General features: G+C 39.9%; 1 protein-coding gene and 1 long non-coding RNA gene across 3 annotated transcripts; one reads left to right on the top strand and one right to left on the bottom strand.

Annotated features, from left to right (window-relative positions):
• The first annotated feature begins 38,358 nt into the window (after window positions 1-38,358).
• On the top strand, window positions 38,359-139,692 carry Nr3c1 (nuclear receptor subfamily 3 group C member 1). The gene is made up of 9 exons (XM_059246563.1): window positions 38,359-38,464; window positions 41,846-43,051; window positions 111,245-111,408; window positions 115,501-115,617; window positions 118,630-118,905; window positions 119,999-120,143; window positions 123,747-123,877; window positions 134,195-134,352; window positions 135,554-139,692. Exons 2-9 carry the CDS (start codon window positions 41,859-41,861, stop codon window positions 135,704-135,706), a joined length of 2,337 nt encoding a protein of 778 aa, XP_059102546.1. The 5' UTR covers window positions 38,359-38,464; window positions 41,846-41,858; the 3' UTR covers window positions 135,707-139,692.
• LOC131896003 (uncharacterized) lies at window positions 62,289-93,894 on the bottom strand. 2 transcript variants are annotated; one of them, XR_009375342.1, is made up of 4 exons: window positions 93,707-93,894; window positions 92,389-92,468; window positions 70,915-71,047; window positions 62,289-62,587 (listed from the first exon to the last, which is right to left on the bottom strand). It is a non-coding gene; the product is annotated as an uncharacterized LOC131896003 (long non-coding RNA). The 2 variants fall into 2 exon arrangements; XR_009375341.1 differs by having other exon boundaries at window positions 62,289-62,551.
• Window positions 139,693-144,179: the final 4,487 nt, after the last annotated feature.

The raw sequence follows: 144,179 nt of genomic DNA, 5'->3' as shown, positions 1-144,179 counted from the left end.
CATCTCATCCTTGACATGTCCTCAAAGTGGTTGCTGTGAGAATGAGTGAGTAGCTAGGACCGGGAACGTGCCTAGCTTTAGACTTGACCGACAGCAGATGTATTACTTCTATCGCTGTGACAAAAGCTACTCAAGAAAGGAAGGGTTTGCGCTGATTGACAGTTCAAGGGACAGTCCATCATGGCTGGGGAGGCACAATGGCAGAAGTGTAAAGCTACAACTGAGTCCTCAGCCAGGAAGGAGTGAGTGATGAATGCTCACGCTCAACTTGCCTTCTCCTTTCGAAAGTCCAGATGGCCATCCCTGGGATGGTGCCTCTATATTTAGGGTGGGTCTCCTCACTGCAACTAATCTGAACTAGACAGCATTCACAGACATGCCCAGAGCTTGTTCCTGTGGTGACTCCAGCTCTGTCAATGTAACAATCAAACACCACTGGAGCAAATTTGTTATGTCTGGTGAAAACCACCAGGTTTAGTGACCACCTGACTTGGGGGGGGGGGCGTGCAGAGGGAAGTGACATGTCACAGATGAGGCTTTATACTTAAGTTACTAGACAATATCCAACTGACCTCTTCTTCCTAAATACCAGAAATACTACATTTCCTACCCACCTCCAGAGAGATTGGCACTAGGGTGAAACTCATGACATCCTAGGGTCGAAGTATAGGAGGCCATTTGTTCTTTGAAGGCATCAACCAGTGGTTGGGGATGTTGTTTAGTGCTAGAGTGCTGACCTAGCATACACAAGTGCTGGGCTCAAACCCCACCATCAGAAGGGGTAAAGTCACCCGAGGGTCAGCCCGTGAATTACACGGTGAAAACCTCATAGGATTTGATGCTCTAAGCACACATTTAATTTGGCTCACCCTGGTCTCAACCTCAAGGGAGGCCATGTGACGAGGTCATGCTGGTGAGCTCTAATGGCACATCAGAGCCATCACTCCATTCATTCTCCATGGTCTCCATCTCTGCTACAGTAGTCAAGGCAGCTGGATGGCAGGGGATCAGCGCTCTGTGGAGTTGGTATCTCTGCAAATCTCCCTGAATATATCACACGATTAAGACAGAAAAATGTGTTGTACGGAGACTGACTGCCACTGTAAAAAACACCTAGCCCATTCCTTCTCATCCTTGGTATTGCTGTTGCTACTGCTGTTATAGCATTATACCAATCACAATCAATCACTGGCTTTGTGTTGACTCAGCAGGGCTCCTTCACAGGCAGAGTGGCATCCTGGTTGATTGTGAGTGGGAGCATGCTCCCTGGGAAGCTTTGTGCAGGTAGAGAGTACCTTCCTGGCCCCAGAGCCTAATTCACTTTCTGGATATACTACTGGTATTCAGTGGATGTTTGTGGATTAAGTAAGAGTGTTTGGTTTATAAGCTATAAGAAATTTTCTGCAAAGTGAAGACTATAAGCCAGCAGTAAGCCAAGAAAAATAGCTCCTGTTTGCTTCTGGGTCTGTCTGAACCTCTCAGTCTTTCGGTGCCTGCATCCGCTAGGTTGTCAAGGTTACCTCTCATCATCTGTGGAATATTATTAGACGCTGACCCACATTGTATCAAAACTGTACATAGACCTTGATGTGTGTTTGCCTCCTCTATCATTCCAACTGTTGTTCTCTGTTCTGCTCTGCCTCCCTCAATCTACTGTATTTAAATTTATGAAAGATTTTTATAGCTTGGCTATTCACCAGAATAAGAGCTTATTCCACATTGTACTGATCAGGGGGATTCCAAGGGAGCTGGACCCCAACTGAGAATAAGTTAGAAAGTTCTTTTCTTACCAGTGCATATGAGATTATATAGTTTGTTTGTTTGTTTGTTTGTTTGTTTGTTTGTTTTTTAAGTCAGTGTCTCACTATGTAGACCAAGCTTCCTGCCTGCGCCTCCTGGGTACTGGATTTAAAGGTGTGCCCCACCATGCTCGGCTCAACTTTGTTTAACCATGTGAGTATGAGTAGTGTACCGAGTTTACCTCCACATTCTGAGAAGTTCTTTCACTTTGCTGGGCTTTCATTATCATCCTCATTAGTTCAGCTATTTATTGATCTTACCACGTTAGGTTCTCTGCCAAAAGCTCACCAAGAGCTTATGAAAGAGGTGTTGTTATCAGGCCTGTTTTACAGATGAGAGCATCGAGGTTCAGGAGGATGAAGAATTTATACAAGGATGCTTGGGTTAAACACCAAAGCTAAGACTGAGCCCAGGTTCAGCTCCACTGTAAATCCTGTGGGCTTAGGTTCTCATGGTATCATGAGAGAGAGACGGGGGAGATCTCAAAGGAGACCCGATTTCCTCCTGTTTCAAAGCAAACACTTAAATAAAGGCAAGGCCACCACTGTTCTGAGCATTTCAGCAGGACTCGGTAGTAAAGAGGAAAACTGGGAAGCCAGTCTGATGGAATACAGATCACAGAAAGCTTCGCTCTGAAAAAATACTTCCGAAGAGAGACAGGAGGAATGAGCTCACGTGTCCCACAGCACAGGACAGTGACTGTCTGCTACAGCAGCCTGTTAATAAGCCAGTCACCCTGATCTTATCATTACAAAATAAACTTAAGCATTGAACTATGACACCGAATGCCATAGATATGTGTAATTACCATCTGCCAGTTACAAAGGAGAAAAAGTTTTAAGCAATTCCTCATTTCTTTATGACCTAGAATTTTAAGATAACTGAAAAAAATTTAAGATCACATAAGTTAAAGCATCATTCTTTGCTAAACAGAATAAATTTTCTTTCAAAACTGACCTTTTGAGTTTCTTATCTTAGGGCATCTCAAGTTCAAAGCCAGCCTGGGCTATATTATAAGACACTGTTTCTTAACGAAGAAGGGGAGGGGGACAGAGCGGGAAGGAGAGAAAAGGAGGGAGGGAACAGGGAGGGACCCTTTCAAGTGGAATCTCTGTCATTGCTGAGCTTAATTATCTCTGTTGGCCATTTTCCCCTCTTGTTATGAATTACCTGTGCACAATTTTGCCCATTTCCTATTGAAGCACCTATGTATACATAAATCATTTGCAATGATTTTCTGAAAGTTATGGAAAGTTTTTTTTTTATTTCATTGTAGCAGCAATATTTTCCCAATTTAGAGAGATACCTTTGATACTCTAATAATCAGGAAAGAATCTGGATGTCAAAAGCCAGTTTCACAAATCCATTTCATGCCAACGAGAAGGCCAGGAATTCATGATGCAATCTGCAGTAAGCTTCCTGTTCGACTCTGGGCATCATTAAGTAATAGCCATCCATTTGGCTACCTTCCATGCGAGGCCTAAAAGCCACCTTATCATCGTTCACATCAGGCTGCAATGCCTGGCTAGTCAGAAGAGATGTTAATACCAACCCATAAAACCACTGCCTGTTGAAATGTCAAGTGGCTTACTGCAGGAAGAATGGAAGAAGAAAAGAAGAAAGAAAGCAGGAAAGGAAATGAGATTTAAAATGAGCAAAGGAAAGAAAAGAATAAAATTTTAAAAAGAGAGAAAAAAGACAAAGAGAAAGACATAGGTAAGCGTGTGGCTGGAATAAAAAGGGAGAATGAGAAAAGAGAGAAGTAAAGCAAAATACAATTTTTAAACAGATGGAAGGGAACAGCCTAGATGTCCATTAATAGATAAACAGTTCAAGAGTGTCTCCCGCACACAATGGAGGTTTTTTTTTTGGGGGGGGGGGCGGGGCACAAACAAAAATGAAACAATGGCATTACAGGAAAATGGTTAGAAGTGGAGATCGTGCTAAATAAAAAAGGCTATATTCAAAAAGTTAAATACTTCACGTTTTCTCTCATATGCAGACTCAAGAGGTAAACACAAATATATGCAATGACATGAAAGTAAAAAAGGTGATTGTATCAGGGGAAGAAGAAATATACGGGAACAAACGGGTAACAGAGAAGGAGAAAGCATAAGATAGCTTATTTTTACATATGCATACATATATCTATTAAGATATATGCATACATGTATATTTATCTGCACACACACACAAGACTATTTGAGAGGAAAGGGGCTAGCAAGACATGAGAAGGAGGGGAGAGGAGCACTGTGGAAGTTACAAAGATATCACAAAAGTTGTTGTGTATACTAACTAAAAATTCATTACAAAAAAAAAAAACACTTTTTAAAAGGATGGTGGGGAGGAGGGGAATGGATGGGAGGGGAGAATGGTAGAGATCACCAAACTTAAAACTTCAGCCTAGATGCATTTTAACTACACAAAACCCTGGGAATAAAGGATTTTATTATTTATTTTTTAAAAAATGCAGAATTCCCTCTTCCCTGAAAAGCTCACTTACAAAGCAGTGGGCTGGAAACACTGCACCATTTGCTTCACACTCATACAACAGATTCCTGGAGACAGAATTCCAGCTCTGTGCCCTACCCACTGTCTACCCTACCTCCTCTCCTGCTGCAACTCTTTCTGTCACCCAAAACTTGCTATTGGGGTTCTATTTCTATGCTATTGGGGTTCTAAACAGGTTTTCTGTGAAACTAGAAAATTTTACCTGTGCAAGTGGTGTGTGTGTGTGTGTGTTGTTGTTGTTTTTGTTTTGTTTGCGGGGGAAGGTTCTGAGACAGGGTCTCACTATAAAGTTCTGGCTGGCCTTGAACTCCCAGAGATCCACTTGCCTCTGCCTCCCAAGCGCTGGGATTAAAGGCTCACACCACTACCCCCAGCTTGGTTTTGGTTTTGTTTGTGTGTGTACTGTAACTAACAGAATCCGGCCAAGAGTGTATAAGTGTTTAATCAGCAAATGAGCTAGCAGTTACTTCCTATGGAAACACAAGAGGAGACAGTAACTTACAACAGAAAATGCGTCCCAAGGGAAGTAACCTCAGCTAAGGCTGACATCCTCACCACTTTTGGTGGCCTTTCCATGGCACTATTTTCCTGGCCTGCCTGAGGCCATAGAACTAAAAGGAGATGGTGGTCACCACAGCCAGCCATTCCCTTCGCTGACCGATTTAAGGGCGTGTTTGAGAAGGAATGCCCAGTGTGAGTTATTTACCATCAAAGGGGAAATTTTCCGACCCTGGAAACACAATGCTTCTGCCAATGCCCTTGACACAGCAAAGGTCCACTTTGCATGGTTTTCTGTGCCCATCTTTCTTCCTGCCAGGAGGTAGGACTGAGCCTGGTCTCCGATTTCCTTCCAGTACCTTGATTCCATAGGACCCTATAACAAGTAAAAAAATCTCCTTTGTCCTAATTTATTGCTTATTACCTTAATTTTCTATTTTGCTTTGGCCAGGCTTCATTCTGTTCATTTATCTTGGATGACACTCAGCTTTACCAACTTAGCTGTTTAGAATCAGTGCCAGTGAGGCCAGAGTAAGTGGGCCCATCCATTCATTCAGTCATGCTTTTTGAGCTACCCACACACCAGTGTTTGGGGTGTTATACACACAGCACTAACAACACAGATGAAAGAGCCTGCCCTTGAGAGTTTGGGCTCTAGCCAGGATGGAAGGCATAGAGACAGTAAGTAAAGTACCTTTGATAAAGTGTTAACCTTTCAGGTAGTGGTACACTCCATGGAGAAAAGCAAAATGTGGGCGGGGGAGCACAGAACCAGAAGAGTCCCCTTGTCATCGAGGTAAATAGAAATGTAAGTAGGACAATCTCTCTGATGGCACAGGGCTTGAGCAAAGACCTGGAGGTGACAGTGAGGGACATAAAGATGGCTGAGAGGAGTGTGTGGGCAAAGGAGCTATGCCTGGGGACAGACACAGAATGAGCGGAGGCTCGGAGGAGGAAGGTGTCTAGACCTTGCAGGGCCAGGTGGGCAGTGGTGGGCAGTGGTGGGCAGGACTTTGGCTTTGGCTGGGAGGTGCAAAACCTTCTTTTAGGCCTGGAATGAATTTTCAGGTCATCCCACTTCCTGCGGTGTGGAGCAGAACACTTTCAAAGGTGAAGGTAGGCGCATGGCCAACACTAAGGAGTATGTTGGTGGCCTAGGAAAGAGATGATCATGATTGGCCATGGTAATAGTAATGAAGGGAATACATGGTAGTTCTGAATGTTATCTTGGAGTCAGATACAACGGGATCCACTAACAGATGGGGTGTGAGATATAAGCATAAGAGAAAAATCTGGGTAATTCTAAGACTTTTGGTCTAAACAATTGCAAAGATACAGCTTGAGGCTTCTATGAAGTGAAACAGGAGACTGCATGAGAAAAAGGGTTGTGTTTTGCTAGGAGTGGAGATGAGCAAGCAGTTCAGTCTGAGATGCCTGCTGGGTACCCATCTAGGATGTGAAAGGTATGCAGTTGGGTAGATGGCTTTAGAATTCAGGGTGACATTAGGTTACCAATATGCATCACATCTCAGATTTTGGTGTAGAAATTTTATTTAAAACCTAAAGTTAGAATGTTCATGGAAAAATGAAGTGCCCTAAGGACTGGCCCTAAGGTGTTCCCACATTGTGACTTTGGAGAGATGAGGACCCAGCAGAGGAGACCTACAAGCAGTAGTTAGTCTGTCATTCTAAACGTGACAGTCCTGGACCACCAGACCTGCATCTCTGGGAAAGTGAGGAATACAAGTTATTTGGCCTCTCTCCAGCCATGCTAATGCAGAAGTCCCAGCAATGAGCCCTGCAGTGCGCATTTGAACAAACCCTTCCTGTGATTCTGTTGCATGTTGAAGTCTGAGATCCACTGGGCTTATGAAATAGGAGACAGGCTAAAGGTGTACAGTGTAAGAGAAGCCAGGGAAGCAGTGTTTCTAGGGGAATAAATCAACAATGTTGGACGCAAGTGATGTGCAGGCTGGGCTGAGGCTTGTAAGATGCCCATTGGGTAAATTACCAATGGTGTTAGTCAATCCAATGGAGGTTCTGCTAAAACCAATTTGAGTTGAGGGTAGAGAAGAGCAACAACTGGGTTGGTTGGTTGGTTGGTTTGCTTGCTTGCTTGCTTGCTTGCTTGCTTGCTTGCTTGCTTGCTTGTTTGCTTGCTTGCTTGCTTTGAGGAAGGATCTTACTACATAGCCCTGGCTGGCCTCAAACTCAAAGAAATCCACCTGCCTCTTCCTCCTGAGTGCTAGGATTAGAAGTGTGTGCTACCATGTCTGGTCCCAAAGGCCAGATTTTGATGGATTCAAGAAGGAATATAAGTAGAACAATCAGAAACTATAAATGCATGTGACTCTTATCATAAGTTTGATTCCAAAATGAGTCTGGTCATCTTCATTCTGTCTGGTATTTAAATGAACCACCAATGTTCATTACAAATTTCTCTCCCTCAACCTACTCCAGGCCAACTGTATTTACAACCAACTTGTCAATCTGAGTGTTCGGCAACTGGGACTTGCAGAGTCCGTTCTGCTCTCTTGACAGGAGTGTGGGCAACCCAGACTGAGTTTAAGGCTGTAGTTACAATTCTTTTTTTTGCAATGGTTTTCAGGACTTCACATAGTGCCTAACAGCCAGCTCACATGCAAGTTTCCTTGTTACTTTTTGTTTGTTTGTTTGTTTGTTTGTTTGTTTTTGTTTTTTCAAGATAGGGTTTCTCTGTGTAATTTTGGTGCCTGTCCTAGATCTCGTTCTGTAGACCAGGCTGGCCTTGAACTCACAGAGACCTGCCTGGCTCTGCCTCCCGAGTGCTGGGATTAAAGGTGTGTATCACCACTACCCAGCTTCGTTGTTACTTTTAAACCTCTGGAGAAGCGTCTATGAGGAGGAGGGATGGGTGGACCGACAGATGAATATGAGAAAGAGATAAAGATGGGCAAAGTCCAGGGGTGGAGGAAGGAGCAAGCAAATGAGAGAAAGAACGAGAAAGGGCATGAGATGGCCAAACAATAAATAACCACGCTGGGTTAGGCAGTGAAAATAAAGGCAAGGACGCAGTCCCTGGGCAGAGTAGAAGAACATGATGAATCTGAGGAGATTAATCAAGGCTCCTAGAACTGTCAAGAGAAGGGACTCACCAAGACTGGGGCTGTGGTGTCCATCCCCTGATGAGGACTAACAGAAGCTAAGGTCATAGTCCACATTAATTCTTTCTGAGGAAGAGATTTTCAAACAAGAAAACACATAACATAAAAGACTACAAAGAAAACTCAAGTTCAGCAGACACAAATTCAGGGAAGAAAGAAGAGGGCTTGGAGCATGAAGAGGGAGGACAACTGTCTGAATGGATTGCTCTGCAGAGCAAGGAGACGTAAATCCAGAGTGATAACTTCAGACATTTATCACCTTAAGACCAGTTGTGCTTATGTAAGTCCTATTCCATCTCCTTCTGTGGCAGCTCTTAAGAGCACAGTAGAAAAGAGAAAATAAAACAATTGAAAAGGACCTAAATTGAAGAGGAAATACTGGTAAGAAAATAAAGCCTGAGAAAGAATTAATATACACCTTCCATATACTGTCCTAATCGGAAAGAAAATCGAAGTCAAATGGATTGTTGGTAGTTACTGGACAGAAGCTGTCAGTTGGTCTCTCATTTTCCTGCCCACCAAGCATAGAAAAAAAATTGACCAATACTAAAAACCTGTAGTTTCCAGAAACTAACCCAGAACTTTTGTGGATGTTAACATTAAAGTCTAAAGAAACTCAGTCCAGCAGAGTCACATGATATGGACAAGGACTTTGCCAATATGCTGACTGCAAACATCATGTCAAGTCTCTTAAAATCAGGCTCTTCTTCTATTCTTACTAAGTTGTAAATGGTCTCCATTTCTTCAGCAACCATTGCCACTTGATTCTGATAACGTTTACTCCATAGTACAGTTGCACATGTACCGGAAAATGATCCTTGTCATCAGGGAAACATTCAACATAGAAGTTATTCTGTGTCTACCAGCTACTGCAGCAACAAGTTTCTGTACAGTTCCCATGGATATTTTATGTAAATCATCGATGTCCTTAACAATGCTGCCATTTAATCAGCCTGGAGAATGAACTGGAAACCAGCTCTACTGAATTTAGAATTCAGTGTAACTGGAGAGACTGGGTGAGACCCTTCTGATGGGCCATGATGTCAAGAGCACTGGCTCAGCTCTAAGCACACAAGCCAATGCACATCCACTGTCCTGGGATGGCTGGCACTTCTGAAGGCCACCGTCACTGACCACTTTGACCATGTAATGTGTTTCTCACTGCTCAACTGTTACAGATGTGCTTAAAATGATACACCTGTTTACAACCTAAATGGTGACCGGAGCCCTACACAAACTTAGGCCTTATGTTCAGAAGTAACAAAAGGCCTGGTAATATTTCGCTCATTTTCAGATTAACAAATTAAATTGTGCACCCTTGCATAGATTCTCTTCAGGCAAATGAGGAAGTATCAGTTTAAAGTAATGTGTAAAATCAAAATGAAAATTTAACTAGCACCTGTTTGATGACAGAGAATTATAATCAATAATAAAACTGAATGCCATTTTCATTTCCTTCCACCAAGTGGGTAGAGCTGTGAGGTTTGCTCTAACTCCTCTCTCGGGTCCCCCACCACCACCTCCTTTCTGGTTCCTTCTTGCTCTTTTTAGGGCCTGCACAGACCCATGGGTAGACACTGATCACTTTCACTTCTGCTGAGGAAATTACAACATGCTTCTCTAAACGGTAGAGCGAAAGAGAAAACAGATGTTCTGATACCAAATGGTTGAACCTTGGAGGGTTTGCAGTTTTCTCAGGACCCATAGGACCAGAAAATGTCCATGAGTCTGAGAGGAGCGCTGGGGTGTGAGTGAGAGTGGAAGAGAAGATTAGTCAAGAAGGGACTAAGATGAGAAAAAAAGAGGTGGGTGGACATCTGTGCATTATCGACTCTTCAGATCCCTTTAGAGCACGATGCAGCTCGAGGCTCTAGCCCTGTAGTGATGGTTTCTATTCGGGTCTAACTCGGGGAATATCTGCTGAATCAGTATCTGAGCAGAACCAGGAAATTCACCCCAAAGAGGAGAGTCACTGCATTTAGTCAGGTCTCTGGAAAAAAGTTCGATCCAAGAGACAGAATCCTCTGATCTGAAATGTTCTCTTGTGTGAAATTCTCTGCTGTGCACTCAAAGGAAAGAAAGCACCAGTGGGAGCTTGCTCATCAAACGTGGTGCGAGTTTAGCTTCTTCTAGAAAAAGCAGCCTGCGTCACATCGAAGCCAGATTTGGTTCTTTGCTCTGAAAGCGGTTAGCCCAGTGGAGGGGCTGGCTTCCGTGACAACTGGTGCAGGACCAGGTGCAGTGTGGGTCCCGCAGATATGAACTCTGATAAACAGTGCATGAGCGCCTACTCGATGCAAGAATGGAGATGAGAGCAGCCCAGCTCCCGCCCTCCTGGGGTTCCCATTGCAGCCTGATCATCAGCAGTCTTCCTGGCAAGGAAGACGTCTCAGATCCTGCTTCCTTAAAGTGTCTGGGAGGAAGGTAAGTGGTACCTTGATTCTCATTCTGCAACTGGACGACGTGAGTTCTAATGAAGTTAGATGAAGGTCACACAGAGGTCAGAGCATCTGAAAAAAAATTATCACAAGATTTTTGATGAGCGCTGAACCGTTTAAACTGAGAAGCGAAGACAACTTTTTTTTGTGGGCTTATCTAAAAAGAAATGTGTTGCTCTGAGTATCTCAGTTTCATTTATTCAGCAAGTGTGTACTGGGTGCTACTGGAGGCGATGCAAACAGCAAATGAAATAAGAACTGACAGCATATCAATCCGTGTGTATGTGTGTGTGTGTGTGTGTGTGTGTGTGTGTGTGTGTGTGTAACATGTTATGTGGAAAGTGCTCTGAACAAAAACAAAACATGGCAAAGAACTAGAGAAGGATGGGGGGCACTTTTATGGGGAGAAGCTATTGAGCAGAGCTCTGAATAAAGGAGCAGGCTATGTGGCTGTCTAGGCACCCCGCAGAACACTAAGGGTAAGGCTGTGAGGTGGGCAGGGGCCGAGAAAGTTTGAAGAATGGCGATGGAGACACTGAAGCAGAGATGAGGCACTGGAACCAGCAAGGCAGCAGGGAGAGGGGCAGCTCTGCTTTGGCACCCTGTGAAGTGGGGGACCACTGGTGGTTTTATGTCCAGTACCACTTAGGGTCTCACAGGGTCTCTCTGAATGGAGGCAAGGCTGTGTGTCCAGCTGAGTTTGCAAGCAGGAGAGTTGTCTAGCTTGGGGTGGGGTTGGGGGAGGGTCATCTGAAGGAGAGAGAGGGGTGCTGTCTTGTTGTGTTTCAACTTTTTTATGAGTTTGTTTCAGTTATCCCTTTTTCACTTTACGGCATTGAAAAGTCATGAAAAAATTATTAGTCGTGTGTGGTGAAACACGATTTCAAAGTAGTAGACTGCCTTCTCCTGTCAGTTCAAACCACCTTCCTGATACCGGAAACGGATCTTCCTAGCTATGAGCTGTTTAACATAGGGGCCGAAAAACAGCAAGCAATCAAATACTTTTCAAAGTTAACTGTATTTTATCGATCCTTCTTTCTAGAACCTGTAGCAATTCATTCATCTCCTTTAGGCCCATTGTAAATAAGGTTTCCCTTTCCATTATGCCAACTAGTAAATGCCTTATTAAAAATCATAATGATATGACGAGATTCTATGAAAAATGCTTGAGCCAGTTTTGACAAATCCCCTTGGTACTCAAATTAAAAAAAGAATCAGCTTTCATGGTGAAATGAATATCATTGGCATCCTCATCATCCCCCATCAAACAGCAGAGGTTCAATGGTGGAGAGAGTGAAGACAGATGGCCAGGGGAGTGAACAGGGGGTGAAGGGAGGCAGGCAGGCAGGCTTTCAGGCCAGATCATTTAGCTGATCTTTAAGTCCTTGGCTCGATATTTGTTAGCTCAGGAGACTAGTCAGGGCCAAGGTCTTTCTCGGGCGTGGCTTTATTCCGCCTGCACCAGGAAAGGAAGATGACATTTATGTTTGCTGCTGGTTCACCAGTTACTGCATGAGAAATGGGCACATGAGGATCTCCCCTCCTCCACGTGTCTGCTGTGTCAGCAGTGATGATTTCTTCTCTGTCTCCCTCCGAAGGATGGGCTGAATGAAACTATAATCTTGCGGCCAAATGGCTCGAGGCGTATTAATAATGGCATGAGTCATTTGTGCCACCTTTGAGTTATATTATTAACAGATTCCAGGAAGCTCCCTGTCACCCTTCAGTGGCCTTTCACAATTAGCCTTTCTACTAAGCCATGGTGGACCCGAGGCCTCCTCCTCCACCAAACACTAGATCCAGCTACTGCCAGTCATGGGTCATCTTCAGCGAGTTTCCATACCACACATCTGCCATTAGAGCTCACATGGGAGAAAGGGAAGACGAAATATGCATAAAAGATGCCATAGTCGAGAGATGGCAGATGGAGAGGCTCCCTAGAGCAGGAGCCTCCAAATTGTCTACAGTCAACACTAGCTGTGGTGTTTCTTGACTCTAAGAAAAATAAAATCCTTTCAGGCCAAACCCTTGCAATTGTCATAGCTAGTGGCCATAGACCTCAAACTACTTAAAGAAAAGCATTGACCCCATGGGGAGTCATATGCTTTTAATAACCTCTGGCCAGAGTTGTTTAAATAATCTCTTCCAAAACACCTCACACTTCACCAGTTATGGGTGTCCCTGCATCACCTCAGCCTTTAGTGAATTCTTTTCCCTTAAGTATTTCTGGAAATGCCCAGAGGTGCTAACATGTGGCTAGAAATAATTCTGTTGAGTGTCCTCACCAAAGCAGGAGTCCACGGGCCCAGGCTCACAAGCTTCCACTAAGACAGCATTTGGGATGAGGAGTCTGTCCCTGTCTCTGACGCTACCACACTCACTGCTACCAGGAAGTCCTGCAGGACCCGAGCTGGTGAATTCAGAATGCCTGCTGAATGTCTAAGCTAGAGCCTCTCATCACCTCCCTGCTCAGCAGAGTGAGATAGAGCACATGGTGCTGGCCTCAGGAGGAAAATGTACTCAATCTCAGGCGTTCTGGTGGCTCAGAGCAGACCTTCCTTAAATAATCCTACCCCGACTCGTAGACTATGGCTGGACTCCAGGGTTCAACTCTGCTCCACTTGTCTTTGCTGCTACCATTTCCACCTCCAGGACAGCTAATCTAACTATTACTCAAAGCTAAGTCTCCTCCCTGGAGGCCACTAAAAAGCTGTGTGAACCCCATAGTGTCACTATTTCATATAACACATCCTTCTTCCAAATCATACACACGGTACCCTTTCCTAAGGCTGCAGAGTCAACTCTTTCTCGAATGCTCCCGGGGTAGCTGGGTCCAGACAAGCTCTAGTCTCAGCGTGCAGACTGCCATCCTGTCCTCTGCTGACATCAGCCTCTCTTGCTGGAATCACACTGCCACTTTAGGACTTCTCCATGGTGTGCTCCTTTCCACTGCTCCTCCACTTGGGAGCACCCCAGTTTTTCCTACAATGATTTGAAAGGTGTCCATCTTTCCCTGGAGGGTCCTAAGCCCTGTTGGGAAGCAGATCCAAATGACAGTACTGGGCAGATATTTGTCCTTACTTTGCTCCCCAGAAACTCTTGAGCCATAGTTCCTGCCTGGTCCTGGCACTCTGTTATTCTAAACCATGTTTTAACCTTTTCCCGTCTTCTTTCCTGAAGGGATCAAACAGTACACCCTATAAAAACAAGAGATCAAATGTTCTCCTCCTCTCTCTTTCTGTGTCTTAGTTTCTTTTCCAATTTCTATGACAAAATACCCTGAGAAAAGCCACTTGAAGGAGAAAGGGCTTGTTTGGGCTCACATTTCCAGGTAGTCCATCATAGTGAAATCAGCACAACCATAATCAAGAACAGAGAACAATGATGAATGTATACAGTGCTCAGTTCCCATTCTTCACTTAGTCAGGCCAAGATCCAGGGAATGGTCTTATCCACAATTAAGATAGGTCTTCCCACAGCTATTGATATAATCAAGATAATCTCCCACAGGCATGCCCAGCAACCCCTCTCCCAAGTGATCCAGTTCCTGTCAGCTTGACAATTAACACTAACCATCACACCTCTCCACATCTTTGTGAAAGCAAGCTGATGGACGAGTCAAGGCACACACAGCTGGCAGTGATGGCCAACTGGGAATTGCTAAGTAGTATTCCAAACCCAAGGCTAGTGGGATGACTCAGCACGTAAAGGTGCTTGCCACTAAGCCTGATGACTTAACTGTCCTTTGGTTAATAGTAAGACTGTCTCCAATGTTTCTTATTATTATATTTCCTTTTCTTCCCTTAAAACATATTCTCAGGAGAATTTCTTTCTTAGAGAATGTATGTGATTGACAGATATGATAGATGTGCAGTCTCGGGCATCCTTGATAGTGTGTTCTGATTTAACATTCAATAGGTTCCAGAATCATGGATGTTCCATTGCAAAGAAGTTGCATACAGTTCCATTTCACCTCTTGTTTGCAACAGGAAAAGTGGAAGGAGACACACTTCCAATTAATTGGTACTCTGTTGTCAGAGCTACTAGTTAAGTCCAGCTCAGTCACTCCTTATTCATTGTCACACACCTTGGGCAAATCACATCACTTCTCTTTTCCTTAGTTTTCTCATCTATAACATAGATGGCATGTGCTTCCCTCCTCCGAGAACATTAGATAGGACAGTGCTGCATGTGAGTAGCATGTGTCAGCTACAATTATCACCATTACTTATGATTAAGAAGTGGATTGGGGTACAACATCAAGTGGTTAAGAGTTATTGGCTTTCTATTGCATGTTCTTTAAGCACTGTGGTAGGGGAATGTCTGCAGCATGTAGGTGTAAGAGCAATCAAAAATACAAAAGTCACCTTAATCAAAATACCAAATCAAAGCAGTGGAGTCAGTGCTTTTACAAAGTGTGTGTCCAGAAGTCATAAGCCCTGCAGGAGTGTGTTCCAAGGATCTTTGATGGGCATGGGAGTATGATAGTCAGTATGATAGTCACTGAGGGCTTCAGTGCCCCTGCCCCCATACACGTAACTTTTATTTTACAGCAAAAATTCTTAGCTGATGACCAAAGCCATTCCTTCTTCTTGGACCCTCAATCAGACCTCATTTCCCAGGTTTCATTAAATGTTACCATGTGCTCACATTGCGGGCCATATGGTTTCTGTCTGTATGGCCTAGCTCTGCCATTGCAGTGTGAAAGCAGCCAACTGAGATACATAAACATAGGGGTGTGCTGTGTCCTAATAAAACTCTAAAATACTTGGCTGTGGTTTGCCAACTTCTGGGTGTGAGCATAGTAAGCCAAGGGAGGGTTGAACAGGAAGCTGAAAGACAGACAGGAGCCAGTCAGGGGGCACCCTGGGATCCCAGGACCACTTCAGTTTCACCCAAGGAAGAAGTCTGTGAAGGATTTTAGAAAGGACCATAATGCAGATCTGGAGATCAGGCCTGCAGCTTTCACCATGTGGCCATAGGGGCCCTTGTGGCCCTTCCTTTGTAGCATCTCCTCCTAAAGTTCATGAGATGGCATCTTTAGGGCAGGAGCATCCTGCAGGTGCTTCATAAGGTGACATCTGTGACTTCAATGATGTTGCCATGGCTGTGGCTTTCATCCACAGCTTAGCAGGACCAGGAATCCCAATCTGTCAACACACTGTCCTTGTTCTTTGCCAGACTTATACTCCAAGTTCAAGTGACTGACACCCTAGAAAGCCCAACTTACTAATTTTCTCTTTATTTTATAATTAGTGTATGGAGCTTCATTATGACATTTTATATGTAGATAGAGTTGTATATTATTGTACTTTGCTCAAGTAATTTTCAATGGTGAACAGAAATTCCAAATATAAGTAGTCCATTTTCTCATCTATAACATAAATAACACCCATACAGAAACAGTAACAGCAACCATGGTGGTTAATCTTTATTATTTTTATTTGTTCTACCAAGCACAGTATAAATCCATCTATGTGATTAGTTTGTTTAAGCCTTAAAATAAGTCTATTAAGTAGAAAGTATACCTAAATCCCCTTCATATTAGAGAGCAAGAGATTATGTAACTTCGGAACACAAAGCTAGTAAGTGATAGACATAAGAGCTGGATCCATACGGTGTAAATCAGTCTGGCATTTAACCAGTCTAGCACAGCATCTCATAAGAGGAAATTCAATCAGTGGAGGGTATGGGGAGAAATCAGGTAAATCTCTTTCTAATGTCTTGAGGACATAACCCAATATACCCATCTCTGCTAGGAATGGCATGCCAGCAGATCATCAGCTTATAGTGTCCTTTGGTTACAATGCTATCCACCTCCATATTGACCATAGCCTTCTCACTAGCAGAGGCAATCCCAGATAACTGGGTACATAGCTCAGTGGTAGAGGACTTGCCCAGTATGCACAAGGCTGTGCATTCAAACCTAGCACTGCATGGGAACAAAAAGAGGAAATCCCAAATTCTAGAATCTCCCATCAGGTGCTGGAAGGTAACTGGAATCACACTGTATGTGGTCATTTCTATTTGGCTTCATCCACTAAGAAGAGTGCTTCTCAGCCTCCCTAATGCTATGATGGTTTAATACAGTTCCTCATGTTGGGGTGACCCCCAGCCATATAATTTTTGTGGCTACTTCATAACTGTAATTTTGCTACTGTTATGAATCATAATGTAAGTATCTGATATGAAGAATATCTGATATGTGACCCCTGTAAAAAGGTCATCTGACCCTCAAAGGGGTAGCAACCCACAAATTGAGAACCACTGACTTAGAACAACGTGTTAAAGATTTGTCCCTGCATGCTCTGGTCAGCACATCATTCATATCTGTTGATCTAGAGCATCTGCTGTATGAACCACATTTGTTTTCTCATTCATCACTTGACAGACATTTAAGTTATAACCATTTGACTAATAGGAATAGTGTCATTGTGAACATTCAACTATAATATGTTTTGTAGAGATGTATAACTTCACTCAAAAAACTCATTTTTTATATTTTTCTATTTTTTAAAAGAGTACTATATGTGCACCATTTCCACTCCTCCCTCTCTCTCTATCATCTCTTTCTCACATCCTCTCACTCTCAAATTCACGACTTCTTTAATTATCATTACACATATACATATACATACATACATACATACATACATACATACATATATACTTACATGCATACTGTGCTGGCTAGTCTTATATCAACTTGACATGGCTAGAGTTACCTGAAAGAAGGGAACCTCAATTGAGAAAATGCCTCCAAAATATGCAGCTATAAGGCATTTTCTTAGTTAGTGATTGATGGAGGAGGACCCAGCCAATAGTGGGTGGTGCCACTCCTGGGCTGGTGGTCCTAGGTTCTGTAAGAAATCAGGTTGAGAAAGACATAGGGAGCAAGCTAGTAAGCAGCACTCCTCCATGGCTTCTGCATCAGCTCCTGCCTCCAGGATCCTGCTCTACTTGAATTTCTGTCCTGACTTCCTTCGGAGATGAACAGTAATGTGGAAGTGTAAGTCAAAGAAACCCTTTCCTCCCTAACTTGCTTTTTTTGTCATGGTGCTTTGTCACAACAATAGAAACCCTAAGACACATACACACAGCTTGTTGTTGAATTCATTTAGTGTTGCTCATATGGTTGTGTGTTTAGGGCTGACCACTTGGGATGGATAACCTATGTAGGGCCTTGTCCCTGGAGAAGACTGATTCTCCCTCTCTCAGCAGCCAGATTGCCTGTAGCTCTTCATCTGGACATGGTGGGGGCACGTGAGAGTCCCCCCACCCATTCTGGCATGTCAACTGGTATTTGTCATTGTGCAGATCTTGTTTGAGCAACCATATTGTTGAGATTTCAAGGATGCAGCTTCCCTGTCATGTACAAAAGATGCTCTATCACAGCAAATGTCTTGGTCCCCCAGGCTCTTAGAATCTTTCCATCTCCCTCCTCCATGATGTTCCCTGAACCTTCAGTGGGGGGGTTATGAGATTGGCAACCCATAATCAGTTGTTCTCTGTATGTTGACCAGTTTTAGATTTCTATAATACTCTCCATCTGCTGCAAAAACTAGATTTTTTTTTTGATGAAGGGTGAGAGCCTATTTATTTGTAGATATAAGAATACATATTTAGAATGCATGTAGAAATTCCAATGGCTAGGAAAGTGGCAGTACTAGATCATCCTCTCAGGTCCATGAACTCAGGTCCATGGATAGTTGGATAAGTTTATAGTACCAGACATAAACTCCTTCCAGTTGAGCAGTCATTGAGTTCAATTAAATAGCTGTTGGTTGTAACTGAAATTTTCCTGATCTTGTCTGGCACCAAGGTCCCACAGCCATTTAAAAAATGCTTGTGTCCTACCTAGTTCTGCAACCGCTCAGACCCACGTAAACACACAGAGGCTTATATCAATTACAAATTGCATGGCCATGGCCTATGGCTCAAGCTTCTTGCTAGCTAGCTTTTATATCTTAAATTAACCCATTTCTATTAATCTATAAGTTGCTGTGTGGCCGTGGCTTACTGGTCTGCTGGCATGTTGTTCCTTTGGTGGCAGCTGGCATCTGCTTTGCCTCTCCTTTCTCTTCCTGTCTATCTGTTTGGATTTTCTACCTGCCTCTAAGCTGCCTTGCCATAGGCCAACCAATCAGAGCAACATATTTTCACAGCATACAGAAAGACATTCCCCCATCAGTTGGTTACCCCAATATGTAAGTGCCACTATTGTACCCTTGGAGATATCTGGCCATTGTTGTGGTTTATTGGCTTTACATCTAAGTAGTATTATTAATTGTTCTTCTCTCTTAGCAGTTTGCATAGCACCTTCTTAAACTATGAGAGATAGTCCTCAGGGAAGAGGCTTCCAGGTCAGATCCAGTTCAGTTCCTCCATGTCCTGTCTATGAAATGTATGTGTCTTTAGTAATAGAGTTTTACCTTCAAGTTCTGGGAAGCAACAAAGGGCAGTGGCAATGACCCATATTGTTTGAGGGAGTCTCTTTTTCCTCAGAGAACTTCTTAAAATCATACAGTAACTCTAGGTTTAACTTTTTGAGGGACCTGGTAACCTATTTTCCATAAGGCTGAACCATTTTGTAACTCTATTATCATTGTGGGAGAACTCCATTTTCTCCACATCTTCACCAAAACATAATGTTCCTCTTCTAAAAACATTCCTAGCCTAATGCATATAGAGTAATATCTCCTGTATCAATTCACAGCTAATAAGGTTGAGCATCTTTTAATATCCTTTATGTGTTTATTAGTCACTTGTATGTCTTCTTTAGACAACTCTGTGCAAGCCATTTGCCCTTTTAAAATATATGTTGTCCTTTTATTGTCAAGTAACAACAGTTCATTATATATATAATAGATCTAGACTCTATCAGATACACAATTTGCAATTGTTGCCTCCTTCTGTGGATCAACATTTTATTTTCTTCATGATTTCTATTAAGGTAGAAGAGATTTTTAATTTTGACAAAATTCAGTTTGGCTATTGACTTCATTTGAGTCTGTTTTGGATATCACATCTAACCATTATATGATCCAAGGTCACAGAGACTTACCTGTATGCTTTCTCTTAAGAATTTTATACTTTCACCTGTTCCCTTATGTCTGCAATCCACTGAGTTTATTTTTAAATATTCTACTTTGCATACGTCTGTCCAGTTCTCTTAGAACCATTTGTTGAGAGAAGTCAGCGGTCTTAGCATTTTCGTCAAAAATCAGTTGAGCCAAGACATATGTTTCTGGACCCTTAATTCTGTCCCATCATCTACCTGTCTGTTCTTATGCCACACTGTTTTGATCTATGTAGATTTGTAGTAAGTTTTAAAGTTGATAAGTGTGAGTTCTCCAATTTTATTCTTCAAAAATTGTTTTATTGTTTTGATTTAATAGCATCTTAAGGCATCAAGCTAAAAATGAAGCTGCAACTTAACAAAGGAAGACAATGTCAGTAAGGCACAGAGACCTCTGCTAGGTGTGTAGTAATTTATTTTGTGGGATGGATTGGTTTCTTCTCCCTTCCAGCTCTGAAGGCCAAAATAGCTTCTCTTTCAGAGTTGTTTTACAAATGAAGATGGGACAATGAGACAGTTAAATGATTTGGTCACAACTAGTGAAGAGCTTCTGTGGCCTGGTCTCTTGGGCATGTTCTTACGTAGTAAGTCACAGTGCCTCAGATAGAGTCCTGGACTCTGCCCTTAGGTGGGAGGTTTGAGGTGGGGCGTGGAGAGCTGCACTTTAAACAAACTCCTCAGGTGATTTGAATGGAAATCAGTGTTTAAGGGATGGCCATGCAAAGTAGCACAAAAGTTCAAAGCAAAGCAGGGATGCCCTTGGAGTGATGGTGACATGCTTGGGGAAAAATGCTAGGGACCTGAGGAGAACAGTGCACTGGTGAAGGGAGGGGGAAGGGAAACTCGGACACTGGCAGCTAACAAAGAGGCAGGACTGATCATCAGTGACCATTTCAGCTCCCCACCTTGACCTTTCTAGCCTTGCCTCTGACCATGTCACCTGCCCTGTGGGAACATATATTTCTTCCTAGTATGCATCACACCTACAGTTTAGGAGAGTATGGGAGTCCTGTGGGCAAGTTAGTTATCCCTCAAAGGATACAAGAATGACTCCAATGAGTGACAGCTGACACAGTTCTAAGTCAGGGCTGCTTACATTTTTCCCATTTTCACCCAACCCCAGGTATATAAAATATGTATACAAATCAAACATTTGTAGACATGAAATCATAAAGAAATTTTCAACTTTCTGTATACATATAATTTTGTAATTTATTAAAGAAAGCAGTTTGGCATGCTAATGAAATGAATGTGCTTATTTTTACATAAATAATTCAATCTTAGCTGAATACTTGATGCTATCAACTGAAAAGCATCTTCAATTTTCAGAGCTGATCAATATTTGGATTTTTATAATCATTGGTGCTGGGAGCACTGGTTTGCATAAATATATAACACAAAGTATGTTTAACACCACTTCAGAAATTGTTGGAAATTCTGTCCTAATTCCAAGCTGAAACTTATTAGATACTTTCAGTAAAATTCAAGCAAATAATTCAAATAGCAAGTTTAAAAACAAAATACACAGAATACAACCCTAAATTATACTGTTTGGATCTTTATATGCTGAGACATTATGGTAGGAAAATATTAAAAGTCTTTGTTTTCTCTAATTAGATGATTATATTTCTATAAGAAGTGAAAACTTGGAAATAAAAACATTATGTATAGTGTACTATAGTCTCAAATCTTTAGTCAGGATGTTTTAGGGAGTGTTGTTGGCCTTCTGTGTGGTGTGTTCAGAAGCAAGGCTGCAGTGAAGTCACATGATGTAATGTGGGCCGGTGCTGGGAGAAACACCTCAGAGTCATTACAAACTTGATTTTTGAATTTTCGGTCTTTGAGCATTTGGAAATCTTTGACTATTGCTGAATTTTCATGACTTCACATCCAGTTATGGGACTGTGTAGAGGGCTGAGACACAGTCAAGAAGCTGGGGTATAAACGCTCTACACTGGGGAACAGACTGGATCCTGACTATACCTCTGAGTCAGGCAGTCTGTCCTCCCCATCTTACCAATAAAGGGATCTGAGGCACTCAGACACTGAGAAACTTGTGAAGGTCGCATAGCAACAAGTAACAGCACCAGACTCAAACCCAGGCAGCCTCACCCCAGAGCCAGCTGCTTAACCACTGTGTTGTTTCTAGAAGAAAGAAAACAAAGACCGAGGGATGAGACTTATTAATACTGCAACTTAGAAACGCTCCTTGAAGCTGATCCTCATGAAAAAGAGACAAACTCACAGACACCTGTGAGCTATCTTGGTACTGACCCAGCTCTGACAGAAGTGTTAGTAAAATTTTGAGAGCTCAAAGTCAACTGGCTTCTTCCTCCCCAAAGCTGGCCATTTGCATCTCTGTGGTGATGGAGCCTAGCCAAGGCAGTCAAAGCTTCTCTACTTCCTGAGGAAAAAATGAGCTGAAACTAGAGGCAAGTGAATGCCTTTGGAAGTGACTATCACTAAAATCACCTTATAGCGGGGAGAACAGCTCATTTGCAGAGCACCGACTTAGCATGTGCAAGGCCCTGAGTTCAATTCCAGCACAATACATACATTTTTATCCTGTTATCCATCTATTAAAAAGGATGATTTTTTTCCTGGTGTGGAAAGATGGCTCAGTGGATAAGAGTGCATCCCGTGTGAGGACCTGAGTTTGAATCCTAGCACCCATGTGAAAAGTCAGGCATGGCCGCATGCACCTTTAACCCCAGCACTTTAGGCAACACAGACAAGAGGACCACTGAGGTTGCTAAACCGTCCTAGCTCCAGGTTCAAGGAGGTACCCAGTCTCAAAGGTATAACGTAGATAGATGGTGATAGAGTAGGAGACTGCATGCGTATGTCCAGGTCCCCCACCACCACCTCCACACAAATTCCATTATTTTGACAAGACCATTTGAATGGTTGTACCAAAAACTCTAGAAAACTTTCTTATCCAAAGGAGATGGTAAAATATGTAAAAATGTGTAAAATGCCCAAAGGAAATGCTTTTGTAGGTAAATGACAAAGCATTCTTGATGATTCTTGTTTCTTGATGGTTGATGAGAAGTAGTGGTGAACAGGTTACATCTAGAGCAGGACTTGACCTGAGCACTGGCTGCGACTTGGATAATTCTTTGCTGTAGTGGCTCACCCTGTGCATCATGGGACACTTAGCAGCATTCCTACAGTATGAGTCACTTTTCTACCCCTATGATGAAACCCCATGACAGACTGAAAGAAACTGGGAAAGGGTTCACATTCAAGCCACATTCCATAACCGAGGCAATCAGGACAAGAGTTCAAGGCAGGAGCTTGGAGGCAGGAACTGAAGCAGAAGCCATGGAGGAGTGCTGCTGACTGGCTTGCTCCTCCTCTTTCCTGTGCTTTCTCATATAACCTGAGGCCTCCTTTCCAGGACTGACACCACGTCAATCACTAGCTAAGAAAATGACCCACAACCTTGTCTACATGCCAATCTTATTAAGGAGGGTATTTTCTCAAACGTGGTTCCCTCCTCTTCTCAGATTAACTCTAGCTGTGTCACATTGGCACACACACACACACACACACACACACACACACACACACACAAAGACAAGTGGCAAGCACTTTACCTGCTGAGTCATGTTGCTGGCCTTTTTTTTTTTCCTGTTTTCTTTCTTTCTTTCTTTCTTTCTTTCTTTCTTTCTTTCTTTCTTTCTCTCTCTCTCTCTCTCTCTCTCTCTCTCTCTCTCTCTCTCTCTTTTTTAACTCATAGTGCTTCAAATACTTGAGTGTTATTAAAAATATGTTTAGGGGCTAGAGAGACAGTCCAGCTGTTAAGAGTTCTTGCTGCTCTTGTGGAGGACCCAGGTTCAGTTACCAGAACCCACATGCCAGCTCACAACTGCCAGTAACATAAGTTCCAGGGGATCTGATCCCATCTTTTCTGCAGATATTTGCACAAATACAGTGTACAGAGATACACACACACACACACACACACACACACACACACACACACACCCTTTTAAAAGATAACAAAATGTAGCCAGGTGGTGGTGGCACAGGCTTTTAATCCCAGCACTCAGGAGGCAAAGGCAAGTGAATCTCTTAGTTTGAGGCCGACCTGGTCTACAGAGAGAGTTCTAGGATGGCCAGGGCTACACAGAGAAACCCTGTCTCAAAAATGATGATGATGATGATGATGATGATGGTAGCAACAACAACAAAATGGGATATCAGTTTATAAATATGTCCTTGTCCCTGGAAGAAAGGAAGAAAACAACAGGTTTGGTGAAAGCAAACTAGTGTTACTACTACCACTACTTTAACAAGTTAGTGCCTAGTGTCCTGCTAACGTCAGCATGCATGATCTCAATGACTGGTCACAACAGCCTGAAAGGGAATCCAGACCTGTAACTGTTATAACTGATGAGGAAGCTGAGGTAACCAGAAAGTCATACCCTGAGGAACGTGCGGAGCCTGGTTCTTTCTAGTTTTACCCGCACCCAAGCCAGTGTGATTGGTACTATGCTGCTCCTCAACATGAGCTTTCCTACCTTTAGCTTCAGATTGTGGTTGTGGGTCCCCATCCACCAGGGAATGTTCAACTCATCCATCTCCTCTGTCTTCACCCTCCCACCCAAGCGCTCCTACCACAGCTGTCTTTATTAGCTCCTCCTCCCTTTATTTCTCTGACCTTTCTATTCTGAGAGACTCTCAAGAACAAGGGCTTATTTTACTTACCTTCATCTTCAGCGCCATCATAGAGGCAAACAATAGGAATTCATGGGGTGCTAGCCAAAGCTTTGCAGCCTTAGGTAGGAAGATGCCCATCATTACAGTTGGTCTATTGTATCCATGAGTTCTGTGAATCTAATCAAAAGTACTCAGGGAAAATAATGGTGCATCAGAGCATGGGAGATTGCTCAGTTGGTAAAGTGCTTGCTTCCTAAGCATAAGGAAGCATCCGGTTAATCCCCCAGAATCCATGTAAAAGAGCTGGACACGAAGCCTGTACTCCCAGCATTGGAGAGAAAGAGACAGGAGGCTCTCTCGGGGGCTTGCTGGCCAACCTGTGTAACTGAATTGGCCAGCTCCATGTTCAGTGAGAGACCCTTTCTCAAAAAAAAGATGTTCAATGTTGACCTCTAGGCTTCATATGCATGCACACGTGTGCATGTACATACTCACCTGCACAAACTTGTACACACATACACTCACAAAGAAAAACATGCACCTGTACCAAACATACATAACTCTTGTTGTTATTCCTTAAGCAGTGTGCTATAACAACCACTTACAGAGTGGTCATTTATAGAATGGACTTGAACATTTGTAGATTTGTGGGATTCATGGAGAGCCCTGAAGTCCATCTCCCGAGGATACAGGAGGGCAATACCTCTATATGGGTGAAGAGCAATAAGGAGGGGAAGTCCAGAGACCTAAGCAGCAGAGAAAGGGAAACTGTCGTAAGGAGGAAGTGTGACTTACGATCATGCAGTTGAGGGGAGCAGTGGACAGGCACAAAGCCTGTCCTGAAGTCCAGTGCAGTGTCCACTCCACTGGACAAACTTTGATCTTGCAGGTCAAGGGTTTTTAGAGCACTGATAAAAGTAAACAAGTGAATTTGCAGATTAACACGTCACTGGCAATAAATTCATGCTAGGTAAACAGTGCTGTCTGAAGATATATCATTATGTATCCTGTGTGAACTACTTGACCAGGAATTAGAATGTTTTCATGTTCATTTGGGGTCTTTAGCAAGTCGGTGAGACTTCAGACAAATCATTCCATTTCCCTGTGCTTTTATTTCTTTTAGCTGTAGGATTTTGCTGGCTAAAGAGCACATGATCGACTTGTGTGCTTTTAAATATCTGTCTTTATTTGAACACGCTCAGTTGGATAGTGAAATCTCTAGTCCTCTTAGGTTCCATAATGATAAAACTGCAGAAATACGTAACTTGTGTAGCATATACACTTACGAGACTCTGTAGATGTGATGATAGGCATGGGAAATCATATGTGGAAAATTCAAATTCCCAGCCAGTGCCTGGGTTTCTCTTACAGAATCCTCAGTAGGTACTCAATAGCCTCACACCTCAGCCGGTGATATGAGGAAGACAGATGAAGGGAGTTGATGTCATGACCATATATACTTTATTTGGGGTATGTGGTGCTGGCCTTCTCACATTTTGTAGGAATAACGGTTGCTTTACTCTGTACTGCTCAGTGCCAGCAATTGCTAAAGGCTTTGTAGGGAATATCTTATTTATTCTGTACAAGTATCTTGTAAAGCAAATACTCTTGCTACATTATTCCTCAGATAAGGAAACAAAAACCCAGAGAAGTGAAATGATTTGTCAGGGATACACGCCTGCTCAGATGCGTAGTCTGAAGTCTACTTCAGATTGAGTTGGAGCTATTCATAAACAAATAAATGTTGAATGATTATAACTGCCTTATCACCCATACCATATGCTTCTGTTACAAATATAAAAAAATGTAAAGTTTGTGTAAATAAAATACAAATAGTGTTTGCATAAAGATTGCAGATAGAATTAAACTGCGGTATTGATTTTCATATCAGTAGAGCTTTCAGGCTTTGGTTTAGGGTAAACAAACATTAATATTTTATTATATAACCCCAGTAGATCATATCTACAGATAAAGTGCAAGTTAATGTATTGTCAAGTCTTCTGTAAACAAAACTATAAAATATAAACCTGGGAAGATACATAAAGCAGATTAATAACTCAAGGGTTTTACACTGAAGCTAAATAATCCATTGGCATGAATCACCATGGTTTTGTTTATCCTGTTTCTTTTGAAATATACCCCAATGGAGAAGCATTTCCTATATCATTCCTTTTTAAAAGTGAAACTCTGAGGCCAATATAGCCAGAATCAGAAAATTAACTTCACACTGAAAGCCTTGCTATGCACATGTCTAAATAAAAGAGTTTACCCATTTCAACCCATTAATCATTAAGAGGAAACTCTAATCCAATTTGAGGTCATTTTAGATACCCAGCAACCGTGGGCTGCCTCTCTGCTCCAGGGGGAGTGGCATTCTTGTGTTCTACACCATTGGTTCTGCAACCAGTGTTCTTTTAGAGGCAAAAGTTTAGAGATCTAACTCCAATTGGCTGGAGCAAAATGAAAAAAAAGTTTAAAGGAAGAAAAGGAGAAAAAAAGGAGGAAGGGAAAGGGGGAAGAAGAAAAGGAGAGACATATTACTGTCATTTATTGAAGTGTGTGGCAGTCAGGTCCAGAACAATCTAGACTCAGGATACACTAGAGAATGAGGATCCTACCACCAGATTTTCTTTTCTTCTCTCTTTCTTTCCTACTTTATTTCAATAGTGTCTCTAAGTGGTAGAATCCAGCTGTTCCAAGCTTGCATGCAATATTTTGTTTTTATTTTTGTTTCTTTTTTTTTTTTAAATATAAGCTTCTAAGTAGTCCCAGAAAGCCTAGAAAAAAAAAAGGTTCATTTTCCCCTGCTCTGTGCCTATCTCTGCACTAATGTCCTGAGAAGCCAGGTCTGTCCCACTCACAAGGTGAGAGATGGTACTAGTACCACGAACACATGGAATGAAGTTATAATACTTTGCAACAAGAAATGTAGATCTGATGTCATATATGGAAAGCAGATTCTTGGTAGGAAAGCAACAACATCCCACCACAGGGCCATGGCACCCTGACAGGTTGAAGCTCGCTCAACAAAACCATTATGCTGTTCCTAAATGATCCCTTGTGGGTTTCTTTTCCCACTTCAATAAACTATTCTTCTTTGACTTATTTCTCACATAAGGATGGACCCAGCAGAGGCATGACTAAAGCAGATGCAGGGATGGTCAGGTAGAGCTTGTTCTGTATATCCACTCATAGCTCTTGTAACTGGATTTTTCAAGAGTACCCAAAGGAAGACAAGAGCAAAATAAATAAATAAATAAATAAGCTGGAATGGACAAGCATTTCCACCAGCACGGCACAGTGGGTACTTAGTCATTGCGTGAGCCGCATCCCAGTTCTTTACTACAGAAGTACTTACATAATGATGTAAAAATATAAATACAAAGATATTCATCTTAGCATGGCTTACTATAGTGAAAAATTGGAAATAATTTAAATATGCAGTATTATTGCATTATAATTTACAATTACCCTAGAAATTTTGACACAAAAACCCCAAGACATTTAATGAAGTTAAAAAAATACATGCAATAAAAGCCCACTTTATTTAAAAGAAAAACAGGCTAATCAGGTAAATATTTTTGCCAGGCAAGCCTAGTGACCTGAGATCAATACCCCGAATCCACCCACATAAATATGGAAGGAGAGAACCACCATTTCACAGAGTTGTACACACACACACACACACACACACACACACACACACACATCATGACACTTATACTTACACATTATATACACAATAATACTTTTTTAATTAATATAAAAACTATTGGATTATACATGCATGAACCCATGACCAGACAAAAGGCTTAAGGAAGCACTGACTCTTACACACTAATTATATATGTAAATCAGTACTACAGAGGGGTGGGAATTTATGTATCATTCTCCTTTACATGTCTCACTCTGATAATAAGTTTGTACCATTTTTTAATACCTATTACTTAAAAAATTTAAGGCAGAAAAGGTATCACAGTTCATCCATCTAATGTCACAAACACAAAGGTAACCATTTTGTTTGGGTGCCCATCATCTCCCTTCTAGAAGGTCTTTTGACAGTTATTACATTCATAACTCATGCCCTCACCCCTGTTCTCCATTTCCTCCACAGATCAAGTCCAGTAAGAACTTACAGCCTTGTTGTGCATAATTTCTAATAAAAAAGCCAACTTATAAAGCCGATATGATCTACTAATATAGCAGCCAGAACAGAATAGTTATTCAGTCACCTATCTTATCTTCCACACATGTAATTTATTCTCCTACCACTTCAGAGAGTATTTGAGCCATTTCATAACAAATATCATTTATATAGGTAGATAAGTGATAGAAGGTAGATAGATAAATAGATAGATAGATAGATAGATAGATAGATAGATAGATAGATAGATAGATAACAGACAGACAGATAATGCTATATAAATAATCTTGTAGGAGGAATATAACTGAGTCCCTACCCACTGATCACGGGAGACTCTAGGTCTGAGGAACAGAAATACGTGTGATGAACTCACACTGAGAGGTAAAATAGAAAAAGAAAATTAGGACCAAAGAAAGAAGAATAAAAATATGCTGGACATCATTCAATAACTATTTGCTGATGATAATTATAGGGATGGAAAACCCATCAAGCCTATGGAGCTAAAATTAATCAGCAAGTATTCACAGACTGCCTCCTGCTTCTATTACTGGTTCTGGCTTCCTGCCTGTCTAGTGCCAAGGCTGGAGACATTTGCATGACATTCAGCTTGTCAAGACAGAAAGCAGAATGGGCAGGCAGAGGCTCACAGCAGCCGTCTGCACCCCTCATGTTTGTTGAAACCATAGTCAATCAAGACCAATTCCTTCTGTGGAAGACTATAAAGCTAGCTTAAAACAACACTACATCACTTGAAAAGAGCCCAGTGAAATAGAGGCATTCTTTCTCCAAAGCAATAGTCAATTCATTTGTGTACTATCTGAAATTTCAAAGTACAAATGAACATCTGATTCCTATTAATGTCAGGAAGTGAAACCAATAGGTCTTGTGACAGCTGTACCTAGTTTTCAGGGTTCTTTCCACTGTAACAAACACTTCAGGTAAAATGTTAAATGTGATGTTTAGGTCACTGTTAAATTTTGATAAATAACTATAACTGCAAAGTTGAATGTCTGTTGACTTCTGCATGCCCAACATCCATTTTATTCCCATTTTAAAAGCCCCCAAATGAGACACCTCTCTCTGTCTCTCTGTCTCTGTCTCTGTCTCTGTCCTCTCCCTCCCTTCTTCCTCCCTCGCACTAGCCCTTCAGGCATTAATACCTGATCTAGGGTTTGCCATACAGAATACACAGGCAGTATATCCCTTGATCATGGTTATAGGTTCATGCAGCCCAACTAAAGCAAAATAGTCTCTTTCAGCAAGAGGACAAGGGAGATCATTGCCAGAGAGAACTCTTTACCACTGTAGGACATGTTAATATAGGTCTCACCATCCACCAGTCAGAAATACCTTTCCCAAGAATAAAACAAAAGCAGGGAAATTAGAGATAGAATTCAAGCCCATTTGACATGGGCTCACATCTAGCCATGCCTGAAAGTGAACTTTAAGTAAACCAACAAACTTGCTTTAATGGTTGGGTGTCTTATAAATGTATTTTTAAATGCCCTCATTGAATATTAATGGCAATCTTCTATTTTGAGTGCCTCTTCTTGAGAAATAGCCAAACCACTTGAATGAGATTCATCACTCAAATCAGTAATCCCTGCAAGCAATCCTGCCTGGACACCATTTTTGTGTTCACACCAGCTTTTCTACCTCTGATACTCAGGTGACTCCTTGATGCATATTATAGTGCTCATGCAGCTACTGCCACATTCCTACAAGTTCACTGTGTGGGATAAAGACTTGTTGCTCTCTACCTCCATTTCCTCTAGAATAGGGATTCTACCACAATCTTTTTAATTGATGAGTATTTATATATTTTGGTTTGGGAAACATAATAATTGAACCCAAAATCATTTTATGTGCCTGCAACCTTAAGCTAGGGCTTAACATTTAATAGTTGTTACTTTGTTGAAGGTACATAAAGTTGCGGGAATGAATATAAGCATGAATGGGAGAGGAAATTAGCTGAGAAAACCCCTTCCATTAGATTAGTTGAAAAGAAACTTAATTATACATTGTTGAAAATTAAATGTTGGTCTTATACATGATAGAAAGGTACTCTACCAACATGCTACACCCTGATCTGATCTTCTATTAATAGTCTGTGATCCATTTAAGCCACCTATAAGGTATTTAACTATCAGAAAACTGAAATAAACAAATTAACATATCCAAAGGGAATCTTCAAAGTGTCAGCCCTTGGTAGTAAATAACTGAGGCCCTTTCTCAGGTCATTATGGTCCTAAGGTAGGTGAATGAGGAGAGTCAGTTATTTCGTGGAACACCTAACTACTTTTTCAAATAACACAAAATTAATAAATTTTCTTACATAATGCTAAAACAAAAACAAACAACTTATAATGTGGAGTGTAGTTTAGCTATAATGAATGAACCAGGGAGCGCCATGACAGCCAGATGGAAGTTTGCTGATGACTGTCAGGTAATACAACTGCGTGGCTTAGGTCACAGCCTGTTGTTTGCTTGTAGCATGGTTAGGAAAAACTGGGAATAAAGTACAAGCAATTTAAAAAGGTGCAGCACTATCTATGTGTTCCAGGGGGACTGAGACTTTACAACCAAACAGGCCAATGCTAGAAAACAACCTACCACAGATTGGAGATGAGAACAAGGCATAAGGGTGAACTAATAATTCCTCTGTACGTGCAGACATGAATGAATTTCCAGATGAGAGAGAAAATGTCTAATGTGAATCCTATTTTTGGCTCATTGAGCTTCCCCTTCCTACCCATATGTTAAGACAATTCAACAACTAAGGAACAAAGCCTTTCTCATGTGCTTCAGAGACATTCTGAAACCCTAGAGCTGCCAGCCTTTCTTTCTTATTGCACCCCTCCTTTGGACTCCTTTCCTACCATCCACCGTCGACCCTTCTTGGACTTTGACTGACAGCACCCCCACTCCCCAGCATAAAATGTTCCTCTAAGTCTGTTTCTTTTCTTAAAAAAAAAATAGATTTTTTTCATACAATGTAGACTATGTTTTCCCTCTCCCAACTCCTCTGAGTTCCTCCCCACCTCCATTCCCATCCAGATGTTTCTTTACTTTTTCTTTCTTTGGTTTTTTTTTTTCTAAGACAAGATTTCTCTGTGTAGCCCTGGCTGTCCTGGAACTCACTCTCTAGAGCAGGCTGGCCTCAAAGTCGGAGATCCTCCTGCCTCTGCCTCCCAAGTGCTGGGATTAAAGATGTGCACTACCATTGCCTGGCCAGATATTTCTTTTACCGTGACTGGCTTGTTTTCTTTTCATCTTCCAAAGGCTTCAACCATCCAATCTGTTGTCATTTCCATTGCCATTTAGGTGACAGGGAAGTCTGTTTATATAAATTCATTGACATAAAGGACATATATCACACAATTTATAAAACATAATAATGTATACAATACTCTTTAAGAGTAACTTCTATATGGCCAACTGATTTCCAAAGAATGATTTCAATAATCTTTTCCTGGCTTCTGTTGATAGCCAGCCTATGGTTCAATACTCCTTTGGTAAAGCCAGACTACAAATAAATATATGTTTGATTCATATTCAGTTCAGCAAAACAGATACTGTTAAACTTCTAACCTGATTGTTGACTGATATTTTTGTACCAGTGAATGTGCTAATAGTGAAGAAACAAAGATATATATTGAGACTAAAAAAAATCCATCAGTAAATATGAACCAGATAATGGTTTTCAAGTACTGGAGAAATACTTATTCATAAAAAAACGTAACTTGAAATTTCATCTTCATTATCAAAATATCTCCTAGCACTGAAGTCTGAATATCAACAAAACACATAAAGATCTAGTGTATAGCTTTTCCAATTTTTATGGTGCAAAAACTTCACCATGGTTGACTTCAAACTACCCAAATAACACTTTTGAATGCAGAGACTAGGGGTCCATATGCTATAACACACCAGAAGATGTCCACTATACTACAAACATCAAATAATAGTGAAACAGAAAGTAAATCACTCCTGAGCATTTATTAACATTGCTGTTGAAATGTTTAGTTGTAAGTTTACAAATTATTTTTAATAATGACCATGATTAGTAACTAACAAACTCTTTAAACAGTTAACAGGCAGCTTTTACAAGCTTGTACAGCTAGCTCTGACACAAGACTAAGTTGCTTTGTGTTAAAACTTGCCTCAAACTCTATTGCCCTTTGCACTGGGAACATGAATGAAGAGGGGTAAAGATAATTGGTACTTTTGTTGTAACTTTCTAATGATACAAACATTATATATGCCATCATCTTTTCTGAATAATTCTTGAAGTTTAAAACCTCCTACTTCCTGTGAGATATATGGGTAGATATTCCCTTCTGCTACAAACTGAAAGGCTACATGACTGACCCAAATCCATTCAAGTGGATAAACTGAGTTCAGTTTCAAATGCAGACCTTAGCTTGAAAATTAAACAAGAGGATAGAAAAAATTAATATTGATACTATTATTGAAAATATTTTATAAAATATAGCAAATATAGCTTTGTAGCATTTTAGAATGTGGTATAAAGAACTTACAGACTCTGCTGCCTCTTAAGTCCACACCTGCCTGTGCATGTGTTAAATGGCTCTTACATGTGTCTCCTTTTAACACTTGTGCTTAAATCCCTATTAAAATTCTTTAATAAACTTCAGCTTTAAAATATGAAGTATGTACAAATCCGACCTCCAATTTAGCTTCAAATAAAACAAATATATACATAATCTAAACAAGTAAGTGAGGTGTGAGAGCTAAAACAGAAGCAAAGCCTCTCAAAACTGAGCTGAGCAATGCCAGCAACAAATAGGGCAGACTGAAACACTGTCTACCAAAGGAGCATGAGGCAGAAGAGATTAAATCAGAAAAGGAAGAAAGCTAATGACATAATGGCCAGCCACAAATGCCACAAATGAAAAACAATGTACGTCTAATTGTTGCAATTACTCTGTGTGCTTGCTCTAATGTTTCCAAACATTTAAAACATTAGATCTCTGCGTATAGCAACATGTATCTAATTTATCAGCTGATGTTTTACCTCCCCTTTAATCTCTTATTGCTTCAAGTTCTGCTCATATAGAGGACGTAGACTTAACCAGGACAGCCACAAACACTTCATACACAGGAACAGAAGCTGGTATTTTAAGTTGCTTATGATAAAAGCAAAAAGGCAAAAAAAGCGGGGGAGGGGGGCAGGAAAGATGTAACCATGTAGCATTTCCAAGTTCCTATGTTAATTCCAATCAGGAAAAGAAACACATACCAAAGTAGAACTGATTCTGATCAAGAGTTTGAGATACTCATTTTTTAAAATAACAAACATGTCTCTTGCAAATAAAAATATTAAAGCACACAGAAATGGGATTTTCAAGTTTGTCTGGGTTTCCCTTGAACTACTTACCTGTAACACCCAAAGAATGTTGTCTCCAGAGTCAAATGTTAGAGTGGCATTTACTTGCTATGATGGCTTCAGGAAATATTTTAAAGTTTTGACAGCCAACAAGAAAAGTTGTGTTGGATTACCATATAGTTACTATTTTCAAAACTATTCATTAACAAAAAAATCTTTGGCTTCAGTTTACATTTAACATCATACATTTAAGGGATGGGTAAAGAAACAAATGAAAGGAAGCAGAGCCATGAAAAAGGTTGTAGCTATAAGAAAGTAAGTTTCAAAGACGTGTCCATTTGTAAAGGAAAAGATGTGCTAACCAATGGTAGAGGTGGGCTATCAGGAGCGTTTTCTTGAATGATCTTTTCCAACAAAAGTTAGTCAATGCATCCCAATAAATCCAAGTTATCTAGTCTTCATATGACACTTACCCCGGGTGTCCGGGCAGTAGTAAACATAGAGCCAAGGTTACTCCATACATTTCTCCTGCCACCACCTGAGCTATCCACAGTCTCTTGTGCTTTCCCCCTCAAACTTGTTTTCATATTAAGGATGAACTATAAGTATGAAAGGAAGTCATTCTTTTACACAATCTAACTGGAAAGATACTATAAACAATTTCTGTCAAGGAGTGTGGGTAGAAGATACTTCAAAAGACTGGAGTGAGGCAGGAGGAAAGAATCAGAGACGAGTAAAAATCTGATTTACTCTATAAATGTCTTTAATTTCCTTCTCTACTTTTTAAGAACTAGGGAAAATTGAAATTAAAATGTCTAATAATTGTCAATGATAACTGAGTATGTCTCATGAATTACTATTGCATATATATCAAACTTTTTTAATCTTTGTAATTTAAGTCACTACTATTTTATTCCCATTTTACAAATGGTCAAAGCTAAGGTATAGTGAGTTGAGAGCTTTCTCAAGATTACAGCCCCCTATAGAGAGACTGGCTTTAGTCCCAATGCACTGCGGGAATAGACCACACAGGGAAGGTAACATAGAACTCATAAAATTTTAGACCCTCATCCTAAGGTGGGGCAACTAAATGTTCAGTGATGGGTTTTAGGTCTCAGAAAATAAAAATCTTGCAAGTTACCAGTTTTTATGATACTCTTGCTTTCAATATTAAATAACTATGCCAAGTTTAAATACAAGGCTAATTACAACTGCTAGAAGGCTTTGCCTTCTATAAAGGGACAGACAGAAGATGATGGACTTAAACAGAAAAATGGAACTTGGAACCTTCATATCACTGTAATAGAGAGGCACTGTATATGCTGGAGCAGGAGCTTCATATGATTTGATTGATGTTTTTTGAGGGGATCATCTGGCCCTGTGGCTTGGATTATTCCCTTGAGAATGGAGATAATAAAACAGATAAGCAGAAAGGAAAAACTCACTTAAATAGTACACCAAATGCTTTACTTATTCTCTCTCTCTCTCTCTCTCCCTCTCCCCCTCTTCCCTCCCCCATAAGACAGGGTCTCTCACTGTATCTGGAGCTTAGCTAGAGAACAGCAAGCCCCAGTGATTTTCCTGTCTCTGCCCAACCCCACTCCACCCCATACCTGTGTGGTGTTACAGGCACCTGATGCCATGCTAGACTTTTTATGTGAGATCTGAGGACTTGTTTGAGCAGAAAGTGCTGTTACTTTCTGAGCAACCTCTACAGCCCAAATGCTACAGCAATGTAAATGGTGATTTGGTTGCAGCTCAGGCTTATTAATATTTTGTCTTAGGACATGATATTCAATTCATATTCATCAATTCACTCTACTAACACCCACTGAGCATCAACTATGCACTGGAGATATAGTGTTGAACAGGAAAGATTGGGTCTCTGTCTTTCAGGCTCATATTCCAGTCAGGAATAAAAATATAATAAATGTGCACAGAACAAGTGAACTGTCATTGTAAGATGTTATCATACTGTGCAGGATACTGTAAAAACATAATTGATCTAGTTGTTCATGGGTACAGTGTGCTTGGAAGTTAAAATCCATGGAAATAAGCATGAAGGTCTTGAATAATGCTCATAAACTTTTTATTAAGTCATTTAGCCAACTTAACTCAAGTTGACTAATTGACTCTGTTATTATAACTCTGTAAAATATTACTCAAAGCCCATTATATATGGTACCTCTGTTCCAGGGACATAACATAATGAAAAAGGTAGATAAGGTCTTTGTTGGATTAAAAAAAAAAAAAAAAATGGGCCAAGCCCATAGTGAGTGGTGCCATCCCTGGGCTGATGATAAGAAAGTAAGCTGAATAAGTCATGAGGAACAAGCCAGTAAGCAACACTCCTCCATGGCATCAGCTCAATGAGGTTCCTGCTCTGCTTGAGTTCCTGTCCTCACTGTTTTTCATAACAAACTGCTTATATGAATCTGTGAGTGAAAGAAATGCTTTCCTCCTCAGGTTGCTCTTGGTTATGACAAGAGCATTCATTATTCATTATAGCAATAACAACCCTAATTAAGACAACGTGACACTGCACACTGGCAGAGCACTTTCTGAGCAGGTGGGAGGCCCCAGATGTGGGCCCTAGCACTTCCTAAGAAGTAAAATACAATAATATCTATTTCATTGAACACTTCCAGTCAAATTAGGCAGAAGGGTCAATGAATGTTAAGCAAAACGCATAACTATTTTTCTTACTGTGCAAATATGATCAATTATTGATAGTTTAATCATACTTTTAAATAAATATGGCAGAATAAAGCCTGAGATTTTTTTTTCTATTGAAATAACAAACTAAGGCATAGTTAGGCCACTACAAAGAAAAAAAAAAACACCAGGAAAAGTTCATGTTTTTGTTCAGTTGAAAATACTTCCAATTTTAAATTTAAAATGAGGTATTCTTCTATATTAAGAACTATTAGACATGCAAAAAGGGAACACATTAAGTGGAAATTCTTGTAAAACCATAAATTATTTAAAAAACTATCATTTACAACTCAAACATGCAAGAGAAATGAAGTAGATTCTTTAGAATAAGTAACAGTTATTTAGAAGGTTTATGGTATGAAGGTATACCTAAGAAAATAATATACATGCACAATCCTTAGTTGTTTTTTTTTAAGGCAGACATCAAAGATAATCGTATTAGCGTGAGTTTTATTGTAGGCTTGAGTACCCGCCTCCCAGGAATCTTGTTGGTAGTTAGGGAACGAAATTCAGGAGACCTCTGATTCCAGTGCTTGAGCCTCCCTCAGAGGGTGTGCCAACTGACAAGCAAGGAAAGCAGTAGAGTCATGGGTGTAAGTTCTGTGTCCACTATGAGCCTGGTTGACTTGATCCTCCTTGGGAAGGAAGGAATCTCTCTTCTCGACTTAAAAGGCTTGTTCGTTTTTGTTTTTCCGTTAACCCCAAGTGGCTCAAGGGCTCTTCACACACACTCTTCTGGCGGAGGGGTCTACGATGGTACAGGTTTTCCTTTACGAGGTGCCCAGCTTCTGTTCCTTTGCCAAGATGGCGGCCCCGGCACCCCACGGAGGTAGCGACCGTGGAGCATCTCTGCCCAGGGGACCTGCTTTACAGCTAAGTTCTCCCCGTGGCCGCGCAGGGCAGCGTTTACACTTTCCGACCAAGGAGGGGGGCGTCTCGCTCGGACGCCCCGGAGGAGCCCCTCGGCCAAGATGGTGGCCGCGCGGCGTCACCGCTCTTTACCAAGATGGCGGCGAGCGGCTTCCGGCACGCGCTTCCCCCAATCAGGGATCTCCAAGGGGTCAGGCAGAGGCGGGCCGCCCTTGGAGTCCAAGTGCGAGCGGGGCGAGCGGCTGCAGTCGCGCGCGCCCGGGCGGGGGACGAGGTGGAGTCTGCGCGGCAGGCAGCCTCGGCTAGTTGTCACAAGTGCCAAGGGCTGTCACCTGTGTGTGTGTGCGCGTGGGGGTGGGGTGGGGGTGACAAAAGTTACTTCCCCGCACCCTCGGGCTACACCGCCACACCTTTGCTCCCAGTGCCCCAAACCCCAGCGTGTGCAGCGCGAGGCAGGGTCCCCGCGTCGCCCCAGCCTGCCCAGCGCGCCTGGCACCCAAGGGGCCGCACTGTCACCCTCGCCCCAAGCCCCTCTCCTGTCCTCCAGGGTGGACCGGCCACGTGTTTCTCTTGGAGACCCGGGAGGAGGCGCGGACCGGGAACAGCTGGAGGGAGCTCCACGCTGCCGTTTTAAAGCTGAAAGCTGCGTGTCTTGTTTTATTGGGAGGGCCAGAGGGGTCCCTGGAACCCAGAAGGCTGGGCAAGGCACCCAGCCTGGGGCAGCAAATGTCAAGATTCGGGGGAGGGGCCTCGGCGGGGAGCTTGGAAGCGGGCCCCCGAAGGGGGTGGAAGGAGAGGTCAGGAGTTTGGGGTAAGAAGAGGGCGGACTTCTCCAGCAACTTACTAGTCCATCTGCAACTTGCTTCTAAGCCTGCCTCCCCCCCCCCAGTACTATCCCCCACCCCCCAACCCCAGGCTTCCTTAATCACAATTTTTAAAGTGCAAAGAAATCCTGCTCGCTAGAGGTTTTGCATTCGGCGTGCAACTTCCTCCGAGTGTGAGCGCGCTGGCAGGCGGGGAGGGAGTGGTGGGGGTTGAACTTGGCAGGCGGCGCCTCCTGCTGCCGCCGCCGCCGCCTCTCAGACTCGGGGAAGAGGGTGGGGGGGACGGTCGGGGCGCGGGGGAGGGTGGGTTCTGCTTTGCAACTTCTCCCGGTGTGAGCGCGCGCACGGCTGCAGCAGACGGGGCCGCCCAGACGATGCGGGGGTGGGGGACCTGCCGGCACGCGAGTCCCCCCCCCCAGGGCTCACAGTACGTACGCAATGACCCTCTCCTCTGCCCTCCCCTCCCTAAGCTTCCCCCCCAGAGGGCGTGTCTGCCGTCCGGCCCCCCGAGAGCGGCCGCGGCGCTGCTGCACCGTTTCCGTGCCATCCCGGAGCCCCCTCCTCTGCTAGTGGGACACACTTCGCGCAACTCGGCGCTTGGCGGCCGCGGACCACCCCTGCGGCTCGGCCGGCTGCCTGTCACCCTTGGGGGCTCTGGCGGCGGACCCACGGGGCGGGTTCCCCCCTCGAGCGGTTCCAAGCCGCGGAGCTGGGCGGGGGCGGGCAGGAGACAGGGAGAAGAGAAACTAAAGAAACTCGCTTTCCCTCCCAGGCCAGGTCGGCACCCCGCTGCCGCACTTTTTCCTCTTTTTCCTCGGGTGGCGGAGGCGAAGCCGCGCTCGCCCGGTGCGGAGGCGATGCCTGGAGCGGTGGGCTGGCAGGCGCCGTCGGGGCCGGGCCCGGCGGGGCCCCGCACGCTGGGCGAGGGGGCGAGGGCGGCGGGCGCCCTTGCAGTTGCCGACAGTCGCCAACAGGTTGCACCGTTCCCCGCGGCCGCGGCGCGGCCCCTCGGGCGGGGAGCGGCCGGGGGTGGAGTGGGAGCGCGTGTATGCGAGTGTGTGTGCGCGCCGTGGCGCCGCCTCCGCCCGCCCCTCGCTCGGTCCCGCTCGCCTGCCGCGGCCGGGCGGCCCTTTCGCGTGTCCGCGCTCTCCTCCTCCCCCCCCCCCCCTTCCACCTCCGCCTCCTCCATTTTGCGAGCTCGAGTCAGTGCCTGGAGCCCGAGTCGCCGCCCGCCCGTCGGGGACGGATTCTAAGTGGGTGGAACGAGACGCCGCAGCCGGGCGGCGCGGCGCCGGGACGGGGGACGCGCGCGGGAGACGGGAGCGGCGCGGGGCTCGGCTTGTCAGCCGGGGACGGGCGACTTTCCGCGCTTAGGGGCTCTCCCCTCCCCCCATGGAGAAGAGGGGGCGACTGTTGACTTCCTTCTCCGTGACACGCGCTGCGCCTCCCGCGTCCGCACGCTGACTTGTTTACCCCGCTGCGGTGGGAGCCGCGGGCGGGCGGGCGGGCGAGCGAGCGAGCGAGCGAGCGCGCGGGTGCCGAGGTGAGCGGGGGCTGGGCAGCGGGGCGCCCGCGCCGAGGTGAGCCGGGCTGCTGGCGGCGCTCCCCGAGGGGCTCGGCAGCCGGGGCGGCGGGACTTGGCAAACTTTTGTCAGCCCGGGGTTGGAGGTGGAGGCTGGCGAGGGCAGGGTGACGGTGACGAAAGGGCCTCGGCGGTGACAGCGCCGGCGCTTCCTCTCCCCGCACCGCCATCCCTGGCCCGGCGCGCTGCCCCGCGGTGGAAGCCTCACGCGCCCCGGCGGGAGTCTGGCGTCCTTTTTGGTTTTGCTTTTGCCGCGAGCCCTCCGTTCTTCGCTGTCCTCGGGGACCGCCCGGACCCCCCGCTTTTCCCGGGGCGGGGAGGGGGGGGGAGGCAGAGCGGCGTCTGCGATCCGCAGGCTCCAGGGCGCGCGCGGCTGCGGGCTGCGGGCTTGTGGGGTGGACTCGGGGCTCGCAGCCTGCAGCCCAGACTTCGCCCGCCCGGCCTTATCTGCTAGAAGTGGGCGTGCCGCACAGAACTCAACAGGTCTGGACACATTTCTCCCTTCAACTCGCACCTTTCTCCCTCCTTCTCCCCCCACCCCACCCCACCCCCCGACGACTTGTGCACTAACTAGCTTTGGGGCACGATTTCGCGCCCGACTTTTCTGAGTGGTCCCTTTTTAGAAAGAGACCCTCCCTAGCCGCAGTTTTATTTTGTGCAGGGATTTTTGACAAGTGCTCCTTTGATGTTTGAGGTTGCAGGCTTGATCATTGCGGCCTTACCACTGAAACCCTTGGCATAGTTCGTGAGGACCAACTACTGCCCCAGGGTTATTTACAGTTTTAACTGGGGTATGCATGTCGCTTAAGGGAGCATCTCGTTTTTATGAAGTATTGTTATGGTTTCAGGCTTGAAAGGTAGCTGTCAAGAAAAAAAAAAGCGGGTGTGGAAATTCATTAGGGGCCATTTGCTATCTCGTGGCTAGAGATCCTTGTAGGATGCACAGGACCTGGGTGGGTTCTGAGAGAGAAACCACATACAGGGAAGATTCCTAGGGCAGGTTCCACCCTCTCCACCTTCCTTACATTCCCCTTTCAGTGAAGATGGTCATAGTTCTTACTGTCTTGGTACAGGAAAAGTTTACCCAAATATACTTACCGTAGTCTTTGCCAACCTCTTAAAACATTTTGTTTATTAATAATATACTAACGATCTGGAGAAATGCAGTTTAAGTAAGTGAAGATTGAAAACTGCAGAGAATTTTTTTTCTGAGCATTTTCTTGGATGGGTTTTACTTGAATTTATACGTGATTCCACAGTCCAGTTTTTCTATTTTCCCTAGTATCCCCATATTTGGAAAGAAAAAAATCTTAAATCTAGAGATAAAATATTTTGTATTGAGTGCATTAAGCAATTTTTAGAAAGAAATATAACTCAATTAATTTTGGTGTTAGGAGTTTGGTAAGTTCTGCTCTGTTTAACTATTTAAATAAGTTAAAACTGTTGTGAAGAAGCAGTACAAATTCTACTCTGCTTTTTAAAATATACATTTTAGGCTATATACAATATATATCATTTCTTATATCCAACGTTTGAAGGTTGAGGCTACTAAACAGGTACTTATAGTGGGAAATGAAGGTTAAAAAAGTAAGAGCATTTCCCTAGCCTATGACAAGATAAGAAGAACAGCGATGCTTGTTTTTTTTCAAATAAAATATGCATAATTCACCAGGAGGTTGTACCTTGAAAGGGTTAGATGTAGGGGGATTGGCACAAGATGGAATTGTGAATCATAAGGTACAAACAATTATAGGGTAGCATTTATCAAATGTTTTATGTGTTGGTTTCTAGAAAGGCAGTCACCACTGATAGAAAAGGGGTTGGAATTTTAAGGATCATGCTTTTTATTAAAAAAAAAAAGTGAGATACTTTGACATCAACTTGAACCTTTAGAATAATCACTGATAACAAATTACAATTCCTATGGTTGCCAAAGCTACACATGGAGTGAACAGGATAAACAGCCAAATTCAAATCAATTCAGGATAACTTTGTCCTTGCAAATGAGCTGCTTCGTGCATTTTAAATGGAGCACGCTGGATGGGAACAGGGGATATAGCTTGATTTTAGAAGATAGAAACTGTTCTTCTGATAATGGAGACTTTGATTTGGGAGTTACCTAAAGGGTTCATTTAATAGGCTGTCTCTCACTAATCGGATCAGAGATAATGTGATTTTATAGCTTATTATGCCCTCTCTCTCTCTCTCTCTCTCTCTTTTTTCTAGTTAATATTTGCCAATGGACTCCAAAGAATCCTTAGCTCCCCCTGGTAGAGAAGTCCCCAGCAGTTTACTTGTCCTGGAGAGGGGAAACGTGATGGACTTTCATAAAAGCCTAAGGGGAGGAGCTACTGTGAAGATTTCTGCATCTTTGTCCTCACTGGCTGCTGCTTCTCAGACAGATTCCAAGCAGCAGCAGCAGCAGCAGCGGCTTCTCCTTGATTTTCCAAAAGGCTCAACAAGCAATGCGCAGCAGCCTGACCTGTCCAAAGCCGTCTCACTGTCCATGGGCCTGTATATGGGGGAGACAGAAACAAAAGTGATGGGAAATGACTTGGGGTACCCACAGCAGGGCCAGATTAACCTTTCCTCTGGGGAAACAGACTTTCGGCTTCTGGAAGAAAGTATTGCAAACCTCAATAGGTCAACCAGTGTTCCAGAGAACCCCAAGAGCTCAGCATCTGCTACTGGGTGTGCTGCCCCTCCAGAAAAGGAGTTTCCCAAAACTCACTCTGATGCATCTTCAAAACAGCAAAATCTAAAAAGCCAGCCTGGCCTCAATGGTGGCAATGTGAAGCTATATACCACAGACCAAAGCACCTTTGACATCTTACAGGATTTGGAGTTTTCTGCTGGGTCCCCCGGTAAAGATACAAGTGAGAGTCCTTGGAGGTCAGACCTGTTGATAGACGAAAACTTGCTCTCTCCTTTGGCTGGAGACAATGATCCATTCCTTTTGGAAGGGGATGCAAATGAGGACTGTAAGCCTTTTGTTGTACCGGACACTAAACCTAAAATTAAGGATTCTGGAGATCCGATCTTACCAAGCACCAGCAGTGTGACGCTGCCCCAAGTGAAAACAGAAAAAGATGATTTCATTGAACTTTGCACCCCCGGGGTAATTAAGCAAGAGAAACTGGGCCCAGTTTATTGTCAGGCAAGCTTTTCTGGGACAAATATAATTGGTAATAAAATCTCTGCCATTTCTGTTCATGGTGTGAGTACCTCTGGAGGACAGATGTACCACTATGACATGAACGCAGCATCCCTTTCTGAACAGCAGGATCAGAAGCCTGTTTTTAATGTCATTCCACCAATTCCTGTTGGTTCTGAAAACTGGAATAGGTGCCAGGGATCTGGAGAGGATAACCTAGCTTCCTTGGGGACTATGAACTTCCCAGGTCGATCGGTGTTTTCTAATGGCTATTCAAGGTAAGTTAATGCCTTTCTGTTTCATCAGAATGATACGCTTAAGATAGTTTGATACATTTTCGAATCCGTTTATCAGATTGTGTTTTCTAGAGACTTGTATACTTTTTCAAATTACTGAGTAGAAATGGTCTTTTGAAAGTAGGCATGTTAGAAAATCTAAAGGACTCACCTGTACAAAAGCACTTTGGGTGTTCGGTTAAATAGTAATAGTTTCTCACTGGTCAGTATTGAAGATTTTATGTGAATACTTTAAGTCAGAATTGCTCAGTAACAAGTATCTTAAGAAAAGCTAACATGAAATCAAGAAAATATGATGTCTAGACATATAATATGTTTATTGTGCATATTAATTTAGCTGCTTTAGAATACATTATTAGAAGGAAATGCCTGCATAGTTAAAAGTGCTTTGCTATATGTGTCCTGTGTGAAGTGTTCCCTTTCAGGTAAAGGGTTAAGAATAGGAAGTAGTAAAACTGAGCCCTGTTATTCCCCCTGAACCTTCTGAGTTTTGAAATGGTTAAAGCAATGCAATGTGTAGTGACCTAGACCACACAGCCTAGAGTACACTAAAGCAGACAATTAGTGCCTGCTTCCCAGCCTCTTTAAGGAAGGAACTGGTGCATGTTGCTTTGAGATGGTCCTGCAGATACTCTGATAGGTAATTCATGATTAGAATTTTCAGGCTGCAGTTAGCAAGCATCATGTATGATTCTTCTTTTTTCTCAGTAAGGTAGACATAGACTGACATTTCTGTCTAACCTCACAAAGGTCCGTTAGAATAAAATCATTGAAAAAAAAAAACATGTAAGTTAAGATAAATGTACCAGTTGGCTTAGGTTCGTTACACTGTGCCCTCATCTTCAAGTCCCGTAAATGCTGGCTTGTATGTCTGTTTTGGGTGTGAAAGAAAAGAAAATGGATTGTAGTGATAGAAGGCTGACTAATCACTGGGGGTTTGTTTTGTTTTGTTTGGGAAGAAAACAAAGTCCTTTCTTTATGTAGTCTCATCAACTTTTTCTTAACTATTAGTGATTTTACTGTTCCTATTAACTAGTCCTTTGAGAAGATTTTACTTAAAGCTCCTACAAAGAATGTTTCCGATGTAGTCTTTCACTGAGCTACATCCTTATAACTCTTTACCAATCCTTGTCTCTGACGGTTATCCTGACATTGACATACAAAAAGGCATTGCTTTCCTCCATGTGTAGGAAGCTTATATTGGGGAAAATTAGATTTAGACTATGATATATTTTTCTAACTATAGCTTAAGAGGGAAAAAATCACCTTTGTTCTTGTTTAGCCTACGAGATGGGTAGTTACTCTGCACTGACTGTGAGTAGTGACGACTAATCTAGTACTCAAAAATTAGTTGTCTCCTATTTTGGAGAAAACATTTTGACTTTCCTTTCTGAATTAGGGGTTTAAGATATTTCCAACAAGGAAACTTAAATAGTTTCTTATTGCATAAACTGTGTTTTTCAAACGTTAAGAAATGTGCTGTATTTTAAATTTTCCAATCTTAAGTTTTTGACGATGGCTTTCATTTAGTTGACTTTCATAAAAGAGTAATTACAGTTGATTTGATTATCTATAGAGAGCTATTAAATTGATTTATAAGCATGTGATTATATAAGGAAAAACAATACATTTAGGAAATTCCTTGCCCTGAAAACCATCATAAAACTTTTCACTTCTTATTATAAGAAAAAATAATGTAACCAAAAATGAACTTGCATGCACTATGAGTTTTCATTAAGGCTTATAAAATCTGGGATATGAACAATAAGTCTCACCCTTAAATCGTTCAATAATTTTAGTGCTTTACCTTTTACACTTAATGACATATAAAATGTTCACGTTTGTTGAGCCTCTGTCTTTACAGAGGTAGGCAAAGCTATGATGATGTGGCACTTCAGAGGTTCTTCCATGTCCAGGAAGTGATTAATTTTATACTGACATCTGATTTGGATTTTAATCACTAGTGTCTTTTAGCACGGTAGAATACCCTAACGGGACATGGGCAATGCTTGAAAGTTTTACCGTTAGCACTGGGAACTGTGATAGCCCAGAACCAAGCTTCACCCAAATAAATTGGGACAATGTTTCCTTTCTGACCATTATTGAATTCTTCTATTGTTTCCAAGCAGCAGCCCTGGCAGAACTAAAATTGGTTGCTCTCTATATATGATGCATGGTGGTTGCCAAACATTAGCTATCATCAGTGACCCTGAGTCACCAGCCACTAAATCAACATGCTGAGGCAACAGCTTCATGGAATACTCTCTGACTTTAGATAGAAAAATAGTAGTGCCTCTAGTAACATCGCTTGCAAGTTTTTTTAAAAAGCATGCTTCCTAATTTGAATTTTTAAATAACTAAAATATTTCCCCCCAGAATGTTAATTAAAAACTACTTCATATTGTATTTCTGGATAAAGCAATTTCTACAACTCTAACAGTGCACCACGATATCAGGTTAGCACATTAAATTGTAAAGTTATGAATATCATGATTAAGATTTCCTGTTTTGTTTTTAAGGTTTAAGTTCATTGGTGGTAAAGGTTATTGATGCTCAGATCCATTCTTAGTAAAATGAACTTCCAATTTTAACAGTACACTTTAAAGTTCAGTGAGATTAACATAAGCATAATCGAAGCAGGCATGCTTCTGAATAATTTGATTTTCCCCTACCATGTTTCACCTCAGCATTAGATGGAGTACATCGCAGAAAATAACTGGAGAGAATTAAAGGGATTTCAGTGGAGTTAGAGCTTTTAGGGATACTGGTGAAATTTTTACAAGTTGACCCTTTCCTCAGAGGTAGATGGTTAGAGAAAAGAATAACGCAAGATGGACTTACAGACTGAGTCTTCCTGGAGTATAGGGTTATGGTAATGGGTATTTAATGACACTACTAAAACTTAAGTAGATTTAGACATCTCTCTTTATTGGTCATATCTGTGTCAAGTTTTATAAATGTAATAAAATTGAAAAATTGTAGGATCATGGGCTGAGTGAAACACAGCCCACGATCCTACAGCTCTCATTTTGCTTATTAATGTCAGGCTAGGTATTTTTCTGAGAAGGAGATGAAACATGAAGGAAAGAGTAAGTAGGCTTATTTGGGCCACAATTAGTCTTTTCTTTTGAAAGGTACTTGTTTACTGTTTTACCTTTTTCCCGCCTTCCGAAGATTCTGACAGTGGGTGTTCCAATGGTGTTTTGAGCTTACTGTTTCTTGAGATCCATTTATATAAAATGATTTCTGGATGTGATTTGCTTTTGAGCATATACTTATGTGCTTACATGTTGTTACCTTTATGGCAGAATCGTTTCCTCTTTTTAAAGATGAGTATGATTGATTTTATGAGAAATTTGAGCAATTGTGTACTCAGGTGTATCAATTTAGTATGGAATGACTAATACTGAAATGTGTAACAAGCCATTAGTCACCTCTTAATGAAATTCTTGTAATATTTCTTTGGCTAATCCCTGTATACTTTAATTGACAATTTAACTGTATTCATAATGTTATTTTGTTTTGTCTATTTCTGCTACAGATACTTTGACTATTTTCCATATATTATTAACGTTTATGAATTTTACGACTTGTTCTTAAATATACTTGGCACAAATGTAGATGAAATGCACGTTGTAGTAGATAAATTAGTAAGAAGGTAAAGATCACTTAAGGGCCTTTTGAGGTTTTGCTGAAGAGAGATTGTATCAAATGGTATCTTTTCCATGAGTGCCAATATGAAAAGACAGAGCTTCTAAATTCTCGGTGAGTTATGTAAGTCACAATGCACTCTAGCCTGGTTATATTGGGAAGCCTTCATTTATATTTCTGTTAGGTCTGGAGTGTATTTCTTCAAATACATTTTTTTCTTTCATGGTTGTACATATTTAATTATTATGAGTTTTCAGGACTCACTGTGTAAGTAAATTAAACGGGCATACTAGGTTCATGTTGGGCAGTATTTACTGTGCTGAGGCCATCGTGGTAATACTTTTGTCAAAAGTGACTGTTTAATAGAGTATAAATAGTTACCAAATTAATAAGCATTTGTCTATATTTCTGAGGTATGCAGAATATAAATTGGTGAATCCCATTGTATAAAGAATTTCTAAGGACTGTCTTATTGGATTAAGCTACAACCAGAAAAAAAAAAAATCAATCCTTGGTCTTCACAAAATAGATCAATGATTTCTTTCTCCAGCTTCATTCAGTCACCTGCTCTCCCTTTCTTCTACCTTGGTTTTGTATTTTCCAAGTTTTCCTAAGGGAAACTCAGCTTTGAAAATCAAATCTCTAAAGTGCTTGCTTCCTTCTTCTGAGTCATGTGATCATTTCTATGCTAAATGACATTTGGGTGTAACGTTTGATGATGTCTTTTTTATTTTACATACTAAATTTTTTTTATACATTACAAAGTTAATTGTAGTTAGTGGCTTCAACCTCCCCCCACTCCATGGGGAGGGACAAAGAGAGAAGTAACAGAGGCATGGAATGGGGGAGAAACTAGAATTTTAGGACAGTTCCACATACCAACCAGTTGGATCAACAATTAGTCTTCAGATGTTACAAAGGGGGGTCTCCCATCAGTACTAAAGTGACGCTTTAGTGGGAGAGGCGAAGGGGCAGAGTAACTAATGTTTCCAGTTAGGTTGTTTCTTGTGATGCTTCATTACCAAAATAAGGACAAAATTTACATCATACTTTTATATCTGCCAAGATTAATTTCATATTTGTCCCATTTTAATTTAAGCTGTTATTAAAGAAAATCTAATGATGTGAACTTAGTTAAAATAATCATGGTGCCTTTTATGTTGTTACAACCATTTCATATTTCATAGTGCACTTTACAAATAAATTATCAACTGACTGTGGAGTCCAACTCTTTCCATGGGTTATCTGTTTTGGTTTTGGGTTTTTTTTTTTTTTTTTGCTAGGATATTGAGTAAATTAGGCAAATATGCAACATAAATTATTGGATTCTGTAAGTACTAGATAGCCACTTAAACTATTTATATTGCAATAGAGTCCTTAAAACTAATTATTTTGAATGAAAACATGTCATCCCTTAATTTAACCTCTGAGCCAACTTAAATATTAGTAGCTTTTCTTGATTGAACTATGTGCTTAAACATACTTATTTAGAGTAACCCAGCTATTAATTTAAATACTTCAGAATACTTTTTTTACTTTAGCAATCTTCAACAAGATTTGTAGTTCCTGTAATGCAATGTGTTTAATAAGGTATCTTTTGTTTTATAATTTTTTCCATTCACATATGGGGGCATAATATACATACATATACATATATATGTATATATATGTGTGTGTGTAAGGAGAGGAGAAAGGTTGAATTACATGGCTTACATGTTTACACGTGACTTTCCCTCAAATTTTTATTTTTTGTTACTAATTTGAGAGTTTAATAAGTATACAGTTTTTGAAACTTATAGTTTATTATGTTTATTTTAAATAATAAATTAGCCTTTATTCTAGTTTATTTCATAAGTTTCCATAATAATATTTAGCCATGGCTATTATGAAAGTATGTTTGATAGCCAGATTTTGAAAGCTATTGTGAAATGATAGGCAGTGCAGTTCATAATTTGTTATTTCATGTTGGAGCAATGCAGTGACTTAGGAACTTATGACTGTCACATGAAGAGTAATGCTTTACTGGTTTGCTAGGGACACTTTTATGTTGTCATCATTTTATGTTTTGTTTTATAATTGGGAGTTCAGGCTTCCTTAATTTTAGTATGTGAGATTTGGTTTTTCCCCCTCTACATCCTTTCCCAATAATTTGATATAGGTGTTCAATAACAGTAATGATAGAGAAAAAAAAAAAAAAGACCTGGGTCCTAAGGCTAACCTGAACCAAGTACAAGACAAAAAAATGAACTTAGAGTTGTACTTTTATAAGATACAGGTTTGAAATGATACCCTTGATAGCACATAAAATGTAAATATTGTTATAGTTGGACTCAGGATGTAGGCCCTTGAGTTCTCAGAGCTTGTTTTGTGTGTTAGGTAAGAGATTATCTCTTCCCATTCCCTCATTTCCCATGAGAGCTTGAGCTCATGGCCAGGATTTAGGGAAAGACCACACACATCAGTAGATGTGCAGCCACCTGGAACCACCCTAGTGGCAGCTTTCTAAGCCGCAGCATCCAGGGCTCTTCTAGAGGTCTAAAAACAGTAAGTAATAGACATAATACTGACCGGTGACTTCCTAAAGGTCGCTGATCCTTTCTTTCCTATATATTTTCTCTGGTGATTGACACTTAATTATTTGGTAGCGCTGTGCTACATATACGATGCTGCAGTTCATGCTATCCACTTCTCATACATTCATCTCGTTTAATGTCTTAATTCTCTGACATTCTTTATTTTGCTTGTTATATTAATTTATTTTTCAAGGTTTTGCTTTGTCTTGTTGAAGGGGAGTACCTCCATCAGTAGCCCTTTTCCATGGATTTTATGTTAGGTATACCGTCTTAAATTTAGTAGCTATACTGATAACTTCAACCACATTATTGATAAACATAAGGCTGTTCCCTTTCTGGTTTTATTGTCTGATACTCAAAGTAATCATGTATGCAAAGATGGCATGTTATTAAGAAGCTTTCAGTTTTAGGAATCATAAATACCAACACTTTGTCTAGGTGCATAGATTTTGGGAGGACTACAAAACATGCTTAAAGACATCTACTAACTTTTTTCTTTGATGGTTAAAAAAAAGCTGCAATAAGGTCTGGAGAGAAGGCTCAGCAGTTAAGAGCACTTACTGCTCTTCCAGAGGACTTGAGTTCCATTCCCAGAATTTATATCATGCAGCTTACAACTACCTATAAGCCTAGTTTCCGTGGGATCCGTCACCTGTGGTATCTTCAGGCACCTTTACATGTGTGTAACCTACCTACATATGCATGCACATAATCAAAAATAAAATAATCTTTTAAAAAGAGTTTCACTAAAAACAAATTAAATATATACATATATGTATACACACATATACATCTATATGTGTGTGTGTTCACGTGTATTGCCAATTATGGGAAAAAATGGCAGTTTAAATTTATAGATATATTGTTATGAAACCTGAGTGTTACAGATAGAAATATTGAAATAGCTTAATTAGAACATTATGTGAAACATCTCATCTGGAATCCAGCTGAGTTTATGAAGGATAAAATATGAGAGTAGGATAGATATTTTTAAAATATTTTTCCTCCAAATAGAAAACCCAGAATGAATGTTTATTTGTAAGCCCCCACCCTGAGAGGCTGTATTGTTACTGTTCTTCTTTTGAATCCATCTTGAGACACCTTGTAAAGCAGACAGGGAGACCGAACTCATTAAACTGTAGTACTACATCGGTATTCTTAATCAGAAAACGTCTCTATTCCTTAGCTTGAAATGAAGTACTTTCAGAAATTGACCTGTCTCCGGTTATAACATTTGTTTCTGTTGGGGATTATTTAAAAGAGTTCACCTAGGGTGTTCTCCCTCGCTCCTCCTCCATGTTCCCCACCACTCCCTCTATAAGATAGGCTCTTATGGAGAAAAGGTGGCCCCCAGCTGTGCCTCAGCAGGCTTCACCATTCCAAGCTCATGCAGGTGCTTCTGTAGAATAGGCCATGCTTCACTGGTACTCCCTCGAGCAGGTGGTGCTCAGTGGGTAAGTCCTGGTTTGTGTTTTCTGTTAAGTTATAGAGGAATTTATGTAAACAGCTTACATATTTCTTTTTTAATGTAGTGCAGAAAAAGTAAAGATTACTTCTAAGCCTGATTTTTTTTTTCTCTCTCTCTCGTGTTTATTTTATGTTTGAGAAAGTAGGGCCTATCTTTGGCTTGGACTTGAAAGGAATTTGGTGATTGCAGATATGGAGTAAATACAGTATGAATTCCTCCAGTAATTTCCAAAGTACTTGAGGCCCTCATTCCAGCTCCTCCATGTCCTGGAGAACTAACCATTTGACAGTCACTATGGCAACAAGTGCACAAAAGTTATTTAAACCAATAAAATAGTCTGAGTTACAGGTTCAATATGAAATTCAAATATTTTTTACTTTTATTCTTCAAAATCTAAAAAGGGAACTTGTGCTTTTACTGACCGCTATTTAAGAACTCAACAATTTTCATCTCAAGTCTTACTGTTATTTATTTTTCTGTTTATTGTTGACAAAAATGTTAAGATGAGTAGATCCTGGCCTTTGAAATCATGACACATGCCGGACCATTCAGGTAGCATGTCTGTTGTGTAACCATTGTGTTAGGACTGAGATTGTTTTCAAGAGAACTTCTTTATTGAGAATGGTCTAAGAACTTTTTTATAACTATATGTAAAACAAGCTAGTTTCTTAAATACTTACTATTCTTCCTGAAAACTTGATGTCAGTTTTCAGTGGCCAAGAAAGAGGGACAAAGAGCCATCATTGTGATGTAGCAGATGACACAGTATTAAAGTCTCTGGGCACTACAGTTTAATATAATCTATAGGAGAAATGTTAAAGAAGAGGAAAAATATGCATAGAATTCCTAGTCTGACTTACTGAGGACAAATGATCATTTAATAAATAGTGTCTGTAGCAGGAATCTTAAAAGTTCTTATTAATAAAAATAAAACCTAAGGCCAGTTATTATGGTGAATGCTGGAAGATCAGAGAAGCAGAACAAGCCACAGCTTCCTCACCTCGACAGTTCCTCAGCTGATCCAGTTTCCTCAGACTGGAAGCTTCTGTGTCCTCATCAGCTGAGGTCTGTATAGACAGGCAGTGACGAGGAGGTCATGTGGTTGGGTTTACAACCAATGAGAAGGCAGAACAGAAAGTCAATAAAAGGACAGACACACAGGAAGCAGGCCTCTTTCTGATAGGAAGGACCACAGCGACAGCTAAGGGTAAGAAAGGCGGTTTTAAGTCTCAGCTCTCAGCTACTGCTCTGACCTCTTGGGCTTTTAACTCTGCAATTGGCTCTGTGTTTCTTATTTAACAAGACGGTTACATCTACAAGTGTCATTAAACAGAGCCATGTTGCTCTAATACAACCACAAACATGTTCAAAAGAGAAAATAAAGAAACCAAAAGGAAAAGTTAGAAAGCCACGAAAAAAAGAACATGAACATTTTAAATTTCTGTCTGGTGAGTGGCTGTTTGATTTCTGTATGCCTAAGCTTCTGCATGGGCGCTGGGACATCTGTAAGAGGCCTGGTGATGTCATTATGTTGGCAAAAGGAAGAGCTCCAAAGACGTATTACAGGAAGCAAATTCTTGAGGGCGGTATCTACTAGAAGATCACAGGGGTCTTCCCATTGCACTTGAACGGTAAATACCTGTAGAGCCGGGCACTAGGCACCAACATGCAGCTCGAAGGAAGACAGCGATCACAGCCTGCTGGAGAACAGAGTGGGGACCTTGGAACCTGCTCCACCTTCCTCCCAATTTACTTTTTAAGTGTTTACCTGAAGAAGGCTTAGTCCCTTCATGGGAGAAGGAGTGAGTGAAGGCAACTGTGTGGATGAATGGGAAGCGCGAGCCCATTCAGCTATTTGGAATAAGAGAAATAAGAGAAAGTGTGCTAGGAAAAGGATGAAAACTGGAAAGAGTGATCTCTTTGTTAGGACAGACTTAAGTCACCATGGGATAAAGTAGTATGACCACACTGTTACCCTCACACTGTGCAGTACAAGAACAGGGTGATCATTGCAGCCTCAGACTGCCGTTCCTAGTTTAAGCCTGAATTTCCTAGACCACGTGGGATATCTCTGTATTCCCTAGAGGAATATGGTTGTCTTTCTAGGTCTCCTGGCACATGATCTGGGCCTGGAGAAGTCTTGTCTGAAATATTTTCCCCAAATATCCACATACTTCCCTGTCCCCTTTTATTTAGGTCACACTTAGATATCACTTGCAGAAGAGAGACCTCTGTCTCTGTCTGAAACTGTAACATCTTTCTTTTAAACATTCTTTCCTTCCCTTTGACATACTTAGGAATCTTTAAGTCCTCTCTATTATAAGCTTGCTCCACTCCTATATCCCAGCGTCTAGAAGAGTGTAGGACATCGGAAGTCCTGAACAAATATATGCTGCGTATGTGAATAAGAAACTTGGCATAGAAAAAAAGTCAGTCTTAAGACAGAATGATGCAAATAGAGTATACATCAGTAAACTATGTTTAATTGTTATCAGTCACTAAATTTACTCTAAAGCTTTAAATTGGATTGATTCTTGCAGTTTCTTAGAAGAACTCAGATACATTCATTATTTAACAAATTAGGGCAATCAAAGCTTATAAATGTTTTTGAGGGTGTTTGTTTGGCTGGTTGCTTTTTTTTCCCCCACTATATAACCTGCCACAGAACTTTACAGTTATTATTCTCTGAAATTTTCATAAATGTATGTGATGTATCTTAATCCTATCTGCCCCCACTCCCTGTGTCTCCAACTTCCCAGCTCCTTTCCCCAATACACTTCCCAAGTCCTCCAATTTATAAAAGCAACCCACCAAGTCCAATTAGAGCTTCCCTCATGTGCATAGCTATCAGGGTTTAAGTCTCCTGTTAAGAACAGGTTATTCTAGCAGATAGGTCAGATGTACACACTTATATTGACTTAACTAGAAAATTAGGCAAGAAAGAATAGTTATGTTTATAAACACTGAATATTCTAGGAGAGGAGGAGTGCCTTATTTTCTCTCAATTTCTACATTGTCTTTCTTTAGCTTAGGGATGTTTGGGGTTTGATTTATTGCAGGATAGTGAATATCATATTAACCTAAAAGGTTAGTACAAGGGTCTCTCATATCTTCTAAGTATTGCAGGTGAATAATTAAGTCTTAATCTGGGAAAGACAGACACTAATAATAATAATAATAATAATAATAAATTAAATAAAGCCAAGCCATGTAGGGCCTAACTATTGAAAGAAAATTAGATGAAGTCTTTTAAGAATGAACTTCTCTAGTGTTCAAGGAAAAAGTGGGGATAGACCAAGGACAGGGCTCGGAAAGGCATGCAGAAAGCAGCCCCCCAAAACTCCCAAGTGACTAGCTGGAGAGTTAAGAGACAAAAATCTTAAAATGGGGCAAGGAGAAAGTGTTTCATGATACTATATCAACTTGGGCTAAAAAGAGGGCACAGAGTTTTATAGTTACATGAGTGGTTGCTGTTGAATCCAGTTCTTAAAACATACAGATATTCTCAAAACTTAAGTCCTAAATGCATCAACAAAACAAGTGATTAGTTTATAGTTGTTGTTTTTTTTAAAAAAAACCTTTCAATTTGGAATATAGGTTAAAACATAGAAATAGATAATGATATCCTTCTGAAACTTTGAAAACTGAGATGTGTTGGGAGCCCGGCCCAGGAAGGAGTTTAGTTCCTGCTCCTGAGACGCCAGCACAACAGGGAAAAACTGACTACATCCTCCCTTCAAACTTGGATTATTCTTATCAGGAGAGGCCCAACTGTTTCCCTAATTGTCCCTTCTCTCTCTTTAATCCATTCTGCAGCTTACTACAGCTAATCTTCCTAGAATACTGCTTTCAATAGCATTCCCCTAATCAGGAGAATGTCTATGGTTGTGTTGTTCACCTTATGACAAATGATACATAGCAAGCCTTCCCTAGATTCTCTTGCAAATGCAAGCGGATTATACAGGTCATGTGTGCATTGGCTCTCCCAAATTATTTTAGCAACTGCCTCATTTCATTTTTAATGGGCTATTTAGTTTGGTAAATTATAACACAAATGGTTAATAAACTCCCACTTCACTCCTCTTTCTTCCTCTCTCTCCCATGCCTTGCTCTGTAACCATGCATTCATAAGTAGACACATACCAGTCATTGTGGTCCATGCTGTTAAATAAAAGTGGGATCACCATCTATCCATTTCTCCGCAGCTGGCTTTTCTTACCTAACAGATATACCCTGGACTTCCAGATCAATAGATGTGGATCCCATTCTTTTTAGTAATTGTACAATGTTCTATGCAGGTTGTTTGATGATTTATGCCACCATAGGCTCTGATAAATACCCTTCCCAATGCATCTCTGTAGATCAAAGGTTAGATTCCCAAACGGGGTCACTGTCAGAGTTCTGTGTAATTAAAATCTTACAAGATGTGTCCAACTAATGTTTTCTGTGTAGGCCAGGCTGGCATTAAACTCACGGTTTTCTTGCCTCGACCTCCCTTCCTTGTGTTAGGACTGCAGGTGTGGGTCACCACACCAGATTCCACTTTAACTTTTCACAAGAAATCAAGTGTCGCTTGGTGGTGGTTCTTTTCTTTATAATAAAAACACATACGTTATGATTACAAATTAATTTCTTGCCATAAGTCCCAAAGTTGATTTTAGCACACCAGTATGCCATATAACACAGTTTTTTTTCAGTTTGGAATCTAGGTTCTTACTCTGCTTTAGACATTACTTAACCTTTTAGATTAATTTAAGGACACGTAGTTTGTACATTTCCCTTGTATTGTTCAACCACAGCAATCCATTCTTGCATCCTGCAGTAATGTTACTGGAAGGTAGGTTCACTTTATGGTTGCCAGGTGATATGGGGGGGAAATCAGAGGTCCCTCTGGAGGCTCTTAGCCTCATTAATAAAAGAATTTTAGAATGGACTCAAACTCCAGGATACTTGTATTGAGTTTAAAAGAAAACCCCTGACAGACAAACTAAATCTCTGGCAGCCGCCTAGAGGAGGAAAATGAAGATGGGAAAGCCATGTCATTTAAGCCAGCATGGAGATCAGACGTGATGATCGGGAGAGCAGGCTTAGAGAATAGAAAGAAGGAAAGAAGTTACACTTTTCTAAATTATTATTATTGTTATTATTATTTTCTAAATAAATAAGTGGACAGACTTATGAAATTGCATGTCTTAGGGTGTGCTAGGGGTGGGATTTCATGGAAGGAGAAGTACATTATCTCATTAAAGGAAAAATGGTTTCTCCTATCTCTTTGGCATAAAGTATGCCTATGTTCCTAGGGGTGGTCCCTTACCAGATGATTGACCTGGCCCAACTGGAATGTTAGGCATCCAGCCAGGCCAGACATTCTATTCTCTTGAGTGGAAGGATTTTTTTTTTCCTTAATAGGCCTTTATTGCTACTCTAATAGTAACTACTGACATTGCAGGATTTTTTTCTTTTCATCTGACTGGGTGATTAGCACATAGTAGGTGCCCAGTAGATAACTATTTAGATATTGCTTTCTTACATAGAAAATATATATGGACATATATTTGTAAGTCTGTTGGATATTTTTGAGATGTGGTCTCACTGGTTTGTTTTTTTTTTTTTTTTTTCTGGTGATCTTTCTTTGCCTCAGCTGGGACTACAGGTGTGTACCTCCAAAACTGAATGTGTGTGTGTGTGTGTGTGTGTGTGTGTGTACTCACACTCATGCACATGCCTATGTCTGACCTCTCTTTTTAATTGCATGCAGTCTTTATAAGAACAAGGAATATTTTCACTCCAGCCCCTTAGCATGTAAGGTATTCAATTTAGATTAATCACTCGAACAAGGTCCACAGTGAGGAAGAAGCAAATAGCGTGGGTTTGCCTTAAATACGTTTTGTTCCTTGTAGGGAAAACTGGAATTCTAAGAATCACTCAACAGTCAGCACCCCTATTGAGTACTTCCTGTTTGGGGGCCACAGTTTTCACAGTTGGAGAATTGGCTGCATGGTCAATGTTGCGGGCGCTCTTCCAGTTGGTGTTGTGTGGATGTTACATTTGAAGCATTTGTAGCAAACAGTTTTCAAAAGGTATCCAGTCTCATTGTCTTTTCAGTGGAGACTATGGACCATTTTGTTTAGTGCTTACTCTGCCAGGAACTGAAGAGGAAGTCCAAGAGTACGAGCCTGGGAGGTGGTCGACTGACCAAGAGTGACTTCTTGGGGGCAGACTAATCTCCCTACTTCACTATCTGCATTTAGAAGAACATGAGTAGATGGTGATTTGTGTGCCAGTGAGTAAGGGTCCAGTCTTCATTAGTATGCCCAGTACACAAATCACTAAGGAGTATTCTATCACTGTTGTCCAACCATGGAATTCTAGCTGGAGCTAGCCTCGGTATTTAACCATTTCATATGAGGAAGCTGAGACCTGGTGCAGTTAGTATCGTATATTGTGGGTCAGACTTCCTAGGCATGAGTCTGTTTAAAATCTGTTTGACCTTGATCAGATTTACAACCCATAAACCCTCAGTTTCTTCACCTTTGAAATGGGCACAAGGAGATGCTGCTCGTGAACTATGTGATACAGTCTGGACTTAGACGGCACTCAGGAACAGGTGCTTATTGTTAGTGATGTGCCTTCAGATTAGAGAGCACCTTACTATTTCAGTGCTTCGCCAGTCCTCTGCCCATTGTACCAAGCCGCTATTCACATGAGTCTTACTCAGTGGTAGTTCTTAAGATGAATTCATTATGATTTTAACTTTCAAAGTAAGTATTATAGTTAAGCAACTGGAGACTTTAATTTCTGATAGTGTTATCAGATTTATACTTTAAATTAAATTTGAAGGGGAACTGAAAACATGTATATGTGATAGATGTTATGTTAAAAGGAGTGCTTCCTGTCTGGCTCCTCTTCTACTCCTGCCATCCCCCCACTCCGCCACATAAGTTATGGAGAGTCACTCCCTGCTACTTGACCCTCTTAGGAACTTGAGGGAAGGTAAATTAGAATAACAGTCTGAAAAAGAGCAAGCCTCTCCTAGCTTCACAAATTCTTGGAATATTCAAAATAAGTTCACTGCTTGTTATCTGATCTTTTTATATCTTCAGTTTCCTCTTAAAGAGAATAATTCTTTGAAAGTATTATGATGCAGCCTCGTTAAAGGACTGTTTACATTTTTCCTATGCTTCAATATAAATTAAATTCCACAATTTAAAAAGACATTACTCTCCTGGGGGATTAGTGGTTGAGAATACTTGCTGCTCTTGCAGAAGGCCTCAGTTTTGGTTCTCAGCAACCATACAGTGACTCACACAAAAAAGCTATTATTTCCTGATGTAGGTTTTCAAATATGTAACTGTTCATGTTATTACCTAAATTTAATACACATATTGAAACCTTTGCGAAGTTCTGGGTAGACTTGGCTATGTTTCAGCCTTATTCTGCTAAGTCAAAGATTTGACATTCTCTTTAGTATCAAGTTTTTTCCATGTTGGAGCTTTTCAGAAGCAACCTTTTGTTTACTTGGTTGCTCAAAGTGGATTCGTCTGATAACTTGTATAAGCTAATGTTTGCTCTGTAAGAAAGCATGTAAAAACATAGCGGCTTTCACATGGCATTCATTTATTATTATTTATGAATCTCCAGGTTAACTGATCAGTTCTGATCTAGCCAGGCTTCATTGACCTCAGATGGATTAAGTCAGTGTATTTATGGTCAGTGATTTGATTTGCTTTAGCAATAAATGGCAACTGTCTGCCTACTTGGCTGAGCTTTTTGAAACAGTAGAATTCCCAAAGAGCCAGAAGAAGCATGTAAAAATGAATTTTAGACTTTAACAAGTCAGCGTCAACCACATTCTGTTGTTGGTTGGTTGGTTGGAAGAAAACCTCAGTGTCTGGATTCCGGAGATGGAAGAGCTGCAAAGAGGAGTACCAGAAAGAAGGTGTGTGTTTTGATTATTTTGTTTGTTTCATTTCTTCCCAATTTGTCACAATAGTTAGAGGATTCAGTTGCATTAAAAAAAATGTATTCTTTAGTTTATGACTTTCTAATTGTTCATGTCAGTTTCCTGAGGTGAAAAGCCAATCACTGATCAAAAGGGTAAAAGGGCTTAGAAGTTAGATACTAACGGAAGTTCAAATTCCAGCTTTATCATGATTCAGAGCCCTGTCCTGCTTGTCAAATAATCTTCTTGGTAGGCATCAAAAGTGGCTGACTGAACTGAACCTCTGATTCTCTGTGTACTTAAAGGGGAGCAGGGCAAGTATCTACCAAGTCCTTTTAAACAATTGAGTTTATTCTTGGAAACCTGTTGCCCACAATCCATTTAAGGTATAGACTTGATGGCTTCCTTACAAAGGGAAGAGAAAATATGTCAGGGATGGAAGAGGAACATGTGACTAATTCTGTCCTCAGAAGGAAGTGACCATTGGTGGATATTGTCCTATGATAATAGATGTTAGAGACACATACTAAAGAGATATAAACCCTAGGTCTCCTTAGGGTAGGATTCACTATAATTCATAGGATGGGAGTTGTAATGTTAACACAGTACACATTTAGAATTTTGTTTTTCAAAAGAATTCTGGTCCCTTTTAGACAAAACTAGATATGTGCCTTAATACCACATTTGGGAATTATCACCCATTTACAAAAAAGAGTATAATGCAAGACAGGAAAGATTATAATACCACACATGAACAGTTGACCATTAATTGTCTTTAAATGTTTTAAAGAGCCACCAACATGAAATGGCATGGATTTCTTTCCCATGCATTACAAAGAGTTGTCATATTGAGTGGGGACTAAACATTTGAATCCCTTCATCCTTCAACAAGGATGAAAAAAGAAAGTGAAACCCAGCTGGATGGTGGTGGAGCAGACCTTTAATCCCAGCACTCTGGAGGCAGAAGCAGGCGAATCTTTGAGTTTTAGGACAGCCTGGTCTACAGAGGTAGTTCCAGGACAGCCAGGGCTACACAGAGAAACCCTGTCTTGAAAAATAAATAAATAAATAAATAAATAAATAAATAAATAAATAAATAAATAAATAAGTAAGTAAATAAAGTGGAGATGGGGGAGAAAGTGAAACTCATACAGAATAAAACCAAGTTAATGTAATGCATATAAGGGTCCAGAGATCTTAGAATCTGCACTCAGAAATGGTGAGCTTTTAAAGCCTCGATCAGGAGATCAGGACAGGTACCAGGTAAATACTCACAAAGGAATCCAAACTGTTATGAGTCTCCTCTGGTATTATCTCTCTGTGAACACAGACATGTCAGCTGATTTTTCTGTACCTTAGTCACTGTTTAATTATACAGTATTCTAAGGAAAGAAAGTTTAGGTGTCATTTTTGATTAATGACAAATAAAATGTTCCATTGTAGATAATAAGTGTTGTATAAAAGCCCTTACTTGATTTTTTTGAGAGTTAAACCAGCTTGAGTAGATTTAGTCTTTGCTTTTTTTTTGATCAAATTTCCCAATTTAGTGCTTCAGAAGGACCATGTCTATCCATTAGTCAAGGGAAACATCAGCTGTTCCAAATATTTGGGAAACAAGGATATTTTCCCCAGACAAGCAATACTCATTTCATATGAGTACATGTTTTTTTGTTTGCTTGTTTGTTGTTGTTTCAGTCCTGTAGGAGACTGTTGAGGAAAGAATCTTAATTTGGGAAGGACTGTTAATTGGAAAAAAGTCTGAGGGACAGGTAGGAGTCAAGAATCTAAAATGGAGGGTCATAAAAATAAAGTGCTTTGCTAGGTGGCAAGGAGTCGAAAAGAGAAATCATATTTTTCCCAGTCTCAAAGGGCTTGTGTCTGTCTAGGGATCATGATCGCAGGTCATTAAATAATTAAAAAACAAATATAGTGGACTTGGTATCATAATGAGAAACTAGTGTGAAAAGAGGGACCATGTATCTTCAGATGGTTCTTTTTATGCAAATTAGCATTTCTATTTGTTCTGAGCCAGTTCTCATTCCAGACAGAACTATTCCCTAGATGCCCTGATGCATGGCTGGGCCAGCTTGTACAGTCTGCCTTGATAAGTCATGACCCCCACACATAGACCTTGGTACCTCCTTTTGGTAGGAGGGCACTGCCCTCCATAAACCTGTGTTTCAGTGGCCAGTTTTCAGTTTTGTTTTTCAAAACAGGGTTTTACTATGTAGCCCTGGCTATCTCAGAACTGTATAGATCAGGATGGCCTTGAACTCACAGAAGTCCCTTCTGAGTGCTGGAACTAAAGGCATGCACCACCATGCCCAGCTCAGTGGCCAGTTTAAAAACAAACAAACAAACAAAAAAACCAAGTGATTTCTGCCTTATCATTAGAAGGTAAAAGCTGAATACTAAGGGGTGTTTCTACTTTATTGACTGGCACAGTTTAAGAAAGCAATGTCATCATAATGAGGGAATTTTAGGCATTAGCAAAAGGCTAGAAGTAATTGAGGCAACAGAGCCTCCTTATGTACCTATTTTCTCCTCTGTGGAGCAATAACCAGCTTGGTTTTTTTTCTCCATCCCTACTGCTCATCTCCAGTCATCTGCTGCTCCTTTCCTACACTGTGATGTCCAGAAGACACAGGCAGTGGGCTACTGAAGGCTAATGTGAATTAATGGCACCACACTCTTCCTGGTATTTGTGAAGGAAAAGTCTTTTTTTTTTTTAATTAATTTTTTTTTTTATGATCTCTCCTGCCTTCCTCATTCCCATTCAAGAGTTGCAAATTTGCAGAGGTAGAGCTCAGGAATGTGAGTATTTTTAGAAGCTCCTCAGAAAATTTGGATGACCAGCCACACTTGGAACCATAACTCTGAAGGACAACTAAAGTGCCAATAAATGCTGGTGCCTAGGATGCAAGTCCAAGATTTGCAGCCTTCATAACAAGAGGAGAAGCCTGCAACTGCAAAACAATCCCTGTCCCTACTTATTTAAGAATAAAGACCAAAGTAGCTGGGCTAATGGGTTCTTGCTCTTAAGGGAGGCCCACCATTGTTGGCTTGCCTTTGCCTTGGTAATCTGCCAAGAGCCTGCGTCAACAGGGGCACATAAAGGCAATAGGTATGATGGAATGGTTCCTGTAGAAGATGGAAGGGGCTACTTTATTGCTATTTTTTACATAATAATTTAAAAAATATGACTCTATCTATGCAATTAGCCCTTTAAAAAGTATGATGGTCATCTTTCCATGTCAAAAGAAACCTACTTTTTTCTCAAAAGTTAACCAGGTATACATTAGAGGAAGCTGGTTAACTCTTAGTGCGATTGCAGTGTTGCTGAGTATGTTGGTGCTTGTTTATTACATAGCTTAGGCTGACCTCAATTCATGATCCTCCTGCCTCAACTCTTCTCAGATTCTGGGATCACAGGTATATGCCTGAGTGTGTGGGGTGGGGGTGGGGGGGGTATGTTAGCGTGTTTGAGTGCGCCCATGTTTTTTAGGGGGAGGGGATGTATATACACCCAAGTTTACCTTTACTATTTCACATCTTTGTATCGTTTCAAATTTATAAAAGCTTTGAAATTGACCTAAGTATCATTAGAAGCATTAATCAGAAATTTATCCTATTATTCTTTAAATTAAACTATGTCACCTGATTAATTTGTTATACACAGAATTTTTAAAACCTTCAACTTTTGCTTAAGTGAGATAATTTGGAAGCAGTTGTCTTGATGTCAGCCTGGAGTCTGGCAGTGTGATGCATTACATCCGGTTGTTTGCCTTAACACGGACATCAAGGTGATGAGGCCTGTGCTTTGTTTTCATATGAGTTATGAGATGGCTCTGTAGAAAACAGGTACAACATGAAGATCCAAGAGGCTTAGGGAAAGAAAGCAGTAGAAGATGGTACAAAATAAGACTTGAGAATTCAAGTCACAGGTACAAATCCCCCCCCCCCCCCCCCCTTAACTTATGTTGCTCTTTATCACTTCTCTGTAAAAATCTCTGGTCAGCCTGAGGTTGAGGTAAACAGTGGTTTGGAAAATGTTTGAAAAGACAATGGATATCGGTTAGTGACCATTGTGAAAGGCAGTGTTGTCCTCATGCGTCAATACCATGGCAAAGTGAAATAACTACACACGTTGAAGACAGTTACTGAACCTGGTGAACTCTCTTAAAACCATGTTCTGTCTTACCAGAGATTCTACTTTTCATATTCGTACGATACGTATGAGGAAAGTACCTATAAATGCTGTGTATTGTTTAAAGAATAATAAGCAGTTCCTGTTGGCACCTATTATATATAACTTACTTCATTAGCTATGTTTAGGTGGTTTTTAACTTTATGCTATGGAATCATGTTAAATATAATGTGTGCTTGCTGTTGCTTGATTGGGTGTTTGTTTGTTTTCAGACAGGGTCGAAAAACCCAGGCTGTCATAAAACTCATAGTGATTCCCCTGCCTCAGCCTCCCAAGTGATAAGATTACAGGCATGTGCAGTCCCTCTCAGTCACAACCTGTGGTTTTCTTTGCTGTTGTCGTAAACATTATGTTCCTGAGATCCATTCATGCAAACTAAAGCATATTTGTACAGATAGGTCTTTTTGTTTGTTTTTTCATTTTGTCTTGTTTTTTTGTTTTTGTTTTTGTTTTTTCAAGACAGTGGTTCTCTGTGTAGTTTTGGTGCCTGTCCTGGATCTTACTCTGTAGACCAGGCTGCCCTCAAACTCAGAGATATCCGCCGGGCTCTGCCTCCCGAGTGCTGGGATTAAAGGCGTGCGCCACCACTGCTTGACCCCCAGACATGTTTTTTTTTGTTTTGTTTTGTTTTGTTTTTTAATGAATATAATACATGTCTGTTCTCGTGGACACTTGGATCATGACCAGAGTTTTTGTTTGTTTTGCTTTTTGGTTTGTCACTTTGAACAATGATGCTATGAAAATGTTTCCTGATAAATGTCTCTTGAGGTTTTTTTCCAAGGGAATTTTATCTAGAAATGGAATACCTGGGCCATAAGGTAAACACCCCAGTACTAGCTAACATAACCATGAAGCTGCTCTCAGGCAGTTGTGTGCTGAGTTGCAATACCAGTACTCACCACTAGTCTGTTCCCCCGAGGTTGTGTCAGAGGTGTATCAGATGCTTCCATTTCCGTTTTCATGTTGCTATTTACATAGCTGTTTTAAGAGTTTACAAATCAAATTGGGCCTTTTCCACCCTCCTTTTTTTGTTGTTGTTTTTTTAACCATTCTATTTTAGTGAAGAAATTGAGATTAGGCTTTAGGATAAATATTGTTGCAAAGTACCTGCTTGGTGGGATAAACATTGCTGTAAAGTGCCCATTGGTAGGAGGGAGGGAGGAAGAGAGATGGATTCTGGAACTCTTCTGTCTCAGGGAAAAAAACCTAGTGGGCCAGCAATTGTACTTGAAACAGAATGGAGCAAGCAGCTTTGGGATGGTTGTACAAGAACACTTGAAGGTCAGTTTAGTTTACCCGATTTTTATATCTAAAATTTTATGAGAAAGTTTAAGGGTTCATATTAGATAAGCATACCAGTGACCAGATATGTGGAAACCTAGGGAACCCCCGCACAGGATTTGAAAATTCACAGTTTAGTCCTAGATGAGAGTCAGGGAACAGAAGTGGGAAAAGAGATGGAGTCAGCAGGTTGGGTAAGGCAAACAGTGTTTGCTTTGGCCGCGGTAGCAAAGATAAATGCAGAGGTGATAGTTGCAGGAATCTCACCAGCTGTAGAACACTCACATTTATGATACCTTTCAGTGATAACTCTAAAAGGTGTCATTTACACTAGACATGGATAGAGGTAAGAGAGATGAAGCGGGTGGCTTCTGGTTCCCTTCCAGCTTCTCTTCTACGTTCATGGTAACTTTAAGTGTCCAGGTATGAGGAAGAAACATGGAACACTTGCTTTTGTCTGGCTGGCTTATTTTGATTAACCCTTGTTCTCTAGTTCCTTTGCTTTTCTGTAAATGATATGATTGTATTTTTCTTACACCTGAGTAATACTCCATTATGGAGTTACACTATGTTCTTTTATCCATTCATCTGTTGGTGAATGCATAGGCTGATCCCACAGCTCTGCTGTCATCAATAGTACAACACTACATGGAAGTATTTAAGCATCTCTTCCATATACAGGCTTGATTTTCTTTGTGTGATATGCAGAAGTGGTATGTTTGATCATGTAGCCGTTATACCTGAGGAAAACATGCACACTGTTGTACTAATTTACACTCTCACCATTAGTATATAAGGATGCCTTTTTCTCCACATATTTTTGAGTAAAAGCCATTCTGATTGGGGTGAGGTGGACTCTGAGTGTGGTTTTCGTTTTCACTTCCCTGCTGGCCGAAGATATTGAGCATTGTTTTGTAATGTTGGGGCCATTTGTACTGTGGAGAGGTGAGTGTTGAGGTGATAGACAATTTTTTGACTGGATTACTTTGTTCTTTTGATTTTAAGTTTTTCTGAGGTCTTTGTATTCTCTGCATATTAATCCTTTGTCGTGCAAATAGTAGGCAAGGATTTTTCTCTCATACTGTGAACTCTCTCTTCATTTAGTTGATTGTTTCCTGTTTTGTGAAGAAGGTTTTTGGAGTTTTGTAATCTGATTTTTCAATTCTTTTGTTTCCTATGCTGTTGGAATCCTATTCAGAAATCGCCTCTGTTGAACACTTGAAATGCTGTCCCTCTGTGTGCTTCTAATAGTTCCATAGGTCTCTTATATTGGGGTCTTCATCTATTTTGAGTTGATTCTTTATGTAGGGTAAGCAATCGAGTATAGTTTTAATAGTCGTACCTGTGGCTCTCCAGTTTCCCTAGCACCTCTTGTTAGAGTATCTTTCTCCAAAGTATGCTTTCAACACTTTGCTAAGAACCCATGGCTGGAGCAACTTGGATTTATTTCTGGTTCCTCTGTTTTATTCCATTGGTTTGTGTGCTTTTGTGTGTGTGTGTGTGTGTGTGTGTGTGTGTGTGTGTGTGTGTGCCAGTACTGTACTGCTTTTGTTACCATGGGCTGTGTAATATATTTTGAAATCAGAGATGTGATGTTTGTATCATTCCATTTATTGATTAATGATTAATACTGCTTTGGCAGACCTGTTTGGTGATACACACCTGTAATCCCAACACTCAGAAGGAAAGGACCAGAAGATCATTAAAACTTTGAGGCCAGCTTGGTCTGCATAATGAGTTCCAGATGGAGCAGAGCCAAGAAAATGAACTTGAAACAAGTGAGCAAGTAGAGATGGCTTCGGTTATTTGAGGTCTTTTTGTGTTTCCATCTGATTGTTAAGACTGGTTCTTAGAAGAATTAATGGGAATTTTGCCCAATCTGTAGGTCACTTTTGGTGGTGTGGTCATTTTAAATATTAATTCTCCCAAATCCAGGAACATAGAAGCCTTTCTATCTCCAGTGTTTTTCAGTGTCTTCCTTCAGTATTTTATTAGCCTTTTTTTTTTATTGTAACAGTTTTTACCTCCTTAGTTAGGTTTATTCCTAATTTCATTTCTTCTTATTCTCTCCCTTCTTTCTCCTTCCTTCATTTCTTCTTCCTGTCAGTTATCCCTCATTCTGTCAGCTACTTCAAGTTTCTTCCTCAGCGAATTCATTATTGGTGTATACAAGTTTGTTTCTTGTTACTTTGCTAAGCCTGTTTATAAGTTGCAAGAGTCTCTTGGTAAGTTTCTGGAGTCTTCCAGGAACATAAGTGTGTCGTCTATAAGCAGAGCAGATTAACTTCCTTCCTTCTTTCTTTTTCATTTCATTTTTTTCCTCTAATCTAATGGGTCTGGATAAAATTCCAAGTACTATAGTCAATGAGAGTGACGAGAATGAACACCCTTGTCTTGTTGCTAATCTTAGAGAAAATTTGTTCTGTAATTCCCCATTCAGTAAGATGTTGGCTCTAGGTTGTCATACATAGTCTTCATTATTTATGACTTAGCTATATCAAATTTATTTAGGTTTTTAAGATTCTATCAAAGGCCCTTTCTGCATCTGTTAAATGATCATATAAATTTTATTCTTGATTATGTTCTGTATTACATTTATTTGTGTGTGCTAAATAGTCCTTGCATTCATGGAATGAAACCAAATTGATCATGGTATTTGTTCTTTTTAATGTGCTATTGAATTCACTTTGCAAGTATTTTATTGAGGGTTTTTGTAGGGGTTTAGCAAGAGCACTAGTCTACAGGGTTTGTGTTCTGCCTTATCAGTTGGTTGCAGAGTCGCACTAGTTCATAGAATGAGGTATGAAAAGGGTAAGCAGTATCATTTATGGAAAGTTTTGAGGAGCACAAACATTTGGTTCTTCTATAGAAGTCTGGTCAGTTTTAGGAGATAATCCATGAGGCTTGAGCTTTTCTTTCTTAGGAGATTTGCTGCTACTCTGATCTCATTGTGTTCTTGACTCTCTTGTTAGGTCATTATGTGTCTAGAAAATTGACTATTTCTTTAAGATGTTTCAATCTATTGGCATGTAATTTTCTAAAACATTTTCTAATAACACCAAATTTCAGTGGCAATTGTTGTTATTTTTCATTTTTGGCTCTATATTTTTAAGTGTTTTTCTTTCAGTGAAATTGGCTTAAGGATTGTCAGGGGTTGTCTTTATTTTTTTCCCGAAGAGCTATAAATAATTTTTTTCTAGAGTCATATTCTATTGTTTTTAAAAGTGTGTGTGTTTGTGTGTGTTTGTCTCTGTGTGTGTCTGTGTGTTTGTGTCTGTATGTGGATATGTCGCATGAGTGCAGGGCATCAAATTCCCCTGGAGCTGGAGTTACAGACTGTTTTGAACTGTCCAACATGGGTGCAGATAACAAACTCAGGTCCTCCGCAAGGACAGTATGCATTCTTAACTACTGAACTGTATCTCCAGCCCCAAGACTCAATCTGTTCCATTCATGCTTTGTATTGTCCTCTTAGGCTCTACCTCATGTATTGATGAACTCATCTTGTCATTTTTCTCCTTTTTGTTGATTTTAGCTGTTTGTCCCTATTCTGTGAGACTTTGTGATGTATTATTACATTATTTGTCACGTCTATACTGTATGACACTCAGAGCTATAAGCTTTCCTGCTGTTTTATTGTGTCCCACATGGTATTCTGGAATGTTACATTTGATTCTAGTGCTCAATTTTTTCCCTCTTGTATCTCCAGTGCCCAGTGTTTGTTCAATGCTGTCTCCTGTGTTTGTGTATTTGCTCTTCTTCACTTTTAGTTTTGAGACAGGGCGTCTCTGCAAAGCTGAATCAATTCATTGTTGCACCTAGCTGGCTGGCCAGTGAATTCACTCTTCTTCACCAGAGTCATGTAGTTACAGGTTCGGTATGCCATTGTGTCTAGTTCTTCATTGGGTTCTGGGGTCTGAACTCAGGTGCTCATGTTTATACACCAGGCGTTTTACCAACTGGCTCGTCTACCCAGCTCTTTCCTGGTGTTCTTTACATGAAATAGTTATTTCCTTCTTTCATTTCAATTTGAAGGATTCTCATTAGTATTTGCTGGAGGGCAGGTCTGTAAATGATAAACTCTTGCAGTACCGGAATTAGAATGTCTAATTTCCCCGTCACTTTGAAAGTGTAGCATCGATGAGTGTAGGGCTCTGACAGTTCATTCTTTCCATACTTTGAATAGCTTACCCAGCTGTCTTCTCTGAGGTTCTACTGCTCAGTATTTGTGTATGACGAATTGTCTCCTCTTGCCTACCAGAGTCTCTGTTTATAGATTTGATAGTTTTATTATGATGTGCCTAAGTGTGGATCTTTTAAAATCTAACATATTTGGAGTTTGTTGGGTGTTAGAATGTGTTCCATTACATGTGGGGTTGTCTTGTTATTTTTTCAGATGGTACACTTTCCCTCTTTGTGACACTAGCTGTATCTTAGTTACAATGGCATCCCACAGATCTCCAAGCCTCTGTGTGGTGCTTTCCCCCCTAATTCTTTTCCCCAGTTCCTCTGGCTGCATAATCTCAAGGGATCTACCTCTGGATCACTGATGGTCCCCTCTTCCTGCTGCTGCCTCTGTTCGGCCTTTCTAGTGAACTTTTAATGCTTCCCTGCTTTAATATTTCTGTGTTGGTTCCATTTCATCTTTTCCTTCGCTGTATTAATATTTTCAATGTAAATGATACCAGTTTCGTATTTCACTTCATTAGACGTTGCTTTATGTCAGTGTATATTTGAAATACTACAATGCATAAGCTTTCCAAGGCAGTATTTCTCTGTTGGTTTCTTTTTTCTTGTGCATTGTCTGTACTTTGTTTTATATCTTGTATTTTTATTGTTGTTGAAAGTGAGATATTTTAATATGGACTGATCCCTAAACTGAAATCCAAAATCTAAATACTTTTGAGTGCTAACATGATAGTTTAAGATTCTGGAGTATTTCAGATTTCATATCCTTGTTTTAGAGGTTTTTAAGCCAGCATAACTGTGTACATGTTCCAGAAATGTGGAAAAACTGAAATCTGAAACTTCTGGACCCAGGAAGTTCAGATAAGAGGTGCTTTGCCTGTAGTACAGTCATGCAGTTGTGGTCTCTGTTCCCTCTACAGCATTGGTTAATAAGATTACAGACATTGTTTAGGGCCTGTCCTCAGGTCGTCTCTAAAGCTTATATTTGTGTGCACTGTGAATATCCTGACATCTTTTCCTTTCACTGAGTGGTCACCTAAGTTGTGTGTGTGTGTGTGTGTGTGTGTGTGTGTGTGTGTGTGTGTGTGTATGTGTTTTGGTTTTTCGAGACAGGGTTTCTCTGTGTAGCTTTGCGCCTTTCCTGGAACTCACTTGGTAGCCCAGGCTGGCCTCAAACTCACAGAGATCCGCCTGGCTCTACCTCCCGAGTGCTGGGATTAAAGGCGTGCGCCACCACCGCCCGACCGTGTGTGTGTATTTTTACATCCCTGCTGCAGCTTCTCCTTCCTCCTCTCCCAGTCCCTCCCCTGCTCTGTTCCCACCACCTCCTCAACCCACTCTTCCTCCTTTTCTGTTCCGGAAAGGGCAGGTCTCCCATATCAACAAAACATGGCACATCAAGTTGCAGTAAGACTAAGCACCTCCCCATGTATTAATGTTGGGCGAGGCAACCCAGTATGAGGAGTAGGGCCCCAAAAGCCAATAAAAGTCAGAGACAGCCCCTGTTCCCACTGTTAAGAGTCCCACAAGAGGACTAAGCTATTACAACTGTAACATATATACAGAGTGCCTAGGTCAGTCCCATGCAGGCTCCCTGGTTGTCTGTTCAGTGTCTGTGAACCCCTATGAGCCAAGGTTAGTTGATTCTGTGAGTTTTCTTGTGGTGCCCTTGACCCTTCCAAGCTCCCACAATCCTTCTTCTCTCTCTTCTGCAGGATTCCCTGAACTCCACCTAATATTTGGTTGTGGGTCTGCATCATGTTTCCATCAGTTGCTGGATGAAGCCTCTCTGATGACAATTGGGCTAGGCACCAATTTGGTTACAAGAGATAGCCAGTTCAGGCTGTATATATGCTGTTGCTAGGAATCTTATCCTGGGAAGTTCCCTTGTGCTGGGTTATTATCTGACCCTGAAATGTCCCCCCTTTCCAGTAGTCTCTTTCAGTCTTCTCCCTTATTGCCCCCCCCCACACCTGATTGCTCTTGTTCCCATCCTCACCTGACCTCAGTCCACTCACAAAATCTCTTCTATTTCCCCTTCCCAGGGAGATTTGGGAGTTTTTGTTTGTTTTTTAAAGAAAGGAAAATTTAAAATGTAAAGCATTAAAACTAATGATAAGATGGTTTCTGTCTAGGCACAGTAACACAGGTTACCCCCAGCTACTTGGGAGGCTGTACTAGGGATCACCAGTCTGGGGTTATAGTACAGCCTAAACAACATAGTGAAAGTCTGTCAATTTTGTTTTAAAAAGCAAGAGTTTCTGTGTTTTCAGTGAACTGCTTGTATACTAATAAAGAGTGAAAAATCTGTGAAATGCAGAAATATATCATTGGAGATTATAGCTAAACAAATTAGGAATGCTATAAATTTGTGTTCTGTTTAAGACTTGAAATGGAGCATTCCCCAGACCAATCACAAATGATTGTAAGAATGCACTGTGTTTAGAAATACAGAATTTCTTTAGGACTAAATCAGGATTCTTCATTCTAGAAAATAAGTCGTAGAAAGCTTCCAGAAATTTTATCTTTTATTACCTTTCCTTTTGTGACTCTCTTAAGTTGTAAGGGAGTCTAGCTTACGCTGTCGTCCAGACCACAGATTTAACTTGAGGAAGCAGGTTCCTGTGTTGCTGCTGCCTGCTCCGTCTTCATTCAGGGATATTGCCTCCTACAATCAAGGAAGAAAAGGTGTGCACTTAGGAAAATAGATCTCAACCACTTGAGTTAAAAATACAGTACACTGCTCACTGCCAAGCCGTGTTCATCCAGAATTGCCTTACCACTTGGTCGCTCTACCTCCTCCTCCCTGTTCCTTGTGTAGGATGTGTTGCTGTAGACTGCATGCTTTTGCCTTGTTTCTGTTTTCACTCGAGTTCAAGATGAACGTGTGCAGGTCCCCTACTGCAGTGGCTGTCAGCCTGTGCTGGGGACAAGTGACCACAGGCTGTGTGTTTCTGTATCACTTGCAGTTACTGCTGACTACTTGTTGGTGGCTTGAAGAGTCCCTGGATACCAGAGAGGCTAGAACCATGCACAGATGGGTTGCTCTGCTTTCACTAAATAGGATAGGGACCATCTGACACCTGGGAGATTAGATACTTCTTTTCTGATCAGAAGTGTTACTGTATGAGGCAACAAAACCTTTAGGTTAGACTTCAGTTTAGTGACTGGCCAACAAAGGAAGCTCAAAGCCCGAGACTTAATCTGGCCTTGTGGCTCTGGCCTGTCATCTCGGGTGCTTCTGGGAAGCTGAAGCAGGAAGCTTGAACATTCAGAGCCTGCCTAGGCTGTGGAGAAAACTGAGGGTCAGCCTGGGCTACTTAGCTACTTTCTCTTTAAAACCTTAAAAAAGGGTTAAGGGCGCCGGGCGGTGGTGGCACACGCCTTTAATCCCAGCACTCGGGAGGCAGAGCCAGGCGGATCTCTGTGAGTTCGAGGCCAGCCTGGGCTACCAAGTGAGTTCCAGGAGAGGCACAAAGCTACACAGAGAAACCCTGTCTCGAAAAACAAAAAACAAAAACAAACAAACAAAAAAAGGGTTAAGGGCTTAACCAGTGGTAGAAGGCTTGCTTAGCATGTGTAAGGGCCCTTAGTTTAGTCAGAGATTACCAGGAGTTTATTCAAAATAAACTTTAGTGTATATATTTGAGGCTTATAACACAGGATATAAGGAGAGTCTCATAGAAAATAAAATGGTTACTGTCTGCCCTCTTAATAACATTGTATGTCACATAGCAATTAAAATCTGTTAAACAGCCGGACGGTGGTGGCGCACGCCTTAAATCCCAGCACTCAGGAGGCAGATCTAGGTGGATCTCTGTGAGTTCAAGGCCAGCCTGGTATACAGAGCGAGATCCAGGACAGGCAACAAAACTACAGAGAAATCGTGTCTCGAAAACAAAAAAACAAACAAACAAACAAAAAATCTGTTAAAAAAATCTAATAAGGCCGAGTGGTGGTGGCGCATGCCTTTAATCCCAGCACTCGGGAGGCAGTGGCCGGCGGATCTCTGAGTTCGAGGCCAGCCTGGTCTACAGAGCGAGATCCAGGAAAGGCGCAAAAGCTACACAGAGAAATCCTGTCTCAAAAAACAAACAAACAAACAAACAAAAAATCTAATAAAACAAAATCTTGATAAGTTTAGACTTCATATTGTCCATGAAACCTTCACTTGTTCATTCTACATGTTGTTTTACATCCTTTGACCACTTCTCCGTTGTCCTTACTCCCTTTTCCATCTTGAGATCCTGCAAAGCTTTGATTTCCATTGGTGCAGTATTTGTTCAGCTCATGTTTGGACAGTCATGTTGGTGAATCTTTATGGGAGTAGCTTCTGACATTACTTAGGAGACAACAATCTCATAGCAAACTCTCTGATCCCCTGGCTCTTACAGTCCTTCAGCCCCCTCTTCTACAATGTTCCTTGAGCCTTAGGTGCAGATGTATCCATTGGGACCAGGCTCTACAGCTCTGCATTTTGATTGGTTGTAGTTTTCTTACCTGTGGGAACATGGACAATTACTATTGTTAGGGATTATGCTGGTTTAGATTTTTTTAATTAATTTAAAAAAAAAGTTTTCTTTTACATACCAATCCCAGTTCCCCCTCCCTCTCCTTCTCTGCCCCCCTACTTCAATCTCACCCCCCATCAAATCCTCAGAGAGGGTAAGTCCTCCCTTGGGGAGTCAAAAAAGTCTGGCATACTAAGTTGAGGCAGGGCCAAGCCCCTCCCCACTGTGTCAAGCCTGGACAAGGTATCCCACCCTGGGGAATGTGTTCCAAAAAGCCATTTCATGCACCCTGGATGAGTCCTGGTCCCACTACCAGGGGCTCCCCAAACAAATCTAGCCATCTAACTGTCACCCACATTCAGAGGGGCTTGTTCAGTCCCATGCATGTTCCCCAGCTGACAGGCCAGAGTCCATGAGCTCCCACCAGCTTGGGTCAGCTGTCTCTGTGGTTTTCCCCATCATGATCTTGTCCTCACTTGCTCCTCTGATCCCTCTTCCCTCTCTTCAGCTGAAGTCTAGGAGCTCAGCCCAGTGCTTGGTTGTGGATCACTGCATCTGCTTCCATCAGTTACTGAATGTAGGTTCTATGATGACAATTAGGGTAGTCACTAATCTGATTATAGGGGAAGGTAAGTTCAGGCACTGTCTCCATTATTGCTAGGAGTCTTGGTTATTGTCATCCTTGTGGATTCCTGGAGATTTCCCTAGCACCAGATTTTTCCCTAATCCCCTAATGGTTCCCTCTAGATTTTATAAATGTTATCACATCATCATATACGTTGTTTGCAAGTAATTTTTTACTAGTCTGTGGGCTGCTTTTTTATTTTGTTGAGGTTTTCCCCTTTATTATGAGTAACATTAAGTTTAATGGAGTTATATTTATGTGCTTCTGTTTTTAAAGATTTATTTACTTATTACGTATGCAATGTTCTGCCTGCATGTATGCCTGCACACCAGAAGAGGGCGCCAGATCTCATTACAGATGGTTGTGAGCCACCATGTGGTTGCTGGGAATTGAACTTAGGACCTCTGGAAAACCAGCTTGTGCTCTTAACCCCTGAGCCATCTCTCCAGTCCTGTACTTTTGCATTTGTAATAGGAACATTTGGTGGTGTAGTCAAACAATAACTACAAAGACCAGTTTCGAGTCCTTTTACCTCTATATTCTTCTCTATGAGGTTATGCTTTCTGATCATAGGTCTTTTGTCCTATTTTAAGTTGACTTTTGTGTATCATGAAAGCACCTAGCTAAAATTCCGTTGGCAGAGGGCGGGGGTTGGGGGCGGATGTGTAAACTAGGTTTTCCGGGTCTTTTTTATATTTTCTGATGCTATCGTCAGAAGTTCGTTTCCTTCTAGGTTCTCCGTTCTGTTGTCAGTCTCCTCTGTGGTGGTGTTTTTGTTTGTTTGTTTTGTTTTTGTTTTTATCTCAGTGCCGTGTTATTTTACTGACTTTGCGGTGCAGCATTCAGTCAAGAAGCCTCTAACTTGGTTTCTTAGTGTTGGTTTAGGTGTACTCCCCACCCCCATCAATTTTGGGGTTATTTTCTTTTTCTCTGACTACCACAATTTGGCATTTTGATAGATTGCCCTAAATCTTTATTGCTTTCACTCCCTCTGTGAACATATTCAGCCTTTGCATTTCATCTTTGATTTCTTTCCTTGATGCTTTATGGTTTCCGGTGTGTACTTCTTTAACTTCATAACTACATTTATTCCCACTTACTTCTTTCTTTACAACTGAAAATAGCACTTTGTTTTGTTTTCTATTGGACTGTTACTTAGTCTTTAAAAACGTATAGACTTCGGTATGCTAGTTTTAGACCTCGCGCTATGTAGTGCTGCAGTACTTCCTGTAATGTAGACAGGGACCATCCTCTTCTGACCTGTAAACTAATGGAGCTCTCGGGAGTTTCACTAGATAGGATTAAGTGGGGGGAAATCTCTGCTAGAGAGAATGCTGTAGAGTAAATGTTTTTAAATGTCTATTAAATATGTCAGTAAGGGCTGGGGAAATAGCTCAGTGGTTAAGAGCACTAGATGCCCTTCCAGGAAACTCAGGTTTGGTTTCCAGCACCCACATGACAGCTCACAACCATGTGTAATTCTAGTTCCATTGGACCTGATACCTGATACCAGGCACTCATGTAGCACGCAGAGAAACATGCAAACAAAACATCCATACATATAAAATAAGATTTTTAAAGTCAGCAGAAAGTTTGAGAGGATTAATAAAGAGAAAGGGCAAATTTTAAATGTGTAAACTGAAGTGATAAATGGGAATGGTGGTGCTGTAAGCAAGATGGAGCATTAAGAGGTACAGACCCAAATCTCAGGCTGCCTAGTGAACACACACAAGCTAAACAGAAAGATTTCTCAGCTGTCTGCAGACGGCAGCACTTCTCATTCGGCTTGGGCAGGTGTTTGGTCAACACATCATCTGCTGGTTTCTGTTATGGGTCTCGGGGGTTTTAGTCAGCCATTAACTAAGGTTTCACACTCAGTTTTGATTCTGGAAGTCATAACTGTCAACAGAAGGTGGGATCTGGAGAAGATGAGAGGGGCCTAAAAATGCCTTAGGAACTTCTGGTAGCTATACTACTTAAAAGAAGAGGAGGTTACATTATAATGGAACTGTGAAAGTATATATTTTTCAGTGAAGATAACTAAGATATTAGCACAGCATTTTTCTGTTCTGTTGAGTGTTAGAAATGCTATTTTCGAGGTGGTATTCTGCAAAACTAAAAGAGGAAAGAAGTGTGGGTGGTGATAAGGAGAATCAAAGCATGGCATTCCCCATTTGTAGTTTAAGAGATTGGGTTAAGTTGCCTTTCAGTAATTCAGTTACAAGCCTAAGGGTTATAGAATTCTTCCAAATTGTTTAGAATTTTTCATTTATTGAGTAAAACACTCATCTTTCAAATTTATCCAGTTTTAGTTCTCATGCTGTGATACTCAATTTTATACAAAGTATATATTCTTTCATTCAACTACCAAATTGAAAAGTGGAAGCTAGAAATGTGCCTAAGAAGTGGAATTACTGTTATAATTATTGTATTTACTGAGTCAAATTTCAATTTCCTTTGTGCAAATTCAAGTTTGTAACATTTGTGTCGACAAACCACTTTGCTTTTCTGTAGCAAATACACTAATAATACATTATAGATAGAAAACTTTCAACTCATTTAATGAATAATTGATGCTTCTTTAGTCCTTCAGATCTTAGTAAGCACCCCTGCTGATGCAGTAGTATTTGTAATTTTATTATTTAATGTGTTTGGATATTTTGCCTGCAAGTGTGTCTGTCTGTACACCTCTGCATGTCTGGTACCTGGGGAGGCCAGAAGAAGGCATTGGGTCCTCTAGAACTAGAGTTTCAGACAGTTGTGAGCTGTTATATGGGTGCTAGGGATCAAACCCAAGTCCCCTGAAAGAGCAGCCAGTGCTCTTAACCACTGAGTCACCTCTATAGTCCTACCATGGAAGTATATTTCAATCTTGTTTATAAATTACAGCATTTTCAGGGTCATGAATGTTGTAACTGATCAGTTACTAACTACTGGAAGCACTAGGTAGAATTTTATTTTATTTATTTACCTACTGATCAATGTCTCATTTAAATTTTATACTCTAGTGACAATTTAGAAATAACTGATGCAGTATGTGTTACAATTACTCCAGCATTTTAGGTGTACATTCTTTATTTTTCAGCTCCTAAAAGGAATGGGCTAGGGATATAGTTCAGTGCCATAGTGCAGGCTTGCCTAGCATGTACAGCTTTGGAGTCCATCCCTGGGGGGGCAGAAGTGATAAGAGAAGGAGAAAAGGGATGAGGGAGAGTGAGAGGGGGAGGAAGAAAAATTAACCTAAATACAATTAGCTGTAAGCTTTTTTCAGAAAACAAATGTTTAGAAAATAGTTTACTATAATTTAGTAATAAGTAAACCACATTAGCATGTGATCTCTTTTTGAAAGAAACAAATCACAAGTAAGAACACAAAAGTAAAAACAGAAACAGGTACACTGTGACCAACATATGGCAGGAGCTGGAACCACCAAATTACTGAAGATAATTAGCAAAAGATGTGCTCAGGGAGCAGAGCAACCCAGACCCCACCAGGCTCTGAGGGGCTCAGAAAGGAAACCTCGGCAGCCTTGGTGCTGGTAAAGTGATCGGTTTTGCCCTTTGGACTTGGTTATTAAACATAACTGCTTATGTACAACAACATAGATATCATGGAGTGATCTGTGTATAGTACAGTAAAAGATGTATAGGTTTCTAAAATCTACTGAAAATTGTAATGAAGAAGCTAGAGAAGGTAAATACTACACAGCAGTGCTGTCTGTCTTCCGTTAGGAGCTGTGGGTGCTTCAGAGGTTTTAGAAGCTTCCTCCTTTTCCTACTGAACACATTCGTCATCTTTTCACTGAATACATAGGGCTTAAAAAGTCGTTTTTATTCCTAACGTCCTTAGGGTGGAATTTGTTTACATTGTTGATTTGATTCTAGGATTAAGTTGATAACTATGAAATACCTGAGACATAACCTCCTGCCTGTCACTCATTTTAACATTCACTGAGTGCCGAGACAAGTTATATTTTCAAGTTTTCCATGGCTGCTGATACTAACTATAGTATGTAACCTTGAGGAGACAAACTTGGGATATCCTCTAATGGAGAAAGGGTTTTATTACCTGTTTATCTCAGAATTAAACTAGACAATGGGGATGAAAGAGGCTCCCCAAGGGCTTAACACCAATCACTGTAGCTGCCAGGGTTGACCAAGTCCCTCAGTTCTTTTTCTGATGTACTTCTTCTGTGATAATCAGAGCTTACTTTTCTATTTTCTATATATTCTGCCCTGGTTTCCTACTGTTATGTTTATGCTAAGAACTAGTAATAGCAATTTCAATCAAATTATTTAAATTAAAATCTGTTTTAAGGTAGATGTTGGGATCTTTAAAAAATTATAGTTAAAATTTACTTAAAATGTAGAAAATTACCCATTCCACTAATGAGCTCATTTTAAGATTGTTTACTTTGGATTACTTTAAAATGCCGAGTTATGAAAAGTGGATTCAAAGATTTTGGAATATTCCAAATAATACCTATAAAGTTAATAAAGCTCTTAAGCCTTCTTTCTCTGTCGGTCTATTTTGGAAAGCATTCCGACTGTGCCTGTAAGCATTCTTTCTCTGTAATGATTGGTAGACAGGGAGTAAACAACCTACTGTAAATGGGCCCAATGCCAGCTGGCTCCAGGCAGCATCAAGCTTGTGACTTACAGTCAGGGTTAGGAAAATGCTTTTTAACTTGTTCATTTCCGTTTCTTTAAATATGAGGGGGAGGCACAATTGCTCTAATTTATGAAGTTCCTCACAAGATCTTGTAATGCTGACAAAGTAGTCAGGAATGTCTTAGAAGTTATTAGTAATTTCATTGGAACTCTACCCCTCTAACTTTTTTAAAAGGCAGTTTTAATATTTAAAAAGAATTTCTGATATCAGCTTATCCTTCCCCTTGTTGAATGTACTTGGAGTCATACAGGGAGCTTCTCTGACCTGTTTTTTAATATATTCAATTTACTGCCTAGTACTGTTTGAGGGGGAAGGTATGATATTTAGGAACTGAAGATTTTTTCCATTTTTTTGAGTGATAAAGTAAATAGATACCTTGAAAAAGAGGAAAATACTTCGTGTTTGTCTTCAAAGACACATCCCACCTAAAGCTTAGTTTGGAGCTGATGAACCACTTTAACTATCTACACTAGCTGAATGTCATTCCCACATAAAAAGTGAAGCCAAGATTCTGGGTAGTTTTGTTGTTTGTTTGTTTGTTTGTTTGTTTGAAAAACCAGTCAAAAGATAATGATCTTCTTGAACAGTCTATCAATTATTTTGCAACTGAGGAAACACTATACTTAGAGAATTTCATGGAACCAAATTATTGACTCGAAAATTTCTGAAGATTGCTGTAGAATAGGAAGTAAGGTCATATACATACATGTTTACTGGTAAAATGGAGACTGGAATTTTACCACATTGAAATTTACAAATGTATAAAACCTGAAACCACAATAAGATTTTTAACATGATATAATATAGTAATTTACATTATAGCTCTTTTACTTTTAAATGCTCTGTTCCATGCAGTGATACTCTGGAAGACCAGGTTAGATTATTAGAACAAATTAAAGTACCATCAGTTGGTATACTTTTCAGTGAATACAAACTAATATAGTTTCTCGATACACACAAAGGATACTGCAGTTCAGATGGTCGTTTTATCTGTTGTACTGGCTGGTTTTGTGTGTCAACTTGACACAAGCTGGAATCATCAGAGAAAGGAGCTTTAGCTGAGGAAACGCCAAGATGAGATCCAACTTTAAGGCATTTTCTCCATTTAGTGATCAACAGGGGAGGGCCAGAACATGTTGAGTGGTGCCATCCCTGAACTCCTGGTCCTGAGTTAATCTATAAGAAAGTGGCCTGAGCAAGCCAGGAGAAGCAAGCCTGACTCTCCATGGCCTCTCCGTCAGCTCCTGCCTCCAGGATCCTGCCCTGTTTGAGTTCTTGTCCTGACTTCCTTCAGTGATGTGGAAGTGTAAGCCAAATAGACCCTTTCCTCCCCAACTTGCCTTTTGGTCATGGTGTTTTGTCACAGCAATAGAAATCCTAAGACATCTGCTGAGTGTTAAAATATGAAAATAATTTTTAGAGGCTATAGTATATTTTAGTGAGCTTTTTATTGTTGTTATCTGTACCAATATTTGCAGGCTTTCTTGGGTTGTAGAGCTCTCATTTCACCCAGGTGGGGAATGCATTACATTTGGTCAAAGTTTGATTAGCTGTGTCATTGCTTATGCTAATACCTTATTAGCATAATGAGCATAGGTGATGATGTAAATTATCCTAAAAATAGTTATTAGACCTCCAAATTTATCCACAGGAGTTGACAGTGTAAGGACATAAATCAAGGTACTGAGCTTGACTGGACTTAAACTAATTCTGACAGAGACACAAAATAGAAATTATTTTGATAGTCTGTTCCCAAATACTTAGCGTATTAAGTACATGTTCCGTCACTAAGTGTGTGAAAGACTATGGTGAGTGCAAAGTGGATCTCACAGCTAGTCACCAACTCAGAATCTCTCACTAGATACAGGACTTCCCAAAGCAGAGTCTGGGAGATGGCCTCCTGGAAAGCCTCAGAATGTTCTGAGACTGACAAATAATGAAGCACTATGATAACAGTCCTCTATACTGTTTGTTCTGTGGTTCAAAGAACATCTTGCTAAAATCAAGAAAACATTAGATTTCTAAAATATGAATGAAAGTAACTTTTCTCTAATTGAGAACATGAAAAATTCTTATTAAAATTGAACAAGTCTTTTGGCATTCCTTTATAAGCCAACAAAATACATCTGGAATAGTTCATTCTTGCTGTTTCATAAAGTTCTGGGTTCACCATGGTACAATTTCAAAGTATCAGTTCTGGCAAGGTGATCTTTGGTTTCTTATAGTTGTTACAAGTGCAGACTCACCTTCTGAGGACTGATCCTAGGGGTCCTTTGCAACCGTATATTACAGGGCAGTCCCAAGGCCAGAGGAAGTACAGAGGGGAAGCATTTGCTAGTGTAGTCTAGCACCACTGCACTATATGAGGGTTATGTAACACACACGTGATTATGAAAGTACTGGGAAGCAATCACAAACAGTAACAAAGACAAGGAAAATGGTATATGATTACGTAACGTATCCTTCTTTGCCTGTGACATCATCTTTATCCCCTCTAAGAGTTTAGAGGCTTCTGATCTCTCTGGAGTTCAGTTGTCTTATGTATAATTCTGCAGCTGGGAAGTCAGGGCACTAGCTAGTTCAGTGTAGCCTGTTAGACTACTAGCTCCCAGTTGGGAAGCACCACACACTTACAAGATGGTTGTTTCTTTAAAATAGAAAGTGTGTGCGCGTGCCTTTTTTCCTCTTTTTCTTGTCATTCTACTGAGCTGAAAATAGACAGTGATAACAGAATAGAAATGTTTTCTGTAACAGATTAATATTATGAAACCCATTATTAAATGCTTATGCACCCCCTTTGTTAGCCATGTGTTTCATAATACAACAAGGAATATATTTCATGACAAGTTTTCTGTTAGATGCTGTTTATCCAGTCTGTCAGACTTATTAGAGACCCAGACCCATACCTTAAGAAGAAAATTATTCTCATCTGCATGACCATAATTTACAGTTTGACTCTTTAAATGTAGTTAATTTTTTAGAGCTAGGATTTTAAGGCAGATTTTTTGAATTGTAGGCAATATGAATGGACTTGAAGATTGAGACAAGTAATGGGGTGGGGGTTGAATATCATGTAAAGGTGTTTAGGTTTCACCAATATCGTGAGACCTTATGAGCCACATAAAATCGTCCTAACAGAGCTGAGGGCAGTGAGGACTGCTAAGGTGTTACTAACAGCAATGATCCAATCATATCTGTATGTGTGGATAATAAGGATGCAGAATACAGAGCCCACTGAAGCTGAGAGGGATGCTGTACAACTTTATAAAGGCAACAGGGAACGATCGTTTCTGAGCCAGACTGTTCTGCTCCATGCTGTACCTCAGAAACACTACTCTGGCAGTTGGCTATAGGATAAACTATATATATATTGGGGGCGGGGTTTAGAAAGAGACTATACAGCAAGGGAACTCCAAGAGTGACTGCCAAAGAGCCGATAAGGAATACTGAGAGTATGAGCTGGAGTGGCAGCAAAGGAGGTGGAGAGCAGTGTTTGGAAGGCTTTAGGAGGGAGGCGGCTGGTTGACCTTGGAGCACCATTGATTTCTATCCCTGCTCATCGACACTGGCTTTTCTAAGGCTACCAATCATCTTCTTGTCACTAAATACAGTGGACACTATCCGGTGACCTACTGTACAGTAGCTCCGTGCTATCTATCAGTGACCTGTTTAGAAAGATTTCTTCCTAAGACTTCTGGGGTCCAGATCTCTGGTTCTCTGCCTCCTTTCTATAAGCTCCTCTACTTGAAGTGTTTGCAGAGCTCTTTTCCAGCCCTCTTGTCACTTCATTCCTCTTCCTGACAAATGATCAGTTGCTTCAGGGGCGAGGACCCCTTCATCTTGAGTGTCTTCAGCTCCAATGTGGTCTTTTCACCTCTTGACCTGTGTGGAGAACTACCTACTGAGTAGCTTATCTAACTAACAGGCCTCTCAAGCTCATCATGTCCAAAATGATTTTCCTGCTTATCAGAAGCTCGACTTCCTCTTGCCGATATAGCCAGTACCTGGGCAGGTACATTATGTGCTGTCTATCCCCTTCCCAAAGCTGCAATCTGGACAATCCTCAACTTTTCTCCTCTCTGCCCATAGTGTTGAAGATATGAATAATTCCCTCATAGTGTGTGTGTGGTGGGGGAGCGGGGTGAGGATTAATCCCAAGGTCTTATAAAGGAAAGGCAAATTTTCTACAACTGAGATACACTCAGTTCCCCAATTACTACCTGCCATTTCAGTTGATCCTTCCTTAAGGAAGGCTACAATGTTTTTTTTTGTTTTTTTTTTTTTTTGAGACGGGGTTTCTTGGTGTAGCCTTGGGTGTCCTGGAACTCACTGTGTAAACCAGACTGGCCTCAAACTAAAAGATCCACCTGCCTCTGCCTCCCAAGTGCTCAGATTAAAGGTGTGTGCCACCACTGCCCAGCTACAGTGATTTTTTAAGTGGATTCCGGAAACATCTTGACTGGCATCCTTCTCATCTCCAGCGTGCTCCTGTTCTGTACCTATAGCTTTCATGCATACAGATAAGATCAGATCACTACTGTTTATAAGAAAGAGTGTAACAGTCCTTACTGCCTCTAGGTCAGTTAGGCATTTTATGTGTCTTGTGTTGTGGTTTCTGTTCCTAAGATAAAGACCATGATCAAAGGCAAGTTGCGGAGGAAAGGTTTATTTCTCTTAAGGTTGTAGTCCATCATGAAGAGAAGTCATGGCAGGAACTGTGGCAGAAGCCATGAGGAAGTGCTGCTTCTTGGCTTGCTCCCCCTGGCCTGCTCAATTTGCTTTCTTGTATACCCCAAGACCATCTATCTGCTCGGGTGGTACCACCCATAGTGTGCTGGGCTCTTCCACATCAAATCCTACAAGCAATCTGATGGAGGCAGTGTCTCAATTGAGGTTTCTTCTTCCCAAGTAACTCTCTTTATGAAAAGAAAAAGAAATCAAAGGAAGGGGAGACACCTCCAAAAAACAGAACAGATTTGATAAGCTTTTTATTGAATATATTTTTTCTCTTCTTTAAAATTGGTTTTACTCTAGCTCTCTGGGCTATCTGGAGTCTGGTTCTTGGTCCTCCAAATAGTGTCAGGTGTGGGTTCCATCTCATGGAGTGGGCCTTCAGTCAAATCAGACATTGGTTGGTTACTCCCACAGGTTTGTGTCGCCATTGTCCTAGCATATTGGATATGGTTTCTCAACTGCTTTTGAATTCTTTCTTTCCTGCTGCAGTGCCTTTCCATAATCCTTAGCCTTCACTCTGCCTCTAACTTACTCACTTACCATCCCTTCTTCATTCTCCAAAACCTAATTAAATAGCACATCTTCAAGCAAGACTATCCCTGATGCTCCTGTCTGTACCATCACAACACAAGGCATTTCCCTAGCCTCGTATTTATCTCATGGTATTTCAACTAAAGAAAAAATAGTATAGGAGGCTTTTTCTCTCACACCTCTGATTGTACAGTAATTAGGAATTTGCATAAAATGTCACTAAGGGTGGAATACATAGGGAGGAAATGCATGGGGACACTTTTCTGTCATCCAATGAAAATACTTATTAATACATAAAGCTTTTTCTGTACTTATAACACAATTTTAAATTGTGCTCTCCAAGCTTGTGTTGCTTATTTGTTTGCAGTAGTAGAGATGGAACTTGGGACCTTCTACATGCAAGGCAAGTACTCTGACCAGTAAACCACAGCCACAGCCCCGTCAGAGTGTTTGGTATATTATTTGCACTATCAATATTATAACAAAAAGTACATGTTCACAAAATCTTTATTAGATGAAGAGCTGGTTAAATAGATGAACACACGAAAATGTGAGTGGGTAGATAGGAGGATGTACAGGAAAGTTGTCTTTTGGAGTTAAACTTACTGCCTTCTTTTAAAGAATAAGGTTTAATGTAAAACTCACAAAGGAGGAGCTGGGGAGATGACTCAGTGCTAAGACCGCTTGCTGCACAAGCATGAGGAGCTGAGTCTGAATCCCAGCTGGGTGTGGTCCTGCATGAACCCACCCATCACCCCAGTGCTGTGGTAGGCAGAGGCAGGAGAATGACTAGGGTTTGGCGGCCAGCAGCCTAGCTCACGTTCAGTGAGAGACCCTGTCTCAAGGGAATAAGGCAGATAGGACACCTGACATCTTCCTTAAGTCTCAACACAAGCATGGGCCTGCTTAGCCCTCCACACACACGTACATATATCACGCATACACAAATTAAAAAAAATAGCAACAAAGTCAAATACCAGTCTTCATTAGGTTTCTAATCAAAGCAACTTAGAAGGAAAGAGTTTATTTCATCTTACACTTCCAGTCCATCACCAAGAGAAGTCAGGGCAGGACAGGGCAGGAACCTGGAGTCAGGAGTTGATGCAGAAGCCTTAGAGGCATGCTGCTCAATTGCTTGCCCTCATGGCTTGCCAAGCCTTCTTTCTTGTAGAACCTAGGACCACCAGAGGTAGCCCCAACTATACAGTGAACTAGGACCTCTCACATCAATCAACAATCAAGAAAATACCCCCCAGAGTTGCCCACAGGCCAGTCTGGTGAGGGAATTTTCTTAACTGAGATCCCTTTTCCCAAATGATATAACCTGTGCCAAGTTGACATAAAACTAGCTAGTACAACTTTTTATTTCACTAATATTCTCATCTTTTTGTGTAATCACCATAGATATTTTTTTATTTCTCTACAGTCACACATTTCTAATGTGTCTACCTGCAAATGTAGGACTTATTCTACCTACACCTTTTATTAAGCTCTTTAATTTCTTTATATTCATGTAGTGTTCTGTGGTGATTCCTCATGGTAATGCAACTAACTCTGCATCAGGAGTTAGCAAACTATAGTCCCAGATCCATCTGGCCCTTCAATTGCCATGAACTAAGAATGATTTTTTTTAAGGATTATAAAATACAAGAGGGAATGGCAAAAGGCTCCAAAACCTTCTACTGTGTAGTCCTTTGCTGACAGATGTGCATTGATTGAGAGCTATACAATCTTTTAAGTAAGTGTTTAACACTGTATCATATTAGCCATGTAGGTGATTTTCATTATCCACGGTAATTAAATTCTAAATGTGGTACTAAGTACATGAGACAGACATTTATAGTATGAGAGTTATAGTATGAGAGCCTGAAAACAGGAAAGCAGTGTGTCTCTTATCTCTTTGTTTGGAATGTGTTCTTCAGTCAAGTCAAAATTTTCAATACTCTGTGCTTATATGCATATAGCCTGGATGACACTGCATTTTGGATGTTCACTGATCATTATATCAGTGTCTAAAAGTAGGATCGCCACAGTTTATGAACCTGTTCTGTATGTGTATGTGTGTATATGTATGTAGGTATGTGTTGGGGTTTTTTGTTTGTTTTTCTGAGACAGGGTCTCATTTAGCTCAGACTAACTTCAAACTCACTACGTAGGTGAGGTTGAACTTGAAATCCTTATGTTCCTGCCTTCAGCTCCCAAGTGCTGGGACTGAATAAACTTACCAATTGCCTGGCTTTAACCTTATCCTGCTTTTTAATAATTGAGTGTTGTAGTTTATACTGTCAGTGGGCATTTTCAAAACTTTTATCAGAAGTCATATTCAAATCTTATTAGAGTTCCAAACTGTGTTAGCCGAGAAGTTAGCTGATGGGAGGAAAAGCCAACAAACAACCTGGCAGCCAGTCACCATGTTACACACATGTAATCTCAGGATTTAAGAGGCTGAAACAGAAGACACTTTGAGAGTTCAAGGCCTGCCTGGGCTAGTTAGAGACCATCTCAAAAACACCATTAAAAGAAAAAGTTGTTACCTGGAATGGTTAAGAACCTCTTTGAAAGCCCAGACTGAGATGAACACTAAAGGACCACACAGTGAATACTGGTCATGTTACCCAAGGTAGGATGTAGGGTTTCAGATAGACAGTCTCCAATGGGCAAGAGTTCAAAAGCCTCACCTTGCTGTGTGCATAAAGGAAGGCTCTTCTAGAAAGGCAGACAGGACAGACAGTGGAGCTATACAGCAAACTGAAAGACTCTCTACCAAACAAAACAAAATGAAATTTAGAGGGAAAAAAAAAACAGTATGAGGGATTGCATGTGAACAGCATGTTAGGGATATCATACAAGCAGCATGTTATCCCTATCAAATATACACTGCTCCCTGCCTGAATTTATTAATGTCTTTTCACATTAACAATTTGTAGTCGTTGAGGTTAGTTTAACCTAAGTTTCTAAATGGGAATGTAATTTGAGAGAACAGCTTTTTGAAGCTGTTCCTTGAGTACCAAAAGATGTACAACCAACAACTATGTTGGTTATTATTTGTTTGTATAATAAAATTAATTGCCCAAAGAGTCACTGTGTATCCTCTAATAGATATTGAAAATGCACTTAGTATAATGGCATTTAAAAGTAAAGAACATTATTAGCCCTTTGACACTGTGATACCCTTCAAGTAATTATCACTAGTTAAAGGTATGAGTTTGCAGGTGCAAATTTTATGTGTTTAAAATAGAAGAGGAGACGTGACACTGCTTCTAGTTTTCTTTGAAATCTTCAAGGTGAGAATGCAAAGAGGGGAGCCCTCTGCTAGGCAGCCCTGCAGAGTGCTTACCCCCATCCTCTATCTATCTATCTATTTTACACCCAGGTATCAGTTTCCCCTCCCTTCCTCCTCTTCTCCAAGCACCCCCCAACTCTGCCCCCCCCCAATCCACTCCTCCTCCTTTTCTGTTTAGGAAAGAACAGGTCTCCCATGAGTGTCAACAAAACATGGCATATCAAGTTGCAGTAAGATTAAGCACCAAGCCTTGTATTAAGGCTGGGCAAGGTGACCCAGTATGGGGAATAGAGTCCCAAAAGCCAGCAAAGGATTAGAGACAGCCCTTGATCCCACTGATAAAGAGTTCCACAAGAGGTCCAAGCTATACAACTGTCACATATATGCAGAGGGCCTAGGTCAGTCGCATGTAGGATCCCTGGTTGTCAGTTCAGTCTCTATGAGCCCCTATGATTCCAGATTGGTTGATTCTGTGAGTTTTCTTGTGGTGTCTTTGACCCCTCTTGCTCCAACAATCCTTTCCCCCACTTTTGCAGGATTTCTCAATCTCCACCATTGACTTTTTTTCTTCCAGTAATGTTTGGTTCTATCCTAGGTCTCTGGGTCATCCAGCCTGTGGGTCCTGGTGCTTGAGGCTATGTCAGGGGTGGGCTTACTGTCCTGGCATGGGTTTTAGGCTAGACTGTTCATTGGTTGGCCTCTACCTCAGTCTCTGGGCCACCCTTACTCCAGCACGTCCCATAGGCAGGACAGACTGTGGGTCAAAGGTTATGTGGCTGGGTCAGTTTCTATTTAAAGTCTTGCCTGGTCATAGGAGGTGGCCAGTTCAGGCTACATAACCCTATTCCTAGGAGTCTTAGCTGGTGTTGTCCTTGTAGATTCCTGGGAGATTCCCTTACACCAGGTTTTTACTTGACCCTGAAATGCCTTCCCTCTTTTCAGTAGTCTCTTTCAGTACTCTCCTCATAAACACCCCCACTCCAACCTGATCACTCATGTTCCCATCCCCACCCACCCACAGTCCACTCATGAAATTCCTTCTATTTCCCCTTCCCAGGGAGATCCAGGTGTCCCCCCCTAAACCCTCCTTGCTACCTAGTCTTTCTGGGTTGCATAATATCCACTTATGAGTGAGTACATACCATCTTTGTCCTTATGGTTTGGGTTACCTCACTCAGGATGATTTTTCTAGTTCCATCCATTTGCCTTCAAATTTCCTGGTGTCCTTGTTTTTAACAGCTGAGTAATACCCCTTTTTGTAAATGTATCGCATTTTCTTTATTCATTCATCGGTTGAGGGACATCTAGGTTGTTTCCACGTTCTGGCTATTAAAAATAATGCTGTTATGTACATTTATGAACATAGTTGAGCAAGTGTCCTTGTGGTATGATTGAGCATCCTTTGGGTAAATGCTCAAGAGTGGTATAGCTGGGTCTTGTGATAGATTAATGCCCAGTTTTCTGAGAAACTGCCACACTGACTTCCAAAGTAGTTGTACAAGTTTGCACTCCCACCAGCAATGGAGGAGTGTTCCCCTTGTTCCACATCCTCTCCAGCATGAGCTGTCTTTGTGTTTCTGATCTTAGCCATTCTGACAGGGTTAAGATAAAATCTCAGAATAATTTTAATTTACATTTCCCTAATAGCTAAGGATGTTGAACATCTCTTTATGTGATTTTCGGCCATTTGAGATTTTTCTGTTGAGAATTCTCTATTTATCTCTACCCTATTTTTAAAGTGGATTATTTGGCTTGTTATCTAGTTTCTTAAGAGATTTATATTTTGGAAATCAGCCCTCTGTTGGATAGGATGTGGGGTTTGTGAAGATTGTTTCCCATTCTGTAGGCTACCATTTTGTCCTATTGATAGTGTCTTTTGCCTTATAGAAACCTTTTAGTTTATTAAGTGTTGAACTTAGTGCCTTTGCTGTTGTTGTCCTATTCAGGAAGTTGTCTCCTGTGCCAATGCCCTCAAGGCTAGTCTCCCCTTTCTCTTCTGTCAGGTTCAGTGTATCTGAGTTTATGTTGAGGTCTTTGATCCACTTGAACTTGAGTATTGTGTAGGGTGATAGATATGGATCTATTTGCACTTACATATGCTGACATCCAGTTATGCCAGCACCATTTGCTGAAGATGCTTTCTTCTTCCATTATGTAATTTTTGTTCATTTGTATAAAATCTGGTGTCCATAGGTATGCAGATTTATGTCTGGGTCTTCAATTTGATTCCATTAATCCACCTGTTCTTATGCTAATACCAGTTCTGTAGTAGAGCTTGAAATTAGGGATGGTCGTACCTCTGGAAATTCTTTCATTGTACAGGATTGTTTTAGCTATTCTGGATTATTTTGGTTTTCCATATGAAGTTGAGTAGTCTTTCAAATTCTGTAAAAAATTGTGTTGAGATTTTAATGGGGATTACATTGAATATGTAGATTGCTTTTGGTAAGATGGCCTTTATTGTTATGTTAATCCTACCAATCCATGAACATGGAGAGCTTTCCATTTTCTGGTATCTTCTGCAATTTCTTTCTTCAAAGACTTGAAGTTTTTGTCATACAGGTCTTTGACTTGCTTGGTTAGAGTTACACCAAGATATTTTATATTATTTGAGGCTATTGTGAAGGGTGTTGTTTCCCTAATTTCTTTCTCAGCCCGTTTATCATTTGTATAATGGAGGGATACTGTTTTGGGGGTGGGGGGTATTTTTGTATCGAGCCACTTGACTAAAGGTGTTTATCAGCTGTAAGAGTTCCCTAGTAGAGTTTTTGGGGTCGCTTATGTATATACTATCATATCATCTGTGATAATGATACTTTGACTTCGTCCTTTCCAATTTGTATTCCCTTGGTTTCCTTATTGCTGTAGCTAAAACTTCAAGTTCTATATTGAACAGGTATGGAGAGAGTGGACAACCTTGTCTCATTCCTGATTTTTGTGGAATTGCTTTGAGTTTCTCTCCATCTAGTTTGATGTTGGCAATCTATTGCTTCTATTGAATTTAGGTATGTTCCTTGTATCCTACTCTTGTCTTCTTTTGCTCAAGATGGTAGCCACATGCAGCTCCAACCTCATCATTTCATTGCCTTAGGATGCCCTAACTCTATAGGGCCTCCTGCTTTGCTGACCAGACTCATGTTAACCATGGAGCAAAAGGGGCTGTGACAGCTGAGCAAATTAATTCACCAAATGCAATCAGAAATGTAAGAAATAATGAATGAAATAACATGATTGTATTATTGAAAGTCATCTATAGATTTTATGCAGTTAAGCTCCATCAAACCCCTATGACATTATTCCCACAACTAGGACCAAAGTAATCTTAAAGGAAAAGGGGACAATACTAAGGGGCAACAAAGTACCTTACTTCAAATTATAATACAGGGCCAAAGTAACAAAACCACCATGACAGTGGTGTGAAAATAAAACCTGTGGACCAAAGAACCAGAGTAGAGGACCCAGAAATAAACTGACAGTAACATAGCTAGCAATAGTCATCTGATCCACATGGGGGCCAAAACATACATTGAAGAAAAATACTCTTTAACAAGTTATTAGGAAAATGGAATATTCACATGTAAAAGATTCAAACTTGATTTTTACTTCTTACCCTGTACAAAACTCAAAATGGATCAAAGACCTAGTTTAAGTTTGATACTACAGGAAAACAGAGGGAAACATTGAAAGATAGATGCACAGGCAAGGACTTTTTGAAAAGGACTGTAATAGTCTAATGTTTTAGTTAAGATTTCTATTATATGATGAGACACCATGACCGGAAGCAGCTTGGGGAGGAAAAGGTTTATTTTATCTCAGAACTTGTAGTCTATCATCCAGGGAACTCAGGGCAAGAATCTGAAGGCAGAAACTGAAACAGAAGCCATGGAGGAGTCCTGCTTACTGGCTTGCTTCCCCTCACCCCCACCATAGCCTGCTCAGCCTGTTCACCCAGAACCAAGTGCCGATGCTTATTACTACCTGCAATGAGCTGGGACCTTCCACATCAATCATCAGTGAAGACAATGTCTCTACAGGCTTGCCCACAGGCCAGTTTTGTGGGGATATTTTCTCAACTGAGGTACCCTGTTCCCAAATGACTCTAGATTGTGTCAAGTTAATATAAAACTAACCAGCACATCCAAAAAGTGATAGAAAACTGCTGTTGCATTGCATGAAATCAGGAGGCAGAATAGGAAAGGGATCAGTTTTCAACATAAAGAGACAGCCTACAGCGTGGAAGGAAGTCTTCACCAGCTAGTCACCAAAGAGTAAAATCCAAAACATCAGAAGAATTCAAAAAGTTAAACATCAGGAACAAATATTTTAAAATAATTATAACAGTACAAGTGACCAATACATCTGTGGAAAAAAAATGTTCAGTGTCTTTAGACATTAAGGAAAGGCAAATTACCCTAGTCAGGATGAGTACCATCAAGAAAAGAAGTACTTTTTTGTGGTGCCTCCTAGGATTGGCTGTGACAGGATGAAGCTGAATAGCTCCGTCCCAGCCACTGGCTGTCAGAAACCCATTAAAATGATGATGAATGCAAGCCTCATACTTCCTATGAGAAACACATAAGTAGATGCTTGAGGTCCTGGGTGAAGAGTGGGAAGGTCATGAGGTCGGAATCAGTAGCAGGAATAACAAACAAGCATGAAGCAAGGCATTTTGACCCAGAGCACAGTGTGCCTGCTGTTGAATAAGGAGTATCCTTACTACAGACCAAGGAGAACTGAAGAGAGGAAGCACAAGTCTGTTCATAGATGCTAATCTGAGTGTTCTCGATGTGGTTGTTGAAAAGGGGGGGGGGGCATGGAGGAAAGAAGGATATTCCTGAACTGACAAATACTATTGTGGCTCAGTAGGCTCAAAAGAACTAGCAGAATCTGAAAGCATTTCTAACCTCTCTAAAGAAGGTGATGTCCAACAGCATGCTGTGAGAAAGCCCTTAAGAAAGAAGTTAAGAATCCCAAGACCAAAGCATCTAAGAATCAGTGTCTTTGTTACTCCACGTGTCCTGTAACACAAACACAGACATATTGCTCTAAAGAAACAATGCACTACAAAAAATGAGGAGGCGGCTGCGGGGTATTAGCCAAGAGAATGAAAGAAGTCAACACCTGGAACAGATCGCCAAGAGACGTAGGCTGTCCTCACTTGAGTCAAGAGTAGAAACTCTAAGTCTTTAAAATAAGAAACTATTGGGCCTTAAAAAATAAAAGAAAACAAGGAACATACCTCAATTCTTGCCTTGCAATAATGAAGACTGAGTCCCTCTTTGGCACCCATGGGGAAAAAAGGCAAGTGTGGTGATGTGTCTACAATCTCAGGGATGCAGAGGCCGATACAGGGATCCCTGCTGCTTGCTGGTCATGTAATCTAGCCAAATTGGTGAGTTTCAAATCCATTGAGAGAGCCTGTCTCAAAGAATAAGGTGAGGAGTGACTGAGGAAGATGCCCAACATCAGTACATGTGTATCTGTGTGTACACACGCACACATGCTGTTTCTGAAACAAATGCTGGCCAGGTGGAGTGCCCCTTACATATTGTTATATTGTGGAGATGATTTTGAGTTGCAGTAATATTTATTTCTTTTAAGATACTTTACTAATTCTTCAAGACTCTCATACAATGTATTTTGATCATACTTACCCCACACTCCTTCCTCTAAGTCCTCTCAGATCCAAAGCTTCTCAATTAGGTCAAACATTGCAGAAATCAGTATGGAGATTCTTTACAACAACAAAAAGAACCAGAACTACTGTGTGATTGAGCTATATCACTATTCAGTACATATCAACAGGAATCAAAGTCAGAATACAACAAAGGTGCCTACAAACTCATATTTATTTTGTTACAACTCAAAATAGCCAAGTCACACAATCAGCCTAGTCACCCATCAGTGGAGAGATAAAGAATGTGTGTGTTGTGTGTCTATATATATATATTATAATAATGAATATATTATATATATTTTTTCTTTGAGTATTATGCAGCCACTAAAAAATAAAATTGTGTTACTTATATAGAAATGGGCAGAAATCATCATACTAAGCAAAATAAACCAGACTTGGAAAGACAAATGTCATGATAAAACCCATTATTTTGTGCTGTTAATGCATATCAATAAAAATTTATATAAAAATATCTTAAAGCCTACAACTTGAAAGATAATACAAATTACATCCCTTTTGTTACATGGGAAGATTTTGAACTTCCTACTTTTTACCTTGGTAAAACAATTCAAATAAACCGTAATTACTACAGAATATTTTTACATGTCTTTGAACATGTAAGTTTCTGCATTTTAGGTAATGTCACATTTGAGGGAGGAAACTGCTCATCATAAAGAACTTTAGTCTCCCTAGAAAGGCCTCTGCAAAGTTAATCACAGCCTCTATTGGAACTCATGGAGACCAACCATATGCAAGCCACCCTCTTAACACTGCTTTAGAAATGCCAGAAGTCAGTTTCCCACAACCAGGTAACATGTCCCTAGCAAACAATCTTACTTGATTATCAGAGTCTAAATGCTTTCTACTCATGAAGAAAATGTCACTCCTTATACTACAGAGTGACTACAACGTTTCTCGTTTTCACAACGGTTTTCCTGTAAATGTTGGAGATTTTTCTTTTCATTTTTTTGATTTTGACATATTTTAAGACTATTTCATCTTAGCCTGGTGTGGTAGTGCCTGCCTTAATCCCAGCACTTGAGACGCAGATGCAGGAAGATTTCTTGTGAGTTTGAGGCCAGCCTGATCTATGTAGAGAGACTATGTAACCAAAAATTTTTTTAAAAAAATTACTTTGACCACAACTGGGATCTGACAGTTGTATTTTATCCTCTCTTAACCCAGAGAATGTCCCAAATTTAAATTTGGGAAACTTTAATTTGCTCGGTTTATAGACTGTGCTAGTGTCTGGTTGTTAAGGCCCCCTCTTACCTTTCCTAATATATATAACTTACATTTCCTTACATCTTCCACAGTGAACTACAGATGCTTCATAAAGCCAAACTCATGTCTTACTAGTTGCACGCATGGTCCGAAGCACACAGCATGTTTCCTGACTTCTGATACAGAACCTTATTTCCTTTGTTCCTTTGCTCAGGACTTTCTGATTCAGTCCTCAAACAGCTTGAGGGATCTTTTTTAAAAAAAAAAAAATTATTATATATATAGTGTAATGTCTGCATGTATTCTTGTAGGACAGAACAGGGCACCAGATCTCATTACAGATGGTTGTGAGCTACCATGTTGTTGCTGGGAATTGAACTCAGGACTTCTGGAAGAACAGCCAGTGCTCTTAACCGCTGAGCCATCTCTCCAGCCCGAGGGATCTTCTTGTTGTTAATGTTTTGGTAGTTTACTGCCATAAAACCTTTACTTGAGATGTCCAACTTCTCTTCAAAGGTGACTATCAATATATGTCCATGGTAACCTTTGTATCTGTATGGCATCAACATGCAGAACACCAATAGAAGGCAATAAACTCCTGGACTGTAAGTTTGAAAATAGCTTCTTGTTGCCAGGAAGATACCAAGTTGGTGACCTTGACTCCTGGAACTTGTTTACTAGTCTTGTCTTTATCCTCAAAATGGAGATATTAAAACAATCATTCTCAGAGATGATGTCAAGATAAAATAATGAGATCATTGATACAGAGCATGTATGCCCTGCCAGCCCCCACACAAGGTGAGAGTTAGCATATGTCAAGATAAAATAATGAGATCATTGATATAGAGCATGTATGCCCTGCCAGCCCCCACACATGGTGAGAGTTAGCATCAATTCATTAACAGGTCAAGTGAAATCACTAAAAGGAAAGTCATTAAAAACTCTTAAAGCATAATATAGTTCTACCTACCAGATATTTCTGTTATTCCTACTGTTTGGACTGTGGCTGTACTTTTGAACATGGTGTCAGTGAGCCACTTATGACTCAACCATTGCATCATCTTAGACAAACATCAGCTGGATGTGTGCCAGAATAAAGTGTGATAAAATATATTTTACCCTCTTCTCCATTTTGTTTACTATGAACTTCTACTGAAGTTAAGCCCATAGCACTAACATTCAGTTGACTTTAAACATTGAGGACATTTGCACATATTATTCACTGTAAATTATATAATTCTATATTCTACAGTAACTTGTTTGAAATAGTTTTTGCCTTTCCTAACAATTCTTTTTGAATACTACTTAAGAATATTTAATAACAAGTTAATATTGAATAATGTCATTGTAATTTCAACTCTGGTTATAAATATACAGTACAGGATACATATTCTGTTAGAACAGTTTGCAAATTGAAGACTTACCTTCTTGTATTTGAAAGAGATGAGACTTGGGGTGTTTATGATCCTTGTATACAGATGTCTCTTAAAAGACTAGTGGTGAATATTTATTTTTATATTATTATTGGCATTCATGTTTTTAAAAGTAGTCAAAGGAAAATGTCATAAATTAAAGAACATTTCTAATTATTGAGTTGACAGATTCAGCTAAGTCTTATGTAAAGGGAAGTTGACATTAAGTTAGTCTGCTTCCTTTAACACTGCATTATCCCCTTGCTCCTCTTCCTTTGGAGCTGTAACTTGCTTAATACATACCAAGCTTCTGCATTCAGCAAGGAGTAGAATGTGAACTTCCAATGTTAGGGTCCCCACCTTCAACTGTGGAGAATCTTTGTCTTTGTCCACTGTTGCTGTTTGTATCTTCATAGAGAAAGCCCTTGAATTTTCCTGCCTGCACAGGGCTGGGGGTGGGTGAGGTAACAAAGGAGAGCTTCCGGGTTTGCTACAGAGATCAAACAGAAAGAAAAACCCCTCTGGGAGAAAATAGAAAGCATGCAGGGAAAGGAAACTTCCCTCAAACTATCATTTTTATGTTCAGACATAAGAATAGCATTCATCAAATAACAGTGTGGTGCTTTTTAAAGAAACCTGCTGAGACTGCAACTGAGACCTTGGAGACTAAGACAGTGACAGATGAAAAGTCAATAGAACAAGAGAAACAGAAAAATAAGATGACCCAGAAATAAAAGACATAGAAAATGGGAAAGAATATAGGAAAGTAAGACCAGTCTAGGAACTCAAGAAAGAAAATACAAAAAATGACTAAAACGTAAAAGGAAGGAAGTCATCAAAACTAGGATAGAGGAGTTAGGGATTTCCTACTTATTTATTTGGAATTGTAAAAGTTCAGTGGATTCCAGCATGATGGTAAGAAATCTGAGTACTTGGGAGGCAGGCAAATCTCTGAGAGTTCCAGGCCAACTAGGGCAACACAGTGAAGCCTGGTCTCAGATAAATAAATACCCCCAAACAAAACAAACTACTACTACTAAAATTCTATGAATCAAACATATTTATATATAAGAATAGTTAGGAAGCTTGCAGTCTTGTAATTCCTAGCCAGGGTAAGAAACGAAAACAAATCCTAGCAACACCCTGGAGGGTTCCAGAGTGACTCTACAAGATTATAATCATGGAAATAACTGTTGTTTGTTTTTTACTCTTTTGACTCTTTACTCCTTTTTTGTGGGCCCGCCACCCACCTCCCAAATAAATCACACATGGAGGCTTATTCTTTCTTATGAATGCTTGGCCTTAGCTTGGCTTGTTTCTTGCCAGCTTTTCTTAGCTTAAATTATCCCATCTACCTTTTGCCTCTGGGCTTCTACTTTTTCTTACTTCTGTATATCTTACTTTCACTCTTACACTGTGGCTGGCTATGTGGCTAGGTGGCTGGCCTCTAGTGTCCTCTCCTTGTTCCCTTTCTCCTTGATCTCTTTTTTGCTTCTTTCTTTTTCCTCCTATTTATTCTCTCTGCCTGCCAGCCTTGCCTATCCTTTCTCCTGCCTTGCTATTGGCCATTCAGCTCTTTATTAGACCAATCAGGTGTTTTAGACAGGCACAGTAACACAGCTTCACAAAGTTAAACAAATACAACATAAAAGAATACAACACACCTTTGCATCATTAAACAAATGTTCTACAGGTTAAACAAATTTAACACATCTTAAAATAATATTCTACAACAAATAACCACCACCCTAACAAATAGCATACTTATTTTTTATTCTTGCTTTTTAGCTACTCTATATGTTATACTTAAACCTTTGTTTGGAGATTTCATATAAATAGAAGAGTTGTGTGTGAATTCTTAGGAATACAATGTCATTTTGTATTGTTTCTTTGCCTCAACACTGAAGATTGTTGTGGTTTGTTCATATGAGAGAACTATATCCTCAGAGGCAGGACATCTATTCCATAGTTGTGAGCATTTGATTAGTTTCCAGTTTGAGTTTACAGTGAAAAATGCAACTGCCAACATCTTTACATGGTTTGTTGTATACAATTTTTTTGTGGCTACTTGTCCACTGTTGGGGTTGCTGGATCACCAGACTTGACAAGATAATGCCAAACTGTCTTCCAAACTAACTGTACCCCTTAAACTTCATCCCTTCTTATTGTCAAATGTTTCATTTCTCCCAGGGTGCGAGGCATGTTATGGACTTCCATTGTGGCTTAAATTTGAAACTTCATAATTACTAATGAAGCTGAATAACTTTTTTCACTTGTTTACTAGCTATTTAGAGTTCCTGGTTCGCAAAGTGTGTTATGTTGTTTATTTGGGGTAGGAGAGAGAGTGTCCATTTTTCAAGTGAGTTTTCAGTTCTTTAATTTGAAACTCATATTTGACTAAGCCTAAAAGTATTTCTGTGTGTTTGGAGTGCTTTCTTTCTCTTAGACATAGCTTAATTCATTGTCTGCTCACAAGTACTTTTAAGGATAAATAGATGTATTTTATTCAACATTCGGATTTTCACATAAGAGTTAGACACCTGTAACCTAGCCTACTATTTCTATAAAAAAGAAAGCTACAAATGTTCTAACCAAACTCTTGATCAGTCTTTTGATTTTGATAGTTAGGTTTCTCTGACAGATGAATGGAGGTGTCTTTATTTTCTAAATGTTCTAACTATTATCTAATCCAACTTAATTTAGTAGATTATTTCATTATTTCTCAATGTATGTTTCTAAATGGATTTGAAACAATATTCTTGGCATAGATTGTGGATTGAATATAGGCATAGATTGTGGATTGAATATAAAGAAATAAGGAAAACATTTTAGGCTTTCTGGAAGAGGATGGTAGTTATGTAGAGTTCATTCCATTTTTTTCTTCCTACCTGGCTGAAAAAAAATGCAATTGCTTTGGCATGTATCATTCTATGGGATATGATACTATTTCTTGTTGCTACCAAGAAGAAAATTAAATTATCTACTATTCAAAATGTGATCCTGTAACCCAGAAATACAGTTTCCCTGCTGATTTCAACTTCGCACTGCAGTGGCAAGATGTGAGCCCATTTTTTCCTCTCCTGTTGAATTCCCCTAAGTTACCATTGCTCATTATTTTTGGCTTTAGAGTTGTGTCCATTTCAGTAATTACGGAAACTTTTCCTTGCATTGGTCACATTCTTGAGCACTCTGAGGAAAACCAACACTCAAATAAGGATGGTCCTCAGGGAATATTCCTACCCTCTTCCCTGTTCATAGAAGACGAGTGGACAGATTCCTTCCTAATGTTTATCAGGAACCTTCCCTAAACACTCCATTGTAATTTTAAAATACTTTCTTTCCATTACTCTCTGTACTCTTAATTCTAAAGGTTCAAATGTTATGATACACTCTGATTCTGTAGCCAACATTAGCCTCAAATCATGGCAGTCCCCCATCTTAGCCTCTCAAGTACTGGTGTTACAGTTATATACCATCAAGTCTAGTTTAGTCTTTGATTCTTACAGAAAGTCTTGGGAAAGTTCAAAGTAAACAAGGTAATAAATACTTAGACTAAATAATAGTCTCAGTACAGCCAAACTCCTGCAATAATGTCCATCTAACAGTTTACAGTTCACCTGGTAATGTTTTCATGTTATAAACGGTTGTCAGTTTTCAATATTAAAGATATTAGAGAATCATTTACCAACAGTAAAATGTTTGGTGTGCAGTTGTCAAAGATGTAAGTGCTAAATCAATGACTTGTCCTCCATACACCAATTCTGTGATCCAGGTTTTTATAGCAAGTGGTTTTGTATTCTGTTTTAAACCATGAATAAAATTTTTGCAACAGTCATTGTCTTTTGGTTCCTTCTCTCCTCTCCCCTCCCCTGCCAGGACAACTTCTGCAGTGCTTTTTTACTTTATTATGGCCTACTGCAGGACTTTATACATTAACTCATTTTAATGTGAAAATAGTTTATGTACAACTGCAAAGAAACAGCTACACACATAGCTCATTCTGCCCCAGAACAGAAGAGCTGTAATACCAAAGTTCGCCGAGTTATTTGATAAATTCGAGAATGTTTTCTCTGTAGAAAATAGTAAACATGATAACAGTAAACATGATAACATTTCCCAGTAAGCTCATTTAAACTAAATAGTAGCCAAATTCTACATATATTGTTTTAAATTCAGGAACTCATTTCTTCAAAGAGCCATGTTTTACTTAAGTCGTGGAAATGAATTCCTAATAGCCTTCCTCCTTACTGTTTCATTAATGGCAGGGAGTTTTTCCATAGTCCACAAGGGGTTTTAAACATTATTTCTCAAAGTGCAACCAGCATGCCATTTCATCTGCTTGCTATAACACAAATCTCTAAATAGTGAAATATTCGTTGCTATTAAAGCATATTACTTATAATTTCAAATTGTGACTTTAAGTGATTTTTTTTTTAAGCTTCAGTTTTAAACACTGCTTTGGCTGTTTTTAAATAGTGAACTATACTTTCAGTATAGTCTCAGGTTTGGGAGCTGCTGTTGACAAAAATGTCCTATTAACAGTGTAGTGTTCAGTAGCTTTGTTTCCTGTGCACAGAACCAACCACTCACATAAGAAGGCATTCTGATGACACTTTTCAGGACAGGATTTAGTTAAAAAATATTTTTAATACTTCTATGAAGATAGAAACTTTGAGCTTTAAAAGTTTGTTTCAGACAATATAGTATTTCATTTGCTTCTTCTTTTTTTTTTTTTTTTTTTTTTCTTCTTGGTTTGTCGAGACAGGGTTTCTCTGTGTAGCTTTGGTGCCTTTCCTGGAACTCACTCTGTAGCCCAGGCTGGCCTCAAACTCCCAGAGATCCACCTGGCTCTGCCTCCCAAGTGCTGCGATTAAAGGCGTGTGCCACCACAGCCGAGCTTTCAGTTGCTTTTTCCAAAGAATTAATTTGTATATGGGTGTTTTGACTGCATGTATGTATGTGTACCATGTGCATACCTAGTGCCCATGGAGGTCATGAGAGGGTCAGAACCCCTGGAACCAGAGTTAGCGATGGTTGTGAGCCACCATGTGTGTGCAAGGAACTGAACCTGGGTCCTCTGGGAAAGCACCTAGTGGTCTTAATCCTTGAGCCAACCTTCCAGCCCCTGGGTTTACTCTTAAATATTCAGAATAGTTTCGGGGGGGGGGGTAGTTAAAAGCCAGCAAAATTACTGTTCTTTGATTATAAATGCTTACCACTTTCAAAGCTGCAGACAGCACATAGCCATTGCATGACCAGGCACAATGCCTTCTCAAGAAGCATCATCTGTGCCCATGGAGCTTTACATTCAGAAAAACGCTCCAACAAAAATCACACCTATTTTTAATTTTTTTTCCAGTCCCATGTTGTTTCTAATGTTAGTGAATTCAGATTTAGAAGAAACGCAAGTTACTGTCACAGGAATATTCTAATTTGAACTATAGTAATCTAAACTTTTTTGGACTTTGAAATAAAAAAAATTGTTTTTGATTGCAAAATTTATAGACGTAAACCATGATAGCTTATATTGCTTATCTTCTGAATTATTGAGAATATATATGTGGTGGAGTATATAAATCAGAGTATATATAAACATGCAGCATGTGCATGCTGCACTATTTTCCTCTATATAATTTGACATTTACATAACTTACCAAGAGGACTTCAGTACAGTTTTGTAGAATAGGAGACCTCCGTCCTGCAGTTACTACCATATTATACATCTTCTACATTACTCTACCATAGTCACCTAAAAGTGGATTCAATATTCTATGTTCTCTGCTGTAGTTAGCCCAACAGTTGTTTTTGATATGTGCTAAAAGTGAAACGGCAGTCAACCTCAAATCTTGAGTTCAGATTCAGATATTCCCTCCTACTGGTGTATTACATGGAGTGCGCCCTGGGACTGGTGTTCTTTAAAAACACCCCTCTGTCTTAGTTTCCACACTTTTACATGTCAACAGTGACACTGTCTCTGGGGTTGCTCACGAGGATCACAGAATCTGTGTATCAAGTACCTAGCAGAAAACTTCTAAATAAATGGTACCTCTTACCTTACAGTTGAGTCGGATATATAAATTCTGGTACTTTAATGACCTTTAAACTGAAGCATCAGCATTTTTGGTTTTGTCAGTCTGTTCAACATCAGTTAACAAATTAACATACCCCTATTGTTTTTCTGATAGTAGGTGTGTTTCCCACTCACAGATCTGACAGTGTGATTAGCCATTCCCCTCCAGCTCAGGCTGTGTAATACTGACTTCATTTTACTTCAATTAACTATTTAGTATTTCTGTTCTAGCTTAGAAATGACTTCCCTGTAACTGCTCATATCCAACTTGATACCTTAGCGGAGTAGTTTAGTTTATTTAAAGATGTATTCCGAAAAACTCCACGGCCCAATACATGAGTCCAATGTACAGCGTACTTCAGAGTTCCTCAGAGAGCAAGCATGGTGCTGAGTGCATAAGACATGTCTCTGCTTCTGGATCGTTGATAGTGCTCACCATGATTACAGTAATTCAACACAATAAGGATCTTAGGAAAATGTAAACACCCTAGATATTTGCGGACCTGTAAGTTCCAAATGTACTTTTATAAATAATTTGTACTCTATTCACAGACAGGAGAGGATGAATTAGAACTGAATTTTTTTTTTAAATTTTTATTTTGCAATACAATTCAGTTCTACATATCAGCCACAGATTCCCTTGTTCTCCTCCCTCCCGCCCCCCTCACCTTCCCCCCAGCCCGCCCCCCATTCCAATCTCCTCCAGGGCAAAGCCTTCCCCACAGACTGAGATCAACCTGGTGGACTCAGTCCAGGTAGGTCCAGTCCCCTCCTCCCAGGCCGAGCCAAGGGACCCTGCATAGGCCCCAGGTTTCAAACAGCCGACTCATGCAATGAGCACAGGACCCGGTGCCACTGCCTGGATGCCTCCCAAACAGATCAGGCCAATCAACTGTCTCACCCACTCTGAGGGCCTGATCTAGTTGGTGACCCCTCAGCCATTGGTTCATATTTCATGTGTTTCCGTTCGTTTGGCTATTTGTCTCTGTGCTTTATCCAACCTTGGTCTCAACAATTCTCACTCATATAAACCCTCCTCATTCTCGCTAATTGGACTCCCAGAGATCCACCTGGGGCCTAGTCATGGATCTCTGCATCCAGATCCCTCAGTAGTTGGATGAGGATTCTAGCACGACAATTAGGGTGTTTGGCCATCCCATCACCAGAGTAGGTCAGTAGAACTGAATTTTTATATTTACCTCAGTAGTATCTTCTTGGTGCCCACATCATTTTAAAAAATTTACCAACTTTAAAGGCTACTATCTCCCGAATCCTTATTAAGCGACTATCAGGCATAGCTGGATTCAAGTCCAGGTGGTATTTTATGATTCAACTTGGTAAACAAATAGCTTAATTTCTTCATTCTCAGTCTGTAATTAAATTTAGTACTGTGTATGTAAGTTCCTAATTAGGAATCTTGGCATATGGAATTAAAATCTGTAATTTGCAATATGGTTATTGCTGTGACTGCAGAATTGTGTTGAGGTTTGACTGAAAATCCTTTCAGCCTTTAAGTGGCTTTTTCATCCATTCAAAAGACTACCTGTGTATTTCTTGATCTACTAGTGGGAATTCTAATAAATGTGTCTCTCCCTAGTTATCAGATATGTATATTATCACAGTCACTACTGTGAATATTGAGGGACTAAGGGGAGGATCAAAAGAGACTCATTTGTTAGTAGATTGTCATCCCAGAAACTAGCACCTCACACTAACGTGAGAATTAAGCTTTAGCCTTTGATGGGATAGAATGAATATGGTCTTAAATGAAGTCGAAGCTTGTTCTGAGGGATTCTTTCTTTCTTTTGTGCTAAATATAGACATACTATTCCATTCCTTTTGTTCTTAGAAATACCTCTGGAAATTTTAGGAGCTAACTGGATAGGCATTCGTTTGGAGAATATTTGAAAATTTAACAGTTATAAAACAACTCTTTGCCTTTAAAAAACCAAATTAGGATTAGAAGTGAACACAGGGAAATTCCTGCTTTTACTCTGTGTTAGTGAGACATGAAGTAGAAGGCATTGCTCCTCAATCTCAAGATCACAGTTTCGTCACCTCATCATAGTGGAAGTAGAATACTGGTTCACAACGTTAATTTAGTGTAGGAAAGACCATACAAGTGTGTAGGGGAGCAGGAAGGCATGATCGGACTTTCCTAATTACTTCAATGTATCTAAATGTGTAATGTTGACAACAGTGTCCATATCATAAGATTATGTATGCTGTTCTACTCAGTCCCTTTCATAAAGAATACTGTGGAGTACTTAGCTGCAGGGTTACACCTTTATTGGGTATAATTATATAAACATGCTTCAAATTCTTCCCCAGATAAGATAGGGTATTTTATTTAGCATATTTATACTTCACATCTTTATTAGAACCAGGTACAAGAGGCTCATTGTATGAAGAGGCTCAAGACATGGGTTCTGTATCTCTTCAAAAGAATTACTAGTAGGAAGAGCATACACATACACATCACAAAGTACCAAGGCCACCTCTGTAAAATCTTAATGGCAATGTTTGAGTCCCAAAATCTTGTAGTTCAGAAATGCCACAGTAGATGCTTCAGGATAGGGGAACAGGACTCAGCAAAGACTCCCAGGAAAAAGTTGGTATGCACTAGGCACTTTGTAAATATTTATACAACACAGGTTCTCTGAAATGACACACCAAATGGTTTGTGTTTGTAGAAAGACATACGATTGGAAAAAAGAAAGAGGCCAGACTGTGAGCCATATTGTGCTTGTACTGTACACATTGGAGAAGCCCCTAGACTTTTAATTAGGACAGGAATGGATGTTTTGGCAGCATAGAGATTGGTTGGAATGGAAAGAGAAGAGGCTAAGAATAAGACAACTTAGGACAAATCACTGCAATGGTAAAAGCATATATTTAAGGTGACCATAGAGAGGACAGGAAAGAGAAAATTGGCATAGTATATAAGAATAAAAAATAGAGCCTAGGCTATGAGACTGTATCCAAGACAACAATGACAAAATAATAGGTAGGATATGAGAAATGGCTAAAATTGGCAAAAATCTCTTTATTTCTGTGTGTGCTACTAAGCATAGTAAGTGAATTCAGATCTCTAAGAATCAGATAAGAAAGCTGAATGTGATGGTATACACCTGTATTCTCATCTCTCAGGAGGAAGTGGGGGCAGGATTGCAAGTTCATAGGCAGCCTTGGCTACTAAGTGTTGGTTGCAAGATTATATTATTGGTATGATTTCAGACATGTACACTGTTGGCTGTTTGAAATTATTTTACAGATTAAAAATGGTGAAACCAAGTTCCCACCCTATTTCAAGTAGAAATCCAAACACTTCAAAGATATGAGGGTATATGTTTGAAGGCAGCAATAACTTATCATTGTCTCCATCATATTCTTGCCTTCTCTGAAGATGTCATGCTCAAAATTCTGTATGAAACCATTGACAGTTCAGGTCCTAGTAAACCATTTATTATTCCGTGTGTTCCGAATAGTAAAGAAAGATCAAAGAGAAAGAAATCTTCATTCTAGAAATAACCATGTAATGAAAACTTTCCTTACCAATCTTCCTCCTTACCAAAACTGTCCTTAACCAATCTTCATCTTGATGTACTATTTAAAACATCATTGCTCCTCAAAACTCAAGTTTCGTAATGCAAACTAAGCTAACAGAACTGAGAACACAGCCTGTGAAAGGGGGTGTGTGGAGTTTACAAAATTTGTAATATTTTCTCCTCTATGAATGATGACACAGTTGTTAATAGCTAAATTACTTAGCATAATGGCTAAGGACAAAAATACATTGTTTTTCTGTGAAGTAGAGTTTGGGTGACCATTTATTCTCAAATAAATATACAGGATCCCAAAAGTCATTTACAGATCAAAGTGTATCCTTTACTACTCAAAACCACTTGGAAAATGTGTCCTGCATATTTGGTGTATATTAGCTAAAGACTTTGATTTTTATGGTCAAGCAGATTAAACCCAGAGAACTGCCATGACAAGGCCTTGGTGTGTCCAAAGTCAGAGAGGAACTCTCCACTTTTGCCCCTCCTCACTGAAAATCCTTGGGGCTATTACTGTCCCTAGGTTGGTTACTGTAGCTTCTAACATGCAGGAGTGGGTATAAGTGATGACCAGTGTGGAGATAGGATCTTTATTTCATAGTTTACATAAAAATGGACAACATCCAAACAGCTCATTTGATAAATGAACGTAATATATCACAGATGATTTCATTCCACATTAACCTGTAACTTCTTAGCTTAAACTGAAAGATTAGGGGAGAAAATTGGATCTCATCCCACCTTTAATCATGGATACAAATCATTTGGTTTTCAGAATCTTCACCAAATAACTTTCTGATCCATGCAGCAAGTGAGAAATTAAGTATTTTCAAAAGAAACATGTTTTTTTCCTCCTACCTTATCAAAACCTTAGAGAAAGTTTATGTACACCTAAAATTGAAACCTCTCTCCATAAACGCAAAGCAGAGAATAAAGAACCAGTCTTTCTTGCCTTGCTAAATAAGATAAAATGTATCCTACTGAAACCATAGAACAGAAATGTGGTGAAAATCTTCCCTTAGAGTACTTTTACATTTGGTTGGAAAGCTATTACATAGCATTTTATTAAACAAATCAGTAATCTTTTAGGTAAAGCAAAGATAAACAGAGACAGAAAATACAGTCACCTGGTGTGTGCAGCTGAGTATTTACATTTTTCCTAGTGAACAAAGATAAGGAAAGTACAGGTGACTTTAATGTGTAAAATCCACCTTTTACTGCTAGCCCTAGAGGGAAAAATTAAATTACTGACCCAAGCTAATTCTATCGTTGATAACCAGGCCTGTGTATTCTCTTGCTTCAACTCCATTTTGAACCTTTCTTTGGACTTGTCTGGACTAAAAGACTACAGTGGCTACCTCAATAAAGCAATCATTCCTTTAAAAAAAAATTTTTACTACTGTTTTGAGAATTTCATATATGACTACTGTGTTTATAATATTTCTGTCCTCCCTCCACTCCACCATGTCAGCCCTCTGCCCTCTCAAATTCATGGTCTTTTTTTCTTCAGTTATTGTTGGTGTGTGTGTGCATGGGTGAGTGTGTGTGTGTGTGTGTGTGTGTGTGTGTGTGTGTGTGTGTGTAAAATATAACCTGAGTACATTACTGTCGCTCAAATGTATACTTTTTAGGGCTGACTACTTGGTGTTAGCTAATTAGAGGGCACATCACTGAGGAAGACTGATTGTCTCTAGGGGTGGAACCCTGTGAGATACCCTCCTTCCACGTTGGCATGTCAACTGGTATTGTCATTATTCAGGTCTTATTTAGGAAACCATATCCTTGAGATTTCATGGGTACAGCTCTCCTGTCCATATGGAAGACACTACCTCACAGTAGATGCCGTGTCCTCTGGCTGTTACAATCTTTCTCTTCCCTCTCCCAAGATATTCTGATGCTTCTAAGAATTGTGTTCTAGATTTCATTCATTGAGAATGAGCACCACACGCTTTAATGTTTCTGGTTCCTGTTAGATTTTTTTTTAATTTATTTACCCGTACCAATTTATGTGCTCAAGCTTTTGGCAAAGCTTCCTCGACCTCAGCATTGCTGACATCTGAAGCTAGGTAATTCTGTTATTGGGAGCTATCTTGTACACTGGAAGGTATTTATCACATCTTGGACCTTTATCTCTTACAAAAGTAGCTTTCCCCCATTTGTGAGAAATAAAAATGTCTGCAGACATTGCCAGATATCCCCTAGGAACAAAAATTGTCCCCTGTTGAGAACTACTGCCTTGTGGCATTTGAACAAATCTGACAAGCTGATGAGAATACACCTATTCCATTAGTAGTTGTTAAAAATTAAACCAGTGAGGCAGCTGTATTTCCAAGATTTTCCCATGGTAGTTAATACTTGTTTTCTGAGGTGGATATCTTGCACTACATTGAAAAATTATAGATTAAATTCACTTAAATTGAAGGTAAAGCCAACCACCACACTTGAGTTTGTAAAAGTTTAATATCTCCTTATCCTTTAGAGAAAAGCCTCTAGTTTAGTATATAATACCGTTTTTTTTTCAGTTCATTTATTTCCCATTTAGAAATGGAACAATTGAGAATTTAAAGATACTAAATTATTACCAAGCTATCGTGTTATCATCCCATGTTCTCCATGACAGCAAATTCTCACAGTGTATTCTAAGCACCCATGGGAGTCTCCAAGACCCTACCAGAATATTTTTGTGTGATATTTGCACTTATGAACTTAACATATATTCATCATCATATTCACTATTACCTCATAGTTAAAAAAGGTCAAGTCCACTGAGCATCCTTGAGAAAGCGAAAAATTGTTAATTATGTAAATATCAACACATGTACCTTTTAATATGTGACAAAATAGAAAGATACAAATACTTGTGTAGGTGGACTTTTCTGTCCCTACAGCCACTCCCCAAATAACCACACAGAGACTTATTAATTATAAATGCTTGGCCAATAGCTTGGGCTTGTTTTTAGCTAGCTCTTAGAACTTAAATTAACCCATTTCTATTAATCTATGTGCTACCCCAAGGCTTGTTTACCTCATCTATGAACTTCCTATGTTGCTTCTTTCACATTTGGCTTGCGACTCTCAGACTCCACCCTTCTTCCCAGCATCCTCCTAGTTTGGCTCTCTTGTCCCAATCTCTTCCTGCCTACCTATATGTCAATCAGCTCTTTATTAACCAATGAGAGTAATAAATATTTACAGTGTACAAAGATTGTTCCACAGCATACTTACGCTATTAGCATTTGATAGTAGCCATAAGAAAAAGCAGATGAAATACACAGTTACTACAATATAACTTTAGTTTCTGCCATAGCTTTTTATTAGAAGATATCTGTTATTTTCCTTGGGGATCTAGCCATTTTGTTGACCCCTAGCCCTTTCAGCAATATCATACAAATAACATTTTCAGCTGTATTCATCTGTTTCTTACAAAGATGGCCAGTGTAGCCCAATCAGTTCCCTTCTATGTAAAGATGGCCAGTGTAGCCCAATCAGTTCCCTTCTATGTAATAAAAGCTGACTTTTTTTCCCACACTAATGTCTGTGACTTGCAGCTTTCTATGTACTGAGTTTTTATCTGATGTAGTCCAGATGATTCCCCAAGCCTGTGTTGGGTTCTAGATTCTTCACTCGATTTTCCCATCTGTTAATCATATTTGAGTAGTCTGAACATGTTTTTCATATATTCTACATTCTGTGTGATAATTTGGAGACACTGTACTAGACTTTAGACTTAAGTCTTCTGTTTTCCTTAAGAAAATAATGAACATGTATGCTTCAATTCCTTGCTGCAAGGATGAACTATACACTAGAGTTCTAACATGTTATTTTGGTTTCAGAACATATTCACGGGTGATGCTTCTCAGCTTACAGATGAGAAAACTAAAGCTCAAAGTAGTAGACACCTTCTGAAAGCTATACAGGCTCTCAAGTGGGACTGCTGAGATCTGAAACAAATCAGTATTCTCCCTCATCAACTACATACCACTCTTTTCATGACCTCACCTAGGGATGGTGACATCTTATCACAAGGTTATTGATAGGCTAAATGAGATTCTCTTCATGGCAGTGTCCTTAAAACCATGATGTACTACAAAATACTGTTTAAAATTCAAATATATACATACATTTTATACATATGTGAATACCATATATAAAACTGGTAAAGGAAACTCTATAGGATTGACCTTAAAAATCTTTGAACAATGTGCTCATTTTCCATAAACTAAATATACAAGCAACTTGCTGCTCCCTAAAAATAGATGTCAGTTGAGAAGAGATTGGCTGAGCAGGAATAGGAGCATCTTCAGAACAGAAGCTAGGGAGTTTTGCTCCCTTAGCACATTGCTACACTCTGTGCTCATCCCAGGACCTTCCTACTCCAATGGGGAACTCTGGCCCAGAGCAGCAGCTTTACAAGTCTGCATTAACCAGAGGGTATGCCCAACCACATCAGTCATTTCAGGAGCTTCTCTTCTATTAGAGGCTCAGTAGTATGCAGTCAGTCCACTTGCCCAAATCTAGCAAGGAATCAATACCTTGTGATATGGAAACAAGCAGAAAGTCTATTGACAGTGCTCAGAGAACAATGTGAAACCCTTGAGCCTATTCCCAGAACTAAATGGTGGGAATGCTGCCCTATTGATTAAGCCGCTAGGTAAACAGACAGTTGGCTAAATGCAGAAAGCTTCATTTGAAGATTAAATTTAGGGTGAACCTTGGGTTTAATGACTGACTTACTAGAATTACAGCACATTTTTTGTTTGTTTGTTTCTTGAGACAGGGTCTCACAGGGTTTCCCAGAACTGGAAGATCCCTGACTGGGCTCAAATGTGTAGCAGTCTTTCTGTTTCAGCCTCCTGAGTATTAGGATTAGAGGGATAAGTAACAACTCCCACCTACAGTTACTACTTTTTAATGTTCATTCCTAAGGAAATTTAGCAACAGAAAGATATTTACTTGTTATTTCTAACTAATCGAACAAACTCAAGAAATTTTTTGCACTTGAGATTTAGTACTGTCCTGGGCTGAAATAAAAGCATGCATAAAGGATGAAGAGACAATCCACATCCACTCCAGCTTATTCCAAAATGCTATCTCTTAGGGAATAAAGTGAGCAAAGTTCAGAGAGAGTGTGTGTTTATGTTTGTGAACTGTCTTATGTAAGTTATAAACAACATACTTCAACATGAAGAGTTCTATACCCAACAAGTTGATACTGCCCATATTTCTGAAAGCCTGTTTGAGAGCACATAAGAAGATAAGTAAGGAACAGGCAGTGTAATTTGAAGCAGGAAGCTGGAGATTCTTTTTAGTTAGCTACATACATACATACATACATACGTACGTGTGTGTATGTGTGTGTGTGTGTGTGTGTGTGTGTGTGTGTGTATGTGTATAATTTTAGTTCCAGAGTCAGCATGTGTGGTAAGAGTTCCTTAGGACAATTCAATATTGAAAACCATCATCACCGCTTGATAAGAAATAAGATAAACATCCATTATTCTTATTGAAAGTTTAAGAACTTTAAACTAATAAGCACTACACATTCTGTGGTAGTAAGAAGTTTGCAAAATGGAAAGAGGGGTCTGGTCAGAGCGTCAGACTCATACTTGACACTGCTTGCCTTAGGGCATTTTGATTGAGAGAGAGCAGGATGGTTATTCTCCGAGTTGAAAATTAGAGGTTTTTTCCAATGTATACAATAAGGTTTCTGGAATAATCTTTTCCAAGGCATAAGAAACTGTTGTTTCAGCTAGGATCAATTTATGAGCTGGTATGTAACTTTTTTCTATACTAGAGAGCATGGATAGAATGATATGGTTCTTAATTAATGTGAGATCTTAAAATTATGAGGAAAAAAGATTGGTGTCCTAAGCAATTAAAGAGATAGAAGGAATTTGGGGGGGAGGGGCGTGGTAGAAAGTCTTTCTTGATTTTTAATGGTAGAAAATAATGCATATTATTATATTTAAATAGCAATTATATTCTAAGTGAACTACAACATCATTCTGTTTAGGAGCCACAAAAAGATTTTGCTATTGCACTTCATATTTTATTTTTTGATTACTGTTGTATGTTTATGTTTTACATGCATGGGAGTATGCAGGTATGTAGAGACCAGAGCAGTTCCTAGAGTCTGTATCTTCTGTGACTCTCTACCTTTCTGCCCTGAGACAGGGTCTCTCATTGATTGGGAACCTTACTGTTTCTGTTAGGCTGGCTGTCTTGGGAGCCCTTCATAGCTACCTAACTCTGTTCCCCAGTGCTGGGATTATAGGCATGCACAGTTATGCCCTGTTTTGCATAAAGGTGGTAGAGATTTGAACTCGGGTCCTTATGTCTGCTGGGCAGGTAGATCTTAACCACTGAGCAATCTTGCCAGCTCCTGAATTTCATATTTTATATAGAAAAATAATATGTTCAAATATATTTAGATAGGGTATTCTGGTGCTTGTTAGATTCATTGTAAACATACTAACATGGAATGAAAAGGGAAAACAAATACATTCTGACATTCCTTTCATCGCGTGACAATCCTAACTCACACTGTTTCTCCTCTTCCTAATTTAGCCCTGGAATGAGACCAGATGTAAGCTCTCCTCCGTCTAGCTCCTCAACAGCAGCGGGACCACCTCCCAAACTCTGCCTGGTGTGCTCTGATGAAGCTTCCGGATGTCATTATGGGGTGTTAACCTGTGGGAGTTGTAAAGTATTCTTCAAAAGAGCAGTGGAAGGTAGTGTGTGTTTTGAAGAGTTTCATTTTTGTTTCATTTTTGCTTTATTTTGTTTCTATTTCTCACAGTAAATTTTGAACTGCTCATTGTATGCAAAGTCCACCAAGGCTAGAGACATCAATTTAGGGGTAAGCATGGCGGCTCGTAAGGCTCCATTGGGAAGAGGAAGGGAAAGGAGGACGGAGCAGAACTAGAATAAATTGATAGAAGTCCAGTCTGAGAAAGAACTAAAGAAGACATTGTAAGGAATACTGCTATGTGAACTGACAGTTTGCTAAGTCGGGACAGTCTGAGAACGGTGGGTTTTCATTCCCTACAACCAAGTTGGTTTCAAAGCTACCAGCTCCACCAGTCAGACAGAAATGGGTGACACCAGAACTGGGAGGAACAGCATTCTTTTCTTTCATTTTCCCTGCTGAATAGGAAGTCATGTTGAGTACTACAAATACCATTAAGACCTGATCTGCCCTCAGAGAGGTCACAGTCCACTTGAGTAAAGGCTGAATTAACAATTCCAAGTACAGAGGCTATCACACAGAGGTAGTCTTGAAGGTAATTGCACTGTAAATATGATTCAGGGTGACCATGTGCTGGTGGGTGCACACCCCAGGGGGAAAGATTGGTATTAGAGATATTTTATATACCCTACCTAAAAGCATCTTAATGGAAGTCAACCAGAAAATAAAGCCAAATTTACCTCTGAAATATACCATTACAGTCCACTGTTCTTAATTCTTACTTAAAATTAACTTGTTCACTTATTTTTAGGTAAAAATTAGTATTAGCTACACTATTTTAAAAAACTGTTTATCATTTAATTATTTCAGCAGAGCATAGTGGCTCGATTCCACGATTAGTAAGAAAAGGCACTTCCCAGCTTTAAAATTCCATCAATTTTGGTACTCTAACTCAAATTTTTATCTAGATTTGTAAAATCCCTATACATAGTTTGTAGCATTTCTTTTTTAAAAGACAGGTATATTATATATTTAATATCATCTTTTTAACACATACTAGAAATTATACTTAGCCCCCATATTGGCATTATAAATACCCAAACATAAATCTGAGTAAGTTTTAAACATTTGTTATTTATATAAGATGTATAGAGAGTAGATATTTTCTATTTTTTTTAAGACCCTAGGAGTACTCCATTCCTTTCCATATGCTCCTATGCCCTGCCAGTTCCTTTTTCTTGGGTTCATTTTACCCCCAGTGTCTATAACTATATTGTAGAATATAAGGTGGACAGGTATCAATGACTCCACTTTCCATGTGTGAAGTACACACACCAAATCAGTTATGGCCCTGTGAGCACTTAGATCCTCTTAGGATTATGTCGGTTGGAAGCGTTGAAGTGGCAAAGCTGGGGTTCCAACAGAGTGGTCTCCAAGTAAGTAAGGTCTTTGTCTCAGGACACTGACTCTCAAAGACACATATGACAAGCCCTTGACACTGCCACTTTATAATGTAGGTAGATGATGAAATAAAAGTAATCACAAGACATTTAACTAATCACTACCATGCACTGAGTAACTTCTGGGGTGTTGAGCACTGCATCATCTGCATCATTATCTCTAAGATTTACATATTTTTCAACCCTTCATAAGAGAACAAACTCCAAAAAGTTAATGTTTCCACAGACAGTTTTTGGCATCCCACTGACACATGCCCCACTAGACTACACTGCTGCTGAGAAGAGCAATCGAAGTTTAAGATGACCGTATTACTTTATGTTTATCCCAGGACAGTTGGTAGTCTGCGTGTTCTGCATGCTCTTGGTTGTGTTCCCACTTCCCATCCCAGTTTGGTCTATGAAATATTTTACCGGTCACAGAAGCCAGCCCTGGTATGATACGGGAAGGGACTGCACTACTCTGTACCAGGAGACAGATACACTGGCTATCTGTTAGTCTGACTGTTCCACCTATCATTAATGGCAAGCCACAGTCACATGCTAAAAGTAGATTTTAGCCCAAAGTACCAGTACCAGAAGTAATAAGAGGCTTTGGATGATCTGAAGGCTCCTTACTGGACATTGAGAAGTTCAAAGGAAATTTACCAGGTGGCAGGAAACAGGAACTCCAGATACCTGTCTTAAAAGGATGGTTGTTAAATTACTATTAGTAGTGCATGGCCATTCCTTGTGAAATATTAACACTAGCTCCAATCCCTTGTTTTATAATAAGGGAGGAATCAACTAGTTGAACATCATACTATTATGATAACCTGAGACTATAGTGAAGATTCTCAGTTATACTCCACCCTGAGCAAAGAAATCAGTATCAGCATAATATGAATAGCTGAATCCTTTAGTTGGACATGGAACAAACACTGAATTTCTTCTACTTTGTAAGTAATTTTTTCCCAGTAACTGCAGGACACTAATGTGGGGATATTCTGTGAGACAGTGATGTGGGGATGTTCCTAGGGGGTGAAATTTTAGCGCTTAGCTGTGGATGCAATCTGTTGTTTCTCCTTTTGCTGATGGGATTTTTAAAAAGGATTTAGTTTTATTTTATGTATATGAGTGTTTGCCTGCATGAACACCATGTACGTGCCTGGTACCCGCAGAGGCCAGAAGGCATCTGATTCCCAGGAACTGGAGTTACAGTTGTGAGCTGCTGCCATGTGGATGCTGGGAAATGAACCCAGGTCCTCTGAAAGAGCAGCAAGTGCTCTTAACTGTGGAGCCTTCTCTTCAGTCCCATATAATAGGATTTTATTGGGTTAGTTCTTCCATTTTGTGTCCAAGCCGCCAGGAAGCTTACAGAATACAGAAAGGATTTGAAAGAGCACAGATATTTGGCATGGAAGTATAGCCCTGAAATAAAGCTAGATGTGTAACTATTAGTCAACCTTGTAGCCTCAGCTTCCCAAAAGATTGAACTGATATAGTTAACCTTGTACTCATTTTTAAAAGAGCATCATGATTTATCATATCAGGAAAAATAAATATTTTTTAATCCAAGTCTTAGGTTGCCCTAGGCATCAAAGAAAAAGAAGCCTCTTCTTAGAAACCAGGGCTAGCTCATATTCAGCCTGGTAAGCTGATCATTATAATTCTTACTCGTTTCTTTAAATATGATTTATTCTTGAGAAATGACCTTCATTTCTCAATGCCTTGCCATCTCATCTAGTATAAGTAACACGGAATGTTAATTATTGATATATCTATATAAACAATCAAGTCTTGTGTAGGAAACTTCTACTTTTTCCCCGAGCAAATGGATCTTTCAATTGTTTTCATCAACACTGAATACTCAGATTAAAACAAGACAAGGAGAATGTGCATGTGGGAGATGGAAAACACTTTTAGTCTTTTCCTTTTTAATGTCTTTGAAATTTTTTAACAAGAGAGAACGGCTGTTCTTTAATACTGGGTACCAGAAAATTTAGATACTAGCACTCTTTAAGTCAGTATTTGAGGCCACAAGTGACTCTAAACATCCTTATGTCCTAAAAGCTTTTTAAATAGTCTTTGTAAGTTTGCCAAGTTTGTGATTTATGTGACCAGTTACTGGCAATTTGTAACGTTTCACTTTGTTTAAAATTGGGACGAACACGTTATACCTACATGTGAAGGTATAATGTTGACTGCTGAATTAAAGTCATTTTTTTCCTTAGGGATTCCCAAACATTTTTAAGCCTGCTTTCTCTCTAGTCGCTTCAACAATAGGTCAGAATTAATAATAAAACAATTATTACAGACACCATCTATAACTGTTAGAAGAACTATACAAAGCAGTTTTTTAAAGTGCTGACTTTTGGCACCAGGGGGTTTATAGGATACAGTTCTGCCTCTTAATCTTAAAGTATATTTATGATTTGTACACATATATATGAAACACTGCAGTAAAACTTGTTTGCATTAACTTTTAAATTTGTTGACCAGAACAAGTCCTCTCAACACTGTAATTCATGTAGACAAGCATTCTGTGTTACCTTCCTATTTCAGTGCTTTCCTTAATCGGTGACTTTTATCTTGATCATATTCTGCTCAAAATAAAAACAAAGAAACTAGGCTCTTCATAACAAAAAATCCTTACAGATCTGTGGAATTTTAACAGTGCCCCTTTTTATCTCTCTTAGGACAGCACAATTATCTTTGTGCTGGAAGAAATGATTGCATCATTGATAAAATTCGAAGAAAAAACTGCCCAGCATGTCGCTATCGAAAATGTCTTCAAGCAGGAATGAACCTTGAAGGTAATGAAAATACCTAGAAGGAACTATCTAGCTGTCACATGAAAATTGATCTCTTTCCTTTTTATATAAGCAAGCAGATGGAATCATTCAGTGAACTCAGTTTATATATGCTTAATTAGCATCATGTTATATTATGTTCAATGAAATATAGTGTAAAACATTTTAGATTTTTTCCATGATCCTATCATTTATGTGTTAATTTATCACATAAATTGTGTTATATACACTGAATTTAGGACAGCTAAAGTGTATATTAAATAAATTACATAATACTGAAAATTACATAACTCGAAGCAACTTTGTTTTCATCCTTCTTACTCCTTTTTTAAAACTCAAAACCATTCCCTAAGGTTGGAAAAGTATTGTGTATGAGATCTGTTTCATGTTTCTCTCTTTCTTTTGCATTTAAAAAAATACACCTTTTACTTGAAAAATATGTTCTATTACAACTCGGCAAAAAAAAATAATTAGTGGATGGGCTTGTGGTTTAAGTACAAAAGAAAACTAAAACTACGTGTAAGTTAGAATTTGATATCCCTGTTTATATAACAAGTTATATAATCAACACTTAATCTCATTTAAAAACTTTCCTCTGGAAAAGTTTGGGATTATGCTGTAGCTCTCTGAAATCAGCATTCTTACTAACTCATTTTAGTGTTTATTGTTATTATGGTACTTCACTTAGGAAGTACTCAACAAGTATAAAGAGAATACAAATTCAGTGCCTGAGTTTGAGTAGCTTACTTTGTATTTAGGCACAAAATCAATCACAAAATTGTGTGGCATGCCACAAAAGGAATAATGCTATAGGACTAATAGGGAAGCTCAGAGAAGTCATCCAGGAAAAAGTAGCACTGAATTGTAAATATAGACAATGAGTAGGAATTAAATAAACAATAATGGCAGAGACATGGTCATATTTGTATTTTACAAAGACTAGTCTTCGGTTGGAGAAATGGATCAATGGCAGAGGAACCAAGTTCACTTCCCAGTACCCACATTTGACAACTCACAACTGCCTATAACTCAGTTCCAGGGTATCTGACATGCAGTCAAGTATGCATACCCCACACAGAGATAAGTGCATATACATAATTAAAAAGAAAAAGAAACCTTTTAAAAAGGCTAGCCGGGCGATGGTGGCGCACGCCTTTAATCCCAGCACTCGGGAGGCAGAGCCAGGCGGATCTCTGTGAGTTCGAGGCCAGCCTGGGCTACCAATTGAGTTCCAGGAAAAGGCGCAAAGCTACAGAGAGAAACCCTGTCTCGAAAAACCAAAAAAAAAAAAAAAAAAGGCTAAAATTTGAATAAAAGATGCTGCTATTGAGAGAATGGTATTCATTTCATTCTTTTCATAGAAGAGACTCCCAGTGCTGCTTTCCATAGAGTGTTGCTAAATATAGAATCCGAATTCCCCAGACCATCCCTAGAGCTTTAAGTCCATCTAGATTGTTTAAAATTGACAGCCAAGTACTAACACATTAAACATTTCTTTACATACAATAACGGTTGTCTACTTTCTTGAAACTACAAAGGTTACAAAAGAGAATTCAAATGTATGCTGTTTGTATTCAATGCAAAATGCTCAGTCTTAGATGGGACATCTATAGCAAACCTCCTCCTCCTCCGAAGGCTCAGGGATCATTGTAGAGAGAGGGTGGAAAGACTGTTAGAGTCCCAGGCAGTGGACGACTATAGGAAACTGTAGTCCAGCCATGGCGTTAGGACAGCGGCACAAGACCTGGGCAAGCTCAAGCCAGCCCAGAGCCCAGCATGGAGAAGGGGAATAGACAGAGAGTCCCACACCCTAGCTAAACAGCTAGTGAGTGTGGCCCTGCTAGGTCACCCCACTCCAGTGGAAGGCCACACATCCAAGAGCAAATGGGCAGCACAAATTGTACCTTATGGGTTTAAAAAAAATAGGTGAGAACAGAGTTGGGAAGAGGGTATAGATCTGGGAGGAGTTAGAAAAAGGAGTAAATATGATCAAAATATTTTAATATTTAATTCTGGAAGAATTAAAAAATGAGAAGAAAAACAATACAACCTAGCACTTAGGAGGTGGAGGATCAGAAGTTTAAGGCAAACAGTGAACTGCTGGCTGACTTTCAGGGGAAACAAATGATAGGAGTGAACTTCTATGGATCTTTCCCTTCCACAAAAAATCTTCCCTTCCCATGCCATGTCACCATAATTACTAATAAAAGAATTCTGAAGCTGGAGAGAGGGCTCAGTGGGGAAGATCACTTGCTAGGCAAGCATGGAGACCCAGGTGTGGATTCCAGTGCCCACATAAAAAGCCAGGCATGGCTACTCCCGTGCCTATTAACCCCAGCACTTTGAGAGATGGGGTGGCTACCAGAGGGTAGCTGGGCTTACTGGCTGCTAGCCTATCTCCAAGTTCAATGAGAGAGCCTACCTCCAAAAGAATAAGGTGGGGAGTAAGAGGGTTGGACATCCAACTTCTTCCCCTGGCCTTGAGCAAATACACAGGTGTATGCTCCCACACATGCATGCATACATACACCACACTCACGCATGTGCATGCACAAACATTCATTCACATATACATAATATCTTAAGGTTCCTATTGCTGTGAAGAGACACCATGACCATAACAGCTCTTATAAAGAAAACATTTTATTTTATTGGCTCGCTTACAGTTTCAGAGGTTCAGTCCATTATCATTTTGACAAGGAGCATGGCTGCTTGTGGCAGACACAGTGCTGGAGTAGTAGCTGAGAGTTGTACACCTTGCAGGCAAGTCGACTGTGACACTGAGCCACTGAACGAAGTTTAAGCAAAAGATCTCAAAGCCACACCTCCTAATAGTGCCACTCCCTATGAGATTATGGGGTCAATTACATTCAAACTACCACACATACCAAAAAATTTAAAATCGTTTACTTTTTTCAATAATAATTTCAGAAATTAAACACTTCTTGTAATTGGAATGTTTGGGCTACAAAGTTGATTCAAGACATTTCTAATTTTTTTTCTCAATATCCACAGCCCGAAAAACAAAGAAAAAAATTAAAGGGATTCAGCAAGCCACTACAGGAGTTTCACAAGACACTTCTGAAAATCCTAACAAAACAGTAGTTCCTGCAACATTACCACAACTTACCCCAACCCTGATATCACTGCTGGAGGTGATTGAACCTGAGGTGTTATATGCAGGATATGACAGCACTGTTCCAGACTCAGCTTGGAGAATCATGTCCTCACTCAACATGTTAGGTGGGCGCCAGGTGATTGCAGCGGTGAAATGGGCAAAGGCAATACCAGGTGAGACACAAAGAACGGCAGAGCTAGAGTGTGAACCTTGGTATTTTCCTGTAAACAAAAGCAGCATTCTGGGTTGGGCTTGGTATATAACTAACTCAGTGGTATGCCATTTGGCAACACCAGGTAAGACACAAAGAACGGCAGAGCTAGAGTATGAACCTTGGTATTTTCTTGTAAACAAAAGCAACATTCTGGGTTGGGCTTCGTATACAACTCAGTGGTGTGCCATTTGCTTACCATGCACAAGACCCTGGGGTCAATCTGCAGCACCCCCCAAAAATAAAGCTGCTCTAGGGCTCTTTAGGTTGTGTATCATCCTAATCTCACAGCAACTATTGCTTCTCTTACTCATAAGGACAAATGAGAGACCATAGTAAACCACAGACACTATTCCTTGATTTTCAGGTCACCCATAGCATTTCATTTTAGATAGGATCATCTATTACCAGAATTAACTCAAATTCCATTCACTCTGACACCTGGAAGAGAACATTTAGGAATTCCATTCATTTTGTTTGTTTTTGAAATTGATAAACAGTAGGTGTGTTGAATTTGTCAAAATTTACTAACACAAAATCATTTTTGCTTTTTATTAAATGAAACGCCACATGTGAATATAAATTTCCATCTAATTCTAAGCCATTTTTAAACAAAAGTTTCATGTTGGAATTTTGGTGTAGTAGAAGTCAGTGTTAAGCATCAGTCCTGACTTTACAGATAGAGGGGATTGGCAAGCTTATGGCTACACACACAGGCAGAGTAAGAATAAGTTAGCTAAGCTCCCATCACCCCCACCATTTTAGCAAAGGAAAGGAGATAGACATCAGGAAATTTTAAAATCTAAATCCATTAAGAATTTATCCTAAGCCAAGACCCTTGGCTTTCTCTTTTCCTATATTACTTTGTGTATACTTAAATAGGCAAAAGTGACCAAAAAAAAAAAAAAAACCAGCTATTTATACATTTTGTTAAACTGTTAAAAAGTTCTGAGTACCTAGGTGTTGATGTGAAAGATGCTATCTATTAAAGACCACCCCCAAACAAGGCCAACTGATCAACTGGAGTATTGCCTTACACCTTTCTTTTCAATTAGGATTCCGAAACTTACACCTGGACGACCAAATGACCCTCCTGCAGTACTCATGGATGTTTCTCATGGCATTTGCCCTGGGTTGGAGATCATACAGACAAGCAAGTGCAAACCTGCTGTGTTTTGCTCCTGATCTGATCATTAATGAGTAAGTTAGATTCATGCAGTATTTCAACCAGCTGATGTTTTCCCAGTGCGCTATCATAATAATGTGGTTCTGAATCAATCCTACCAGCTATCTAGGATCTAGACAAACTTGAAGCAAAGCTGTTCATTAGTGCTTGAGGTAGAGTAATTGTAAGATAAAGAATATGCATATGTACCATTATTACTGTCTCAAGATAACATTTAAAAATACCTTTACTCCAGCTGGATGTGGTGGTACACACCTTTAATCCCAGATCTCCAGTGGCAGAGACAAGTGGATCTCTGTGAGTTCCAGGCTAGCCTGGGCTACATAACAGAAGACCATGTTTAAAAAACAAACAAACAAACAAACAAACAAAAAAGACACTTTGGGCATCTCTGGAGTCTTGAGATCAATACGGTGTGGCAAGAAACAATAACAATAATCTTATTGTACTAGTGTTTGAATTATGTAACCCTAATCAAGAAAACAAAGTAAGTATGAGAAAACTAATGTGGGGTCAATAAAAGCAATGAGGCTGTCCCCACTGAGTGGATGTGAGGCGGTACAGACACAGAGACAAGAGGTATCTGTTTGCATGGCAAGGCTATAACATCCAGGCCCTGGAAAGACCGTGAGACCTGCGCTAGGGATGTATGTAGCTCAATTGGTAGAGTGTTTGTCTAGCATGTGTGAAACCTTCCATTTGATTCCTAGCACAGCAGAAACTGAGTGCAGTGTGGATACCTGTAACCTTAGCACTGAAGAAGTGGACATAGGAAAATCAGAGCTTCTTGATTATCCATAGTTACATAGGAAGTCTGAGGCCAGCCTGGGCCACATGAGACCCTGTCTAAAAAAAGAAAAGAATGTGTCTGAGGAAACATAGTGATTTTTTAACTGAAGAACCATCACAACTCAGAGTTTTATAAATCAGCCATTGTCTTACCTTCGTGAATAATGGCAGCTCTTCACCCTCTGGCCTCATGCAGCTGTTCTGCTCACTGGTTTTCTACCTCCATTGTCACTGTCTTCGTGTTGACTAATGTTTTCCTCCTGAAGTGCAGTTCTGATCCATGGGCCATCCAATGCATCCTTACTTTCTGTTTGTTCTTCTTAAATGTTCTTCGTCGATACCTAAACTGGTCATTCTTCAAACCATACCCTCTTAGTTCACAGTGAGACTAAATATAACCTCTTCCATATAGCCCTGGTTGTTTTTACTTTCTATTTTTTATCACTAGCCTTTGGGCCAGTAGCTTATTCTTTCCTAGAATGTGCATAAGTTCATACACAGAGTCCAAGGAGTATTCTCTGAAGAAAATAGAGATTATCCTTTATTGTACGTTTATAGATCCTGTTAAGAGTTCCTCCCAAAAGTAATGAACCCATAAAGCCCCATTAGCACAAGAGCATTCAGTTACACTTCATGTGAGTAAGAGTGACCTGAAATGTGTCCAGAATGGCAATAAGTTTGGAAATTAATGCTGATTAATGAATGGAATGTTTAGAGAAAAGGGAATTGGAGAGCATTTAGGACAGCCTAAAGAGGTTGTACAAGAATGTAGCAAGCATTCCTTACTGTGTGTACCAGATTTAAAAAATAAAAATAAAATGTGTAGAGTTACAGAAAAGCATCTATTTGAGCTAAAAGTTCATGGAAGAGCCTGGAGCAATGACATCCATAAGCTCCTTTTATCGGAGCTGTTTTAGTGGGAACCGGATGAGACAGCCCAGGTACTTCTAAGGAGAGGTTCTTAGGGAGTATGCCAGAGCCACTGTTACCAGGTAACCCTAGAATCCAGACACCTCTTCTGTGAGCTACTACTGGGTAATTTCTGGGACACACATCTCAGGATACAGCAGAGATTTTCCGATAGCTGGGAAAGTAGTAGAAAAAGTTAGCTGAAGCAGTTAATCATCCCAGTTAAAGGGAATATTGTTTGTTTCTTTACTAATGGTACTTGTAATTTTCTCCTGCCATATTTTAAGTGGTATTTACACACTTATCAAGAGCCAAGCGCTATTATGAAAACTTGGAGTAAAAATAGTAGACAAATAAGGTCCCTTAGAACAATCTGATGAGGGGATTCATGGAGCCATAATAAAATAGTGTGACGGTGTGTGTGTGTGCAGATAACGGAGGTCTTGGAGCCCAGAGGGCTTGAGTAGCTCTAATCATTCACTGTGAAAGTGTAGTGCATTCAAGGCAGAAGAACAAGTGTGAAGAACTGAAGCAAGCTTGGCCCAGGTGAGGAATTGAAAGAAGGCCCTCAAGGGTATGGCAGAGTGGAAAGGAGTGCATAATGACTAAACAAAATCACGCAGTCCATGAAATAGACTTTAGATTTTGTTCTAGGGCCAAGAAATAAGCATCCTGGATTAGAGGTAAATAACAACATATAGCATTCTTAGTCTTGGTATTGGGAAGGGAATAAGGATTGAACCTGAGCCCAGTGCTAGGCAAAGCAGTCTACAGACTGAGCTCCACCCTAACTCCATCCGAATACAGAAATGGTCCCTGCTCTTTAGCCGCTTCTGTGTTACTAGTGGAGATACGCACTAGGGAGTTACAGACAGGATCCCTGGGGCTTTGTGGACAGACAGTGTAGCCTATAAGTAAGCTCCAGGTTCAGTAAGAAACTCTATATCAAAAAATATGATGAAGACTGAGAAGATGTCAAGTCCTAATACTGCCCCTTCAGCATAACTTTCACACACAACTGTTTTTAGGATGAGATACTATTTAACAGAGAGGGGGCTTCTGATTTTTAAATGGTAAGATAAAAAACTATGTTGTAGATCTGACTATAGTCAAATGCCAAATGTTGATTTAAATAAGCAACTGGTAATAAATAACCTTTAAATGCTAAAGGAAATAATATCTGCCATGTATGAAGACTACTAGCGTCCCTGCCTAAAAAGGAGCTAAACAAAAGACATGCTCACATAGCTGAAGGAAGGCTCACAAGACCTCAACCCTACACAAAGAACTACAGACAACTACGGAATGCTGAGAGCAGGAGCAATAGTCTGCCCGGGAAGAGGTTATCCAATACTACTAATCAGCCCCAGAAACGTACACACAAGTAACAGTATGCATCCTGAACAGGTTGTACTTATGTATTTAGAAATATAAATAAATATACATATATGTAACAACTATTAATGCAAAAAGAAGCCATCAATTTGAAGGAGAATAAGAAGGGGAATATGGGAGAGTCTGGAGGGAGGAAAGGGAAGGGAGAAATGATGTAATTATATTATAATCTCAAAAAATAAAATAATTTAAAAAGGATAAGCAGACTAGAAGATCTGTAAAAATAACTGAATCCTAATGATTCCATTAAAGCATGCCTGTGGGCACTCCAGAATTATATAGCTTAATGAGTTATGAGTATAGCAAAGCATTCACAATTCTGAAACAACAGGAACCTAGTGTCTCTAAAGGGGTATTATCGACTAGTCTCTCCTGTTCTCCAACATTCTAGTTCTGTAAGGGATTAGTGACAGCAATAGGTACGCTTTCACTCAGGAGCTCACAAATTTGAAAACCAAAATTCAGCTATTATTTTAGACTAGCCCAATTTCTTTCTAACTCACACTTGTATTTGTGTCTCACAGGCAGAGAATGACTCTACCCTGCATGTATGACCAATGTAAACACATGCTGTATATCTCCTCTGAATTACAAAGATTGCAGGTATCCTATGAAGAGTATCTCTGTATGAAAACCTTACTGCTTCTCTCCTCAGGTTGGTGGACCACCTACTCACTTCTAAGATTCATATCTAAATATGGCATATGCATGGGGTGTGGAAGTTTTAAAACTATTGTTCTGTGTATATATTGTAGTAATTATACCAATTATACACAATTCCACTGTGTTTGGCTAGCCGGATGATTTTCAGAAAGGTAAAATGTAAGAAATGTGTATGTTAAGTGTTGCCAATATTAGTAAAATAAGTAGGTATTATAGAAATAGGTATGAGATCTGCCTCAGGATCTGTGTCTATCATCTTTCCTTCAACCCATCCATCTTCAGTACATCACTGTGTAAGACGAGAAAGGGTGCTAACATTAATAATTTTGTTTCTCTACTGCATTAGTTTTTATCTTTAGTGAGTACTACCATGTATGGAAAAAAGCCTAGAAAACTAACAGTTTATCAAAGCAATCAAAAGTTTAAACAAGACTAATGACATTTAGACTTTAATGAAATTGCTTTCATCTAGCAAAAATAATCAAACTAGAAAAATTCAAAAAAATACAGACTCTTATCTATATTAGTTATTTGACATCTTGAATAATTAATAAAAGGACAGTCTTACCTGGCATTCTCTAAAATATACAAGGAACTCTTCAAAGTCAACAACTAAAACAGCAACCTGGTTTTTATGGACTAAGAATATACAAAGATGCCTTACTAAAGAAGATAAAGACAGAAAGTCAGCATGACACAGTGCTGCCTGTCACATGCTGCAGGGACCTATCTAGAATGAACCAATCCAGAGTACTGAGCACACCAAATACTGGTAAGGACACACAGCACAGAACTCTCCTTCATTGCTAAAAGAACTGCAAAGTAGAATGGCCATTTCAGAAAAGTTTGTTTGGATTTTATAGGAAACTATCATAGTCTCACCATTTGATGTAGCAATTGCTTGATCAAATACAAAGCAACTGAAAACTTATGTCAATAAGGATATTTATAGCCAAGCTATTTATATTTGACAAAACATGGGAGCAATGAGATGTCCTCCAGTAGGTGAATGGATAAATTGATACATCCAAATAATGGTATATTATTCAACACTGAAAAGAGATACTCTATTGTGACAAGAAAAGACATCAATGAACCTTAAATATACACTATTATTAAGAGAAAAGAAGCTAACCTCTTAAGAGGGATCCCATCAACAAATTAAATGGAGAGAAACTTAAAGCAATTCCACTAAAATCAGGAACAAGATAAGGCTATCCACTCTCTCCATACCTATTCAATATAGTACTTGAAGGTCTAGCTAGAGCAATAAGAAAACTAAAGGAGATCAAGGTGATACAAAATATCATTATTTGTAGATGATATAATAGTATACATAAGTGACCCCCAAAACTCTACCAGGGAACTCTTACAGCTGATAAACACCTTTAGTCAAGTGGCTGGATACAAGATTAACTCAAAAAAAAAAAAAAATCAGTAGCCCTCCTATATACAAACAATAAATGGGCTGAGAAAGAAATCAGGGAATCAACACCCTTTACAATAGTCTCAAATAATATGAAAATATCTTGGTGTAACTCTAATCAAGCAATTGAAAGAACTCTACGACAAGAACTTCAAGTCTTTGAAGAAAGAAATTGGAGAAGATATCAGAAGATGGAAAACTCTCCATGTTCATGGATTGGTAGGATTAACATAGTAATAAAGGCCATCTTACCAAAGGCAATCTACATATTCAGTGCAATCCCCATTAAAATCCCAACACAATTCTTTACAGATCTTGAAAGAACAAAACTCAACTTGATATGGAAAAACAAAAACCCAGGATAACTAAAATAATTCTGTACAATAAAAGAACTTCCAGAGGTATCACCATCCCTGATTTCAAGCTCTACTACAGAGCTATAGTGATTAAAAAAACCCTGCATGGTATTGGCATAAAAACAGATGGGTAGATTAATGGAATCTAAGACCCAGACATACATCTACACATCTATGGACACCTGATTTTTTGACAAAGAAGCCAAAATTACATAATGGAAAAAAAGAATGCATCTTCAGCAAATGGTGCTAGTCCAACTGGACATCAGCATGTATAAGTGCAAATAGATCCATATCTATCACCCTACACAATACTCAAGTCCAAGTGGATCAAATACCACAACATAAATCCAGATACACTGAACCTGAGAGAAGAGAATATCCTTGAATGCATTAGCAGAGGAGACACTTCCTGAAGAGAACACCAATATAGCAGGCACTAAGATCAACAATTAATAATTGGGACCTCGTGAAACTGAAGAGCTTAGGACAAGACAGGAGCACTCAAAATAGAAAAAATATTTCCACCAACTTCACATCTGACAGAGGGCTGATATCCAAAATATATAAAGAACTCAAGAAACTAGACATCAACAAACTAAATAACCCAATTAAAAAATGGCATACAGATCTAAACAGAATTCTCAACAGAGGAATCTCAATTGGCTGAGAAGAAACATTTAAAGAAATGTTCAACATTCTTAGCCATCAAGGAAATGCAAATCAAAATGACTGAGATTTCATCTTACACATGTCAGAATGGTTAAGATCAAAATCACAAGTGACAGCTCATGCTGTCAAAGGCATGGAGTAAGGGGAACACTCCTCTACTTCTGGTGGAAGTGTAAACTTATACAGCCATTTTGGAAATTAGTATGGCAGCTTCTCAGAAAATTGGGAATCAATCTACCACAAGACCCAGCTATACCACTCTTGGGCATATACCCAAAGTATGCTCAATTTTTCCACAAGGACACTTGCTCAGCTATGTTCATAGCAGCTTTATTTGTAATAGCCAGAACCGGGAAACAACCTAGATGTCCCTCAAACTGAGGAATGGATAAAGAAAATGTGATATATTTATATAATGGAGTATTACTCAACTGTTAAAAACAAGAACATCATGAAATTTCAAGGCAAATAGATGGAACTAGAAAAATTCATCCTCATTGAGGTAATCCAGACCTACAAAGACAAATATGGTATGTACTCACTCATAAGTGGATATTAGCTGTAAACCAATCCACAGACACATAAAAGACTAGGTAACAAGGAGCGTTCTTTGAGGGGGGGAGACACTGGATCTCCCTGGAAAGGGGAAATAGAAGAAATTTCACAAGTGGACTGTGGGAGGATGGGGATGGGAACATGAGTGATCAGGTTGGGGTTGGGGCGGGGGTGTTTCGGGAGAGTACTGGAAGAGAATACTGAAGGGATGGGGAGTGGCATTTCAAAGTCAGGTAACAATGAATCTCTCAGGAATCTACAAGGACAACACCAGCTAAGACTCCTAGGAATAGGGGATATGTAACCTGAACTGGCCATCTGTGACCAAATTGGTGCCTATCCCAATTCTTACCAGAGAGGTGTCATCTAGCAACTAATGGAAACAGATGCAGACCCACAACCAAACATAAGGCAGAGTTCTGGGAATCCTGCAGAAGAGGAGGAGAAAGGAGTGTAGGAGCAACAGGGGTTAAGGACACCACCAGAAAACTCACAGAATCAACTAACCTGGGCTCATAGACACTGAACCTACAACCAAGGAGCCTGGATGGGACTGACCTAGACACTCTGTATATATGTTACAGTTGTGTAGCTGGTCCTCTTGTGGAACACCTAACAGCAGGAACATGTCTGTTTCCAACTCTTTTACTGGCTTTTGTGACCCTACTCTTCAATCTGGGTTGCCTTGCCCAGCCTTAATACATGGGGAGGTGCTTAGTCTTACTGCAACTTGATGTGCCATGTTTTGTTGATACTCATGGGAGACCTATTCTTTTCTAAACAGAAGAGGAGGAGTGAATTGGGGGTGGGAAGGGGGGAGACAGGGAGGAGGGAGGGGAAACTGCAGGAGGGATGTAAAATAAATACTACAAGGTCCTAAGTATCCATCCTTTCTCTAGATCACCAAGTCTACAATATAACATGGAGAGTATACCCAATGAAATATTGGTTGAATAAATGAAAAAAAAAAAAGAATCTAGGTATTGATAAGAAATAATTCAGAAAAAGCTTTTGTCACCTTAATAGAGCTGAGTCAAATGGGTCTTTATATGTAGAGGGACCATTATATAAGCCAGTTTTATTAATGTTATGGAAAAGGTTCATATTCATACGTACATAGTCACATGAACCTGAATGACTAAGTCTGTTGGAAGAAGAAAAATGTATTGGATTTTGAAGTTGAGTCATTTCCTGAAGTGTAGTTCCAATTCTACTACCACCTTTGGGAATTTCTTTTTGTCTCAGGTATATTACTTAATCTTTGATTAAAAGATGACAATATCAAAATAGTGATAGCATTGACTTTCAGTTGTCTTTATGGTCTGAAGACGTATCATGTTTTAAAAAATTTACAAATGCCTTGATTTACTCATTGATATACTGCACATGATGTATTTTCTTACAAGTATATGTTACTTGCTATTAAAGGGAACTTTTGTATGTCAGAAGAATAATTCATGACCCATAAAAGGAAAATGAGCGAAGAACATAAATGACCAAATCAAGGATGAAGTAGAGTAGATGTTTCACCGGGACATGGCTAAACACGCAGTCAGGCTCATTACAGAGAAATGAAAATGGAAACTGATTTTTTTTTCTTACAAGGAAAGTGAGGACAGGGGCCAGAGATGATTATGATTCTGCCCCACATGAATCTTTTCAGACAGAATTTTATTGTTATACCTATCAATTAAATTATTGTACTCTACAAGTAGAATATTGAAAATTCATTTTGGTATTATATGTTCTATCTTGTTTGTTGTTTTACTTTGGTTCCATATTAATAAAGTTGAATTCAGGAGTAATTTTTAAAAGAAAGAATCTAAGAATCATAGGGTTTCTGAAACAGCAGGGCAGGGCAGAACACCAGAACCTCTCCCAGAGCCTCTCTCTGGGCCTCTCTGACTTCCTTGATTTTTCTCACTAGCCCCGAATGTCATTCACAGTGGTCCCACTGCTAGCTTAGAGGCAAACTTGGTAGCAGTCTGTCCTTTGGTAAAACAGTTAGTTCTCACTCCTGGCACAAACAGCTGAACTGAACCCTACCCCATGCTCAGTGACCATTCACTCAATACTTTAACTGTATTTCGCACTTGTAGGGAATAGAGAAGAGGTACATACACTTCTCTTTGTTGAAGACCTTCCAACTCAATAGGAATACAGAATAGTGAGGTAAAAGTGAACAACTGTACAAAAAGGTATAAAATCAAGGGTAAGGACAGAATAATTATTTGCCAAAATGTGTAAACCAAATCAGTGTTCTTAAAGGAATGAAAAGAAGGATGGAATTAGAAAAGTCTGTTTCTTACAGAGGAAATTGAGAGTTGTCTGTTTGGAGATTTTGTTTTCTAATAAATTGTGAACAATTAACAAAATCAAAAGGGAGGTTCATCAAGGAACTGAGGGAGGCTGTGAGGAATAGTTTGATGTTCAGCATGCCCAGCAGTCCAGCCTTTCTTCAGAAATTCTACCAGGTATTTGTGGTGAAGAGGAGAGGAAAACTCACTTTTCTTCCAGTAAGAAAGAGATAAAAGCATTGGAAGTACATACAGTGTTTTTCCAAACAAAAGCAAAGCCTGCCCTATAGGAGAAACTGCTTCATCAGGACCATATCTGACCTGGAAAAAAGCAAATAGAGGATACTAGACCCCTTATAATAGCCCTCTTGACTCACAGAGAAGAAAAGAGGGGAATCGGCCTCTAGGAAATGTTCAGAGGCAGTAAAACTGAAACGTAATTATAAGAGAAAGCATTTAATTGGGGCCTGGCTTACAGCTTCAGAGGCTTAGTTCATTATGATGGCAGGGGGTGTGGTGGCAGGCAGGCAGGCAGGCGTGCTGGAGAAGTAGCTGCGAGCTACATCCTGATCTGCACGCAGAGAGAGAGACAGACAGACAGACACACAGAGACTGGGCCTGTTGTGGACTTTGTAGACCTTACCCCACAGTGGCACACTTCTAACAGGGTCACACCCACTCTAACAAGGTCTTACCTCTTAGTCCTCCTAATCCTTTCACAGTTCCACTGGTAATTAAAGTCAAAATTATATGAGCCTATGGGGCCATTTGTATTCAAACCACTACAGTACCATAAACAACATTAAACATAACCCAGAGCCTAGCCAGATTAACACACTGTCTCCCACAAAATGTCTAATTTCATCAGTCCTGATAATTTTTGTCTAGCTTTCAACAAAAAGCAAAGGCCATGCTAAAAGGCAATAAAAAGCCACAAATCTCAAGAAACAAAGCAAGCATTTAAATCTGATCCCAAGCCATTGGCATTATCAGGTAGGAATTAAAATAACTACAGTTTATGCTAAGGACACTACATAGAAATAGATTCATAGACTGCTAAGGAATCATTCCTCTAAGGAAATGCTACAAACAAAAGATGCTGACATGCAGATTCAGAATGCTCCAACAGGCATTATCATTAGTTGTAGTGCAACCAGGAAACAGTGAACAGAGGTCAATAGAAACTTCTAGATCAAATATAAAGACAAAAAAGAATTAAAAGGGTTGGAGGAGACCATGAGAAGTGGGAAGGGAAAGAGGGAGAAGTCCTAAAAGCTCAGAAATTTCTAAAATTAGAGACAGGCACCAAAATGTGGGTCCAGGAAGCTCAGAGAACACCAGGCCAAAAAAAAATCTGCATTTTGGCATGTCCTCTTCAAATTACAGAAAACCAAAGACAAAGGAAAAATATCTTGAAAGAGTCATAGTTTAAAAAAAATACACAGATAGACCCCACCAACCTCAGACAATAGAGCCAACAGAATTATCCCTCAGAAATGAAGATGGGGCCAGGCATGGTAGCAGACACCTGGAATACTAGCACTCCAGAGGCCAAGGGCTGGAATTCAAGCCAGCCATGGCTACCTATGAAGACTATCTGAAGAAACAAAGTAATAGGTAAAATAAAAACTTTCTCAAACAAACAGAAAAAAGGTAGGGAATTTGTGAACACCTTTACATCTATCTTACATGAGCTATTTTAAAATGTTTTTCAGAAGAAAGGAAAATACATGTCAGAATTATGGATGTGCTACATAAGAAAGAAAGCATATTAGAAAAGGGATGCACGAGGTAAAATGTCACTTTTGTCTTAATATTAAATAACTATTAGAGTAACAATAATCAGGTACTAGGGGTCTGGAGAGATGGCTCAGTGGTTTCCAGCAGCACATGGCCGCTCAGAACTGTCTGTAACTCCAGTCCCAGGGATCCTATGCCCTCTTCTGACTTCTGCCACATATACTTGTGGGGCACAAACATATCAGGCAAAGCACCCATACACACACAAAACAATGTGTTTTTAATTAATTAATAATCAAGTATTAGATGATTGAAGTGCATGGATATGTAAAGTGAACGACAGCAATATTGTAATAGTTACAAGGGAAGAGTTGGGTATACTCTGGCATTGACATTGCCTGTTAAAGTGGTATAGTGTATTGTGGAAGGGTAAATAGGTTAGTTGAAAATGTATACTGTGGATGATACAGTAGTCACTTAAAAGAGTTCAAACTGTCGAAGGAAAAACTGAATCATGAAGTAGTTCATGAAAACTGAAGGCTGATGTGACAGCCTGCAGTAAGCCTTAGGCCAAATTCTAAGGGCTGGAAGTCTGTCTCACATGCAAGATTCCCCAACTTTCCCAGACCGAAAACCCACACCCTTCCTCTCAAGTGGCAAGGCAGGACTGCTGGGCCACAAGCAAAAGTGGTTTCTGTCTCCCATCTCTGTTGACTTGAATCAACTCCAAACCTGATGTACTTCATCAGAACAGGAGTACATCTCGGGGCAAGGGCTGGAGCTCCAGGCTTCTCTCTGCTCCCACCTTGTTTATGCAAAGAGAAGAAACGACTACATATGAGCAAAGGCATGCCTCAGAAACAAAAAAGAAAACTGCATTCTTGGTACAAAGCTGCCAGCTTCAGTCAGTTCCTCCAGCTGTTTATAAAATGTGCTCATGGGAGGCATGTCAGCTAAGAAATGAAAAACTACAGACAGGACAAAGGTGGACAAGAAAGAGAAATGAAAACCTGCATCCCTCCTAAAAGGGAGATAGAAAAGTCCAGTGTAAAAGAGAAAAATAAAAAAGAAAAGGAGAATGTCTGGGCTGAATCCCCTGGTGGCATTGCAGAGAAGCTGTGGGATGTGGGACAGCCCACTGACCGGAAGGAAAAACAGGACAAGAATATTGCCTGCAGGTTTGGTGGGGGGGATGCAGTAAAAAAGAGAGTAGTGAAGCTTAAAAAAAATGGAGGAAGAGGAAGATGATGATTAACAATAAACTGGGTCTAGTTTGGTTTTTTCTTGTCAATAAAGTATTAAACAGCTCCCTTTAAGGAAAACAAAACCTGCAATGGAAGGCTGTGTAAGGTTTGCTTTGAACTCTCCAGCCTGGGGATAGTTGACACACCCCCAATATGCCTGTAGACATCCCTGTCCTGGTGGTATTTTCAGTAGCTCCTACCTCAGTACAGTATGGAGGCTGTAAACGGGAGTGTTTGCATCCTCGGGAGTCTCTGACGTAACTTACACAACATAATTATCCTGGTAGCCAAATACGACTGTGTGACTGAAAAATGGATTGCTGTCTTACTGACATCCTCTGTGCCTTTAAGTAAATACAATTTTTTAAATTAAAAAACATCAAAGGTGCAAAAAGAGGCCAATCTAGAAAGGAAACAAAGGACAAACATGCTGAGGAGAGGAAGTTAGAGACAAGGCAGGTTCTAACCAGTTTTGTCAACAAGCACAGTAAACACAGCCAGCCAGAACACGGCAGGCTTCTTAGAAGCCAGGATGAAAGTGCTTGCCACCATGGACTCTGACCAAGACACTATTACAGGATAAACTTAGGTCGAAGGAAAGTAGCAACTCACGTTTATTAAGGAATAAAAGATTAAGGGAGTGGGAAATAGATACATTTAAACTGACATTTGCCTATGTAGAAAATAACAGAAATATCTTTGTGGGCTAAAAACAACTAAAAAAAAAAAATCACATAATAAACCCAAAGGGGAATCTGGTAAAAATGGATGCTTAATTTCAAGGATGACAACTAGAGTATGCAGATTATCAATTTTTGTGGGCACAGTGGAGGGTGCAAGAAGACACAATGAGAAGTGGAAGGTAGGAGCTGGGAGGCAAGAGGAGGACAAGAGGGAACATGACAAGAGATGCCACATAAGGGAGTCCAAATAAATTCAAATATATCCATAATGTCAGGAAAAATGGAGATGAAGTGAATGCTGGAAGCATAATTTTGAAGTGGATTTTTAAACATCCCCCAACTTTACGGTATTTACAAAAGTACGAAATGAAGACACTGAATCGCTGTAGTAAAAGGATACTTTGCAATGTACGAGATGGCAAACTTCTGCAAAGAGCCATCAGCGAATACCTACAACTTTATAACTTCTGTCACAGCTACTCAGTCTGCCCTCTGGCATCAACAGTCATGGGTTACACAGTACCTAACCCTAAATCTGGAGAATGCAGGTTAGGGTCTCTGAAAAGTACTGACACTCAGAGATCCTTGTATTAAACTACCCAGCTCTTCCTGCCCCTAACCATTGTTACCACAGCAGTATTTGTAGGAGCACACTTGGAGAAATGTAGCCATCTACAGAAGTTGAAACACCACGAGAGCAAATGACCATGATCAGCCCTTAGTACCACTGAGTATTGGAGAGTAATAAGAAAATAAAAGTTACCCCAATATTACAATCCAGATTTCATGAGGTATGGCTAGTTCTTAAATGGACACAGAACCAGATATTTGCTCCCTAGAAAGGACTGTATGTAGGGGATGACAAAGTAAAGATCATCTTTCCTCTTATACTAGAATCATAAAATTTTAGTATGCTAACATGTTTTTAATGGTGCATGCTAAGTTTAAATTTCTAATTAACTAGCAATATGATACATATGCTTACTATGTAGCTGGTGGGATAAAAGTTGTTGCTAAAGCCTTCTACCTGGAAACAGCACTAACTGAAAGTGAAGAATACCAGCCAAAGTTAACTAAATCATGAGTTATCATTTAATCTTCAAAAGAGGCTTGTCATCACCAGCTCCCATTTTATAAGATAGAAAACAAATGACCCCCAGTTCTCAATCACCCTATACTTCCACTTCACTATAGTCCCCCAGTCCTTTGAAAATGCATGGATTTTAGAACGCATTAAAAGTCCGTTGTAACAATGAAGTATGCATGAAATGTCCTACTTGGTGCGTGACAAGTTACAGCAAGGAAATTCTTTAACCGACTTCATCTTACCTTTTAGTTCCTAAGGAAGGGCTGAAGAGCCAGGAGTTATTTGATGAGATTCGAATGACCTATATCAAAGAGCTTGGAAAAGCCATTGTCAAAAGGGAAGGAAACTCCAGTCAGAACTGGCAGCGGTTTTATCAACTGACAAAACTTTTGGACTCCATGCATGATGTAAGTATCAAACACAAAGCCAAAACAACAACAAAAAGAAAAACAGAGGCTGGGTGTGGTGCACATGCCTTTAATCATAGCACAGGCTGAGGTAGAGGCAAGTGGATTTCTATGAGCTCCAGGACAGTCAGAGCTGTCTAAGAGAGATCCTGTCTCAAAAACAGAGACAGAAACAGAGAGAAACATAAGAATCTTGTGGGATATGTTTTAATTGGTACATATTTTATATATATATATATATATATATATATATATATATACACACACACATATATACATATATACACACATATATATTATGTAATTATATACCAATAAGTAATTCCCCCTCTCTCAGTTTATATATTTTAGTGATCATTCAAGTTAAATTTGTAGACTTCAATTTTGTACACATTTCTCTTAAGTCTTACTATTCTAGTCATTTCCATGAAAATACCATGTTATCACAGAGTTTAATAGTCATACTTTTTTTTTAGTAGATTTCCCTGTTCTACACAAAAGCTATTAAATTACCCTAGTTTCATTTCCCGTATTTCAGTACTAGTCCAGGCTGGCCTCAAACTCACAGCCTTCCCTGCTCCTGCTCCTCCTCAGTCTGCTAAGTGCTGGGATTCCAGACATGCCAGGCTTTCATTCTGCACACGGTCGAAGAAATTTAAAATGTCTTTGTACTTAAGTGCTCATTTTATTTCAATAAGTTTTCTTCTCTGGGAATTCCAATAAATACTGATATATTTTAGATCAAATTTTAAAAAAGGCCAACAGAGCATAAACAGAGTCTGCACCAGGTCTTCTGCATATGTATTATGGTTTCCAGTTTAGTGTTTTTTATGGGATTCCTGAGTGTGTGAACGAGTGGGTCCCTGAATCTTATTCCTTCTCTTGGGCTCTTTGTCTTATTCAACTCCAACGTGCTAACTTTTGTTTTACTTTATTATATTTTATTTTGTCATGTTTGGTTGTTATCTCTTAGAAGCCTGTTCTTTTCTAATGAGAGACAGAAAGGGAGTAGATTCAGGGAGGAGGGGAAGGGAGGAGAGGAAGAACTAGGAGGAATAGAGGAAGGGGAAACTGTAGTCAGGATATACTGTATGACAAAAGAATCGATTTTCAATAAAAGGGGGGGAAGGAGAGGCAACAGAAACAAGGCACTCACACTGCTGTGCTTTCAAGCCTCATTGTACTGTGTCTTCTCTTGCAGGTGGTTGAGAACCTCCTTAGCTACTGCTTCCAAACATTTTTGGATAAGTCCATGAGTATTGAATTCCCAGAGATGTTAGCTGAAATCATCACTAATCAAATACCAAAATATACGAATGGAAACATCAAAAAGCTTCTGTTTCATCAAAAATGACTGCCTTACTAAGAAAGGTTGCCTTAAAGAAAGTTGAATTTATAGCTTTTACTGTACAAACTTATCAATTGGTCTTGTAGATGTTTTGTTGTTCTTTTTGGTTTTGTCTCGTTTTGTTTTAAATACGCACTACATGTGGTTTCTAGAGGGCCAAGACTTGGCAACAGAAGCAGTTGAGCCATCACTTGGAGGTGATGGAGAAGCAGACAGTGAAGTGTATTGGTTGGTGTATCACAGAAATAAAAACAGCTGCGTGGAGGCATGTCCACTATCTCCACTCTCGGTGAAGGACCGCACCTAAACCACCAGTGCCCAAAGTCCATGTGATCAGCTTTCTGCTCAGACTTTCAGTTGGCTGGATAAAACTTCTAGACTTTCTGTTGGTGTATTTTTCCCATGTATAGTTAAGATAGCATTTTTGATTTATGCATGGAAACCTGAAAAAAGTTTACAAGTGTATATCAGAAAAGGGAAGTTGTGCCTTTTATAGCTATTACTGTCTGGTTTTAACAATTTCCTTTATATTCAGTGAACTATGCTTGCTCGTTTTTCTTAAATAATTTTTGTATTCAAGTTATTGTACAGCTGTTTAAGATGGGCAGCTAGTTCATAGCTTTCCTAAACTCTAAACATTAATCTTCTGTGTGAAAATGGGTTGGTGCTTCTACCCTGATGGCACTTAGCTATCAGAAGACCACAAAAATTGACTCAGATCTCCAGTATTCCTGTCAAAAGCTATTATTTTGTATATATCTGCTTCCATGGAGAATTAGATAGGTTGTGCAGATTACCGTCCTAACTGGTGTAGAGCACCTACCTAGTCAGTGACCCTCTGGGTAAACTGTGGATGACGGTCACAAAAGACTGACTGTAAGACAGTAACTACCAAAAGGCCCAGTTTGCACCTAATGCTCCATCTCTACAACGGCGAGATGGCAACAAAGTTTATAACCAACTCTTTCAGGACCTTCTGGAGTGGTTTGTGTAACAGCTTCAAATTTATGATTCCAGATCATGGGACAAAGCGGAGAGATTTTTTTTAAATCAGCCCAAGTTACTTCTCTCATTAAACTTTACCCCAAGCTAATCTCTAATACATCAAGAATGGCTAGACACCCATTTTCACATCCCCACCTGTCACCAATTGGTCTAGCTTTCCTGGTGGTACAGGAAATCAGCTACTGATTTTTGTTATTTAGAACTGAATGTCAGGCATCCATGTTTGTCCAACTACACATCCCTCCATGTGCCATAGCATTTAACAGAGGTCTTGTGAACTTCTTCACATTGAGAATTCTCATTTTAAACAACAGAAGCTGTAGTAGCCTTTTCTGTGTGCACCTTACCAACTTTCTGTAAACTCAAAGCTTAACACACTTACTAAGCCACAAACAATTTGATTTCTACTTAAGGTGGCCAAATTATTTGTGTAATAGAAAACTGAAAATCTAATATTAAAAATATGAAACTTCTAATATATTTTTATATTTAGTTATAGTTTCAGATATATATCATATTGGTATTCACTAATCTGGGAAGGGAAGGGCTACTGCAGCTTTACATGCAATTTATTAAAATGATTGTAAAATAGCTGTATAGTGTAAAATAAGAATGATTTTTAGATGAGATTGTTTTATCATGACATGTTATATATTTTTTGTAGGGGTCAAAGAAATGTTGATGGATATCCTAGATGATTTATAGTGTGCGAGAGCATCCATACAGGCTTCAGTGGTCTTGGAAGTCAAAACCGGTTTGCTCTAAGCTAGGAAGAGGGAGATGGAGACTGGCCCTGTGTGCAGTGGGGGTTGTTGAGGCTTTGACCCAATCAGATCCCAGGGGACTAATTCCCCACCTCCCATTCTAACCATCCTTATCCACCTTGACCCTGCCAGTGCAGGGTTAGTTTATTAAATCCCCCCTTGCGCTAACGTACATAAAGAGGACAGAAAGGTGGCGCTTATGTAGTGGTAGGCACCATCTAGAAACAGGGTTATTGCAGCCTCCCCACAGGTTAACAGAAACAGAGGCTTTAGAAGTTTGGCAATAATATGAATAGAGGTACCAGCAATATGTAAATACTACAGAATCCCATAGGTCACCAATAATACACTAATCCTTTCCATCCTACAATAGTTTATTTCCAAGTAAAATGAGGACATGTTTGTTTTCTTTGAATGCTTTTTGAATGTTGTTATTTTCAGTATTTTGCAGAAATTATTTAATAAAAAAATGTAATCCTTTGCTTTTTTAATTCTCTCTAAAAGGGAATGTTCACTTTGTAATGGTTTAAATTGGTCTCAAAGTACTTTAAGATAATTGTAACCCAGCTGGATGTGAAATTCATGGTGCCTAAGAAATACCACTTGAATATTATCAATGACAGTGTTAAGTTTCAAAATGAGCTTCTCAAAAATAGATTATTGTACATTTATGGAATGTTATATGGTTAAAACCAGATAGCACATCACACAAAAAAATCTTTCAGTCCCAACCAGCTTGGCTCTCAAAAAAATTACAGCTCCAAAAAAGAAAAAAGGAAAAGAAAAAGATATATGTGCTTTGTTATTAACAGAAGGCAACAGACATTCATAAAACTACAATAGGAAGCTTTCTATTAAATGGATCAAGTGAGCCTTCGCTATGTAGGAAAAAAGAAAGCGATCCTCATTTTGATTGAGTAGATGTGAGAAAGCTATGGTACTGTTTGAGAGCAGCTTCGATTTCTGTGTGGTTTCATACCATTCCAAACTATTTAGATTTATAATAACTTCAGTGAGAGTTGGTGAAATGTCTACATGACTTACAACAGATCTTGAAAACTATCTCTAATTACTAGTAGGACAAAAAGGGACATTGTGGGTATTTTAGGCATTGACTTGGGATACTGTAGAAGCAGAAGTTAGAAGACAGGAAGCTTGGGGAAGGGAAGGGATTGTAAGCCTTCTCTTAGGAAAGACAAAACAACAAGTGAGACCACCCCAAAGGGACAAGGGACATGTTTAGTGTGTGCAGTCCTTGATGATGAGCGCAGGGTGAACTCTGGTGAGCATGTTAAGAAGCCAGCCTCCCCAGCACTGCAGAGTAGGGCCAGGGCAGGGTGGGACAGGACAAGCAATTCCAGTTGGCCATTGGTCTCAGTATGTGCCCCCTCTTCTGTACTGAGACCGTATCACCATGAGATGAACCGTCTTCTTTACTGAGACCATATCACCATGGGATGAACCGCGGTATTATGCTTGCTTCTGTCAACATTCAAGGATCATGGTAGCCTTCAGTGAGCTTTACATCTTGGTTGGTCACCCAACAATAAGCTGTAGTTGAATGTGTTTCTTATGTGCCTGGTTTCAGTGTTAGAAGGTGAAATAAAAGTGTGCAGGAGACACTGCAAACCACTTCAGATGGAAGTTTGCTCACTTTCCAGACTTTAGTCAGCCTGGTTCATCAGAGTTGATGACCAGGTTTTCAGGAAAGGGTTGGCTTCTGTCTAGAACATGCCTGAAAGGATTTTATTTTCTGATAAATGGCTGTATGAAAATACCCTTCTAAATAACCTGCTTAACTACATATAGATTTCAGTGTGTCAATATTCTATTTTGTATATTAAACAAATGCTATATAATGGGGACAAATCTATATTATACTGTGTATGGCATTATTAAGAAGCTTTTTCATTATTTTTTATCACAGTAATTTTTAAATGTGTAAAAATTAAAAACCAGTGACTCCTGTTTAAAAATAAAAGTTGTAGTTTTTTATTCATGCTGAATAACCTGTAGTTTAAAAACTGTCTTTTTACCTACACAGTGAAATGTCAGACTGTAAAATTTTGTGTGGAAATGTTTAACTTTTATTTTTCATTTAAATTTGCTGTTCTGGTATTACCAAACCACACATTTGTACTGAATTGGCAGTAAATGTTAGTCAGCCATTTACAGCAATGCCAAATATGGATAAACATCATAATAAAAATATCTGCTTTTTCATTATGTGACTCCCAACATGCTTTCATAGAACCTATATAGTTACAACTTTTTTTTTCTCCTCATTCTACTGACAGCGAAGTTCCCACTTAGAACTCGATAAGGTGGACATTTAAATGCCAATGTGACAGCTAGTGTGTGCATAGGAAAATGACATTTGTTCAAAATGAGCTTAACCCTGATGCCCAAAACTCTAAAAGATTATCTCACCCATGTCTTCAGTGCTCATGTGGTTATGATTTCACAGGATCTTAAATGCAGGAGAAACTGACTCCTGTAACTGCTTAGATGTAACATCCTTTATTCCTAAAGATGACATTTTTATGTAAACAAGTGTTATCTAAGAGAAAGATTAATAGCTTAATCTAAAATCCACACTTTCTCTTAGAAATGCAAATAAGTCAGCACAGCAAATGTACAATACAGAAGATCAAGGCTGTGGAAGTGGAAAGTCATCTATCTATCAGTATCTTCTAAAACATGCTCATGTTTCCTATACCTTTCCACGGAATACTGCTATCATTATGATAAAAAAGCATTCTAACTTAAAAAGTACATTTTCTGTATCTATCTTATGTAGTCCAGCTATTGGCTGCAGGCCTACTATATAAATACAAGGACACTGGCAAGGCTTAAGACACTTAAGACTTGGAGCTTGGGCAGTCCAGAACCGCCTTTCTTGGTATCTTAAGGTGCAATACCAATACCCTAGATACGGCACCAGTGTCTAGTGTCCACACTTTTGCATGCACATGCAGAAGCCAGAAGGGAACACTGCTGTCTTCCTCTATCACTCTCTGCCTTATTCCCTAAGACAAGGTCTGTCAGTGACTCTGAAGCTTACTGGTTCAGCTAGACTGACTGGCTGGCTAGTGAGCTCCTAGGACCTGCCTGACTGCCCTGCAGTGCTGGGGTTACAGGCATGTATGTCCACATCAGCTTGTTTACATGGATTCTGGGTATTCAGACTCAGATATCCATATGTCAGAGCGAGAGTTCTTACTAAGCCAAACCAACCACCCATTCCCATTCTTGTTATACCATTTACTTTCAAGTATTAACCTGTTTTTGTAAAGCACCTTTACACATACTATACCAGTTAATCTTCACTCAATGAATAAATGAAGACAAGTAATGCTAGTAACTCAATTTCTAAAATTACAATGGAAACCTCTGTAATGAAGCCCTTTAGTTACCAGGTATCAGATAGCAAGTCTCTGGCATCCTCACAGACAACTGATATTTTCTGCTTTTCATTTGTCTACTGCTTCACTGAGCACTTACTACGTGTCAGATAACATGCTACAATATGTTATCTTACTTCATCTTTGCAGCTCTATAAAGTAGTACTCTTATTCTCACATGTATGAGGGAAGTATGGCTTGAAAATCTGAGTAATCTTCTGAGGCTTACAAAGCTTGGAAATAGCTGAGGAGAACTTGACATAGACACTTGGCTCTGGAGTTCCTGTTCTTAACCACTTCTGGGGACAGAGGAATGAGAAGCTCCTAAGTGCAGCAGCTGAGCCTTTGAGTCCTTGTCTTCGGACATGATCTCAATCCCATCCTCAGTTTCTTAATTCTTTTCTTTTTGGAGATTGCAGTTGCAATCATTTCCCCTTCTTCCTCTCTCAAACTCTCCCATGTACCCCTCCTTGCTCTTCTTCAAATTCATGGCCTCTTTTCTTCATTAACTATTGTTATATGCATGCATGTGTATGTACGAGCATGCATGTGTGAGCATTCCTAAATATATGTAAGTACAACCTGCTCAGTCTATACAATGGGACTTGTATGTATGTTTCCAGACTCCTGAGGAAATTGAGGGTGAAAAACCAACTCCAGAGAGATTTTAGAAAACCCTTTGGTTTTTCAAATATACAAGGAATCTGTATGTCATTTAACAGCACTCAAAGCAAATCAACAAACCTTCAGGCAAAATGATGCAAAAAGGTTACAATTGAGCTGAGGAGGAAAGTTGTTTACAAATGGAAACTGTGATACAAGTCAAATCTGGTCCTATGTTAGCAACAACAAAAACACTATCTAAACCTTCGGTATAAAAAGCTTAAATTGAAAATGGAGAGCCATTTTGTACCAGCTAAACAGTTTGTAGACTTTGGCTCATCTTGTGAGTGGCTCCCAACAGCTTTTATACTACCTTCTCTATGTTAAAAGTCTCTTGCCTCCAGGCTTCATCAAGCTTCCTGTTTCTTAGTTAAAATGAGATAGTACTTGGTAAGGGAAACATGCTACTCTGCTTGTTTCCAGACCTAAATCTCTAAACAAAGGAGTTCATCTAGACCACATCAGATGCCTAAACAGTTGTACACCGTATCCAGACAATTGGAGTAGGACTATTTACATTCTGTTCATCCCATAGGCCATCATCAGGGTAATACAGTGGCAGAAGCACTAGGCAATAGCAGTCCCAGGGGGTTTAATGGCAGTGTCAGGAACAGAAGCCTGAAGAACTACAAAGAGAATCAGAAATTCAGGTTTTAAGTCAATTGTCTGTTTCCTTCCCTTTGTTTACCGGGACATGTTTCTGTTTTGTTTTGGATTCTTCCGTAGCCTTGTGTTCATAGCAAACTGTACACACTCCATAAGTAACAGTGACAAAAGAAGAACACACACAGCCACTAATGTACCACCGTGTGCTGCTGTCCGCCATGTAGCACCCTGATCTGATTTTTGTATTCTGTCATTCTGTGGGAGAGGTGGGTGTGCACATGCCATGGTGCACCTGTGGAGGTCAGAGGACACCTTTCAGGAGTTGATGCTCTCCTTCCACTGTGTGGGTCCCAGGGACCGAACTCAGGTGGTCCAGCTTGGCAGCCAGCACCTTTACCTGTTAAGCCATCATATTGGCCCGGATTTTTTGTTTTTGTTTCTGTCGCTCAAGCTGTTTTCATCTGTCCCTGTCATTTGCTCCTACATGTAGACACAAAAGAACTAAAACTGGGTGCTCCTCCAAAGCTTGTGGACACACATGCACAGCAGCACTGCTAACAGGAGCCAAGGGAAACAAGGCTCTGCCTCTTTTATTCTGCTAATGTGGCTTTTCTCATAAAGTACTTCTGAATATATCTATGGGGTTCTAATGGAGACACAAATGGAGGGCATGTAAAATCTCCAGGGTTATTTGAGAAGATTGCAAGGAATCAAGAAATAATGCCTTAAAGAGGGAAGGACAGTATTCATAAAAAGTAGAGGCTCACATGAGAACATGTTAAAAATAACTTCTGATCAGTTTCCTGACCCATTATGTTGGCAAGTATATAGCTGTTCCCACTCAGAGACCACCAAGGCCTTACTAAAAATCCACGAACACATGTCTGTCCTCAAGGAATTAACGGTGAAGGCCCAATGACTTGGCCTTTCCACTTGTTTGTCTACTCCAATAAAAACATGTAACCATTCAATGACTTATATGTAAACATGCATAGGAACAAAACAGCCAAAAATGAAAACAACCTAATGTCTGTCAGTTGATGAACAGGTAAGCATACAATGGAAATATTATATGTGGCCACTAAAACTAAAATACAGATGCACTCTGTAAATACACACAAACCTCAAGAACTTGCTAAAAGACATAAAAGATTACATTCGTGATTTTTCTTTGGTGCCCAGAAAAAGCAAATGTATACAACCAGAAAGTTATTCCATCATTGCCTATTTCCGGGGATAGCATCAGGGCCATGAACGTGAATACTTGAAGAAACTTTTAGTGGTGATGGAGTGTTCTAAAACTGATTACAGTGATGACTACATAGTTTGGTGGATGCAAATTAACCCTGAAACTCTGCAGGCCACTTTATCAATCTCCTGATAAGTTATATTCAACAGACAAAAATTAAAAGTTACACAAAACTCCAGGCTAGTATCCCTTATGAACACAGATGGCAAAAATTCTAAACAAAGTCTTTGCAATAAAATCTAATATAACTGAAAGGAGAGTACACCGTGTCCAATAGGTTATCCCACAAATGCAGGGTTATATTAACATTAAAAATCAGTCCAAGCTGGAAAAATAGCTCAGCAGGTAAAGGCACTTGGCACCAACCCTGCCCATCTGAGTTCCATGCCCAGGATCTATAGTAGGAGAGAATCAATTCCAGCCAGTTCTCCTCCAACCTCCACACATGCTAGCAGCAACATGCACATATTCACACACACAAAGTATAATGCACAATGGTAAAAAATTAAAATGAGAAAACTGGTTAAATGGATATAAATATTTTATGAAATGCAACATTTAATTTTTTAAAGGCATTGAGTGAATATAAAGACCTCCTCAACCTTCTGAAAAGACACCTACCAAAAGATATCTCTCAGCATCATGCTCAATGGAAAAAGATAAAATTTTCCTCTTAAGATCAGTAACAAAATATGTACTCTTACCACTTCCATTCAAATATTACATGTGAGGGCAGTAGACTATGTAATAAGGTAAGAAATAGGAATAAAAGACATCTAAATCACAAA

This window comes from Peromyscus eremicus, chromosome 19 (genome assembly GCF_949786415.1).
Source record: "Peromyscus eremicus chromosome 19, PerEre_H2_v1, whole genome shotgun sequence".
Lineage (NCBI taxonomy): Eukaryota > Metazoa > Chordata > Mammalia > Rodentia > Cricetidae > Peromyscus > Peromyscus eremicus.
This window is presented reverse-complemented; position numbering and strand designations above follow the sequence as displayed.

Bases quoted from the DNA above. Each gene is read 5' to 3' on its own strand.
- Nr3c1 (XM_059246563.1), top strand. From the start codon at position 41,859: ATGGACTCCAAAGAATCCTTAGCTCCCCCTGGTAGAGAAGTCCCCAGC. The intron at 120,144-123,746 runs GTAAGTTAGATT...TGTGTCTCACAG, and splicing joins CCTGATCTGATCATTAATGA to GCAGAGAATGACTCTACCCT. The intron at 134,353-135,553 runs GTAAGTATCAAA...CTTCTCTTGCAG, and splicing joins TTTTGGACTCCATGCATGAT to GTGGTTGAGAACCTCCTTAG.